At 57.5% G+C, this 134,565-nt stretch overlaps 8 protein-coding genes across 11 annotated transcripts; 5 read left to right on the forward strand and 3 right to left on the reverse strand.

Moving 5' to 3' along the window:
• The first annotated feature begins 3,206 nt into the window (after positions 1-3,206).
• TPP1 (tripeptidyl peptidase 1) lies at positions 3,207-12,701 on the forward strand. Its single transcript, XM_063127311.1, has 13 exons — positions 3,207-3,312; positions 3,471-3,548; positions 4,125-4,264; positions 4,831-4,981; positions 5,128-5,249; positions 5,654-5,847; positions 6,046-6,244; positions 7,508-7,696; positions 8,618-8,690; positions 9,181-9,301; positions 10,485-10,643; positions 10,751-10,888; positions 11,194-12,701. The coding sequence occupies exons 1-13, from the start codon at positions 3,302-3,304 to the stop codon at positions 11,329-11,331; spliced, it is 1,713 nt and encodes a 570-aa protein (XP_062983381.1). The 5' UTR covers positions 3,207-3,301; the 3' UTR covers positions 11,332-12,701.
• Positions 12,702-23,960: 11,259 nt separating this feature from the next.
• TAF10 (TATA-box binding protein associated factor 10) lies at positions 23,961-25,412 on the forward strand. The gene is made up of 5 exons (XM_063127887.1): positions 23,961-24,207; positions 24,309-24,520; positions 24,640-24,704; positions 24,920-25,034; positions 25,222-25,412. The coding sequence occupies exons 1-5, from the start codon at positions 24,036-24,038 to the stop codon at positions 25,309-25,311; spliced, it is 654 nt and encodes a 217-aa protein (XP_062983957.1). The 5' UTR covers positions 23,961-24,035; the 3' UTR covers positions 25,312-25,412.
• A 1,251-nt stretch (positions 25,413-26,663) lies between these two features.
• On the reverse strand, positions 26,664-107,994 carry ILK (integrin linked kinase). 2 transcript variants are annotated; one of them, XM_063127312.1, is made up of 14 exons: positions 107,983-107,994; positions 33,324-33,360; positions 32,341-32,438; positions 30,697-30,862; positions 30,444-30,539; positions 30,079-30,175; positions 29,586-29,669; positions 29,362-29,447; positions 28,890-28,999; positions 28,429-28,556; positions 27,915-28,036; positions 27,708-27,807; positions 27,300-27,430; positions 26,664-27,193 (listed from the first exon to the last, which is right to left on the reverse strand). In XM_063127312.1, exons 3-14 carry the CDS (start codon positions 32,427-32,429, stop codon positions 27,044-27,046), a joined length of 1,359 nt encoding a protein of 452 aa, XP_062983382.1. In that variant the 5' UTR covers positions 32,430-32,438; positions 33,324-33,360; positions 107,983-107,994; the 3' UTR covers positions 26,664-27,043. The 2 variants fall into 2 exon arrangements, with proteins under 2 accessions (XP_062983382.1, XP_062983383.1); XM_063127313.1 differs by lacking the exon at positions 107,983-107,994 and having other exon boundaries at positions 33,324-33,415.
• On the forward strand, positions 34,136-38,975 carry RRP8 (ribosomal RNA processing 8). The gene is made up of 6 exons (XM_063127758.1): positions 34,136-34,562; positions 36,155-36,641; positions 36,834-36,963; positions 37,104-37,210; positions 38,359-38,455; positions 38,777-38,975. The coding sequence occupies exons 1-6, from the start codon at positions 34,136-34,138 to the stop codon at positions 38,900-38,902; spliced, it is 1,374 nt and encodes a 457-aa protein (XP_062983828.1). The 3' UTR covers positions 38,903-38,975.
• LOC134399318 (F-box/WD repeat-containing protein 7-like) lies at positions 39,072-45,892 on the forward strand. Its single transcript, XM_063127319.1, has 13 exons — positions 39,072-39,225; positions 39,428-39,592; positions 39,864-40,151; positions 41,400-41,482; positions 41,638-41,776; positions 42,181-42,315; positions 42,980-43,103; positions 43,191-43,327; positions 43,886-43,999; positions 44,090-44,271; positions 44,383-44,608; positions 44,709-44,919; positions 45,447-45,892. Exons 1-13 carry the CDS (start codon positions 39,079-39,081, stop codon positions 45,713-45,715), a joined length of 2,220 nt encoding a protein of 739 aa, XP_062983389.1. The 5' UTR covers positions 39,072-39,078; the 3' UTR covers positions 45,716-45,892.
• DNHD1 (dynein heavy chain domain 1) lies at positions 45,992-99,470 on the reverse strand. The gene is made up of 43 exons (XM_063127759.1): positions 98,702-99,470; positions 97,380-98,583; positions 97,094-97,282; positions 96,676-96,879; positions 96,425-96,535; positions 96,181-96,337; positions 92,760-93,011; positions 91,555-91,698; positions 90,092-90,182; positions 88,806-89,065; positions 85,972-86,215; positions 85,717-85,874; positions 75,078-75,203; positions 73,665-73,941; positions 73,442-73,569; positions 72,788-72,986; positions 72,474-72,565; positions 72,147-72,363; positions 71,392-71,517; positions 71,132-71,229; positions 67,941-70,965; positions 67,545-67,692; positions 67,193-67,385; positions 66,762-67,065; positions 64,896-66,660; positions 64,594-64,802; positions 64,100-64,304; positions 60,534-60,636; positions 57,076-57,225; positions 56,670-56,852; positions 53,818-54,249; positions 53,281-53,722; positions 53,042-53,188; positions 52,675-52,914; positions 52,195-52,373; positions 51,125-52,093; positions 50,867-51,041; positions 50,672-50,758; positions 50,222-50,423; positions 47,592-47,683; positions 47,277-47,429; positions 46,459-47,186; positions 45,992-46,370 (listed from the first exon to the last, which is right to left on the reverse strand). The coding sequence occupies exons 1-43, from the start codon at positions 99,468-99,470 to the stop codon at positions 46,026-46,028; spliced, it is 15,522 nt and encodes a 5,173-aa protein (XP_062983829.1). The 3' UTR covers positions 45,992-46,025.
• TIMM10B (translocase of inner mitochondrial membrane 10B) lies at positions 102,647-105,339 on the reverse strand. Its single transcript, XM_063127318.1, has 3 exons — positions 105,277-105,339; positions 105,059-105,154; positions 102,647-103,191 (listed from the first exon to the last, which is right to left on the reverse strand). Exons 1-3 carry the CDS (start codon positions 105,316-105,318, stop codon positions 102,985-102,987), a joined length of 345 nt encoding a protein of 114 aa, XP_062983388.1. The 5' UTR covers positions 105,319-105,339; the 3' UTR covers positions 102,647-102,984.
• ARFIP2 (ADP ribosylation factor interacting protein 2) lies at positions 105,384-114,509 on the forward strand. 3 transcript variants are annotated; one of them, XM_063127314.1, is made up of 9 exons: positions 105,384-105,461; positions 109,448-109,555; positions 109,785-109,896; positions 110,264-110,398; positions 110,590-110,708; positions 111,741-111,962; positions 112,461-112,618; positions 112,731-112,905; positions 113,143-114,509. In XM_063127314.1, the coding sequence occupies exons 2-9, from the start codon at positions 109,457-109,459 to the stop codon at positions 113,296-113,298; spliced, it is 1,176 nt and encodes a 391-aa protein (XP_062983384.1). In that variant the 5' UTR covers positions 105,384-105,461; positions 109,448-109,456; the 3' UTR covers positions 113,299-114,509. The 3 variants fall into 3 exon arrangements, with proteins under 3 accessions (XP_062983384.1, XP_062983385.1, XP_062983387.1); XM_063127315.1 differs by having other exon boundaries at positions 110,303-110,398; XM_063127317.1 differs by lacking the exon at positions 110,264-110,398 and having other exon boundaries at positions 113,143-113,406.
• The last annotated feature ends 20,056 nt before the right edge of the window (positions 114,510-134,565 follow it).

The raw sequence follows: 134,565 nt of genomic DNA on the forward strand, positions 1-134,565 counted from the left end.
CATTGTCGCAGCCAAGCACCAGTTCAGCACATCCACAGTCACACCTGATGAGGATGAAAAGGAGCAGTAGAGCTGCGTGTAGTCAGCGTACTGATGACAGCGCACTCCAAAACTCCGGATGACCGCACCCAACGGTTTCATGTACATGTTAAACAGCATGGGGGACAAGATCGACCCCTGTGGAACCCCATACTGGAGAGTCCACGGGGCCGAGTAATGTTCCCCAAGCACCACCTTCTGTAGCCGACCTGCCAAGTAGGAGCGGAACCACTGCAATGCAGTGCCCCCCACTCCCAACTCAGCCAGACGTTCCAGAAGGATACCATGCCCAATGGTATCGAAAGCCGCTGGGAGATCAAGGAGAATCAACAGAGTCACACTCCCCCTGTCTTTCTCCCGACATAGGTCATCATACAGGGCGACCAAGGCTGTTTCCGTGCCAAAACCAGGCCTGAAACCCGATTGAAATGGAGCCAGATAATCAGTCTCAGCCAAAAGTGTCTGGAGCTGGCCCGCCACCACCCACTCAAGAACCTTGCCCAGGAATGGAACATTTGCCACCGGCCTGTAATTACTAAGATTTTCCGGGTCCAAGGAAGTTTTCTTCAGGAGTGGTCTCACTACCGCCTCTTTCAGACGGTCTGGGACCACTCCCTCTCGTAGAGAGGCATTAATCACCTCCTTGGCCCAGCTGGCTGTTCCATCCCTACTAGCTTTTATTAGCCAAGAGGGGCAAGGATCCAGAGCAGAGGTGGTTGCGCGGACCTGTCCAAGCACCTTGTCCACATCCTCGAGCTGTACCAACTGAAACTCATCCAAGGAAACTGGACAAGCCTGTACTCTGGACACCTCACTAGATTCACCTGCTATAACACTGGAGTCTAAGTCCTGGCGGATGCAAAAGATTTTGTTCTGGAAGTGCCTGGCAAATTCATTACAGCGGGCCTCAGATGATTCTACCATGTCCTTGGGGCCAGCATGTATTATTATTATTATTATTATTATTATTATTATTATTATTATTATTATTATTTTATATAGCACCATCAATGTACATGGTGCTGTACAGAGTAAAACAGTAAATAGCAAGACCCTGCCGCATAATAGCCCCAGGACAACTCTAAAAAGCTCCACTGGGCGACAAATTGAAGATTTAATAGTGGCAGCAAAGTGTTGGGTTTTTTGCTGCCCTCAGTGCCCCTGAATATGCCTTACTATAGGCACTTACCAATATTTGATTGCATCCACTAGGAGTTCGTCTCCACCTGCCCTCAAGCCGTCTCCTATTTTGTTTCATCGCTCTCAGCTCTGGGCTATACCACGGAGCCGTACGAGCTCTACTCAGGAGAGGGCGCTCGGGAGCAATCCTGTCAACCGCCCAGGTCATTTCTGCATTCCACAGATCAACCAGGGTTTCGACAGGAGAGCCAGCCCTATCAGCTGGAAAACTCCCCAGAGCCCTTTGGAAACCATCCGGATCCATTAGTCTCCGGGGGCAGACCATCTTAATAGGTCCCCCACCCTTGCAGAGGGGAAAAGCTGCTGTAAGTCTAAACCTTAGCAAGCAGTGATCTGACCATGACAAAGGGACTGATGTAAGGTCCCCCCACTTCCAGATCACCATGTCCAGTTGTGAAAACCAGGTCAAGAGTGTGCCCCGCTACATGTGTTGGGCCAATCGAAACCTGCATAAGAGCCCTCGAAGCTGTTTTTCTTTTACGCGGTTGGTAATCTGCACTTTCCCCCTGCCCACCTGTGCCAAAAAGGGGGTGGGGGCTTCCTCCGGTGTGGCGCCCTGCTTGTGGAACGCCCTTGAAGGCCCGACTGGCGCCGAGTTAAAACATGGCTTTTTATCACAGCCTTCAAGGGCTAAATTCCTCAGGGTCACACATAGTTTTAATTGATTTTAATTGCTTTTAAAAAATTCTACCCATTTTAATTTGTTATCAGTTTAATACATTTTTAGCTGTGTAAATTAATTTTGTTTATTTTGTTCTGATTTTATCTTTATGCTGCCCTGAGATCCCAGTGATCCCAGGGCAGGATACAAATGTTTAAATAAATAAATTATAAACCCTTGGACGTTTGCAGCACTGGAGCCATTTCTCTCACACAGGGGCCTCTCGTGGGGAGGCGCCTGGTGCACAGTGAAGACCGTCTGCACCAAAGGGACCGTCTGGCAGTGCTAAACCCTTGGAATTGGACAAAACTTCCCCCAGTAGGGAGGCATAGGATGCACCATCAACACCCTGCACAATTACAAAAGCAGTGTTCACTTCCTTCAAAGTCATGCAAACAGATCTGTCCACTAGTACTGTGCCAAATCATAGAAGTACAGTGAATGAGATCTGTTATGTTTAAAATAACTATTTAGAAACATTGGTGAAGTATTTTAAAAACACCAAATTTGACTGTATTGCAATGTGCAATACAGAGACTGCTATGTCTTTACAAATAGTAAAAAAAAAAGAAGGGGGGGGAGCAAATACCACATCTTTTAGGAATAAGAAAAGAATTCTTATGAATAAGGAGCTTCGGCTGTTGGGAGGTATAAAAATGCAATAACAACAATAACAATAATGATGCACTCTTCTACCCATGTTCCCCAGCAGCTGGTGTATATAGGCCCACTGCCTCTGGTACTGGAAGTAACACCTGGCCATATGGGAAAATAGTCGTTTCATACATTCCGTTGCATATAGAAGGACAAGTCCTGCTGAAAAAGAATCAACAGGGCTTCTGCAAAGATAAGTCTCACTGACCTTTTGGAGTCCTTGGCTGAGCTCGGACGACACGATAATCAACGGTTGTTTCCCATTCTGTTCCTATTACCCACCCCCACGTTGATTAGCGTGTCGCCCGAAGTACTCAGCCCTTGAGAGCCGAAAGGTGAAGTGGCTGCTGTTGCTTCTGAGCTCCGGGCAAGGCGCAAAAGGGCCGTTTTCTCCGGGAGCCTCTTGGTCCGTCGAGCAGAAGAACCGGGGGCTGGGGGGCTGGGGCTGGGGCTTGGGCGGGAGGAGAGTGTTTGGGCCAGTAGTGCGCTGCGTGCCTGCGCCGGCGGGGTGGGCAAAGTCCGTTCCTCTGCCCGGGCGGGAGGTTGGGATGCAAGGGAAGACCCTTTCGCCGCGCCCATCCTCACGGCCTCCGAGAACGCGCAGCCGAAAGCAGCGCCGAGGCGGGACACGTGATTTTGCCGTGTCTCTCGTCTCTCCGCCCCGCATTCCCGGCGCAATCACGTGACTGGCAGATTCTCACGTGATTCAGAGCTCGGTTCCTGCCCTGAGCGAGAGGCTGCGCGGCGATGGAGCTCCGGTACCCGCGGGCGGCTCCGCGGGGGAGGCGGGTCGGGGGTCCCGGCGGGGGTGGGGGAGAGGAGGGTCGGGAAGGGAGGGAGGGAGGGAGGAAGGAGCCCCCCGTCCGCAGCCTCGGCCTTCTCGCGCCCCGACAGCCGCCTCCTTCCCTCCGCCCAGGTGCCTGTGGACCGCCTGCCTCTGTGTCGCCGCCGCTGCCGCTGCCCGCTGGGCTCCGGAGCCGGACCAGCCTTTCCGGTAAGCGAGGTCCCGCGGAGCGGGGCAGGACCCCCGGCGGGGCGGGGCGGGCGCAAGACGGGCGGGTATGCGCCAAGGCGCCTCTCCGCGCAAGCTGCCCGGCCGGTCCCGCAGGATGCGGAGGGGCCGAGTTCTCCGGGGCTTCACGCGGAGGCCGAGCTTGGGCTCTGGGGCCATCAGCTCTTCGCTCCCCGCGCTACGTGGGCGCTCCGCGGGAATCGAGCTGGCCCGCCCCGTCGGGGGGCGGAGGGGCCCCCGGCGCCCCGGGGGGGGCGGGGAAGGGGGTAGAAGCAAGCTGGGGGGGGCGGCCGGCCTGGAAGGGCTCGAACCCAGCCTGCCGAGCAGGACGTGGGAGTCCGGCGCCTCCCTTCGCCTGGGCGGGCCTCCCACGCGGGCCAGGGGTCGCCCGGCCTGGCTGCGCTGCGCTGCGGGGCCCTGCGCTTGGCTGTAGGGAGCCCAACCCAGCGCAGCGCAGCGCTGCTTCTCCCTCTGCGGGCCGGACCTGCCCCTGTCCGTGGCCCCTGGGCCCGTCTCCGCCCCCCCCCCCGCGTGACTGCCACGCCTCTCTCTGCCCAGGATCGGCGATGGGTGGCGGTCGCTGGGCCGCCTGGCCCCCTCCGAGATGCTGAGCCTGACGTTCGCGCTCCGGCAGCAGAACGTGGGCCGCCTGACACGGCTGGTGCAGGAGGTCTCCTCTCCGGACTCTGCGCAGTATGGTAGGGGGCCCCTTTCCTCCTCCCCCCCCCTGCGCCCGCCCCCAGCTTCCGCCTCTCCTGCTGGGGGCCAGCAGCTTCTGCCCGTCCGATACAGCGGAGACCGTGGGGCCCAGAAGGTGGGGGGGGGGGCCTATGAGAGAGACATCATTGGCTGATTTCGGACGACACAGTAATCAACTGGGGAGGGCGGGTAACAGGAACGGAATGGAAAACGACCCTTGATGGCCACGTCGTCTGAGCTCAGCCACCCTCTTTCCATGGGCCTGGCTTAATAGCCCTTCGCTCTCCCCAGGGTTCTCTTCTCCCAGGAGTGGCAGGGTGGGGGGAGGGGGGAGGGGGACTCAGAGTCCCTGGCTGAATCCGCAGCGCCCTCCCCAGGCGGCTCTTTCCAAGATTCGCTGGGGGTGCCAGGCCGCGAAACGGGCGGAAAGCGGGCAGGAGAGGCCTGGAGCGGAGCTGTCTTCCCTGAGCAACGTACAGGCAGCCCAGAGGGGCTTGGGGGCGGTGCTGGGCCCGGGTTAGGGTTTGTGCCTCATCTCTTCCCCCTCGCCTGCGTTGCCTTGCAGGGCGGTTCTTGTCGCTGGCGCAGGTGCAGGCCCTGGTGGCCCCCTCCTCTCTGGCGCTGGGCACTGTGCACAAATGGCTGGAGCTTCACGGCATCCGGGACTGCAGCGCGGTGAGCACCATGGACTTCCTGCAGTGCCAGGTGTCGGCTGGGTGAGTTGGGGAGGGCAGAGGGGGCTGCTCTGACTGAGGGGGGCAACTGGCTTGTGAGCAGCTGATGCTCTGCAAAAGGAGGGTGCAGCAGCAGCAGCAGCAGCCCCCCCCCTCAGCTGACGGCCTGCCTCCTCCCCTCTGTGCAGCGCGGCAGAGCGCCTGCTTCCAGGTGCGCAGTTCCACCGCTACGTGAACGGTGAACGCAGCATTGCGAGGTCCCCGTTTCCCTACACCTTAAATGAAGAGCTGGCGGAGCACATCGATTTTGGTATGGAAACATCATGAAGGTGGGACGAGGGGAGGGAGGAGGAGGGGGGTCCCCCAAGCTGAGCCTGGAATCCCCCAAGCTGAGCCCCCCTTTTCCATGGGCAAAAGTCCTGTGGTTCAGGTCTGCCCGGGTTTTTTTTTAACATCTATCTCTAGAACTGCCCAATGCCCCTCCCCTCTCACAGGAGATGGCGGGGTGGGGGGGCTGTCAGAGCTGAGCCCCTCCCTGCCAACTGCATAGCCACAGATATGATGCTAAGCAGTGGGGAAGGGGCTTCAGTGAGACCGGTCCCGAGCTCCTGGGCATTAGACTGAGTCATATTTGCTCTAGGTGCCATTTCTGGGCCCCTTTCTCCCCCCCCCCCAGCAATCGCAACCTCTCTTTCCATCTCCTCTGATTCCCAGTGGGCGGCCTCCACCGGTTCCCAGCTGAAAGGAAGGTGGTAAGTCGGGCCTGGACCACACAGAGGGCATTGCCACGACACGGAGTGCTGCCCACCTTCCACCTGGGCGTGACGCCAGCTGTGGTCCGCCAGCGCTACAACCTGACGGACAAGGATGTGGGTGACTCCCAGAACAGCAGCCAGGCCTGTGCACAGGTAACAGCGTGGCCCGCAGGGCCTCCTCCCGCAGGGCCCCCTGGCTCAGCTGCTGGGCTGGCGGCTGTGTCTCAGCCAAGCCCGACTCTGGGGAAGGCGAGAAGTGGGAACCTCCTCGTGCATGTGAGAGATTCACTGGAGGCGGCCGCTGGCTCCTGCCACGCAGGCAGCAGGCCCACGGCTGCACTTCCTCCCCAGTTCCTGGAGCAGTATTTCCACGAGGCGGACCTGGCCGAGTTCATGCATCTCTTTGGGAAGGGCTTTCCGCACCGCTCCAGCGTCGACCAGGTCGTGGGGCACCAGAGCCGAGGCAGCGCTGGCATAGAGGCCAGCCTGGACGTGCAGTACCTGATGAGCACTGGGGCCAATATCTCCACCTGGGTATTCAGCAACGCAGGTAGAGGCGTGCTCGGCTGGTCCCTCCTTCTTGAGTGGCAGGCTGGAGGGGTTCATCCTGCCTCCTCCGGGCCAAGTGTGGCGGGGGAGAGCATCTCTTTCCCGCCTGCCCCAGTACTATTCCCCGGCAGGTACAGCTATGAGGCCCAGCAGCTCTCATAGAACCATAGAATCATAGAATAGCAGAGCTGGAAGGGGCCTACAAGGCCATCGAGTCCAACCCCCTGCTCAATGCAGGAATCCACCCTAAAGCATCCCTGACAGATGGTGGTCCAGCTGCCTCTTGAAGGCCTCTAGGGTGGGAGAGCCCACAACCTCCCTAGGTAACTGGTTCCATTGTCGTACTGCTCTAACAGTCAGGAAGTTTTTCCTGCTGTCCAGCCGGAATCTGGCTTCCTGTAACTTGAGCCCATGATTCCGTGTCCTGCACTCTGGGAGGATCGAGAAGAGATCCTGGCCCTCCTCTGTGTGGCTTCTCAGTGCCACTGCGAGGAGGGGCAGCGGCTGCCCCCCTCATGTTTCCTTCCCTGCCCTTTGGGTCAGGACATGTAGGGAAAGGGTAGAGATGTAAAATTTCCAGAAATTTTGACGCCATGGGGAAGAAAAACTTGTTTTTTCCCAGTTTTTTGAAAGGGGGGCAAACGGAAATTTTCAGGAAAATTGAAATAATGCAGTATCAGCACTTTTTACAGATTGGAAGTCACTTTGTTAATTTAGGAACATAAAATGTAATTATGTCCAAGTTGGTTTGGCATAAAATCATTACATTTGGTATATTAAAAGTCCAGTGTATTCAAACAATGATTACAAATTGAATTTACTTTTTAATTTTTTTAAAAAAAAATTGGTAACAAATGGAGCTACAAGCTCCTGAACTGTTAGGGACACCTGAACTGTAAGGAACCTCTTTGGTTCTGCCAGGTTAGGAGGCAAAAAACTAAAACAGAGAAAACCGTCAACACTAGTAACAAAGAATCATAGAATCATAGAATAGCAGAGTTGAAAGGGGCCTACAAGGCCATCGAGTCCAACCCCCTGCTCAATGCAGGAATGCACCTTAACGCATCCCTGACTGATGGTTGTCCAGCTGCCTCTAGGGTGGGAGAGCCCACAACCTCCCTAGGTAACTGATTCCATTGTCATACTGCTCTAACAGTCAGGAAGTTTTTCCTGATGTCCAGCTGGAATCGGGCTTCCTTTAACTTGAGCCCGTTATTCCGTGTCCTGCACTTCCGACATCCCTGTTCTACGATTCCCCTGCCAGGGAGGCACGAGAGCCAGGAGCCGTTCCTGCAGTGGCTGCTGCTGCTCAGCAACGTATCCGCCTTGCCGTGGGTGCATTCCGTGAGCTACGGCGACGACGAGGACAGCCTGTCTCGGGCCTACATGGAGCGGGTGAACGTGGAGTTCATGAAGGCAGCTGCCCGGGGGATCAGCATCTTATTCGCCTCAGGTATGTATGTGGTGGCAGGTGGGGGGGATGGGGGATTGGGGCAGCTCCCCCCTTCCAGAGTTGCCCAAGGGGGCTTGCACACCTGACTTCGGCAGCCCCCCCGTGGGAGCGCTGTGCGAGGCCTGCGCCCCCTTCCAGCCTCTGCTGTGGTGATAGCTGTTCACATGACGAGGCCTGCTGCTCTCAGCAGACTCCTGCCCCCCTTTGCTCAGCGGCACCTTGTCTGTCTGCTCCTCCTTGTCCTCTGGGCCGGTTGCTCTCTGCTGTTGCCGTTGTATTTTGTCAGATAGACGGAGAGTTGGGTACAGGGTCTCCTGTGTTGTGGCACCTGCAAGGGATTTTAGCCTGGGTGCCTCCCTCATGGGGGACCCTTGGGTGAACTCCTTCCTCTGCTGAAACCTTCCCAATGGTGCTGTGGGAGGAGGAGGAGGAGGAGGAGGCAGGTGCAGGAATTCTGGTTACTTTGGGAGGTTTTGCTGCTCTGGCAAGTCTGATTTTGGGCTGTGATTGTCGGGTATTTCCAAGCTCTTCTTGAGGGATTTTCGAGCTGATTATTGTAAGGCCTATAGAATTGTTTAAAAATCATTGGGCAGTAGTCCTTTTGGGCACTCTGAACAGGAAATGTATCCCTTTAAAATACCTATAGCCACCTTTTAAATCCATATGAATTTATAAGGCAGCTTCTAAAACACACAATAAAATACCACCTCTGGAAACAACAGTCCAGCTTAAAATAAAGACAATAAAACCGGTAAACCAGTAGAAATCCACAGTAAGGTTTGCAGCTCACCCACTTTCATCCTATGGCCTCTAAGACAGGCTGGGCAAACACATGGCCAGAATGTTTTTTTGGGGGTGGTGGTGGAGAAAGCGGCAATACATAAATGCCCCCATGACTTTGTCCACTTTTGATCTCTGCAGGTGATTCGGGAGCAGGTTGCCGGGCGATCTCTGCAGGCAGACACGTCTTCCGACCCAGTTTCCCAGCCTCCAGGTGAAGGGAGATGGCTGTCAAGCCCCACCCACCCACCCAGCACCCTCCGTCCCCTTGCATGCAAAGCTGGGGGGTGGAGTGGATTGGCATGCAGCTCCCCCTGATCTGACTGGCAGGCTCGCGTCAGCCCCACTGAGCCTTTTCCTGACGTGGCCCTTCCGGATCCAGGCCCTCTTTGAAATCATGGCAGCTAGTGACTTGGAATGTTTTGGTGTTGAGATTTTCAGGATACCAAATCCTGTAGCAGATATGAGATCTCAGAGTTGCATCCTCATTGAACTCATCTAGTCTTGGACCTCCAAGGCATTTATATTGCGAGAGGGAAGAGAATCCAGGCCAGCGTGGGGTGTATGGATCCAGCTGTGCTTGACCACTCCAGGAGTCGTGGGAGGCCTGTTCGTCTGTCCGTCAGTCCCCTGGGAAGGTGGCACCCTGATTCTTGGTTTCCGCTGAGGTCACCCTGGCCTAACGCTTCGCCTTACGCTCACAGCCCTTACGTGACCACAGTGGGTGGGACGTCCTTCCGGAACCCCTTCCTGGTGAGTGCCGAAGTCTCAGACTACATCAGTGGCGGAGGATTCAGCAACGTTTTCCCCATGCCCAGTTACCAGGTGAGTCCTGTGCCCCTTGCATGGCATACCGTGGGCCCCCGGCAGCCTCCGGCAAGTCCATCTTTCTAACAAGCCAGCGTGGCAGACGTGACCCTGCAGCAAAGCCTCTACCCCACCTTCCATTGTGAACTGCGGGACTCATTGCCACAAGACCTTCAGATGGACACGTGTCAGCTAGGGACACGGTTTCATTGCAATGAATATCTGAGTAAGGAATTAAAGGACTCTGACAAACCCCTTGCTAAATTAACAAAGTTCCTTTGGATTTAAAATAAGTAACAATACATAATAATAAGTTGTTGTTGTTGTTGTTATTATTATTATTATTATTATTATTATTATTATTTGTTGCATTTTTATACCGCCCAACAGCCGAAGCTCCCTGGGCAGCTCACAAAAACTAAAACCATTCAAAGTATAATAAATGCCCATCCCCTTCCTGCCTTTACAAAGGAATTCCCACTCTGTTTTTCTGGCGGTTGCTCACCCAGGGCCTCTGCGCTCTCTGCGCCAGGGCCTCTCCTGTCGCAGGCCTCTTGCCCCGCACGGCCGTGCTGTCCCCACATGAGGATCAGCCCCCGGCTTCTTCTCCCCAAAGCCCCTTCCCTGCCCCCTGCTCCAATTGCCTTTCATAGAATCATAGAACAGCAGAGTTGGAAGGGGCCTACAAGGCCATCGAGTCCAACGCCGTGCTCAATGCAGGAATCCACCCTAAAGCATCCCTGACAGATGGTTGTCCAGCTGCCTCTTGAAGGCCTCTAGTGTGGGAGAGACCACAAAATTTCTATTCACCTCCTCCTTTTCTCCCAGCAATTGTTGCTGTGACACCCCCCCACCCCCACTCTGCTGGCTGATTTATCCTGTGCCACAGATGCTTGCAGAAAAGGCTTTTAAGGAGAGGGTGGGTGGATCCCTGGCTACTAGTTGTGAGAGCCTGAAGGGCAGCGGCATGCCTCTGGCTACTGGACGCTGGTCATCGATGGCGCGTGGGGGTGGGTGGGAGATCCCCCCCTCTCTCTCTCTGCTGGGGATGGGATGTGGAGCCGGAAGAAGCCGCCCCAGGCAGCGCTGAGTTTTTTGTGGGCTCGAGGCGGGGCCAGACGGGCACCTTGAGGGGCAGCTGGCCTCTTCCGGCCGAGCCTCAGCGCCACTCTTCTGCCTCTTCCGGGCCTCTCGTCAACAGGCGGCGGCTGTGAAGCATTTCCTGAGCTTGGCGCCCAAACTGCCTCCCGCCACCTACTTCAACGCCACCGGGAGGGCGTACCCTGACTTGGCCGCGCTCTCCGACAACTACTGGGTGGTGAGCAACCGCATCCCAGTGCCCTGGATCTCCGGCACCTCGGTGAGTCCGCTGCCCTCGCGGTCCCGCCCCCGATCCCCCACCCCTTGGGCAGGGCTGGCTGAGGGGGCCGCGCTCACCCTCTCCCCTTCCCCCCCGCCCCAAGCCAGGCCTCGACTCCTGTGGTGAGCGGCATCATAGCTCTGATCAATGACCGGCGACTGCAGCACGGGCGGCCGCCTCTGGGCTTCCTCAACCCTGCTCTCTACCGGCTCCAGGATCGGGGCAACAGCAGTGCCCTCTATGACGTGAGTTTCTGCGGTTGGGGCAGGTGGCAGGCCTGGACCGGAGGCTGCCGAAGGGCAGGGGAATCCTTGGCTTTTCCAGCTGCGGGGTGGGGGGTGGGGACCTGGCTGTTTCGGGGCTCTGAAGCTCCCGGCAGGTTGCGTGGCCTGTGGGCAGAGTGGTGCTATTCCTTTCGCTTGCATCCCGGGTGCCCAACCCAAAAGAGGCTCTGCAGCGGCCTGGACGTTTGCTCCCTGAGAAAAGAGGGAGGGGGGTTCTGGGCCTTCTCTGGGTCGTAACACGCCCTCTCTTTCTCTCTGCCTCTCAGGTGACCCAGGGATGCCACCTGTCATGCCTAGATGCCACCGTGGAGGGCCAGGGCTTCTGTGCTGCTCCCTCCTGGGACCCTGTCACAGGCTGGGGGACACCCAACTTCCCAGAGCTGCTGCGTGCCCTGTTGGGCTAACGGCCGAGACCGGGCGCGGGGGCCCTTCCTTCCAGGCCCCAGCCGCTGGGGTGGGAGTGGGTTTGCGGGGGAGGGGCTTGCTTTGTGGCCTTGGTGGTGGAAGGGGGGGGTTCTGCGTCAGCTTGGAGGTGGGTACCTGTATAAGGTGCGTGTATAAAGGACGGGCTCTCCTAAGCTTTGTCGAAGTTGAGGAAACTCCTGTTTGCCTGCTTTCAAATGTAGGGCCTGTAACGCTCACATTTCAGTCTTCAGTTCAGGGCAGCAGATCCAAGGGAAGGGCCCCCCACCCCCACTGAGGCGGCAGCAGCAGCAGAGGGTAAAGTGTGGCCCACAACCACCTGGCTTCTCCAACCCTTGGGTGTCTGTGCAGGGGAGGGGTGGGACTGCTCCAGGCAAAAGGCCTCTGTGAGAGAGCTCTAGGCCCTCTTGGCTAACGGGTGGCAACCTCACAGGGCGGCTTTAAGCGTGGGCCAGGGAAGCTCCTTCTGGCTTGCCTCTGACAAGGCCCTCAGGCTCGGGAGGGGCAGGGCTGGGCTGGCCAGGCCTGGGTGACTGCATTTCTGTGTGCTTGGCTGCTGGGGCGGGGGCGTTTGCACACTTGCGTAGGCAGGAGGGTACGCGATTGGTAGAACAAGTCAGGGGGCCAGCAGTGCCGTTCCACAGTGGTGAGTTCTGCATCACAGCCCTTGAAGGTGTGCCCCCCGCCACACACACACGTAGAGAGCGGTGCGTGGGTGTGGGTGTGCTGCCAGAGCCCTTCTGGCCACAAAGGGGGGGAGTTGTCTCTGTGGCAAACCCTCTGCTCAGATGCTCTCAGGGAGCCCTTTGCAACGCTTCACCAGAGTCCCCTCACTGCAGTTGAGGTTTGCGACTCCGCCCACCCCCCTACATGTGAAATATCGGCTCAGCCCCCCTCTTTTACTCTTAGGATGGGGCCATCCGGTCATTGGAAAGCCAGAGCTGAGCTCTGAACCCAGGCCCAACCTGGTGGCTGTATCCAGCACACGTGGAGGAGACGGACGGCTGGCTGGGGAGGCCCTGACCCCGCTGCAGGGCTTGAGTATCCTGGGGGGCAGGCGAAGGGGGAGGGGGAGCCAGAGGCAACCAGCTTCCCCACTTCTTCCTCATTTGCAAAGGCAGCTGGGAAATCTGGCCCAGATGCTCCCTGCTCCGGCCTGCTCTTCCGCTGCCCCGCCAGCAGACCCCAAATTAACAGATCCGCCCCCCCCCCCCCCCACACACACACACCTCGCCCCACATGTTGATTGTCATGGAGCATTTCTGCCCAATACATCTGTTTTCTGCTTCAGGACTGTTTTGTATACAAAGCTTTGGCATTCTGAAAACAACGTCATTTGAATGCTGTTTTTTTTAAAAAAATGCCCAGTTGTGATGTCTCAGGTTAATTAGGGTGGGAAGGAGAGGAATGCAGTGCAATAAAGTTTGGGGGGCTTCCCCCCCCCTCACAGTAGGGTTGCCTCATGGTGTGTTGATTTCCGACTTCCGTCTGGGAAAAGGGGGCTGCCCTCCCCTCCGGAACGTAAGCGAGCACAATGGTGGGCACCCAACGCTCTCTCCCGGGCACATTATCTGCATCTCTTTTCACTGCTGGAGACAATGAAGGGGGAGGTGGGGATGCTGAAATGCTAAAACACCCGTTTTTCTTAGGAAAGTGAAACTAAAAGTAATTATTTCTATTAGCAGTAGGGAGGCCTGGTCTCTGCCAGCTGCATCATCAAAAAAGGAGGCTCATGTTTGTTTAAATGTGATATGAGAAGCAGAGAGAGACTCCATCTGCGGAGAAATGGCTCCAGCTGGCCTGAGCGAGTGACGCCAGGCAGGGGCTGACCGGTGGGTGAGGGGGGTGGGCAGGGCGTGTGACGATGTGATTACGCAATGGATGGCGTGTAGGAATTGCACGCAGGAGGCCTTCCGCACCGTTACGCACTTGATGAAATATGGAAGTGGCAGACACAGGCCGGGCGTGTTGCAGGCTGGATCCTGCAGGAGAATCATAGAATAGCAGCATTGGAAGGGTCCTCTTAAGGCCATCAAGTCCAACCCCCTGCTCAATGCAGGAATCCACCCTAAAGCATCCCTGACAGATGGTTGTCCAGCTGCCTCTTGAAGGCCTGTAGTGAAGCTTCCTCGGAAATGAGGGCTCCAGAGACGCTCTTAATTTGGTGTCAAACTGAAGCAGAACAGACAACAGGAATTCCTGCTGAATACATCTGACTGAAGAAGAATGCCGCCCTTCCCACTCACACCCATTAATTGGCTTTCTGTTTGACGTTCCTGAGGAAAACTACCCTTTGGAGTTTCAACCAGGCCAAAGCAATGACTGCACGAGGTGCCGTTGTCTGCTGCCAGGCACAGAGGTAGAGGAACCGGGAGGAAGAGGGGGGCTCAAAAGCAGGGGGTGTGATTTAAATCAGCGAGAAAAACGGTCCGTTTAAATCAAGTTTCTCATTTAAACTTTTTCATTTATTTCCTGAACAACTGTCCAGATCTCGCCATTGAGCCCATGTTAATTTACAGCTAAGCACAGTATTAGTTGTACTGTTTCATTCTTGCAAGTCGGCTTTGCATTTCTTCCTCTCACTATATATATATATTTTGCAGACTTTCCTTTTTGCCTATGGAGAGACGGTCTTTGAAATATTCCCCTATAGGGTCTTCCTTATGACTAGCAACCATCAGTTTGTTGTTAGCAGCACAATCTGGATTTCCTTGAGAAGCCTCAAGGAAATCCAGGAGGCTGTCAATTCAAAGAGGCCGTGTGCTTGCCATGTGCTCCTGAGTGCTGAGTGAAGAGGGTCGGTGTGGAGAGTTCCTGCAGGACCTGAAGTGTGGCCTGACTGCTGTTGATTGTTGTTGGCCTCCCAGTGACCTCATTCTGTTTCCTGACTTGGAGCTGAGCAGAAGCAGGGAAGAGCAGCTGGCCTAGCTCAAGTAGAAGCTATAAAAGTAAGCCAGTTTCCAGAGAGCGAGCAAACAGGAGTTTGACAGGTAGTTCGGCAGGGGAGGTCAAGGGGGAGGCCTCTAAGAAAAAAGAAAAAAAGGGGGGGGAACAACAAAAAAGAGAACCACCCCAACAAAACCACACACACACACACACACACACACACACACACAAAACCAACCAAAAAATCTTATTTTCCCTTAAGACATACTCGTATAGTTGTGTACCTTCAGAGAGGACACAACAAAGCAAAGGCAATTCTACTATAATCAAAAAGGAAAAAAACCAAAGCAGAAATCGACAATATGGATGGAAAGGAGTCCCTAGAGGTGGTGACCTGCAAAGGGTGTGCAATGTTCGTGTTTCTGCCTGAGCTCAACATGGCGTATACCCGCAACAAGTGCAAGCTGGTGGCACTTTTGGAAGAAAAAGTGAGGGGACTTGAGCGGCGAGTGTCCACCCTCCAAAGAATAAGAGAAGACGAGGAGTTCTTAGACCGAACGGTGGAACTGCAACAGCAACAACAAGCACACGAGATTGAAGAGCAACAGCCAGCTGAAGCAGAAGTGGAGTATGCTGAGGGGAGGAAAGCCAATGAAGAGGAAACTCTCTGGGAAAGAGTGACAATTAGGAGCAGAAGAACTAGAAGGCATTCTGCACCAGTGGGGCCATTAGAGTTAAGCAACCGCTTTCCGCTTCTGGAGGATGAGTCTGAAGGACAGTTTGCGGAGGAAGAAATACAGCAGACATTGTGCAACAATGAACAAGAGGCAGAAGGTAGGTCAACCAAGAAAAAGAGAAGAGTAGTCATTGTGGGAGACTCCCTGCTGCGTGGGATTGAAACCCAAGTATGTCGTGAAGACCCATGGACTCACCAGGTGTGCTGTCTCCCTGGAGCACAGATTAGAGATGTGACTGAAGGGTTACCGAAGTTCATAAAGTCCACGGACACATACCCCTTTCTTCTCATCCATGTGGGAACAAATGATGTCGCCAAGCAGAGCTACGAAGAAATCATTTCAGACTTTGAAGCTCTGGGAAGAAAACTGAAGAACTTTGGGGCCCAGGTAGTTTTCTCATCCATCCTCCCGGTTCTTGGAAGAGGATTAGAAAGGGAAAGAAAAATACTCCGGATCAACGACTGGCTACGAAGGTGGTGCCGACGTGAGAGTTTTGTATTCTGGGACCACGGGCTACGCTACTTGGAACATGGACTGCTGGCACCTCACAAGGGCTGGAAAGAATATGTTTGGCCACAGCATGAAAAACTTGATCAGGAGGGCTTTAAACTGAATCTTACGGGGGCGGGAGACGTAAACCTCGAGGCAACAAGGGATGAAGGCCAAGGCACCACAGTACAGAGAACAGCTCCAATAGTGCCCCAAAATAGTGTCCGCAACAATGTAGGAACAAAGCCAGACTATAAAACACATGGTCTTCAATGTCTATATACTAATGCCCAGAGCATGGGAAACAAACAGAACGAACTTGAACTCTTATTACAGGAAGGCAAATACGACTTGATAGGTATAACTGAAACTTGGTGGGATGACTCCCATGACTGGAATATAGCAATTGAAGGATATAACTTGTTCAAAAAGAACAGAAGAAATAGAAAGGGAGGTGGAGTTGCACTATATGTTAAACATACCTATCCCTGCACAGAAACACAGGCGGATCAGACTGGGAGCTCCATCGAGAGCATCTGGATTAAAATAAATGGGGCAAGGAATAAAAAGAACATGATAATCGGAGTCTACTACCGACCACCCGGTCAAGGAGAAGTCGAGGACGAAACTTTTGAGAAATAAATTGCCAGTGTTTCAAGGAAGTGTGATGTAGTAGTGATGGGGGACTTCAATTACCCTGATATCTGTTGGGAGACCAATACTGCCAAAAGCGTCCCTTCCAAGAAATTCCTGACATGTGTGGGTGATAACTTTCTCCTACAGTGGAGGAAGGAACTAGAGGATCGGCAATCCTTGACTTGATATTGACCAATAGGGATGACTTAGTGGATAAAGTGGCAGTTACGGGAACTCTGAGGGGAAGTGACCACGTCATACTTGAATTCTTGATTATGAAGAAGACAAAAGTTGAGTGTAGGTATACACGTACTCTAGATTTTAGGAAAGCTAATAAACTCAGAACTATGATAAGTAAGGTCCCATGGAAAATGAGCCTAATGAGAAAAGGAGTGCAGGATGGGTGGGAGTATTTAAAAAAGGAAATTTTAAAGGCACACTTACAAACAATTCCAACAAGGAGAAAAGATAGAAGACAACGGAGGAAACCAATGTGGCTCCACAAAAAGCTTAGAGATGACCAAAAAACAAAAAAGGATACATATAGGAAGTGGAAGGAAGGCCAGGAGTACAGACAAGTGGCGCAGAAGTGCTGAAATGACGTCAGGAAGGCTAAAGCTCAGAATGAGCTGAGATTAGCGAGGGATGCTAAAAGCAATAAGGCTTTCTTCAGATATGTGAGTAGTAAAAGACAGAGGAAAGAAATGGTGGTTCAACTGCTTAATGAGGATGACAAATTGCTAACAGATGACAAAGAAAAGGCTGAAGTGCTCAATTCCTACTTTGGCTCAGTCTTCTCCCAAAAGCGGGTCTATGACCCCCCTGGAAAAAGTGAAGCAGAAGTTGAGGGGGCAGGATTGCAATTTGAGATTGATAAACAAATGGTCAAAGAACACCTAATTTCCTTGAATGAGTTCAAATCTCCAGGGCCCGATGAACTGCATCCTAGAGTAATGAAGAAGCTAGCAGGTGAACTCTCAAAACCTTTGGCTATTATCTTTGCAAAATCATGGAAGAAGGGTGAGGTGCCGGACGACTGGAGGAGGGCTAACGTTGTCCCTATCTTCAAAAAGGGCAAAAAGGAGGAACCTGGGAACTACAGACCAGTCAGTCTGACATCCATCCCTGGGAAAATTCTGGAGCAGATTATAAAGAAGTCAATCTGTAAACACCTTGAAATCAATGCAGTGATCACTACAAGCCAACATGGATTTGTCAGGAACAAGTCCTGTCAGAAAAAAATGATTTCATTTTTTGATAAGGTAACCTCCTTTGTGGACTGTGGGAATGCTGTGGACGTCATATGTCTTGACTTCAGCAAAGCTTTTGACAAAGTGCCCCATGATATTCTGATTAACAAACTAGCTAAAAGTGGGCTAAATGGAACAACTATTAGGTGGATTCACAGTTGGCTACAGAATCGGACTCAAAGAGTACTTATCAATGGAACCTTCTCAAACTGGGGAGAGGCAACGAGTGGGGTACCGCAGGGCTCAGTCCTGGGCCCAGTGCTCTTCAACATTTTTCTTAATGATTTGGACGAGGAGGTGCAGGGAACGCTGATCAAATTTGCAGATGACACAAAATTGGGTGGGATAACTAATACCCTGGAAGACAGAAACAAACTTCAAAGTGATCTTGATAGGCTGGAGTGCTGGGCTGAAAACAACAGGATGAAATTTAATAGGGATATTAAATTTAGGAAATAGAAACCAAAGGCACAGTTACAAGATGGGGGATACTTGGCTCAGCAATTCTACAAAGGAGAAGGATCTTGGAATTGTTGTAGACTGCAAGCTGAATATGACCAAACATTGTGTTATGGAAAGGCAAATGCTATTTTGGGCTGCATTAATAGAAGTATAGCTTCCAAATCACGTGAGGTCCTGGTTCCTCTCTATTCGGCCCTGGTTAGGCCTCATCTAGAGTATTGTGTCCAGTTCTGGGCTCCACGATTCAAGAAGGAACAAGCTGGCAGACAAGCAGACAAGCTGGAGCGTGTTCAGAGGAGGGCGACCAGGATTATCAGGGGTCTGGAAACAAAGCCCTATGAAGAGAGACTGAAAGAACTGGGCATGTTTAGCCTGGAGAAGAGAAGATTGAGGGGAGACATGATAGCACTCTTCAAAGACTTGAAAGGTTGTCACACAGAGGAGGGCCAGGATCTCTTCTCGATCCTCCCAGAGTGCAGGACACGGAATAATGGACTCAAGTTAAAGGAAGCCAGATTCCAGATGGACATCAGGAAAAACTTCCTGACTGTTAGAGCAGTATGACAATGGAATCGGTTACCTAGGGAGGTTGTGGGCTCTCCCACACTGGAGGCCTTCAAGAGGCAGCTGGACAAGCATCTGTCAGGGATGCTTTAGGGTGTATTCCTGCATTGAGCAGGGGGTTGGTCTCGATGGCCTTTTAGGCCCCTTCCAACTCTGCTATTCTAGGATTCTAAGTGGGTAAAAGACTGCAGCCTTCCCATGCCAGCATAGCTGCTTCCTGCTTCACGCTGCCTTGGCCCAGACTTGCCCTCACCAAAAATAATGCAACAAAACCAAAATGCCTGTGACTGATAAAGCTTTGATCATTACTGGGCTGAAAAAAAACCCAGTTTTGATACTTTGAGATACAATTGTGGAGAATTTTTTTAAGGCATTGGTTTCCATCCACCCTAAATTGTCTTTCTGTCTTAACTAACCGCCTTGCTTGGCTCACTTCCACCACCACATGAGCACAGAGCCATGCTTCCTTCTCTCCGGTGTCTTTGCACAGCTGAGTTTAATCAGGGAAACAAGAAGCAAAGACATATGAAGAATCTGAACTGGCAGTGATGGACCAAGGAAGAGATTTTGGGGTGGTGGTGGATAGATGGATAACCATGTCCACCCAGTGTGCGGCCGCTGTGAAGACAGCAAACTCCAGGTTAGGCATGATAAGAAAAGGAACTGAGAATAAAACTGCCAGTATTGTAATGCCTTTTTACAAATCCATGGTGCGACCACAGAATAATGAGTGTAGTTCTGGTCTCCACACCTAAAAAAAAGATTGCAGAGCTGGAAAAAGGCAACTAAAATGAGCAAATGAATGGACCATCTCCCCTAGGACGTAGGATGACAACAGCTGGGATTGTTTAGCTTTGGAAAAATGGAATCTAAGGGGAGACCTGGTAGAGGTATACAAAATTATGCACGGTAAAAGAAAGTCCTTCACACAGCATATAGTTAAACTATGGAATTCACCAATTTGGATGGTTTTAAAAGGGTGTTGGATAAATTCCTGTAGGAGAAGGCTATCAATGACTACTAGCCCCGATGGTTATGTGCTGCCTCCAGGATCACAGGCAGTAAGCCTATATGCACCAGTGGCTGGGGAACATGGGTGGGAGGGTGCTATTGCACCACATCCTGCTTGTGGGTCCCTGGTTGCCAGCTGGTCGGCCCCTGTGTGAACAGAGTGCTGGACGTGATGAAGCCTCGGTCTGATCCAGCCTCCTCGGGGCACTTCTGATGGTCTTAAGAAGCACACATCGTGAGTTGGGCTGAACAGAGACGGTCTTGGGTGAAAGGCTGCTTCCGTGCCCATGTTGGCCATTTTCATGGGCCTGTGAGTGCGGGTTTCACATGATTGTGGTCAGATTTAACAGCAGACGGAATAACCTGGGTATTTTGCCCCCACTGAACTCCCTCCCCCTGTGCCCTTCACACATACAGCTCTTCCCCATGATCAAAGCACGATCCGTGTCAGGATAATTATTATTATTATTATTACTATTACTATTATTACTATTATTTCTTGCCCGCCTCTCCCTCTGGATTGAGGCACGGAACATAATCAAATATAAAAATACTATAAAACATAAAACTAATACATTATTAAAATAACAGCCAGACATTTTAAAATTTGCCTGGGTAGGCCTGTTGGAAGAGATCAGTCTTCATAGCTTTTTTAAATTCAGAAAGACTGTTGAGTTGGTGAATCTCTCCTTGCAGGCCATTCCACAGTCTGGGAGCAGCAGAAGAGAAGGTCTTCTGGGCAATGGTGGTCAGTCTAGTTTTTGCTATCTGAAGGAAATTCTTCCCAGAGGACCTGAGTGCGTGGGGAGGATTGTACGGGAGACGGCGATCCCGCAGGTAGCCTGGGCCCAAACTATGTAGGGCTTTAAAGGTGATAACCAACACTTTATACGTCACCCGGAAACTAATTGGCAGCCAGTGAAGAGATTTTAAAATTGGTGTAATGTGGCTGCCCCTAGCTGTACCAGTGACCAGCCTGGCTGCCATAGTTGAAGTTTCCGGACTAGGCACAAAGGTTGCCCTATGCGGAGCACATTGCAGAAGTTGAGCCTCAATGTTACCAGCGCATGCACAGCCGTCTTTAGGTCTTCCAACTCTAGGAAGGGGCGCAGTTGGCGTATCAGCCAAAGCTGATGGTAGGCACTCCTGGCCATCACATCTGAGTTGTCATTTGGAGGGACGTATCCAGAAGCACCCCCAAGCTGAGAACACAGTCTTCAGGGGGAGTGGAACCCCATCCAGAACTGGTTGACACACCTCCAAATCCAGGACAGTAAGCACCTCCATCTTGTCAGGATTCCGCTTCAGTTTGTTTTTCCTCATCCAGCCCATTACTGCCTCCAACCATTCATTCAGAGGAGACACACTATCCTTAGCGGACGCTGTTGTCAAAGGCATAGAGAGAGATATTTGGGTGTCATCGGCATACTGATAGGACCCTGCACCATGCCTCCGGATGATCTCTCCCAGCGGTTTCACGTAGATATTGAACAGCATTGGGGAAAGGATGGCACCTTGTGGTACACCACACAGCAGCTCCTTCTTTGAGGAGCAGCTATCCCCAAGCATCTGTCAGGGCGGAAAATTTATCCACAGAAAGATAAGTCCTGGAAGAAAACTGGGCTTGGCACAGTTTCACAGGAGGTGCTATTCATTAGTGCTGAAACTGTAAAGGTCAAAATGATAAGAGAAATAGTTCTCGCCTCATCCCTTAACTGAATAATTGGATGATGAAACAGTGTCATCATACCGTGTATGAAATGTATATATAGTTGGACATATGGAACACTTTTCTTGTGGTGTGGCGTGTGCCTCTCTCGTTGATGCTGCTTGATGGAAAATTTTGTATGGGAACGTTATGCTTATATACCTCAGTCGTGAGTATTTCTTTCGGGGAAGGCACTCAGGAGCCGAGCTGAAAAGGTCGCAAGCTGCGATGCTGCTGATTAAGCTCTGCTAATTACGCGACAGCATCACCATCTGGAAACTGCCTGATTCCCAATCTGCCCCTGATTCCCAATCCCCTCAGGCGATCCAGAAGGATACCATGGTTGATGGGATTGAAAGCTGCTGAGAGATCCAAAAGTACCAGCAGGGACACACTCTCCCTGTCAATACTCAGGCGTAGATCATCCGCTAAGGTGACCATAGCGGTCTCAACTCCGTATCCTGATCTGAAGCCGGTTTGAAATGGGTCTAGAAAATCTGTGTCATCCCAAACTGCTTGGACTTGGTGGGCAACTGCCCTCTCTATCACCTTGCCCAGAAATGGTAGATTTGATGTTGGTCTATAGTTATTAAGATCCAGGGGATCCAGGGAGGGCTTTTTTAGAAGCGACCGTACCACCACCTCTTTTAAGCATGATGGAAAACTCCCCTCCCTGAGAGATGCATTAATAATATACTGTAGTTGTTGTCTAACTGCATCTCCTCCCTGGACGACCAGCCATGAAGGACAGGGATCGAAAGGGCAAGTTGTCCTCCTCACTTGTCCAAGCAGCATGTCCACGTCCTCGGTACTCACCAACTGAAACTGATCCAGTGTAATCCTATTCAGAGTTGCTGGACACTCCATTGTCAACTTCTGCTATAATGAGTGCGTCTAAGTCGACTCTTAGCCAAGAGATTTTATCTGTGAAATGATCGTTAAAGGCATCACAGCGAACTGTCGTGAGCTCTAAAGTCAGGTTCAGGGGAGAAGGTGTCTGTGTTAGACCCCTCACCACCCTGTACAGTTTTGCTGGACACAAATTCGCAGATGCAATGCATGCAGAGAAGAAAGCTTTCTTCACTGCACGTATTGCCACCCCATAGGAATGAAGATGTTCTCTATGTCGTGTCTTGTTGGATATAAGTCAAGTTTTCCACCATCGGCGCTCTAGTCGTCGTCCTTCCCACTTTAGCTCCCCGAGTTCTTCTGTATACCAGGGTGCCCGGTTAGAAACGGGCCAGAGAGGATGTTCGGGGGTGATAGCGTTGATAGCCCTAGTTAGGTCTTCATTCCATCTGCTAACCAGGGCTTCAACAGGATTGTCGACGATACCAGCCATAGAACCCTCTAAGCCTTTCTGGAATCCAAGAGGATCCATCAGCCTTTGAGGGCGGACCATCTTAATAGGTCCGCCACCCCTGCAGGGGCAGATAGTAGCCGCGATACTAACCCTGACCAGAGAATGATCTGTCCATGACAACACAGAGGTATTTATCACCTATGCACACAGATCTGTCTGTTTGGAACTGAAAACAGCATCGAGGGTGTGACCTGCTGAATGTGTGGGTCCAGAGACCAATTGGGATAGGCCCATGTTTGTCATGGAAGCCATGAACTCCTGAGCTGCACCTGACAAACTGGTCTCAAATGGGATGTGGACAGCCTAGGCGACTCTAACACCAGCTCCGAGACTCGGCCAGAGAATCTGTTAGGCAGCGGGGTGGCCGGTAGACTAACAGAATCCCCAGTCTATCCCTGGTCTTTAGACTCAGGTACACACACTCAATGTGATTCAATTCATGGACTGGAAGTCTGGTCAGGTTTAGATTATCCCTGTAGACCATAACTACTCTGCACACACACACCGCCCACTTTCCCTCACCTGCTCACTAACACAGGACCCAGCTGGGAGGGCCTGGGCCCACGTTGGGCCACTGTCATCTCCCTGCCAGGTCTCTGTGAAGCATGCCAGGTCGGCCTCCTCACCTAGAAGGAGGTCATAGATGATATCTGGTGTATTTTTAACTGACCTGGCATTACACAGGAGCAAGGAGAGGTTCTGTGGGTGGCCTGGTCTGTTCTCCAGGTTCCCTGGGGTGGCAGGGCTGTACTGGAAGGTAAGATGGGTGTTCAATCTCTCTCTCCCCTTCCCCTATAATGGCACGACGTGGCCCTGCTATCGCCATATCTCCCTCTGCCCATGAAGGAAAGAAAGCCCCCCTCCCTGAGAGATGCATTAACGATATGCTGTAGTGGTTGTCTAGCCGCGCCGCCGCCTCCTCCTCCTCCTCCTCCTCCTCCTCCCTGAGCTGGGATCCAGAGGGCACGCCGCCCTGCTCACTCTTCCGAGCCACTGGAACTCGCCAACTGAAACGGATCCGATGTGACCCTACTGCCGGAGCGGCTGACTGTCAGCCTCTGCTGTAATGACGGCGGCGTCTGTCGGCTCTTCTCTGAGAGATCGCAGGGACGTGCGCGCGGCCAGGCGACCCTCGCAGCCGCAAGCCTGGGCCGCGGCTGCCCACCCCGCTGCGCCCGTCAGCATTTCCCCGAGGACGTCCACGGGGTCTGCAGCCCCCTCCCCCTCCTCCTCCTCCTCCTCCTCCGCCCCACCCTTTCTCGCTCCGGGGAGAGAAGCCCATCGGCGCCGGGCTCGGGCGGCAGCTCCCGGCCTCCTCTGCTCTCCCCGCCTGCCTGAGCCGCGCGGGCTCCGACGCCCTCCACTCTCCTTGCCCCGCATAAGGAGGCTGCCGCTGGGAGCCGGAAGTGCTGACTGCGAGCGAGGCCGCCTCTCTTAGGGGTTCCGGGCGAAGAGCGCAAGCGGAGAGGAAGCTGCGGCGCGGTTCCGCCCGCCACTTCCGGGAGCGCCAGTGCCCCTCCATCCAGGCCAGCCCGCGCGTGCGCCCAAGCTGCCGGCGCCGCTGCTGGTCGGACTTCCCATGAGCGCCACCGGAGGAGGAGGAGGAGGAGGAGGGGGCGTCGCGGAGCCCGACCCCAGCCCCGCGGCCCCCGCGCCCCCGCCTCTCCCTGCCGCCGCCGGAGACAGCGCCAAGGGCAGCCCCGGGGTGGCGGTGGTGGGGGGAGCCGGAGCCGGGCCGGCAGGAGGAGCCGGTGAGGAGCGGGAGGACGGGGCGGGGGGGGGAGGGAGGAGGGGAGGGGGCGCCCCGGACCCAGGACCCCGGCCTAACCCTTCCCTGCCTCGCCCCGTGCAGGTCCCGCCGCCGCCTCGTCTTCGTCGTCTGCGCTCGCCGCCGCCCCGGCCGAGGGTCCGTCGTCGTCGTCGGTGCCCAACGGGGTGTTCGTGCCGCCCGGCGGGGCCGCCAACGGGGAGACCAAGCCCGCCGCCCTCGCCTCCCCGGCCACGGCGGCCTCCAGCGCCCCACTCGTCGACTTCCTCCTGCAGCTGGAGGACTACACGCCCACGGTGGGTGGGGGGCGCGGGCACGGCGGGCCGGGATCGGGGGGTGGGGGAGTGGACGGACGGACGCGGGGCTTCCCGGCCGCCGCCGCCACTGACTCTGCCCCTGCTTTCCCGGCTTTCAGATCCCGGACGCCGTCACCGGCTACTACCTGAACCGCGCCGGCTTCGAAGCTTCCGATCCGCGCATGTGAGTCGGGGTGGGGGGCGGCCACGGGGCCCTCCAGCTCCACGCACGTCTAGCAGAGCCCCCTGAAATGGCCCCGGGGCTTCCTGCCTGGCCCAAGCTAGTAGCCCCCACTGAGCTTTGGGGCCAGGACTGATGCAGGGCGCCGTGCCCACCCTTCCCACCCCACCCAATGCATCCCTCTGACACCTCTTCCCCTCCTCCCTCCTGCATGGCAGCATCCGCCTGATCTCGCTGGCAGCCCAGAAGTTCGTCTCGGACATCGCCAACGACGCCCTGCAGCACTGCAAGATGAAGGGAACAGCCTCTGGCAGCTCCCGCAACAAGAGCAAGGTGGGGCCCCACGGCGGGGCGGAGGACTGGGGGGGGCCGGCAGCATTGTTGCTCCCGCCCTTTCTGAGCTGCCCATGGGGGGCCTGAGGGCGCACCCCCACCCCACCCCGGTTATCTGCAGACATGGGATGGAGTCGGGACGGGCGCAAAGCCAACCGGAGCCTCCTTCCTTCCTTCCTTCCTGCAGGACAAGAAGTACACGTTGACCATGGAGGATCTGGCCCCGGCCCTGGCCGAGTACGGCATCAACGTGAAGAAGCCCCACTACTTCACCTGACCCCCTTCCCCGCCTCTGAAGTGCTTTTGGACTGCATTTTTCTGCGCCCCCCCCCCCCTTGTGAAGTTGGTGGAGGTGCCATTAAAGACCTCCTGACTTGGGCGCCTTTGTCTCTTTGGGCCCCTCGGTGCTCTCTCCTGGCTGCAATCCGCTTCCTGCCAGGCTACGCCGGATCAGGGCTGGGAGACGCGGCGCTCCTCTTGCCTTGCAGTGAGAGACGCGGCGTTCCCAGAAGGCCGTGCTGAACACCTGGCTCTTCAGTATGTGCCGGGCGGTCGAAGAAATGCCTCTCCCCGGGGCAGAGCCTCAGCCCACTTCAGGGGTGGGAGGGGGACGGGCACAGGGGCCTTGGCTCCCACCACAAGCCTTGTTTGGGGAGCAGCAAGGGGCTGTCCTGGGGATGGTCCTCCCTCCCACCCTCGTCATCGTCAGGCCGGCCAGTGGGTCCCTTCCCCTGTCCTGGGGCGGACTGTGGCACTTGGTGTTCCTCATGCTGGTGCCCTCCGAACACATCAGAGGACAACTCCCGGCTTCCCCCCCTCCCCCCGCTGCCCCACGGCCAAGGCAGCTGGGACTTGTAGTCGGCACATATCTGGAGAGCCCCCCAGGGGGCGGGGGAGGCTGCTGTAGCTCAATGAGCCATTGCTTTCCATGCGGATCAGGCTCCAGGCCAGGAAAGAGCTCTGAAGGGTGTCCTGGAGCTGGTGTTGCCACCTGAAGCAGGCAGAAGTGCACTGTCCTGCGCTTCTTTGCTCTTCCAAGCCCTGGAACAGGCTGGGGGGGGGGGGGCTGCTAGTGCATCAGCAGTCATGTCCACCCCCCCCCCCTCAGCGTAGCTGGTGGAGGGCAGGGGGAGGTTGCTGCTGACACCCTTTCCATCCCTGCCATGGAATGTAAAGGGAGGAGGCATCATGGTCTGTGGTCCCGGGGGGGGGGGGTTATGCAGGCTTTCACCAGGTGATGCCTTGCAGCAGAGGGGGGGGCACTGTCCTGCCTTTGCTAAAGAAGCCCCCCCCCCTTGTTCGGCCCCTGAGATGACCAGCTGGTTTTAATTCCAGTGAGGAACGAATCACATTCAAATCGCTCTGCTGAAAGCTAAAGGCGCTGGCAGCAAAGACAGCCCAGGCAGGAGAGTTCAGGGTTCCTGCCCACGAGAGGAGGGCGCAGGGCGGCTGCCCTCAGCGATTCATGTCCTGGCCCTCCGGGGGGGGGGGGGGGAGGCTGCTTTCGCAATTGCAGGGGGTGCAAGTTGTGCCTCCTCCCAGGCTAAGGGACCTCTGCCCAACCCATACAGCAGCTGGACCCTGGCTTCTTCCCCGCCCCCTGCCAAGGCAGCAATAAACACCATCTCCTGGAGGAACAACATCATCAAGGGTTTTATTTTGAGCCCTGTGGCTTTGCCGGGGGCCTGCATAGAAAAGATTAAAAGTAGCACAGGCAGGAGGTGGGCGGCCCCAGAGCACGGGGGTGGGGGGCCCTCGGCGCAGGAGCGAATGGAGAGCGCGGCAGCAGTGGCGGTTACATGGGGCTGTTAAAGGCAGCGTAGGTGTGGAGGGAGTTTCAAGGCCAAGGCAGCTTACAGCGGCCCCTGCCCCGAGGCGGGGGGCGGCAGGCGGCGGCTCCATCTGTACCGTATCGGCTGCAGGCAAGGCAATGGCACTTCCTGTCAACAGCACGTCCCAAAGGCACTTGGGGCAGGTCAGGGGGCTCGTGGGGAGGCAGGGCCCCACCCTCACTTCTCCTGCATCTTTTCAAGGATGGGGACAATCATATCGAACTTGGGGCGCTTGGCGGGGTCCTCGTTCATACAGATCTTCATCAGCTTGCAGATGTGGGGGGAGATGCCTGGTGGGATGGTGGGCCGCAGCCCCTCCAGGGCGACCTGGGGGAGACACGAGAGGTGCTGACTCCTCCGCCAGCGGAGCCAAAGCGGGGCAGGTGGACACCGGGGCGGGGGCTCCACGGCCCTGCTTCCCCCACCCCCTCACCTTCATGCCGATTTCCATGTTGGAGAGGTCAGCGAAAGGCACCTCCCGCGTCACCAGCTCCCACAGCAGCACCGCAAAGCTCCACATGTCAGCTGAGCGCCGGTTAATCTCCTCTGCCTTCTTCTGGAGGGCTGGGAGGAGGAGGAGGAGGATGGAACAGAGACCCAAAAGGGAACGGGCCCCTCTGTGCAAATGAGCCTGGGCAGCCCCTGCCATTTGGAGAGAGGCTCCTCCTGCCACTGGGCTCAAGAGAGGGAAAGTCACCTGCTCACGAGGAGCCAGGATGGGGGTGCCCAAGGAGGTTGCCCACCTCCCGCCCCAGATCTCAGCAGTAGGACAGTGGGTTGGACTTGATGGCCTTATAGGCCCCTCCCAACGCTTCTACGATTCTATGAAATGCTCACTCACCCTCTGGTGCCACCCATGCCGGGGCATACATCCTGCCCGGGCACTGGAAGGAGAACTTGACATCTGCCATGCTGATGCGGGCCGTCATGTCCTCATCAATCTGTTGGAGAAGGGGAGATAGGAGAGCTCTGAGCGCCTCAACCGCCCCCCCCCCCCGCCCCCCACGGACCCCCACTCCGTCGCCAGGCAGTGCTCCTGCCTGCTCACCATGATGCTGCGGCTGTTGAGATAGTGGCGTGGGATGAGGGGCTCCAGGGTGTGCAGGAAGGCCATGCCCCGCGCCACGTCCAGCGCAAATTTCACTGCCTGCGTCTGGTCCACCACGAAGTCTGCGGGGAGAGTGCCAGACTGAGCGAGGAGCAGGCACAGGCAGTGACCACGGGGGGGGGGGGGGGGAGAGACTGGCCTGCTGTTCCTGCTGCCGCTTCCCCTCAGCCCTACGCGGAGGGCGTGGATGACAAGCAAGCTGGCGTTCAGAACAGAATCCCTACGGCCCAGGGGGAGGAGCAGCCCCCAACGCCAGGAGGAGGAGGAGAGGGAGCACGGGACCATCCCCAAATACCTCCAGGAGCAGGATGGCACAATGCCAGGGACCGCTCAGGCGCAGAAGGGCCAGGGCCTTGCTGTGTGTGGACAGGCGCTGGGCTCTCCCCCATGTTCCCAGCGGAGGGAGGGCGTGGCCTGAGGCGGGGACGGCTCACTTGGGCAGGAGGAGACTCACTTGTGCCTTCGTGGAGCACATTGTAAAGGGAGCCGTAGGGCATCCAGTGGGTGATGACGATGGGGTGCGGGGCAGGGGGTGACTGGCAGGCGCCCAGAACCGGCAGCACGTTGGGGTGAGAGAAAATCCTGCAGAGGGAGAAGGCCCACGGGTGAGCAGAGGGTGGCTGGCCGCCCACCCACTCCATGTATCATCCCCAGTTCTCTGGCAACCCTTTCCTGCCCACATCTCCTCCTGTGGTCCCTCTGTGGGGCAGAACCGTAGCCCCAGAAAGGATAGGGCCGTAGAGTTGGAAGGAGCCTAGGAGGCCATCCGGTGCAACCCCCTGCTCAGTGCAGGAATCCACGTTCCGGCATCCTTCCTCCCACAAAGAAATCCACCCTCTGCCAAACACGCCCAGGAAGAGCCCCACCAGCCAGGAGGCGAGAGGGGCTAGCGGGACCAGGGTCCCCACACCTCACCTGAGCTTGGGGTATTCCTCGTTGAAATCGCGGCTCTTCCGGGTCGTCCAATCCCGGATTTTGAGCAGCTTGATGACGATGTCGTTGCCTTGCCAGCGCCCTTTCCAGAGCTGCAAGGGAGCCAGGAGCAAAGTCAGCGGGAGCAGGACGAGTCTTCCCAGGAAGCCCCACACCCAACCACCTTGGGGGCCGGGGAGGGAGGGGGCAAGGAGAGAGGAGGAGGAGGAGGAGGAGGAGGAGGAGGAAAAGAAGGAGAAAGAGGAGAAGGAGAAGAAGGGGAAGAGAAGGAGGAGGAGGAAGAGGAGGAGGAGGAGGAGAAGGAGAAGGGGAGGAGGAGGAGGAGGAGGAGAAGGAGAAGGGGAGGAGGAGGAGGAGGAGGAAAAGAAGGAGAAAGAGAAGTAGGAGAAGGGGAAGAGGAGAAGGAGAAGGAGAAGAGGAGGAGGAGGAGGAAGAGGAGGAGAAGGGGCCCCACCTCTCCGGATTGGTTCTCATTGAGTTTGTGGCCCAGGCTCAGCTGCCGGTAGTCGATCCCTGCCAGTTTGTTTAAAGTCCCATTACCTAGAAAAGGAGAGCATCAGGGCAGGGTGAAAACGCCCCAGCAAAAACAACCACCTCCCACCGCCCCCAGGCCAACTCTGTTCCACCCCCAGCTCCCAATTCTTTGGCCTTGCTTTGAGGACAGGCACAGTCTCTTACGGGGCCGGGTTCGTGTTGTGCCTTTCCAGAAGGTGTCCTTGTATGGGATCCGTGTCAGGCTCTGGCCTAACTTCTCTGCGCGTTCTGGAGAAAGAAAAAAATCAGGGAGACTGGAGGGCAGGAGCTGGTGTGTGTGTGTGGGGGGGGGGACTCCTGCAGAGCCATCTCCACCCACCAGCCCAGCCCCAAGCCAGGCACACAGAGGCCGCCCTGAGCCCCCGTTTCCTAGCCCTGCCCTGCCCCACTTCCATTGTTGGCAGGAGGCAAGCAGGAGAGGAGGCTCTTTGGGCCAAGCCAAGCGATGCAGGGACTCCAAAGCCTGGGGTGGGTGGGGAGTGGGGGAGGCAGCAAACGGGGCAATTCCCAAGGCACTCTTCTTCGGGGCATCACTGGCTGCTGCTGCTCTTGCACAGCCCCCTCTGCCCCCCACCCCCTGCCCCATCCAGTGGCTGGCAAGAGCGGAGCGATTGGGGCGGCTGGAAGCGGAGCTCACCTTTCAGCGCATCCCGCAGGGGCGCCTTGGCCTTGTCCAGGGGCGTCTCCCCGTATTTGTTGCAGATGCTGATGAAGGCCCCGCTGGTGACCAGGTCCTGCAAGGAGATGGCAGCAGACGGCACCCCCTCCTCAGCCTCCCAGAGGGCAATAGATCCCCCACCCACGTCCCCAGCGTGGCCGCTACAGATGAGCCTCGGTTGCATTTGCTTGAGCTTTGCAAGCGGCAGAGGAGATCGGTATGAATACGGCATCAAAATACGTGAACGCAAAAGAAATCAATGAGAACCGTGGCTGCAGCTGGGCTCTGCAACACACACACCCCACGCTCCCCCAGTGCGCCCCCCATGTCCTGGCAGCCCTTACCTCGGCAACCTGCTCTTGCGCCCAGAAGCAGGCGTAGTGGAGGGGGGTGTTCCCGTGCTCATTCACTGCGTTGATGTCTGCCTTGAACTGGAGGAGCTGGGTGGGGCGAGAGGAGCGGGTCAGCTGGGGAGAAGAAGCCCCCCCCGCCATCTCCCCTCTCCCAACAGGGGACGCTCCAGGGGGGAGGGGAGGCCGCAGGAGCCCCGGTCAAGGAAGGCTTGGGTCCGCAGCAGCATCTCTGGCCCCCTCCTACCTTCTGGACGATGTCACGGTGCCCGTGGCTGGCCGCCAGGTGCAAAGGCGTGTCGTCCCCCCGGTTCATGACGTTGATGCGCGCCCCTCGCATGACCAGCATGTCCACCACACTGGAGCGCCCCTCGCGGCAGGCCCAGTGCAGGGGGCTGAAGCCATGGTCATCACTGCAGGGAGGGGGAAGAGGCGCATCTCAGGGCAGGCAGGGCCCGTCCACGGGGCTTTGGGGGGCAGGACGGAAGGGCGCCTGCTCACTCTTGGGCACACCGCACGCAGCAGCTGCCTGGAATGCAAGGCAAAAGGCCGAGGAATCCTGCCGCCACCCCCCCCCCCTCCGCTCCTGCTGCTGCTTCCGTCGTCCCTCCTGTTCTCACTTTGCAGCCAAGAGTGGGAGGAGGGAGAAAGAAAGCGCCCGGCCTTAAAAGGAGAACTGAGCCAGGAAGCAGGGAGAGCCCCAAGCCAAGGGCCGGCCGGCTGGTCGGTCGGCCGGCCTCCTCCCACCCCCCTGTCCCGGCTAGAAAGGCCTGCTCTGCTCTGCCCTGCCCTCTTTGGGACAGCAGCAGCAGCAGCAGCAACGGGAGAGCTGCTAGGGGTTTCAAGGGGCCTGAGGGCACTGGGGGCTCCCACTCCCAGATCCCGGCTCAAGGAACTGAATAGGGGGGCTCACCTTGGGTTCCAGTGCCGTGCAGAGCGTTTCTGGGCCATGGAATCGTGAACTTAAAAAGACCTCAGAGGTCATCTAGTCCACCCCCCTGCTCAGGGCAGACCCAGCCCCCTGCTCGGAGACCTCCGGCGAAGGAGAGCCACCAGCTGCCGAAGGAGAGGCTCTTCTACTGCCGACCAGGCCTCCCGCTAAAAAGTTTTCCCCTCATGTTAACCAAAATCTTCTTCCCTGCAACCCCCCACCCCTGCGTGCTCCACCTTCTGCACGGCACAGCCCAAACCCTAAAGCCCAGCCTGGCTCTCTCTTTCTACCATCCCTCACGCAACAGGGGCGGGCAACGTGTGGCCCTCCAGATACCCTTGCGCTGCAACTCGCCTTGCCCTCGGCTATGCAGGAGTGACACAACTCCCCCACAGCTCAACTATTCTATGAGCTATAGTCCAACATCTGGATCAGCCCCCCATTGTCCTCCAGATGTTGTGAGCTTCAGTTCCCATCAACCTCAGCCAGCACAGGAATGCTGTGAGTTACAGACCAGGTTGGGAAAGGCTGATCCAGAGGGCCACAAGTTGCCCACCCCGGTCGCACCCCTGGGCTTCCTGGCCCCCAGCTGGGAAGCCAAGTGGCCCACCCCCCATTTGGCTACCTGTTGTCCAAATGTGGTGCCCAGAACTGGAGTCGCGGCCTAGACAGCACCCAAGAGAGTGCAGCTCTGACCTCTCAAGTCGCAGGCGCAACGCGCTTCTGTCCATGCAGCCAGAGGAGACATTCGGCTTTTATGCCCCCTCCACACACACCTCCTCTGGCCCAGAACCCCAGGCAGCCTCAGGATGGGTCAAGGCCCAGAGGCAGAACCCCTGCTCTCCCCCTGCTCCCCCCAGGCCGCCCCACTGGCCACCCAAGGCTCCTTGCCTCTCTGCCCAATCAAACAAAATTCTCATCTGGCTGCTTCAGCGGAGCGGTCATTCCCTGTGCACGCACCCCTGGTTGAGGTCGTTCTCCGTGTTGTCCAGCCAGAGGCGCACGGCCACCGCGTTGCCTTCCCGGCACTGCGTGAAGATGTCGTCCATGCTCTGCTCCTGCAGGGAGGGAGGCAGGATGGTGGGAGAGGAAGGGGGCCCCTCCAGGCAGCCCCTGAGCAGGGAGGGGCCCACAGGAAGCCCCTCCTGCCACCAGCCCTGTCTCTGGCCCCGCCAGCCGGCCTTCCGCTGGCCCAGGCAAGCCACTTCCCCGCGGAAGTCCCAGCCGGCCCCGGCCTCGGCTGGAGATTCTCTGGGCGCCGCAGCCGCTGCCTCCACTCCCCCCCGCCCCGCCAAGAAGGGTTGTGCCAAGGGCCCCGCCAAGCCCGGCGCGGCTCGTCTGCTGGAACCCTCGTCTCAGCCGCTTGAAAGAGGGGCAGCTGGCAGGAGCGCACCGCCACATCCCACGAAAGAAACCTCACCCTCACCACCGCCGCCCCGGCCCGAACACCACCTGCCCGCCCCGTCGGGGGCTCAGGCTCTGCAGCCGTCGCGGCGAGCAATTCGCCTTCTGCAACCATCAGGCTCCGCCGCTGCTCTTCTGCTTCGGCCGAGCCTTCCTCCCGACGAGGCGGCAGCCAGGCGGCCCCGGGAGCCTCCCCGCTCGGCAGGGCGCTCCCGGCAGCCGCGGCTTCCTTCCTCCGCCGGCTCCGCGGCCGCCTCCCCGCTGCGCCTCTGCAACGCGAGTAGCCGCCGGGCGCCCCGAGGCCCCGCGGATGGGCACCCCCCGAAGGCGGCGGCGCCCCCAGCCCCGCGGGGCAGCTTTCCGCAGGCAGCGCCAGCGATGTCCGGCCGCCGCGCAAGGGCGCCGCTGGGGCCGGGCCGGGCCGGGGGTGACTGCGGCGGGCGCTGCGCCGCGAGCTGGCGGGACGGAGGCACGGAGGGAGGGCGCGGCTCCCCTGCCCGGTCGCCGCCGCCGCCGCCGCCTTCCCCCGCGACTCTTACCGTCCGGGCTGCGCGTCGTGGTGGTGCGTGGCTCCGCGGCTGGGCTCGCCTTCGCCCGATGATCTCTCGGGCGGCTCCCGCTGGCGGCCTCCCCTCCCTCCCTCCGCTCCGCCCCGCCCCGCCTCCCCCCACCCCACCCGGTGGCGGGGACAGCAGCGGCCTCTGGCGCAGGCACGCGGAACTGCAAGCGGGGAGGAGCGACGGCTCGGCTGGGTCTGGCAGCCCCTCCCTCAAGCAGGCAGGCGAGCGGCCCCCCACCCGCCACCATTCCCCGTGCGGCTCCAGGCGCGGTGGCCGCGGCAGCCTCCGGGCGCTAGGGGGCGCGCTCGCCGCCGCCCCGGCCAGAGGCAGAGGGCGGCGGGGCCCGGCGGAGGGAGGAAGCGGAGGAGGAGGAGAGAAGGTGCCCCGTGCCGGACCGCGTCTCCCGTGCCGGGCTTGCCAGCGAGCGAGCGAGCGAGCAGGGCGGAGGGAGCGGTGTGGGGGGGGGGGGTGCCGGTGCCGCCGCCCTCGGGGCCCGCGTGTCCCGCCGCGGGGAGGCTGACCCAGCTCGGCGCTCCTGCTGGGCTGCGCGGCCGCCCTCCTCCGTGGCCGGCGCCCGCTCGCCTGCCTCGGACGGGAGCGACGGAGGGCACGGCGGGGGCTGCTCCGCTGAAGAGGACGCGGGGAGCCCCGGGAGGAGCAGGCGGAACGGTTTACTGCCGCGTCCGGCTGTGGTGCAGGGACGCGCCGCCGGAGCCGGGAACGAGCGAGCGAGCGGGCGGGCGGGCGCTGCTTCGCTCTGCGCGCCCCCAGCCAGGCGGCCTCGCGGGGGCATGTTCGAGGAGAGCGCGTGGAACGAGGACGGGCCCGAGGGAGGGGCGGCCGGGCCGGGCCCCGCCGGCGCTCTCCTGCCGCCCCGCCCCCAGCGGCAGCAGCCCCCGGTGAGCCGCGCGGCGCCCCCCCCATGCCCGGGGAGGGAAGAGGGACCCGGCCCCGTCCGTGGGCTGACACTCTCCCGCCTCGCTCCCTCCCTCCAGGGCCCTGCGGGGAACAGCCGCGAGCGGCGCCGGCGGCTCCTGGCCACGCTGCGCCGCCTGGAGGGCTCGAGTCCGTGGTGCGGGGGCTCGTCCAGCGGCGGCGGCGGCAGCAGCAGCGCTTCGGACTCGGAGGCGGAGGAGCAGCTGCGGAAGAAGCCCAGGCAGCGGGACCCAGCAGCCGCGACCCAGCAGCAGCAGCAGCAGAAGAAAACGCCGGGAAGAGGCAAGGCTGGTAACGCGGCGCCCCCCGGGGTGGGAAGATGCGTGCCGCCATCCCGTGCGGGCAGCCCGACTCAGAAGCAACACGGCTTGGGACGGCAGCCCTCGGCCCTGAGCACGTGCAGCCTCCGGGGAGCTTGGCCGTCATTCCGCTCCAGTGCATTTTGTCCGGTCTTTCAGGGAGAGAGCAGAGCGAGGGGGTGGGAGAGAGTCGGTTTGCATTGATGCTCCTGGTGGCAAAAAATTGAGGAATTCGTTTGTTTAGCTGGAGCTAGGAGTAGGCAAGACCATCCCTTTAGAACCCTCCCTCCTCCTGCTGCTGCTGCAACATTTCATTAAGGAGAACAGAATGTTCTTGTGTACTTGACTTCTCTCTCTCCATCCCTAGAGGCTTTGCTTGTTGTGCAATTATTTCCAAAATATATTTTTAAGTTATAAGGCTGCAGTTCTAACTAGATGTATGTATTTAGTTAATGCATACCCTCCACTTTCTGTCCTCGAGGTAGTTTTACTATAGAGGAAGCCTGCTTCTGAGCAAATGCGCTCCGCGTGGGTGGGTTTAACGGGAGGGGGCGCAGAAGGGAACATGGACGGGACTGGAAAAGGTACAGCCGCAGCTCTTGTCAAACACTTTTCAAGTCCCTAATGTGTTTCCGGTGCTATACAAGAGCCGCAGAATCCCTGCTCAGCCCCACTATGGTCACGCTGCTGATCTTTTCTTAGAGAAGCACAGAATCATAGAGCTGGAAGGGACCTCTAAGGCCATCCAGTCCTACCCCCTGCAGGAATTCACCTTCAAGGCTCCCTGGCAGAGGGCTGTCCAGCTGCCACTTTCAACTAGCAAAGTGCTCTTCTTCATAAGGCTTCCAAGAACCCTTGGCTCCCAAGGCCACTCCTATCCCTGGGCCATGGAGGATAATGCCAGCCAAGAGGTCATGGTTTGGGCAACCTCTGGCTGCCAGTGCAACTGTCTCGCTGCAGGATCACTTCCAGAATCCAATACAAACTTCTCCTGTTGACCTTCAAAGCTTTTCACGGCCTAGCTCCTGCCTATCTCTCCTCTCTCATCTCACACTATTGCCCCGCTCATGCTCTCCGCTCCTCTGATGCCATGCTTCTCGCCTGCCCAAGGACCTCTACTTCCCTTACTCGGCTTTGTCCTTTTTCTTCTGCTGCCCCCTTACGCCTGGAACGCTCTTCCAGAACACTTGAGAATTACAAACTCAATCACAGCTTTCAAAACTCAGCTAAAAACCTTTCTGTTCCCTATAGCTTTTAAATTGAGTTTGTTCTGACTCTATACTGTTTAGCTTCACCCTACACAGTGCCTGTTTACACTTCCCTGTGCCTGTTTGCATTCTCTTTCCCTCCTTATTGTTTACTACAACTTTATTAGATTGTAAGCCTATGCGGCAGGGTCTTGCTATTTACTGTGTAATCTGTACAGCACCATGTACATTGATGGTGCTATATAAATAAATTAATAATAATAATAATAATCAAAGTGGAGAGGCGGGTAAGAAATAAATTTATTATTATTATTATTATTATTATTATTATTATTATTATTATTAAACTCTTCCTGTCTCTGTCCAGGTGAAGGAGCAGCTGGAGATGGCGCCCCTGTATCCGGCAGCGAACGCAGGCGTGCCGGGAGCGAGGGAAGTACAGAGAAGGAGCCGAAGCAGCCGCTGCTGACCAGGAAGCAGTGGAGAAACCGCCAAAAAAACAAGCGGCGGCAGAGGAACAAGTTCAAGGGCGGTGCAGAGCTGGCAGCCGCAGCGCCTCTTGCACCAGAGGGGCCTCCTGGCGTCCAGAGAGACCCGGCCCTCTCGGCCCCCGAGATGAAGGAGGCTCCTGACAGCCGGGCGGCAGTCCTGCGGCTGCGCATGGAGGGACGGCTCGATTCGGCTCGCTTCCGCTACATCAACCAACAGCTGTACACGTGCTCCAGCCAAGAGGCAGCACGGCTCTTCCAGGAGGACCCCGAGGCTTTGGCCATCTATCACCGGGGCTTTGCCCAGCAGGTGGCCCGCTGGCCCGAAAGCCCTGTGCAGCGCCTCGTGCGCTACCTCCGCCACAGGTATGAGCCTGTGGCTCTGAACCCACACCCCACCGATGGCCTGTTAGGCATTTGCGCGCTGTCCTGGGGAGTAGGTATATGCTCATTCAGCAGGTGGCCATGGGGCGGGAGGGGGGTGCTGGGAGTCCGTTTCACTGTTCAGGCCTGGTTCCTGCTCCTAATTCTGCTGCTGCCGCCGTCTCTCCCCCATAGACCAGCAACTCTAGTGGTGGCCGACTTTGGTTGTGGTGACTGCACGTTGGCACGCAGCCTACGGAACAAGGTGCACTGCTTTGACCTGGTGGCCCTGGACCCCCGAGTCATTGTCTGCGACATGGCCCAGGTATACCGGCGGGAAGGGCCCTCATCCCCCATGCTGTTGGCTGGGCTCCTGCCATCCTGCAGCATCCATGGGGTGGTTCCACGCTGTCGCCCCCACCCCTGTTCTCTGGACCTTTCTCACACGGTTTTCTCTATGCATAGGTACCCCTGGAAGCTGAATCGGTTGATGTGGCTGTTTTCTGCCTGGCACTCATGGGCACGAACCTGCGTGAGATCTTGGAAGAGGCCAGCCGCGTACTGAAAGTCGGGTAACTGGATGCACAGGGGGGCCTTTTGGCTGGGGCACTGGGATGGCTGTGGTGGAGCGGCTGTTAGGATAATCAGGGCATCGCCACTTCAGTTAAAAATGAGGCCCGTTGAGCAACTTAGATAATTAACTACAGGCCTTTAAATCACCTAAATAAACGTCCACGTTGTCAATGGTGAACAAAAATACCTGAGAAATGCATCCTTAGTATGAAGGCCCACATTGGCTCTCAGAGTCTCAAACAGATCTCCACTCCCATGTTGTTTTAGTGGGTCGATGGAGCGAGTTAAAGGTTTCAGCTCTCCTGGAGGTCTCTTTTATTGAATTTGCCACTGGTGGGCTACAGCCAGGGAGCCTCAGGGCTGCTCCTGGAGGTCCCAGGTGTGGCCGCTTTGAGCTGCTCCCTCTCCCTGTGTCTGGCAGGGAGTTGTGGATCCCTGTGCCTGCAGCTGAGGCTGCTGTGAACGAGGTCAAAGTTTTTTTTGCAAAAGGGCAGCTGCCTCTGGTGCCCCCACTCCCGGCCTGCCCTCTTCGCGGTTGGGGAGGAGCTCAGCCCCAAGCACTGCTGGCTTTGGGGGGAGGAGCCGGGGCGGTGTGTGTGTGTGTGTGTGTGTGTGTTGCCCCCGGGCAGCAGAGTGGGGCGGTGCTATGTGGCTGCATTGCTGCTTTTGCTCTGCAGAGGGTGGCAGGCCTAGAGAACCCCCCTCATCCGCCTGTCTGCTGCAGGCACCCATTGTGTGGAGCGTTCTCTTTCTATTCTTTAAGTGTTGTTAATGGCGGTCACCTTTAGAACTAGGTTGGGCAGTTCATTTGTGGGGCACCCAGAGAAATTCTGTTTTGGCAGCCGTTTGAGTCGAGCGAGAGACGAGCTATGGGATTTGGCTATAGACCCGGGAGCCTTTAAAAGGGCTGGCCAAACCCACGGGGCAAGGGAGATGCCTCGGCCTTCTGGGGCCCGCCGGGGCTGTTGCCCTGCTGTCCTGCCATGGGCTTCACAGTGGTGCGGAGGCGGAGTGAGAGTGACTTGGCCAAGACCCCCTCCTGGCTCTGGGGGGCAGGGCGGTGTCCTGGGCTGAGGCCCCGGCCAGCGGAAGGGCAGTGCCCCACACGCCTCTAACGTGGCCCTCCTGGCTCTGTCTTTGCCTGCAGGGGCACGCTGCTGGTGGCCGAAGTGGCCAGCCGCTTCTCGGACGTGCGCGCCTTCGTGGGCGCCGTGGCCCAGCTGGGCTTCCAGCTCGTCTCCAAGGTAAGCCAGAGCGAGGAGGAGGCGCTGCGTGGGTCTCTGCGTGAGTGTATGGGAAGAGCCGCCAGCGGGGAGGGGGCTGATCTCCATAGAATCATAGAATAGCAGAGCTGGAAGGGGCCTCCAAGGCCATCGAGTCCAACCCCCCTGCTCAGTGCAGGAATCCACCCTGAAGCATCCCTGACAGAGGGTTGTCCAGCTGCCTCTTGAAGGCCTCTGGTGTGGGAGGAGAGCCCACCACCTCCCTGGGTGTCTTGCTGCAGCCCAGGAGGAGAGGGGGCGGCCGCCCCTCCTCACCCTCCGCACGCCCTTGTCTCCCTGCAGGACGTCTCCGGCAGCTACTTCTACACCTTCGAGTTCTCCAAGGCGCTTCCGGCCCGGACGCAGCAGCAGCGGAGGGCGCCCCTGCCGGCCTTGGCGCTCCGGCCCTGCCTCTACAAGCGGCGATGACGTCGGGCGGGGCGGGGCCTCGGGGGCGGGGCTGTTCTGTGGCGCCATACCAATAAAGTTGTTTGTTGTTGAAGCAGTGCTTGCTGGGAAATGTAGTTACGGGCAGGGCGAGGGCAGCGGGAGGCGGCGCGCGGCCGGCGCAGGCGCACTCGGGCGGACTGGCGGCGTCGGCGGCGATGTCGGGGGCTGCGGGCGGGCCGGGGCCCGGTGGAGGCGGCGGCGGCGGGAAGCTCGACATCAACCGGGCCGGCGTGGCGGAGCTGGAGCGGGCGCTGGTCGGCATCGGGCGGCGGCGGGCGAGGGGGATCGTGCGCAAGAGGGAGGTGAGGGACCCAGGCGTCCGGGGGTGGGGGGGCGCTTCTTCCGGAGCTTTTCGTGGCCGCGCGGGAGGGGGTGGTCTTCGCCGACGCCCCCGAGGTTCCCTTCTGTTTCCGGGAGAGGGGCTGCCCCCCGTTTCCCCTGCGGGCGAGGGGGGCTGCCCCCCCGCCCCCGCCCCCTCCCTGACTCTGCCCCCTCCCATCCCAGGAACTGAAGGGCTTCGCCTCCCTGGAGGAGCTGCTGCACGTCAAGGGCATCACGGGCCGGATCCTGGAGCTGAACAGCCAGCGGGTGACGTGCTCGCCGCCCCCCCTCGCCGCCGACGCCGCCCCCCCTGCCGCCGCCCCCTCTGCGGAGGGCAGCGCCACACAGGTGGGGGCTCCGGGCCAGCTTCGCGCGTGTTTGCCCCTCCCGCCCCCAGCTGTGGCCCGGGGGGGAGGGAGGGAGGGGGCCACCGCTGCCCCGCCTGGCAGGGCTGGAGGGGAGGGGCGTAACGCAGCGACGCCTACCCTTGCGAGCCCCGGAACCTCCCGGGCGGGGGAGGGGGTCCCGCCGGGCGCCAGCAGGGATCTCCTCCCTGTCTCCCCGTCCCTCCTCCACCACCACCACCACCATCATCCCCGCCCGCCCCCGTACTTCGCAGGCTCCGGAGGAAGAGGAGGAGGAGGAAGAGCCGGAGCCGGGTCGCCCTGGCGCAGCGCCTGCCCGCAGCCCCTGGAGGCCGGATGGCTCGGCCGAGGCCGAAGGGGCCCCGGAGCCCGGCAGCTCCCACCCGCCGGGACCGCCGGACTCCGAGGACGAGGAGAGCGCGAGCAGCGACGGCGAAGGCAGCGGGGGGGACGTCTACTTCTACTACACGGTGGACGAGCGCTGGATCGACTACCTGGAGCGCACCGAGGGCGGGGGCCTCATCCACCACACGCGGCCCAAGGTGAAGGGGCGCTGCGCCCCGGGCGGGCGGGCGGTCAGGCTGGACAGCAGCTGGGCTTGGCTAAACACCTGGCCAGCAGCAGCTCTGATCTTTGTAGACGTTGCTCAGGGCGGGTGGGGGGCATAAAGAGGCAGCTCTGAGCTCCCCTCCCCCCCCCCCCCGCCATGAAGCATCCTCCATCTCCTCAGTTCTAGCCCAGAAGAGAGGTGGCGCTTTAGCCTCCGGCCACCAATTTAAGGGCCTGGTCAGGGCCATCCATTCAGCCCAGGAGGAGGTTGCGTGGGGGGAGGAACCCAGCTAGATTGCCTTTGGAACCCCCACCACCACCCATTTGCTGGCCCTCAGTGCCACAGGGTGTTCTGGCTGGCACTTGTGGCAGCGTTTTCCTTTGCCCTCGGAAATGTTTGTGGCAACGATGCAGGGCTGTGTATGTTTTTGGGAGGTGGGGGTGGTAAGGCAGGCACCTCGTAGTTCTTGATCCAACCGTCTTGTTCTTGTGGTCTTTTCTGCACCGCTGAGAGCAATCGGTGGTGCAGATAAGCCAGGTCAGGCTCCGAGCATAACGGCTTTACGTGGGCCAGGGGTCTTTAGGTGGCCACGAGTGTGCCTTTAACACATAAAAAGGGTGCTCTGGTCCATTTGGGGGTCCTAGATGTCTGCCCAAGAGTTTGCTGCTTGTTCTGCTAAGTGAGAGTCCTGGATGGCTGTCTCAGAGTTCAACCCTGAAGGCATATTCGGAACCAGGCCGCAAGGTGGGTTCTTCACGCCGTTTACAGGGGGTTGCTGTGCTGCACCAGCAACGAGGGCTGAGGGCTACCCATAAGAGCATAAGAGGAGCCCTGGGGCTGGATCAGACCAAGGCTCCATCTAGTCCAGCAGTCCGCTCCCACAGGGGCCAGGCAGCCGCCGGCCAGGGGCTCACAAGCAGCAGCACCCTCCCGCCCCTGTGCCCCAGCAACTGGTGCACAGAGGCTTACTGACTCCGCCGATACTGGAGGCAGCACAGAGCCATCAGGGCTAGTAGCCATCGCTAGACGTCTTATCCAACCCCCTTTTAAAGCCATTGAAATGGGTGGCCATAGCTGCGGCTTGTGGTAGCGAATTCCATAGTGTGACCGTGCAGATACCCCACTCAAGTGGGCTTGTTGCGATGGGTGTTCCGGAGGGTGTTGCCCTGTTTGCAGCTGAGCTGAAGAGTTCTCTCATCTGGCACGGCTCCTGCACACACGCCGCCTTTTCACGTTGCAGATGAAGCGCAAGTCGGAGAACGGCCTCGATGGCAGAGCCCAGTCCCCTGGCAAAAAGCTCTGCAAGGGTCCTGAGAGGGGCAGGTAAGGAGCTTGTGGGGGAGTGGCCACAGCGTGCCCCCTGCCCCATCTGGCAAGTCTCCAGCCAGACCCGACTTCAGCGGAGGCGGGGGCGGGCGGGCTTCCCCTTCCCCTTCCCCTGCCTCTTAATGCATTCGTCTCCTCCTCCTCCTCCGTAGGGTGCTGGGTCCCTGCGTCGCTAGTCCCACCGCCACTTTTGGAGACTTGCGGAACGCCAAGGCCGGCCAGCCACGCTGTCGCCACGTCCCCCCTGTGACGCCGCCACCTGAATTGCAGGCCTGGCTCCGCACGTTCCAGGTGAGTGGCTTGCAGCTGTGCGGGCGTCTGTCCGGCCGGCTGGAGTGCCTCTGCGTGGGGCTGCCCGGGCTCCGCTTTGAGGCCGAGCTGGGGCCCCTGCTGCCTCCCCCCGTGGGCTGGCCACTGTTCGCCGCCTGGCGTGGGGCGAAGGCTTCTTGTTTCGGGAGGCCCTTGCGCACACGCCGCAGGCTGTGTGCCATGCGGGGCTTTTGATTTGGTTGCTGCCTGCTTGTTTTTTCTGGAATACCGGTTGTAAAACAGCGTGTGGGTTGGTGAGAGTTTTTAGGGTGTTGTGCTCTGCCTCGTGGACTTGGGTCAGGCCAGCAGGCAGGACAGAGATGTGTTCCCTACGTGGGTGGGCCTGAGACTGGGGCTTCCCCTCCCATCATGCACCTTTCTCTCAGCGCTGGAGCGGCCCAGAGAAACTGCTGGCCCTGGACGAACTCATTGACCGCTGCGAACCCCCCCAGATCAAGCACATGATGCAGGTGATTGAGCCCCAATTCCAGCGGGATTTCATTTCGCTTCTGCCTAAAGAGGTGAGTTTCTCTGGGGTGGGGCAGTCAATAAGGGGCACCCAGGCGGAATTGTGGGGTGTGTGTGGGGGGCTTTGTGTAAGGTTTCAACAAAGGGGCAAACAGGCACGACGCTATCCAGGGTCGCCAAGGGTCGCGTCTGACGGTTGTGCTCCCAGGCAGACGAACGTTCGACTGGCCTTAGATGCCGCCCCAGGAGGGCAAACGGGAGCCCTGCCACAGAGCGGAGCAGCTTCCTTGCATTTGAGTGTAGCCTGAGGGATTGTAGGGAGAGTATAGACCCCCACCCTTTCCCCAGTGGATATGGGGCAAGAGGCTGCCAGGACTGCCGTGGGGTATCCTGCCTCGGGCCCTTCGTTCTGACCCGGTGCAGGGAAGGGATTGCTTTGAGAAGTCTCTCCAGTGCTGAGGAGGGCTACCGGATGGGGCCCAGAGCACCCTGGAGGAAGTCTGTGCAGCCGGGCTTTTCAAGGCCCTCTGCCAGCCGGGTCTGTGTGTAGCCACCGCACCAGCTTCCCTCCGCTCGAAAGATCCCCCGGCCTAATGCCAGTGGGCATGGAGGCCTCCTGGGGGCTGCTCCTGGCCCACCAAGGGGCCGCCCACCTGCAGCTCACGGCAGGCAGGCAGAGCGGGCCACGGAGAGTCGTGTCTGGCCCTTCCTTTGCAGCTGGCCCTGTACGTGCTCTCCTTCCTGGAGCCGCGGGACCTGCTGCGCGCTGCTCAGACGTGTCGCTACTGGCGCATTTTGGCGGAGGACAACCTGCTCTGGCGGGAGAAATGCCGTGACGTAGGTGAGCCCCGGCCGCTGCCCCCCTCAGTCCCCTGGCTGCTGCCCCCTTGTGCTCCTGCCCAGCCATGGCACATCTCGCCTTCTGCAGGTATCGAAGAGCCGCTGAGTTTGCGCAAGCGCCGTCTGCTCAGCCCAGGCTTCATGTACAGCCCCTGGAAACTGGCCTTCTTGCGGCAGCACCGGATCGACATGAACTGGCGCAGTGGGGATGCTCGCCCCCCCAAGGTATGGGAATTGGCCTCCCCCCCCCCATGCCCTCTGCTGAACACACGCACACGCGGTCAGAACAATCCGATCAAGGGCCACTACCTGTGCGGGTTAACGTGTCCCTAAGCGGCCGCAAAAACTTCCTGCCTTTGGAAGCTGCGGTGCAGCCTACGGGCAGAGCAGCAACCCTGGGGGAGCACGCGGCTCCCTCTGCGCTCCGTGCAGATGCCAGTCGATGCCCACCCGCCCTTGCACGGCTAGAGCAGAGGAGGGCGGCGAGAAGTTCTGGAGCCCCCGGGGCCACCCGAGTGAGGAACGGGCGGAGAAAGGGAGGCAAAGCTTCACCCTTGCCTACCTCAGGCCAATGAGGTTGGGGAGATGGAAGCGTGCACGGCAGCCCCCCTGCTGTCAGCGTTGGTGGGGTGGAGACCCTCAAGCCTCGGCTGCTGGCTTCTTGGCCCTGGTCTTACTCCGAGACGGAGCTGGGCCGCCGGGCCTTGACCGCTGCATGCTGGCAGGGGGGCCCTGGTGTTGGGGAATGGCTCCAGCCCGTTCATGCGGTCTCTTTGTGCTCAGGTCCTGAAAGGCCACGACGACCACGTGATCACGTGCCTCCAGTTCTGCGGCAATCGCATCGTCAGCGGCTCCGATGACAACACGCTCAAGGTCTGGTCGGCTGTGACTGGTGAGGTGCGTCTCTGTTCGGCCTCAGTGCCAGGCTGGTTGTACCCGAGGGTCTTCCCTGCGCGGGGCTGAGCACCTTTCTCTCCCCCCTCACAGTGTGTGCAGACCCTGGTCGGGCACACAGGCGGGGTCTGGTCATCGCAGATGAGGGACAACATCGTGATCAGCGGCTCCACGGACCGGACCCTGAAGGTGTGGGACGCCGACACGGGCGACTGCGTGCACACGCTCTACGGGCACACGTCCACCGTGCGCTGCATGCACCTCCATGGCACCAGGTGTGTGTGTGTGCGTGTGCGTGGGGGGGTCAGGGTGTGTGTGGCCCCTTCGAGGGAGCCTCTGCCGGCTCTGCGGGGCCTGGGTTTCAGGCCAGTCCCTTCCCTTGGCAGGGTCGTGAGCGGCTCACGGGACGCCACACTCCGGCTGTGGGACATTGAGACGGGCCAGTGCCTCCACGTGCTCATGGGCCACGTAGCTGCCGTGCGCTGTGTCCAGTATGACGGGCACAAGGTGGTGAGCGGCGCCTACGACTACACGGTGAAAGTTTGGGACCCCGAGACAGAGAGCTGCATCCACACCCTGCAAGGCCACAGCAACCGGGTCTACTCCCTGCAGGTGAGCCCACCAGCTGCCCCCAGCCCTCTGCTCCTCCGCGCCCCCATTGGTGCAGCCACTCACTCATCCTCCGCTGCCGCCCCCCCCCCTTGTCGTGCAGTTTGATGGCACCCACATCGTGAGCGGCTCCCTGGACACTTCGATCCGCGTGTGGGATGCCGAGAGCGGCAACTGCCTCCACACGCTGATGGGGCACCAGTCCCTGACGAGCGGCATGGAGCTACGCGACAACATCCTGGTCTCTGGCAACGCCGACTCCACCGTCAAGATCTGGGATATCAAGACGGGCCAATGCCTGCAGACGCTGCAAGGTGGGCCGGGGCGGGGGGGGGCAGTGCTGCTGCTGTGGCGTTGCTGCCAGGGGAGCGGCTGCTGCTGCCGCTGCCCTCGGAGTCACTGAGCTAGCGGCCCAACGGGAGGCGGCAGCTCCTTCAACACCCAGGAATGATCCAGGGCTTGAAGCGCCGCCTTGTAATGAGCAGGGTGCTGGGCTGGGCTAGGACTTCCCAGAAGGGAAGTCTTGGGGCTGGAGCGGATCACTGGAAGCCTCGGCTCCATGTTCCGGAATGGGACTGGAATCCCCTTCGGGCTGAGCCACTTGGAATGAACCAAGGGAGGTCCATCGCTTCGGCCCTCACCTCTGGGCCCGGCAGCGGCGGCTGAAATGCCTAGATGCCCCCCTCCGGGCCAAGTCAGTGGTAGCGCCTGCCCCCCCGGGAACACGTTGGTGGCTGGGCCTGAGGCACAGACCCATGGGACTGGCTTACTTTGCACCCATAGGGAGGGAGGGATTGATGGCTGCCTTTCTCCCCTCCCCCCCCCCCCCGGCCCCTTGCAGGGCCCAGTAAGCACCAGAGCGCCGTCACCTGCCTCCAGTTCAGCTCGAAGTTCGTGGTGACCAGCTCGGACGACGGCACCGTCAAGCTCTGGGACCTGAAGACTGGAGAGTTTGTGCGCAACCTGGTGGCGCTGGAGAGTGGGGGCAGCGGGGGGGTGGTCTGGCGCATTCGCGCCTCCAACACCAAGCTGGTGTGTGCCGTGGGGAGCCGCAACGGGACTGAGGAGACCAAGCTCCTGGTGCTGGACTTCGACGTGGACCTGAAGTGAGCAGAGCTGGTCTGTGATGTGAGAGGGCGCCTGCAGGCCGGGCGCCCCCGTGGGGGGTGGGGGGCAGGGTGCTTGTCGGCGCACCTTATTTATAGCTGGACACGTGGGGCCCCGAGCGGCCGGCGGAGCACCAGGGCCTGCTTTTGTACACACTCGTAATAGAACACTTTATTTCTGTACTCATCTCTGGCTGTGTGCGTGTGCACCTTGCACAGGGAATCGCCCTCGCCTGGGAGGGGCACTCAGGTGGCCGCAACCCCGGCAGCTGGCAGGCACCCGGCGCGGCCTCGGTTTCCCCTCTGGCTCTCTTTCACTGCAAAAGGCTGACGACGTGAACTCGCCGTTGGGCGCACAGGTCGGGGGACATCTTAGAGGGCAGGGCCAGGTGCAGGAGGACCCGGCTGCTGCTGAGGGACACTGGCTCGCCGGGCGCCCCCAGGTACAGCGGGCACCGGTAGACGGCCAGGGCAGAGGCCGGTTTCCAAGGCTGGCGGCTGGCCTGCATCCAGATGGTGGGCAGCCTGCAGGGCTGGGCCGAGAGGGTCTCCTGAAGGTGGCCGTGGCGCGTGTTCCACATGGCGTTGTGCACCTCCAGGCCATGCAGGTAGATGCCCTGCTCGGGCGCACCGCTGGGGGGCAGCACGCTGGGCAGCACCTGGAGGAGCCGAGCGGTGGAAGGCACAGGTTAAGGGGCGTGAGGGGGGAACGCGCACCCCTCTCCCCAAGGACCCCCGGGCCCGTACCTGCTGCTCCAGCTGGTAGCGGTCCAGCTCCTGCTTCTCGACGCGGGCCTTCTCTTGCAGCAAGGCCAGGAAGAGGCGGCGCGGGCGGTGGAAGGCGGCCAACTGGTAATGGGCCACCGGCGGCCCCCCGATGGAGCTCAGGTAGCAGCACAAGAGCTGGCCCCGCCGCTGCAGGGTCTCCAGCCAGGCCTGCGGGCTCTGGGGGCCGGTGGGGGCGTAGGCCAGCCAGGGGCGCGGCAGCCGGCCCCCCTGCAGGTCCTGGAGGGTGGCGAGGCAGCGGCGGGAGGGGCAGGAGGCCCCCTGCAGGCGCTCCTGGGCGCAGCACAGGTCCCTGCCCACCTGCTTCAGCAGGGCCAGGAAGCTGCCCCCCTCCTCCAGGAGGAAGCGCTGCAGGGGCCGGGGCTTGAGCCGGGGCTGCCCCTGGGGCGGGAGGCTCCTGGCTCCCGCCTGCCAGCCGCACTGCACCAGCTGCTCCTGCAGCTCCTGCACCACCAGCAGCCCCTCCTGCAGCAGCTGCTCCAAGGCCTCCTGCTGCTGGCTGCCGGGGGGGTCCTGAAGCTGCCAGAGGCCCTGGGAGGCCCGCAGGGCCGAGAACAGCACCCGGCTGCGGCAGGCCAGCATTTCCCGCTGCAGCCCACTGCACAGGCCCACCCAGGCCGGCTCCATGGGGCTTGGCAGCTGCTCGATCCGGGCCTGGGTGGCAGCTGCTGCCTCCTCTTCCGAGAGCCCTTGGGGGGAAGATGCGGCACGTCAGGGCCACGGCTGCAGCCTGAAGCCCCCAGCCCCCCACCCTGTCCCCACCTCCAGCTTACGCTCACCAGGGCTGGGGCAGCCGACGACGAGGGCCAGGAGGCTCTGGAGGCCAATGCCGGGCTGCAGGCGGAAAGCCGGGCTCAGGCATTGCTGGCACAGGCTCTGCACGGCCTGAGCGTCTCCCTCGTCCAGGACGTGGCCCCCGTAGAGGATCGTCCCTGGAGAGGGCAGAGAAGCAGGCAGCGGCTGTCCAGGCATGCCGGAGCCAAGGGAAGAGCGGCGCTAGCGCGGGTCCTGGGCAGGTGCGGGGCAGCCCCACCGGCCCAGGCTAAGGCTGCCAGAACCCCCAGCCAGCCCGCCAGCCCGCCCCTGTGCTCTACCTGCCAATTCCTGCAGGGCCTCCTTGGGGCTGTCCGTCAGCCGGCTCAGCTTCTCCTGGGCCCGGAGTCCGGCCAGCACTTCGCCATGGCTCCTGGCAGGGCGGCACAACGGGCGATTCAGGGCTGGGCAGGCTGGGGCCGTGTTTCTGCCTACCACCACCGCCACCCCTGGCCATGTTTGCTGCGCAGCAGAGTAGGAGCTGCCCAACTTGCCTCAGCCCTGTTTACCCCTCTTTCGCACACCTCTAATCTGGTGTTGCTTAGAACCCTAGCTAACACCAGCACCGAAGATCACGCTCACAACTGTGGGTTCCAAGGCAGCCCCCCACCCCTGCCTCTAGCCGTGCCCATCCCTAGTACGCAGCCTTCGGCATAAAGGAGCTTCCCCGGTCCTCCTGTCATGTACGACCACTGCAGCGGTCTCTGTGTCTGCTGTGTTCGAAGTCTATTGATTAGTTAGGAGCAGTTAATCAGTAGCCAAAGGCATCCTAAAGGCTAAAACTATTCTTTGGAAACACTCAGCCAAGGCCAAATCCATAACAATACAGTATATGATCAAACATGATGTCATTTTTTTTAAAAAAAGGTTTAAAGCAACGATAAAAAACAGCAAACAGACAACTACACAGAACAGGATACTCAGGAGCAACAGGGCAGCCTACTCCCTGCCGTCCACACAAGACGGGGGTTTAGCCCTGGCCTGCCTGGGCCGCTCTCTCGCTGACCAAGACCAAGGCAGGTGGTTCAGGGCGTGCATGCTGCAGCTGCTGAGCACTGCATGGTTTCCTGGACCTCCCCTGCAGGACCCACCCCGTGCATGCCCTGTTCCCTGCGGATCAGGTGGGAGGCCCAGCCGGTGACCAGCAGCAGGGATCAGGATAGTCGGGGCTGTCCGTCCTGGCGGGCCTGCTGGCTTCGGGCCAGCTCCTATGCCTTGGCGTGACCCAGGAGCGGCAGCTGTGCCCCCCAGGGGAAGGTGCGCCTTGTGGGCAGCTGACGCCCAGGCACGGGAGGGGGCCAGCCTTGGCACTCACGTCTCTCCCACTCGGAACCCCTTCGTCAATTAAGGCCTGGCCCTCGCAAAGTGCGCTGCACATTTGTTGCTCAGAAGTGATAGGGAAGGATCTCTTGGCCACAAGCCAGACGCGACGGACTACAACCCTCGGCATGTCCCAGCCAGGCTCGCCAGCTGGGGCATGCTGGGAGTTGCAGTCCAACAGATCTGGAGGAGAGGAGGATTGAGGAAGGGTGCCCTGCTGTCGTCTGGCTTCAGCCGGCTCCGGAATGGAAGCGTCATGAGATTAGGGGCAACGATCCCCCCTCCCTTCTCTGGGCTCACTTAGGTTCCCTGGAACGGGAAGCATGTTCACGCACACCCCTCCGTGGGGCTCAAACGGCCCTCCCCTGCCTCCAAAGCCCATGGCCCGTGCAGTGAGCTCCCGGGCAGAGGCCGCATGTGTGTGGACCTGCGGGGGCCGGGCACAGGTCATCCCGACATCTTTGGCTGCCTCCACATCCACGGGTCACGTAGGAACGGGGGCTGGCACTGCCCCTCACTGGGCTGTGGCCGAGATTCACGTTCTGCGTGGGGGTGGGGGTTCTTCTGCTGTTTGCATCTACATCACCACCCATTTCGACAGCCACCCAGCCTTCCTTCCCGGCCTGTCGGCAATTTGGCACAAGGCTGACTATAGGGATCGCTCTGCCCATTTGCCTGTTTTGTACGACTCTGGTGGGCTTACTTGATGTACAAGGAGCGCGGCAGGGCCCTGCATGAGCACAGCCCAGCGCGTCCGGCCTGCTGGCCTTCCCAGCAGCCGTCCAGGGCCCCCATGCTGCCTCAGCTGCTTCCCGTGGCCTGACCAAGGTGAAGGCCCCCCCCCCCCCCGTTGCATTGCATGTGGCTGCGCTGCGCCTGCCTGGCATCCCCGGCCTCTTTTTTTATTTATGTATTTATTGTTTATTGCACTTATATACCGCCCCCATAGCCAGGGCTCTCTGGGCGGTTTACAGAAATTCTAAAATTAAGATGAAAACAAGTATACAAAATTTAAAATTCTAAAACACAGAACATACACACATAAAGCATTAAAAGCCGTTAAAAACTAAACATGTGGGTGATTAAGATGTGCCGCTACATGCCTGGGCAAAGAGGAAAGTCTTAACATGGTGCCGGAAAGATAGCAGCCTCATCAGGGAGATCGTTCCAGAGTGTCTGGGGGCCACCACCGAAAAGGCCCAGTCCCTCCTTCTGCTGCCAGGGACCGCGTACGCCTCCCCCTTCAGGTCCAGACCACGCCAACCTGGCCTGCCTCTTTGCTTCCCCAGCCCAGGATGGCCTGCTTGGGCAGGGAGCTCCAGGTGCCAGAGAAGCTGGAGCCCTGCTCCCCATGTGTGTCTGTCCAGCCCTCCCTCAAAGAACCGGCTCTTCTTGCACAAGAAGGGACAAAGACAAAGTCTAGTCCTGCGGGCAGGTAAAAGTCCCTGCCCTGGGTCAGAGGACAATGACCCTCACGACTCAAAAGTAAAGGGTCCCCCTCCCTCCTGCCACCCCGTACCCCTTGTGGGCCAAGGAGAAGCTGGAGCTGGAGAGGCCGCTCTCTGCGAGGCCCCCGGCTCCCAGGACTCACCACAGGTAGGCCGCGGCTTGGCTCCACTGGGCGTAGGCCTGCCTGTACAGCATGACTCCGTAGAGGACTAGCAGGGGCAGCTGCGTCTCTGTGTCCAGGTTCTGCGCCTGCCCTTGCAGCTGCCGGTGGGTGTACGCGAGGATGTTTTTCAGCTCCATGGGCATCTCGCAGAAGAGGGTGGTGGCATTGCGGTGCACGAGCCCTGTGGGCGCAGAGGAGCAGCGCGGTCCAGCAGAGGCCGCCCAGAGGGAGAGCAGCGCAGCCACCTCCAGGGGCAGACGAGAAGGGGTGCTGCCTCGCCCTGGGCCCAGCCAAGGCCAGCTGTGTCCCCAGGGAGAGAGGTGGGGGTGCCGGAGAGCGAGGCGGCGTCCCTTTCCTCCTTGGGTGGGCAGCTGGCCGTGGAGACAGGTCCTCTTCCTGCCCAGGGGCCCTTCAGGGTCACCGCCGTACCTGGCACAGAGTCCGGGGCATCAGCGGCTGTGATGAGCCAGAGGCGGAACTTGGGGTGGATCTCGAGGGCTCCCCCTTCGGTCTCGCCTGCATGAGAAAGGAGGAGAGGCCGATGGGGGGCGGGGGGGTGGCCTTCGGCACATGGTAGGGGGAGGCAGCAGCCTTCCCCAAAGCGGCCCCCTTCTTCCCACTCACCTGCCTGCGTGCTGAGCACCGCCTCCAGAAGCGTGAGCACGTCCGGGTCCCAGCTCTCCTGCAGGTGGCAATTGTTCAGCACCAGCCACTTGCCTTTCTTGGTGCAGAGGGGCAGGGCCCTCCACACCCGCCGGGACGCATCTGGGGTGCCGAAGGAGATGACCACGACTCTCCCCTGCAGGGCACAGGCGCGTCGTTACCCTCCATCTCCCGGGGGCTGCCCAGGCCCTCCCGCCCTCCCCCCTGTGCCCATCTCACCGCCCGTCCCCGCTGGGCAGCCATCTGCTGGATCCAGAGAAGCGGGTGCGTAGTAACGGAGCCCGGCGACTCGGCGGCGGGAGTGAGGAAGATGACGGGCTTGTTGGCACGGCTGTAGGCACTGGGGTGGATGGCGGTCATCTCCTCGGTGAGGGACCAGCCCAGCAAGCAGGCCGTGAGGTCTGCCATCACGCTGCTCGTGGCGCCGGGGCACAAAATCCGCCACAGGATGGCGCGCTGGAAAGGGCGGAGGTGGGTGTGGCTGGGGCACAAGGCCAGCCCGACCACGGTGGAGGGCAAGCGGAAGTACTCCTGCCACTGCGCCGCCTTCGAGGCCAGCGAGGCCAGCAGCCCCTGGAAGCCGGGCAGGGCCTCCAGCAAGGCGCACTCCTGCCAGGCCTCCTCGCGCACCCAGCCGGGCCGCGGCACGCTGGCTTCCGGCCGCAGCAGTGCCATGGCCGCTGGCTCCCGTAGGCCCTGGCAGAAGGCCAGCCACTCCAGAGGACTGACGTCCCCCGCCGCCCGCAGCGTGGCCAGGGCCCCAAGGAAGGTGTAGAGGGGGCGGTCCGCCTCCCGCAGGCAGGGCAGCGCCTGGGTGAGCAGCTGCTGGAGCACCGCTTTGTTGAGCTCCAGGAGGCGGGTCTCCAGCGACTCCTGTTTGCTGGACTCCTGGTGCTTGGCGGAGAGCAAGGCCTGCCGCACGCGGTGGATGCACAGGGCGGTCGGGAAGCGGTAGAGCGGGTGGAGGCGGCACACCTGCTGCAGCCCTTGGTGCAGCCCCACGCCCAGGCGGGCCACCTGCCGGTACTTGTCACACAGCGCCGCCTGGTCCTGATACTGGGAGACCATGTGCCGGTGGGTGGCGCGCAGGGCTTGGATCTGGGTCTGCAGGAGCTGCATCATCGGCAAGAAGTTCTCCTCCTCCAAGAGGGACCGCTGCGGCTGGGAGATGAGGGCCACCAACTCCTCCTGCACGGCAAGTGGGGAAGGCAGGCAGGCAGGGCGGGCGGGCAGGCGGCTGGCATCCCAGGTCCGGGCAGCCGCCCCCAGTGCCGATGGCGGAGCCTCACCTCGGTGGCCTCCAGTTTGCCCTCCAGCTGCAGGACCCCCAGGTGCAAGGCCTGCAGGTTCGTCAAGCCCTCCCGGCGTTCGGCACGCACCACCTCCACCAGCAGCAGATCCTCCAGCGCCCCCTGGCTGAGGCTGAGATCAATCACATTCAGGCTCTTCAGAGGCACGTGGTCGATCTCTGTAAAAGGGGAAGAGAGTGTGGAGCTGACACCATGGAGGCCCTGCTGCACAGGTCTTCCATGGTGCAGGCGGGCGGGCGGGCGGGCAGCAGGGCGGGGACTGCCCACGTTCCCTCTTGCCTCGTCCCACCTGCAGCCTTCTCGACCCCACGCAGGCTGCAGAGTGGGGAAGCCATCAGCCCCCACCCTAGAGAGGCAGCAAGCTGTACAAAGGGACGGTTGCCCAGAAGAACGCGGCCCTCCCTCCCTCCCTCCCTCTCTCCTTCTGGTGTCTGCTAGTGGGGAAACCCAGGGCCTCACCTGCCGCCAAGGCCTCAAGCGGTAGTTCCGTGCACAGGTACAGCTGGAAGGAGGGGGGCACCAGCACCTTCTCATTTCCCTCCTCGCCCTCGATGTCTTCCTCCTCCTCCTTTTTCTCCTCAGACTGGGGGAGGAGAACGGTGTCCTCAGTTCCCCGAAAGGACTCCTTCTGCATCAGCTGCTGGAGGGCCAGGCACCAGGGGACGTTCTTCTCAAAGTCCGTCAGCAGCACGGGGGAGCCTACCGAAGGCACAGCCAAGCTGCATCACCGGCCCTGAGGTACCAGGCCCCGCCCTGCCCAGGTGCCCCGCCCCGGCTTCCCAGAGGGCCGTGTGCTCCTGCGCTGCCAGGCCACCCCTCTGCTTACCCTGGCTGGCCGCATTCCGGAGGCTCTGGTCCAGGTCAGGGGCTGTCAGGGACAGGATTTCGAGCTTGTCTTCTGGAATCTCGTCAAAGCCCCCTTGCTCCACCGTGTCCGGCACAAGGTCGGAGAGGACGTAGGCCTGGGATTCCTCTGCACAGAGAGCAACCGATGGAATGAGAAGCTGGCCCAGGAAGCCCAGACCCCACGCAAGGGCCCCATGGCCGGCTCTGGCACCCACTCACCGTTTTCTACAGCTGGGGCCATGAGCAGCCAGACGAGGGCCTGCCGGTCGGGGTCCACCAAGAGAGGCCACCGGTGGGCCCCCGTGTGGGTCTTGGAGTGTAGGATCATGGCAACCAGTCGGCTCTCGGGATCCTTCGGCTTGTGGACCCGATCCCAGAGGCGCTGCTCTTGCGTCGAGCTGAGCAAGGAGCTCAGGACAAAGGGCTTCTGCACAGCCAGCAGCGGGGGGCCGAAGGAGGCCGAGCCTGGACAGGGCAAGTCCTTCTGCAGGATCCGGCCGATGTCATCTGGGCCCAGAAAGACCCGGAACCCGGCACACAGCGCCTGCCATTTCTCCAGGAGCTCCTCTCGCCGGGGCGGGGGGAAGGGGCCCAGGTACGAGAGGACGCCTGCGCAGAGCAGGGCGTCCCCATGCATGGTGCTGTGACGATATTCCAGGCCCTGGGGAAGGAAGGAAGGAAGCGCTGCAGAGAGGGGAGCCGGGGGACCCCCTTGGGGCTCGGGATCCGGGCTGGGGGACCCCCTCCGGCCGTTACCTTGGTGAGCGTGGTCCAGTTCACCATGTGTTCTGCCACAGAGCTCTCCACCGTGGTAGCTTCCTCTTTGGCCTGCAAGGACTGTGTGAGCTGCTGCAGCAGCTTCTCCCGGCGCTCCTGCTTCAGTGTCAGCTCCCGGATCCGGGTCTGGGTGGCATTTCTCAGGTACTCGGCGTGTAGGCGCCGGTCGCCCAGGTTAATCTTTTCTGAGTTGATCTGGTCATCACACTGCTGCATCTGCAGGATGGCTGGCTGCCAGTCGCGCAGAGCCCAATGGTACCAGTAGACAGCCAGGATCCACTGGTAGACGGCTGCAGCGGCTTGGCTGGCGTTCCTTATGGTGGCCGCAGAGAAGGCCTTGTCATGCACTGCCAGGCCCAGCGCCCTGAAGAGCTCGGTGGGCAGGTTGTCTTTGGGGTAGAAGACCAGCTCCTGGAGTGGGAAACAAGGGGGAGGGGGCAGAGGACAGCCTTCCTCACCGCAAGAGGACGGGGGAGCCATGCTTTGCATGCAGGCGTTGTGTTTACCACCATCCTGCCAACACACAGAAGCTCAAGGAAGCCTACAAATGCCAACGAAGCAGTCAGGACGGCTGCCGGTTGTGATGACTAACGACTATTACCTCCAGGATCAGAGGCTGTCTGCCTTTCCATCCCAGTGAAGCGGGAGGGGGCGGCTTTTGCCCCACAAGTGAGCTCCCCACTGGAGAATCCGGTTTGCCATTGTGGGAGTCAGCAGGGTGGGCTAGGGAGGCCCCCATGGGTCATTCTGCACCCATGGAACCATTAGAGTTAAGCAACTGCTTTCAGCTACTGGAGGATGAGACTGGAGGACAGTTTGCAGAGGAAGAATTACAGGAGACACTGTGCAACAGTGAACAAGAGGCAGAAGGTAGGTCAACCAAGAAGAAGAGAAGAGTAGTCGTTGTGGGAGACTCCCTGCTGTGTGGGATTGAAACCCAAGTATGTCGTGAAGACCCATGGACTCGCCAGGTGTGCTGTCTCCTTGGAGCACAGATTAGAGATGTGACTGAAGGGTTACCGAAGCTCATAAAGCCCACGGACACATATCCTTTTCTTCTCATCCATGTGGGAACAAATGATGTTGCCAAGCAGAGCTACAAAGAAATCATGTCAGAATTTGAAACTCTGGGAAGGAAACTCAAGAACTTTGGGGTCCAGGTAGTTTTCTCATCCATCCTCCTGGTTCTTGGAAGAGGATTAGAAAGGGAAAGAAAAATACTCCGGATAAACGACTGGCTACAAAGGTGGTGCTGACATGAGAGTTTTGGATTCTGGGACCACGAGCTATGATACTTGGAAGATGGACTGCTGGCAAGGGATGGGTTGTACCTCACAAGGGCTGGAAAGAATGTGTTCGGCCACAGCGTGAAGAACTTGTTAAAAATACCTATCCCTGCACAGAAATACAGGCGGATCAGACTGGGAGCTCCATCAAGAGCATCTGGATTAAAATAAATGGGGCAAGGAATAAAAAGAACATGATAATCGGAGTCTACTACCGACCACCCAATCAAGGAGAAGACGAGGCCGAAACTTTTGAGAAACAAATTGCCAGTGTTTCAAGGAAGTGTGATGTAGTAGTGATGGGGGACTTCAATTACCCTGATATCTGTTGGGAGACCAATACTGCCAAAAGCGGCCCTTCCAAGAAATTCCTGACATGTGTGGGTGATAACTTTCTCCTACAGAAAGTGGAGGAAGGAACTAGAGGATCGGCAATCCTTGACTTGATATTGACCAATAAGGATGACTTAGTGGATAGTGGCAGTTATGGGAACTCTGGGGGAAAGTGACCACGTCATACCTGAATTCTTGATTATAAAGGAGGCAAAAGCTGAGTGTAGCCATACACATACTCTGGATTTTAGGAAAGCTGATTTTAATAAACTCAGAACTATAATAAGTAAGGTCCCGTGGCAAGGGAGCCTAATGAGAAAAGGAGTGCAAGATGGGTGAGAGTATCTAAAAAATGGAAATTTTAAAGGCACAATTCAAGAGGCAGCTGGACAAGCATCTGTCAGGGATGCTTTAGGGTGGATTCCTGCATTGAGCAGGGGGTTGAACTCGATGGCCTTGTAGGCCCCTTCCAACTCTGCTATTCTATGATTCTATGAAAGGCCAATGCTATTTTGGGCTGCATTAATAGAAGTATAGCTTCCAAATCGCGTAAGGTACTGGTTCCTCTCTATTCAGCGCTGATTAGGCCTCATCTAGAGTATTGCATCCAGTTCTGGGCTCCACAATTCAAGAAGGACGCAGACAAGCTGGAGCGTGTTCAGAGGAGGGCAACCAGGATGATCAGGGGTCTGGAAACAAAGCCCTACGAGGAGAGACTGAAAGAACTGGGCATGCTTAGCCTGGAGAAGAGAAGATTGAGGGGAGACATGAGAGCACTCTTCAAAGGTTGTCACGCAGAGGAGGGCCAGGATCTCTTCTCGATCCTCCCAGAGTGCAGGACAAGGAATAATGGGCTCAAGTTACAGGATGTCAGATTCCGGCTGGACATCAGGAAAAACTTCCTGACTGGTAGAGCAGTACGACAATGGAACCAGTTACCTAGGGAGGTCGTGGGCTCTCCCACACTGGAGGCCCTCAAGAGGCAGCTGGACAACCATCTGTCAGGGATGCTTGAAGGTGGATTCCTGCTTTGAGCAGGGGGTTGGACTTTATGACCTTATGGGTCCCTTCCAACTCTACTATTCTATGATTCTATGACTGGGGCAGGGGATGGTGGTCTTTCCCTTTGGCCCAATGACCAGGCTACCAGCAGGAGACCGTGAAGGGGTGAGGCGAGGAAAGGGCCCCTAGCAGGCCAGGCCAGGGCCTCACCTGGTAGAAGTCCTCCCCGCCGAGGAGCAGCTTTGCATTCTCCCAGCCGGGCTCCTGGTGGAACATCATGCAGAGGATGTCCGTCACCTGGACCACAGGGCTTGGGGGCTGGCGGTAGCTGCGCAGCTCCTCAATGTCCTGCACACGCAGCACTGCCAGCGCGGCCTGGTAGTCTTTGCTGACCTGAGAAGAGAGGGACCGCTTTGGCAGGGATGCCTCCCCCGCCCTCTGCCTATTGGCTGGCAGGCAGGCGGATTAGGGCAAGGCTCCACGCATTTATTGGCCACACCTTCCCTGCCTCCCTCCTCTGCGGGAGGGACAGCTTGGCCACCCACTGGTCCCAATACTGGCCGCTGAGCAAGGCCACCCCCAGGACTGCCCTCTTTGCTGCCACGTCCCCCTCTACCTTCTTCATGGCCAGCTCTTTCCCCTTCTCCAACTCATCCCTCTCCTTGGTGAGGGCATCAATGTGGGCCTCGTACTGCTGGCATTCTGCCTCCTGCTGTTTCAGTACCTCCTGTTCCCGCTCCACCTCACGTTGGTTGTGTGCCACTTGCTGCAAGGAAGGAAGGAAGGAAGGGAGGAAGGAAGGAAGGAGCAAGGCCATCGCTAGCCACGGCCCCTCTTGCAAAGGCAGGAAATGACAGCAGGGGCTGACTCTAACACAGGGGCCACCGGCACACAGAGCCACTGGCCACCACATGGCCTGCTCGGGTGTGGGGCGTAACGGTATCACCACTTCTCATTTCAAAACACGTGCAGAATTGTCCAGAATCTCTCTGCTCCAAGAGCCCCAGCCACAAAGGAGAGGAGTCACGTGCCAGTTTCGCAGATGGGCAACTCGGGCAGAGGGACCTCGTCCAGGGGACCGTCTAAATGTTCCAGAAGCCCCGAGGTTGCTCCGTGGTGGCACTGCGTGGATTATCCGATGCAGCAGCCACCTCGAAACCATCATGAGGCTTTCCAGAGAAGCCCCGCTTTTTAAAAGTCGGGGACTTACCCAGTGTAGCGGTTTTGACCAGAGGAAACAGCAAGGAGGCTTAGTGAGTTCTCACAGCTCTGTTCAGTGTACAAATATATATCAATATGATCATATTATGTATGGATAAACGATAGCATAGTCAAATGTAGGGAGCAGCTTTCAGAAGGGTTCAGCAGCAAAGCTTTCTGGCCTTTCTCTCACCCAGCCAATTAATGCTACGCGGCTGTAGCTACATAACATTTGCCTCTACTCTCAGTGATAAGAGTGTTGCGCATTACTTCAAACCCACGTATGTCGCGAAGACCCATGGACTCGCCAGGTGTGCTGTCTCCCTGAAGCACAGATTAGAGATGTGACTGAAGGGTTGCCAAAGCTCAAAAAGCCCACGGACACATATCCCTTTCTTCTCATCCATGTGGGAACAAAGGATGTCACCAAGTGGAACTATGAAGAAATCATGTCAGACTTTGAAGCTCTTGTAAAGAAACTCAAGAACTTTGGGGTCCAGGTAGTTTTCTCATCCATCCTCCCAGTTCTTGGAAGAGGATTAGAAAGGGAAAGAAAAATACTCCTGGTGAACAACTGGCTATGAAGGTGGTGCCGACGTGAGAATTTTGGATTCTGGGACCACGGGCTACGCTCGACAACCCTCTGTCAGGGATGCTTTAGGCTGGATTCCTGCATTGAGCAGGGGGTTGGACTCGATGGCCTTGTAGGCCTCTTCCAACTCTACTATTCTATGATTCTACTTGGAAGATAGACTGCTGGCAAGGGATGGGTTGCACCTCACAAGAGCTGGGAAGAATGTGTTCGGCCACAGCATGAAGAACTTGATCATGAAGGCTTTAAACTGAATCTTATGGGGGTGGGAGACGTAAACTTCAAGGCAACAATGGTTGAAGACCCATGCACCATGCGCCCTCCTGATCAAGTTCTTCATGCTGTGGTGAACAGGGGACTCCTGTTCGACTCCTTGGCCATTGGCCTGTGGTGTTCCTCAGAGTTTGGTTTTGTCCCCCATGCTAGTTAACATATACATGAAACCGCTGGGAGAGGTTATCTGGAGTTGTGGGGTGCGGTGCCACCAGTACGCTGATGACACCCAACTCTACTGCTCCTTTCCACCCAATTCCAAGGAAGCGGTTTCTGTGCTAAACCAGTGGCAGTAATGGACTGGATGAGGGCGAACAAATTGAAGCTTAATCCAGGCAAGACAGAGGTGCTCCTGGTCAGTCAAAAGGCAGATCAGGGAATAGGGATTCAGCTTGTGCTGGATGGGGTTACACTCCCCCTGAAAACACAGGTCCGCAGCTTGGGTGTACTCCTGGATTCAGCCCTGAGCCTGGAGGCCCAGGTTTCAGCAGTGGCCAGGAGTGCATTTGCACAGTTAAAGCTAGTGCGCCAGCTGCGCCCGTTCCTTGAGATGTCGGACTTGGCCACGGTGACACATGCCTTAGTTACATCCCGATAGGATTACTGTAACGCGCTCTACGTGGGGCTGCCTTTGAAGACTGTTCGGAAACTTAGGCTGGTTCAAAGAGCTGCAGCCGGGTCTGGTTACAGGGAGCAGACAACTCCCCTGTAAAAACAGCTCCACTGGCTTCCGGTCTGTTTCTGGACACAATTCAAAGTGCTGGTTATGACCTATAAAGCCCCATACGGCTCGGGTCCAGGTTATCTGAAAGATCATATGCTCCCTTACAAGCCTGCCCGTGTTTTAAGATCTTCAGGGGAAGCCCTTCTCTCAGCCACCATCACAGGCACGCCTGGTGGGAACCTGGGAGAGGGCCTTCTCGGTGGCTGCTCCGGTGCTCTGGAACTCTCTTCCCAGGGAAGCTAGGCTGGCTCCCTCCCTGATGTGCTTTAGGAGGCAGGCAAAGACTTTTTTGTTCCAGCAGGCCTTTAGTGAATGAACTGGACCTCCGTCTGTGCCAAGGACTTTTTAAAATTGTCATTTTAAATGTTTAAATGTTTTAATATTGGTATATGTTTAATATACTTTTAACTTTTGTATATCTCTATTTATAGGATTTTAATGTACATGTTTTAAATTTTATGATGTTGCCTTGAGGCCCAGCATTGGGCAAAAGGCAGGATTATTATTATTATTATTATTATTAATAATAATAATAATAATAATAATGTAAAATCTAGAATGTCCATTTCCCGATACGCAGGCACATCCAGACACGCATGTACACCCGCACACGTGTACACACAAGCACCCATCCGTGCACACACACGCACACCCCCACACCCCCTCTAGGACACCCCACACCAGGAGCCCACCCGGGGACACCTGGAAAAGGCGAATGGGCACAACAAGGCATAATTTATGCAACAATAATACTGCAATCTTCTTTTGACTGCTCTTCCTTCATCTTGTATTAATGCTTTGGTGTTTATTCAACATTTCGCTGCTAAGATTTGCCTTGCCTTGGGCCCTTTGCCCCTTGCCTTGCAGTAATCTAATAGGTAATTAAGTAATTACCTCCACCTTGCATGTCGGCGCTCGGAGGGTGATCCGCACAAGAGTGCAGGCAGCCCCTCCGCAAACGGAGAAAGAGCCTTGGAGGAGGTCAGGATGAGGCTCCGCTCGGGAAGAGGCGGCCCTGGTCACACGTCCCTTTCCCTTTCCCGTCTTCCCTTTCCAGTTGTGGTGCCAACCTGGATCACAGGCTTCAGCCGGGAAGCCTCTTTTGGGAAAGCGGCTCCCTAACCTTTAGGCTAAGTTTTAATCCGTGCACCACACTGAATGCATTTTAGATGTTTTATAAACCAGAATAAACAAACAGCTGGGAGCTGCGAGAGGCAGTGGCAGGCAGGTGACGACAGGGGCAGGGCCCCGCATGGGTAGCCTGTCACTTGCGGCCGGAGCTCACCTCTTTAATCCTGACCAGCTTCTGCTGCAGGAAATGCACGTCCCGTGTGTGCTCTTGCTGCTTCTTGCTCACTTCCCCCATGTTGTGCAGCGCCAGCTTCATCCTGCAGGCAGGAAGACCGTTGCAATGAGACCGGCAGCGGCTGAAGGAGGGGTGTGTGGTGCCCCGGCACACCTATCCTTCGCTATGTTTCCCAACTCGAAAAGCTGGGAGGGAGGCCGAGGGCGACGCAGTGGGCATCGCCAATGGGGGAAAGGTCGCCTCACCTGGGCTTTTTTTTTTTAGCCCAGAGGAAGGGTGAGCAAAAGAAATCTAAAGGGAAGGTACTGAAGCCTGTTATGAGCCCTGTTAGGCCCATATGCTGGGAGGTGGGGTGGGTTTTGGTGCTTCTGTCCTCCTGACCTGCTTTGGGGCTTCCCAGGGGCAGGTGCTTGGTCTCGAAAGAACACATCTGGCTTGAACACATGCGCTATATCCCAACAAGAGGGCAAAGAGCGTAGGTGGAGATAGAATCACAGAATCATACAATAGCAGAGTTGGAAGGGGCCTACAAGGCCATCGAGTCCAACCCCCTGCTCAATGCAGGAATCCACCCTAAAGCATCCCTGACAGAGGGTTGTCCAGCTGCCTCTTGAAGGCCTCTAGTGTGGGAGAGCCCACAACCTCCCTAGGTAACTGGTTCCATTGTCGTACTGCTCAAACAGTCAGGAAGTTTTTCCTGATGTCCATCCGGAATCTGGCTTCCTTTAACTTGAGCCCATTATTCCGTGTCCTGCACTCTGGGAGGATCAAGAAGAGATCCTGGCCCTCCTCTGTGTGACAACCTTTTAAGTATTTGAAGAGTGCTCTCATGTCTCCCCTCAATCTTCTCTTCTCCAGGCTAAACATGCCCAGTTCCTTCAGTCTCTCATCATAGGGCTTTGTTTCAAGACCCCTGATCATCCTGGTCGCCCTCCTCTGAACACGCTCCAGCTTGTCTGCATCCTTCTTGAATTGTGGAGCCCAGAACTGGACACAATACTCTAGATGAGGCCTAACCAGGGCCGAATAGAGAGGAATCAGTACCTCACGTGATTTGGAAGCTATACTTCTATGAATGCAGCCCAAAATAGCATTTGCCTTTCTTGCAGCCATATCACACTGTTGGCTCATATTCAGCTTGCGATCTACAACAATTCCAAGATCCTTCTCATTTGTAGTATTGCTGAGCCAAGTGTCCCCCATCTTGTAACTGTGCATTTGGTTTCTATTCCCTAAATGTAGAACTTGGCATTTATCCCTATTAAATTTCATTCTGTTGTTTTCAGCCCAGCACTCCAGCCTATCAAGATCACTTTGAAGTTTGTTTCTGTCTTCCAGGGTATTAGCTATCCCACCCAATTTTGTGTCATCTGCAAATTTGATCAGCGTTCCCTGCACCTCCTCGTCCAAATCATTAATAAAAATGTGGAAGAGCACTGGGCCCAGGACTGAGCCCTGCGGTACCCCACTCGTTGCCTCTCCCCAGTTTGAGAAGGTTCCATTGATAAATACTCTTTGAGTCCGATTCTGTAGCCAACTGTGAATCCACCTAATAGTTGTTCCATCTAGCCCACTTTTAGCTAGTTTGTTAATCAGAATATCACGGAGCACTTTGTCAAAAGCTTTGCTGAAGTCAAGATATATGACATCCACAGCATTCCCACAGTCCACAAGGGAGGTTACCCGATCAAAAAATGAGATCAAATTAGTCTGACAGGATTTGTTCCTGACAAATCCATGTTGGCTTCTAGTAATCATTGCATTGATTTCAAGGTGTTTACAGATTGACTTCTTTATAATCTGCTCCAGAATTTTCCCAGGGATGGATGTCAGACTGACTGGTCTGTAGTTCCCAGGTTCCTCCTTTTTGCCCTTTTTGAAGATAGGGACAACGTTAGCCCTCTTCCAGTCATCCGGCACCTCACCCGTCTTCCATGATTTTGCAAAGATAATAGACAAAGGTTCTGAGAGTTCTTCCGCTAGCTCCTTCATTACTCTAGGATGCAGTTCATCGGGCCCTGGAGATTTGAACTCATTCAAGGAAATTAGGTGTTCTTTGACCATTTGTTTATCAATCTCAAATTGCAATCCTTCCCCCTCAACTTCTGCTTCACTTTTTCCAGGGGGGTCATAGACCCGCTTTTGGGAGAAGACCGAGGCAAAGTAGGAATTGAGCACTTCAGCCTTTTCTTTGTCATCTGTTATCAATTTGCCATCCTCATTAAGCAGTTGAACCACCATTTCTTTCCTCTGTCTTTTTACTACTCACGTATCTGAAGAAAGCCTTTTTATTGCTTTTAGCATCCCTCGCTAATCTCAGCTCATTCACAGCTTTAGCCTTCCTGACGCCATTTCGGCACTTCTGCGCCACCTGTCTGTACTCTTCTTTTGTAGCCTGGCCTTCCTTCCACTTCCTATATGTATCCCTTTTTGTTTTCAGGTCATCTCTAAGCTTTTTGTGGAGCCACATTGGTTTCCTCTGTTGTCTTCTATCTTTTCTCCTTGTTGGAATTGTTTGTAACTGTGCCTTTAAAATTTCATTTTTTAAATACTCCCACCCATCCTGCACTCCTTTTCTCATTAGGCTCACCTGCCATGGGACCTTACTTATCATAGTTCTGAGTTTATTAAAATCAGCTTTCCTAAAATCCAGAGTACGTGTATGGCTACGCTCAACTTTTGTCTCCTTCATAATCAAGAGTTCAAGTATGACGTGGTCACTTTCCCCCAGAGTTCCCGTAACTGCCACTTTATCCACTAAGTCATCCCTATTGGTCAATATCAAGTCAAGGATTGCCGATCCTCTAGTTCCTTCCTCCACTTTCTGTAGGAGAAAGTTATCACCCACACATGTCAGGAATGTCTTGGAAGGGCCACTTTTGGCAGTGTTGGTCTCCCAACAGATATCGGGGTAATTGAAGTCCCCCATCACTACTACATAGTGATGTAGATGTCCCATCGCACTTTAGAATGTGCCTCTTGCTTTGGGAGTTTGCCGCACTGGGAATGACGTAGGGGCCCCTTTCTGAGTTATCTCTGTGGAGTGAGCTGTCCCTGTTCTCCCCACAACCCACCTTCCTGCTCAGATAAGATTGAGAGAGCAGGGGGCTGGAGCCGATGGCCTTGTAGGCCACTTCCAACTCTAGTATTCTATGATTCTAGCTAATGACACTGCCAGTGAGCTAAATGGCAGAGGTGGCATTCAGACTCATCAACAAGAGGAGGAAAAAATAGCATTGGAATCTTTTTTAACAGCTTTGTAGCCTGACAGAAATATAAACAGGTGAAGTTCCCCCACCACCATGACCACCGCCGTACTGCCGTGCCAGATACAGCTTCCCCTGGTGCCACTGGTGTGCATGTTGGAGTGAAAAACACGATTAACGCTGACTGAATAAAACAAACTGTGCACAGAGAGAGGTCTGTGAGCCAACTCTAAGCCCTGTGGGGAGGGCGGGCTTGGCCAGTGGAGGGCGGGGTGGGGCCCACCTTGCTTCCTGAGTGCCACTGGGGCGGGGCGGGGGTGGGGATTAGGGCACACTGACCGCTCAGTTTGCTTGTTATTCTGCTCCTGCAGAACATTCAACACCACTACGAAGGTGTCAAGGAAATCCAGAAGACTCTTTGGGCTGACGAGAGGCAGGTGGGCCGCAAGGAAAGTGGCGTAGTTAGTGACAGAGGTGTGGATCAGGGCCGCAGCCTTGGCAATGCGACGCAGCAAGTCCTTGTTCGCATGCAGTGATGTTGGCTCTAACAGACGGTGGATGGACATGCCCAGGTCAGAGCCAGGAAAGGGGGGGGGGCATCTGCTGGGCTCCTCCTGGGCCCTGGATGGAGCAGCCTCAAGATTCAGCCACAGAATGCTGCTGGCCTCAGGGAGGTGAGGCAGGCAGGGGGACAGGCCCAGAAGCTACGAGCCAGGGCTGAGCTGCCACGGAAACCCACACGTCTGACCCTGGCTTGGGCTGGCAATGCGGAGACAGAGGGGCCCTGCTCCCCCACCCCCTCCGGCACCTTCTTGGCTTGGAGGCGCACCCACCTCGAGTGAGCTGGGCGGAACGCTTGCCGTAGTGCTTCAGGTGCCTCAAGGCCACCTTCAGCAGGCACGTGTAGCTCCAGGGCTGGTAGATCTCCAGGCTGCAGAGCATCTGGGCCAGGGCAGTGGCGAGGAGGGGGGGCAGCGCCCGGGAGCAAGGCCCCCCCAGCAGAAGCAACACGTGCAAGTTGGAACGCACGAACTGGAAGAACCTGCAAGGGAGGCCCAAAGGAGGGGCTTCAGGGAGGCCTGCCCCAAACCGGGCACTGGGGGGGGTGCTCCTCCCCCAGCCCTCTGCCCCATACCTCTGCAGAATGAGATCGTCTCGCATGGTGCGCTTGATGCTCTGGTTCTCCTGCAGCAGGGCCTGGATGACGGACACCGACTCCTCGGGGCTGTACAGGCCAGGGCACGTGCCCTCCGCCATCAGCGCCAGCACCAGGTGCAAGCTGGCCAGGCTCACGCCAGAGTGCACCAGCAGCAGCACTCGCTTGCCCGTAATGCCGGCCTGCCAGCTGGCCAAGCGCAGCAGGGCCGTGGCTTCGGCCTCGTCGGCTGTTGCGGGCAACTCGATGAGCAGGGAGGCAGTGGCCCGGGCTGCCAAGGCCACCAAGGCCTGACGGCCTGTGCATCGGACAAAGGAGACGAGCGCCCCGTGCCTGTCCGGGCCACAGAGTAGGCGGCTCAGGCGCACCACGTGCCTCAGGCCCTCTGAGCAGGGCAAGAAGTCGGGGGGCAGCCAGCGAGTCAGCTGGCCCTCCAAGGCCTTCCACTGCTTCTCCTGGTAGGGGTTGTAGGCGCTGGGGCCGTAGGCGTCCGGGCCCAGGTCCTTGCTGAAGACGAGGTCTCTGGGCGCCTCACTGGGCAGCAGCAGGAGGTGGGAGGGCAGCAGCGGGCCAGCGCTCTCCTTCTTGGAGGAGGCGCGGCGCTTGAACCTCACGAAGGCAGGCGAGTGGGGGCTGGCGCGGGGGGCGTGCGTCCCCCGCAGCGCCTCAGGGTTCACCTCCGGGAAGGCCCCGCTCCGCTTCTTGCCCACTCCCACCTCCTCCAGTTCTGCCTCAGCAGGGGGCTCGTTCTCCAGCTCCCCCAGGGAGGGGTCGTCGTAAGGGCTGGGATCCAGGGGGCTCAGGGACAGGGCCGGGGCCTGCTCCACCGGATCCCAGGGGTCCAGGCGGTCCACCTCGCAGCAGTCTGGGAGGTCAGGCTCAGCGTGCATGGCCAGCAGGTCCTCTTCCCGGGGCTCCGCCTCCTCCACCTCCTCGTCCTCCAGGCCCGGAGCCAGACAGAAGCTGGAGGTGCTGGGCAGGCGGAAGGCGATGTGGCCCCTGCTGGGCAGGTGGGAGGTCTGCCCGCCCAGGGAGGCCACCACCCGCAGGAAGGGGCGCCTAGCGCAGAAGGTGGCCGTCGCGATCTCCAGCACCATCTGCCCACAGAGGTCGCGCTGGTGCTCGCCCCGCAGCGGGTCGCCGAAGACGCGCAGGCACTCGTGCATCCAGAGGCGGATGGTCAGCCGGGTGCTGAGCACCATGGTGTAGCCCGTCCCCGTGGCCATCTTGCTCTGGCCGGAGGCGCGCCGGGTGGAGGCCCTGGAGCTGTGGTCCTCCAGAGGGCTGCTGAGGTGGATGCCCGGCCGGGGCCGCAGCACGAACAGGCCCTTGATCACCTTCTGGATGTCGTGCAGAGAGAAGCGGAAGAGGCAGCAGGCCGGAGAGGGCTGGAACCGGCTCCTCGCGGCCTCGTAGGTGTCGACCGTGGCCCGGACGAGCGCAGAGGCCAAGTCGCAGTGCCGGGTCAGCAGGGGGAACTTCTCGAGCCAGGCTAAGACGCTGCCGATGTGCATGCTGACCAGAGACTCCCTGGTCACCACGGGCAGCACCACGATGCTGAGCAGCCTGCTGAAGCGGGGGCAGAGGGGCGGCGCGCCAGCCAGCGGCACGGAGAGGGTGCCAAAGCAGTTGAAGCCCGCGGCGGGCCAGTGCTGCAGCTCCAGGGTCTCGGCGTGATAGAACTGGTGGTGGCTCAGAGCCTGGCGGAGAGACTCGATCACAGGGCTCGAACCCCGGACTGGATCTGAAGGGAAGCAGGAGGCACAGGACAGCTGCGGCGGCGGCGGCCTCCCTCGAGACCCTCCCGGAGCCCCTGGCCAGTGGGGGGCCTCAGCCTGCACTCACCAACCAAGGCCAAGTGCAGGTCCTCCACCAAGAAGAGGCAGCGGCCTTTGCTGACTGTGCCCCGGGCAACCTTGCCCATGGGGAAGAGGCCCTTGTCCCGCACGGTGCCGAGAGACTTCTTGTGCAACAGGCGGCGCAGATGCGTGGCCCTGAGGGCGGGCGTGAGACACACCCGATGGTAGAAGTGGTTGGGCTGCACCAGCATCTCGGCAAAGGAGGACTTCCCACAGCCCGGCTCCCCCACTAGGAGCAGGGGCTGACCGGAGCCCAGCAGGAGGTCCGTCACGAAAAGCACGCGCTCGTACTGCAAAGAGAAGGGCCTCTGAGACACGGGCACACTCGGGCGGCCGCCCTGATTCCCGGCCGGCCGGCCAGCTGGCTAGCCAACCAACGCTCTCAGTTTGGAGGGGAACTCTGGGGTTCAGCCGTACCTGTGGCAGGACCGAGAAACTCACGGGGATGCCCTTGACCCGGCTGGACAGGTACCGCCCATCAAAAGGCTCCAGAGTGCCGTTCTCGGCCAGGGGGCGAAGGTCAAAAGCAGAAGCCGCAGAAGGCAGCCGGATGGAGAACCGGCTGTTGTGCAGGGCCCGGTGGACAAAGCGGTCAAAGGGAGGCCAGTGTCTGTGCAAAGAGAGAGGGGAGCGCCATGTTGGGCAGCTCTAAGGCTGCGAGGTTCTGTTCTCGCTGGGCAGGGAAAGGGGGCTGTCCTGTCCCGAGAGTCTCAGCTCCCAGCTTTTGCCCCAAGGCTTCAGGCTCTGGGACCTCGTCCCGGGACTGTACCTGGGATGGAGATGGCTCCCAAAGCCCCAGATGTAGGCAAAGACAAAGATGCTCTGGGCAAGCAAGTGGTGATGGGCAGGGACCGAGTCATCCAGGCTGTGGGGGGCGATGGAGGAGTGGGCGGCAAATAAGGCGGCCTTGGCTTCTGCTGGGAAAAGGTTGAATGGAGCACACCAGGTAAGCCCCCTGTGGCGGGCTGGGTTTGGGGAGACACGTTCCCTCTGTGAAAGGGGCAAGGACAGAGGGGCGCAAGCCCCCACCCCCACCCTGGCCACGCCAGCACACCTACGCAAATGGCCGGGGGACTCACCACGGGGTGAAAAAGGCCTTCCTTTCTCCCCCCGCCCCCCGAGCTTTTGCCTCCAGTTTCACTTCTGCGCCCACGGGAACGCTCACCTGTCTGCTCCGGTGCAGCAGGCGTGTGCTTGATCCTGTCGCGGCGCAGGTATTGCTCCAGCAGGGCCTGGAATATCCTGGTGAAGGCCGTCACCTCCTGCACGCCCTGGGCCATGGGGCTCTGCGGGTGGGAGTGGGGGAGCAGCACGGAGCAGCAGTGCTGCTGCAGGAAGGCCAGCGTGGGCGGGAAGAGCTCCTCGGCCAGCTCGTGCAACATGGCCAGGCTCTCCTGGGTCACGCTGTACTTGCGGTACACGTGGGCAAGCGCCGAGGAGAGCAGCACCCGCCAGAGCTGTGAGCCTCCGCAGTACAGCAGGGCACAGTGGGCGCAGACGGACGGGGGCATCCCAGAAGCATCCGGCATTTCAAAGAGGAACCTGACGTTCTCAGGGGTCTGCAGCCTCTGTCCGTTGGGCAAGCTGAGGGAGGGTCTGGTGCTGAAGAGCGAGGAGATCGGTTCCAGCCACTCGGCACTCGTGGCTCCGTCCAGCACCAGCCACTGCTGCCTGCTCCCCTGACTCGACCCGTCGGCTAAGGTGGACATGGCCGCCCTCTGCAGGAGCCGGGAGAGGACCCCGTCCTGCCATTGGCTGCCCTCCAGGCTGCCCACAAACTCAGCCACGGTCAGCCCGTTGGGCCACAGGCAGACGGTGCTGACCGGGCGGAAGAGAGTAGGCTGGGGGGCGCCAGGACCGTGCGCCCCGGGCACCGCATCGCTGGCTGCCAGCCTGCTCTGGGCCTTGGCCAGGGTTTGCCAGGCAGTGGTCTTGCCGCTGCCAGAGGGCCCCAGGAGGAGGATGCTGGGGGGGCCCAGCAGGGCCTGGGAAAGCTGGCCAGCGAGGCGGAGGAGCTCGGGGTCCACCTGGAGCTTGTCCTCGTGCAGCTGGGTCACCAGGGCCCCCTGGAGACGCGGGGGCGCCTGAGGCTCATAGGGCTGAGAGCAGGCGCTGGGGAAGACCTCGCGCAGCAGCTCGCGCACGTTGTGGAGCTGGGGGCAGTCAGGGCCGCTGAGCAAAGGGGAGGCGGAGAGAGCCTTGACCATGGCCGGCTCTTCCTCCAAGCCCAAGAGGAAGGTGGTCCGGGTGGAGGGCTTGGCCTTGGCCGTCAGGGTGTCTCGCCTGGCTGGGGGGCTAAACAGGATGCGGACGGCCAGCCTGATCACCTCCCGGACGAGGGTCGGGCGGCTACGGCGGGGGCCGGGGCTCAGCTCCCCCTCGAGGCGCAAGAAGGCGCACAGCTTCTCCGCCAGGCGTGCCGCCTCCCGGAAGCCCGCTGCTAACAGGGTGACCTCGGCGAGCCGGGTGAGGTCAGGGGGCAGCACGGCCAACGGGCGGAGGGCCAGGCACAGGGGCTCGGGGAGGCGCTCCAGGGTGGCCACGCAGCCATAGGTCTCCCGCACGCGCAGCAGCCGGCCCCCAAAGAGGATGTTGCCCAGGACCCGCGGCTGGTACGGCTCGGCTTCGTCTGTGCCCAGCTCCGGCAACGGGATTGCAGGCGGCCCCTCGCCCTCCTCGGAGCTCGCCGAGCCCTCCGAGTCCTGGCTGGCAGGGGAGGCGGTGGCGGAGGAGAGGCCTGCGGCCGCCTCCCTGCTCTGGTGCAGGCTCAGGCACATGCTCTGCAGGTCCAGGAGGCGCTGGCTGAAGGCGGAGAGCACCGCGGGCTCCAGCCGCTCGGCCGACTCCAGCAGCAGCAGGGCGCCCGCGTGCACGGCCCCGCAGAGGTGGCGGGAGAGGCAGCTGATGGACATCTGCGCGGTGCAGTGCAGGGTGACCAGCTGGCGGCCCAGCGCCTGGGCCAGGCCCTGCACGGTGTGGGACTTGCCCACGTCTGGGCAGCCCAGCAGCCCGCTGCAGCGGAACTCGTCCAGGGCCAGCAGCATCCCCAGGTAGGTGCGGTCCAGCAACGGGCTGCCCAGCAGGCGCAGGCTGGGCCCCAGGTACTCGTAGTCATAGGGGAGGCGGCAGTCGAGGACGTCCGCCCAGCAGCCGGGGGTGCTGCCCACCCAGGGGCTGCTCGGAGGGAGCCCCACCGCCTGGCCTTTCTCCGGGCTCAGGGCCACGCGGTACTTGAGACGCCGGGCCCACGCAAAGGCCCGTGGGGAGCTCACCTTGCCCTCCGCCAGCTGGGAGAGGGTGTCCCGCTGCTGGACCGTGAGGACGATCAGGGCCCCCAGCAGCATGCCCAGCGAATCGCTGTCCGGGTCCCAGGCGCGGACGCTGCGGTAGTTGCGGACGTAGTGGGCCAGGGCTCCCAGCTTGAGGCTCACCTTGAGCTCCAGCCCCGGCCAGCAGCCAGGCTCCACCAGGGCCTCATCCACGGCCACGCGCCACAGCGCCTCCTCCGCCAGCAGCACACACTGGTTGGGGAAGCTGTTGCCCAGCATCGCCCAGCACTCGGCCACCAGGTGAAGCGGCAGCTCCGTGGGGCCGGGCTGCCGCTCAAAGGCGAGGTCCAGCTGTGGCCGCAGGGCCAGCCGGCGGGCCACGCAGTCCTGCGTCAGGTTGAAGACGGACTCCTTCATGCGCTGCTCCAGCATGCAGAGCCACTGCGTGGCCTTTCGGCTGAGGGAGACCACGCTGCACAGCCTCACGGCCTCCCCGTGGGCACCCACCAGGCCGGTCACCTGGACCACAGGGATCTCAGCGGAGAACATGCCCCGGTTCTGAACAGCAGAGGGCATCAGCAGCTGCAGCTGGCGCACCCCGGGGAAGCAGCGCTGCGACCACGCCGAGGCATCAGCGGGCTCGGAGGCTGTGGCCAGCAAGGCCACCAGCTCCTCGTTGCTGAGGAAGAAAAGGCGGGGGAAGCTCATGCGCGTGGCCTCCAGCACGTAGTCCAGGGCCCGGACGATGACCTGCAGGTCTCCGGAGCCATCCACGAAGGCAGCTTGTAAGGTGCCCCCGATGAAGCGGCTCTCGCGGCTGGAGCCCGGCACCAGCCTCACGCTGGACAGCACCAGGGGGTCATTGCAGGTCACGTGCATGAACTCACGGAAGTGGGCGTCCACCCGCTGGAACCGGGAATCCTGCATGGGAGGCAGAGGAGGGCAAGCTTGGATGGCGGGAGGAGGGCACCTCGTGCAGGAGGCAAGGCGGCACAGGGGCCCACTGAGAGAGCCCCGAAAGGAAGCTGCAGGCAGGAGGCGTGTTTGGGGGTGGGCTGGGGAGGGAAAGGGAGCGCCTGGGACTCACCAGCTCAGCGCTGGGAAGACTAATGTTCATCTCGTAGAGAACGATGTTCAGGAAAACCCATTTCTGCTGGAAATTGACCCAGGCATCCAGAAGGGATTCTGCGGAAAGGAAGAGAAGGAAATGGGAGGCGGGCCCCCCTGGGCTTCCAGCCCTCCTCCCCCCCTCCTTACCCAATGGGCCCGGGTGCCCCCACCCGCTAGAGACAGGGCACGGCTCTCCCCCAGGCCCAGCCCAAACAGCCGTCCCCACCTCTTCCTCACCAAAGGCACGCAGGGTGGACACCCAGCTCTTAGCCTCCTCCTGGATGTCTGAGGAGAAGGGGGACAGGATCATGTTCTGGAGGGTTACGATGCTGTGTTCCACGCTGGCCTTCAGTTCTGCCGTGTCTAAGGTGAGAGGGAGAGACTGGACCGTGAGGGCCCAGCGGGGTCAGGGTCGGGAACGGGGGGCAGATGTGGAGTCAGCCTGGGTTAGGAGGGAGCAGGCTGCGGGCACCGGAGGCCTCTGTCTTTGGCTTCAAAACGTTGGCGTTGGCTTCAAAGTTTCTGGAAATTTTACATCTCTACGAGAGAGAGACACACACACCCCGGTCCTGTTTAGGGGCCGCCCTGCCCTGCCCTGCCCTGCCCTGTCCTGCCTGGGTGTGCTGGGGGCCACAACCAAGGAAGCTCTCCTCATTGCTCAGAGAAAGCAAAAAGGGTCCAAGCGGCAGAGAGGAGGAAACGGAAGGAACCGTCGACTTCGCTGCACCCTGGAGTGCCAGCTCAGGGCTTTATCAACTCCGCTTTCGTGGACTGCAGAGACGAAAGCTACATGGCTCCCCGTTTCGAGCCTCCTGCAGATACGGCTGTCCAATGGGGAAACCCACCAGAACCAACGCTAAGCAAGCAGTAGCGGCAGCCTCCCGAGTCTCCTCCTCGCTTAAGCCCGTGAGGCCTTCCGGGAGCACTCCTGGCCGCCGTCCCTGGGGCCGCGCTCACGACGAAGGAGCCGCAGCTGTGGCCCTGGGCCTCACCTGACAACACGTAGGTGCCGCTGTCCTTGGAGATGTACTCCAGCTTGGCCGGCCGCTGCCGACCGCTTGCTGGGCGGCGGAAGCGCTCCGTCTGCGGCTCCTGGTACGGCACGTTGAGAATGAAATTGACCAGGCGGAACTGCTTCTCGGCCCAGGCCCTCTGCAGGCGGTGCACAGTGTCCCTGGCGCACTGGCGGCTCTTCTCACAGGCGCAGACCTGGGAGTCAGAGGAGGTCATTGCTCTGCCGGGGGGGGGATCAGGCGGGACAAGCCCTGCCAAGGGGGGGGGACACCCTCGTTGCTGCGCCATCATTGGAAGCCACTCACCCGAAGGATGGCGTCACTGTGCTCCAGCAGTGGGTAGGACAGCAGCTGGCCCAGTGTGAACTGCATGTTGAAGGGGCACTTGACACCCATCACTGAAAGAGAGCGGGTGCCAGAAGCCCGTGTGCCAGAAGCCACCCTCTCCAGCGCGGTCAGGTAGGCTCCCGTGGCAGGCCTCGTCCCTCCCACCCAGCCTCCTCGCTGCGCAGCCCCAGCCAGAGCGAGGAGACCGAGCCCTTCAGCCTCCCCGGGGCAGGATGGGACCTCTGCAGCGGAGGTGGCCCCCGCCTATCCCACTCCCGGCGTCAAGGCCTCACCAGCAAAGATCTCCTTCCAGCAGCTGAGCTTGACCAAAGGGCTGCCGAGGTTCAGGAGCAAGGGGAGGTACTTCTGGAAGTTGGCGATGGCCCTCAAGCAGGCCTGCAGGACGGGGTGGCTGCTGGACAGGCAGTGCTCGATGGCGATCACTTCCTTTTGCCACTCCTCCGTCTTCTCCATGGCCAGAGTGGTGCTGAACTGTGAGGGAGTGGGAGGGAGGCTCAGGCAGGGCCATGAGGACGCGGGGTTAGCGGGAAGGGGGCAGGCAGGCAGGGACCCCGGGGAAGAGTCAGAAGGGAAGAGGACGGAAGACAGCAGGGCAGCGACAGCAGTGGGGAGACAGGCTGGGGCTGCCCAGACCGGGGCACCGCTGGAAGGAGAAAGCTGGAAGGCTCTGGACTGCTACAGGGTGAGAGCGCAGGGGTGCTCGGTCAGCCACCGGCATCACTTAACCTCAGGGCTGCCAACCCAGCCAATCAGCTGGCACCATTGCTCCGGCCGTGCTCTTGGCCGTGCTGGCACAGAGACCCAGACCGGGGTCTCAGGGAGCTTCAGCCTCCCCCACCCCCCAGCAGTCCCCCTCCCGTGCGTGAGGCTGCTACCCAGTACCGCTGGCCACCCTGAGAGCCAGGCGCTGGCCCAGCCAGCCTCACCTTGACGAAAGCCAGGCACTTCCACTCGGTGACCTGCTCGGAGACGATGCGGAAGAGCTGCCAGATGCGCGCGTGAAGCTCGATGACCCCCTGCTTCCCAGTGACGAAGGAGACATCCATACACTCCCCTGCGGAGGCAGCAAAGGGCCGCGGTGCTCACCCAGGGCTCGCTGGGAAGAGGGGGTCCCCCCGGGGGGCAGGCGCAGGCCCGGGCCACCCCTACCTGTGAGGATCCGCTGGGAGCGGCAGAGGTCGGTCACCCGCGCCACCGTGGCCTGGAAGCGGTTGAAGAGCTCGTGCAGCTCATTCTCCATGGCCCGGGGGTTCTGGGCGGGGTCCTGGAAGTACCCCACCGTGACCGTGGCCAGCAGCTCCTGCAGCTCCCGGATGGCTTTCTGAAGAGAGCTGCTGAGCTCAGCAATGATGCTGAGGCGTCGGGAGACAATGAAGTCAGAGACCTCCCGCTGCTGGTACACAAAGGCGTCCCAGGTGTCCAGGAGCTGCGGAGACAGGAAAGGTTGCAGGGCTCCAGCTCCCTCGGATGCCCTGCCCCAGCGGGGCCTGAGGGCGAGGGGAGCAGCACCACGGCTGTGCCACATCCCATGGGGGAGCTGTGGCTCAGTGGGTAGAGCACCTGCTTGGCAGCATCTCCAGGTAGGGCTGAAAATCCCTGGGGAGCCACAGCTGCCAGTCAGTGCTGACACAACTGGCCTAGAAGGACCGAGGGGCGGACTCAGTCAGCGGCAGCGTCCTATGTTCCAGGCAGACTGAGCCAGTGGGAAGCGTGTGACGGCGCTCTTTCCCTTCAGTGAGCTGCTCTGAGCATCATGGTCAATGACCCAATGTAGAAACAAAGACCGAAGTCAGCCCATGCAGGACGCGGTCGTGCCCGCCCTGAAGCGCTGCACACTGGAAGAGCAGGTGGGGGGTAGCCGTCCACAGCCGGTGCTCAAGACCCCACTCCTCCTCCCACTGACCACGAGCCCTAGGATCACTGACTGGGGACCTCCCTTGATGGTGCCGCGTTGCTGCCACTTCGCTGCTAAGTCCTGTGGTTTTGCTGCCGCAGGATGGTGCCCGGTAATCCTGAGGGCTGGAGGCAGTGCAGGCTTTCCGGCAGCTTTTCAATTCGCTGCCCCCAACTCCCCGCTCTCTGCCCAGCTTCCAGAGACCAATCGGGGTCGCTATCCGCACCAGAATGCCCCCGAAGCGAGGTCACACGGCGGAAGGGCCGGGGGACCTCGCTTTGAAGAAAAAAGTCAGGCGAAGTCCCCAACTGGTTTAAAACGCAGCTTTGTGTAAAAGCCCCGCGGTGGCTGTGAGGCGACGCCTGCATCACACAACCAGCACAGCCCCGGCTAGGCTTAGAAGACGGACGGACGGACGACTCCTGAACCAACTTCATGCTGGGTCAGAGGGAGGCCTCCATCTGCTCCACAGAGCAGGGCCACGCTCCCACTGGCTGCAGCAAGGCCAGCCTGCAGGTGGCTCCAGCCTTGTCTTCTTTAAGCTCGATGCAGCCACCCAGGGAGGAGGGAGCATCTGGCTCACGAGCTGGCCTAGCAGAGCACGTTCCTCTTCCACACCACCCACCAGTGGCCCTGCCCAGCACCCAGCCCGGACTTCCCCCCCTCACCGTGTTCTCCAGGCACTCCTCACTGGGGCTAAGAGGGCGGAAGCACTGCTGGATCACCTCGTTGAGGGCCCGCACGTAGTCCACGTACTCCTGCAGCTCCGCCATCTGGCCCTGGTACTGCTCCAGCTGCAGAGGGGCAAGGGCAAGCAGGTGACGCCTGGGGTCAGCCCCCAGCAGCTCCCGGCAGCCCTAGTTTCTGCCCCCCCCCCCGCCCTGCCCCACCCCCTTGAGGTCCCAGCCTCACCCCAGCCCACCCCTTGCTGGTGCAATTTGCAAACAGGACCTGGAATCCACAGCTGGCAGGAAGAGCAGGCAGGTTGTTTAATAAGGAAACTGGGCAGGTGACCAAAGATGGGAGGAGAGGTGGATACAAAATGCAAAATCCTGCTTCCCGCCCAACACCCCTGGATTACTCATCACCCTTTAGAAAGGTCTCGTGGAAAAGTAGCTGGTTAAATAACAGAAAGGAGGAGGTTGGAATGAACAGGAATGTCGGAGCCCATGCAGCACAGTACAGAGAACAGCTCCCATAGTGCCTCCAAAATAGTGTCTGCAACAAGGTAGGAACAAAGCCAGACTATAAAACACATGGTCTTCGATGTCTATATACTAATGCCCAGAGCATGGGAAACAAACAGAACGAACTTGAACTCTTATTACATGAAGGCAAATACGACTTGATAGGTATAACTGAAACTTGGTGGGATGACTCCCATGACTGGAATATAGCAAATGAAGGATATAACTTGTTCAAAAAGAACAGAAGAAATAGAAAGGGAGGTGGAGTTGCACTATATGTTAAAAATACCTATCCTTGTGGCTCCACAAAAAGCTTAGAGATGACCTGAAAACAAAAAGGGATACATATAGGAAGTGGAAGGAAGGCCAGGCTACAAAAGAAGAGTACAGACAGGTGGCGCAGAAGTGCCGAAATGGCATCAGGAAGGCTAAAGCTCAGAATGAGCTGAGATTAGCGAGGGATGCTAAAAGCAAAAAAATGGTTTTCTTCAGATACGTCAGTAGTAAAAGACAGAGGAAAGAAATGGTGGTTCAACTGCTTAATGAGGATGGCAAATGGATAACAGATGACAAAGAAAAGGCTGAAGTGCTCAATCCTACTTTGCCTCAGTCTTCTCCCAAAAGCGGGTCTATGACCTCCCTGGAAAAAGTGAAGCAGAAGTTGAGGGGGCAGGATTACAGTTTGAGATTGATAAACAAATGGTCAAAGAACATCTAATTTCCTTGAATGAGTTTAAATCTCCAGGGCCCGATGAACTGCATCCTAGAGTAATGAAGGAGCTAGCAGAAGAACTCTCAGAACCTTTGTCTATTATCTTTGCAAAATCATAGAAGATGCGTGAGGTGCCGGACGACTGGAGGAGGGCTAACATTGTCCCTATCTTCAAAAAGGGCAAAAAGGAGGAACCTGGGAACTACAGACCAGTCAGTCTGACATCCATCCCTGGGAAAATTCTGGAGCAGATTATAAAGAAGTCAATCTGTAAACACCTTGAAATCAATGCGGTGATCACTAGAAGCCAACCTGGATATGTCAGGAACAAATCCTGTCAGACTAATTTGATCTCATTTTTTGATCGGGTAGCCTCCCTTGTGGACTGTGGGAATGCTGTAGCTGGCACATATCTTGACTTCAGCAAAGCTTTTGACAAAGTGCTCCATGATAGTCTGATTAACAAACTAGCTAAAAGTGGGCTAGATGGAACAACTATTAGGTAGATTCACAGTTGGCTACAGAATTGGACTCAAAGAGTATTTATCAATGGGACCTTCTCAAACTGGGGAGAGGCAACGAGTGGGGTACCGCAGGGCTCAGTCCTGGGCCCAGTGCTCTTCAACATTTTTATTAATGATTTGGACGAGGAGGTGCAGGGAACGCTGATCAAATTTGCAGATGACACAAAATTGGGTGGGATAGCGAATACCCTGGAAGACAGAAACAAACTTCAAAGTGATCTTGATAGGCTGGAGCGCTGGGCTGAAAACAGAATGACATTTAATAGGGATAAATGCCAAGTCCTTCACTTGGGGAAAAGAAACCAAATGCACAGTTACAAGATGGGGATGCTTGACTCAGCAATATGTGAGTAGTAAAAGACAGAGGAAAGAAATGGTGGTTCAACTGCTTAATGAGGATGGCAAATGGATAACAGATGACAAAGAAAAGGCTGACGTGCTCAATTCCTACTTTGGCTCAGTCTTCTCCCAAAAGCCGGTCAATGACCCCCTGGAGAAAGTGAAGCATAAGTTGAGGGGGCAGGATTGCAGTTTGAGATTGATAAACAAATGGGCTAAACAATCCCAGTTGATGTAACCTTCCCTCATAGGGGAGATGCTCCAGCCCCTTCATAATTTAAGTTGCCCTTTTCCAGCTCTATAATATCCTTTTTTTAGGTGTGGTGACCAGAACTGTACACAGTATTCTAAGTGTGGTCGCACCATCGATTTGTATAAGGGCAGTACGATACTGGCTGTTTTATTTCTCAATTCCTTTACTTATCATGCCTAACATGGAGTTTGCCTTCTTGACAGCGGCCACACACTGGGTGGACATTTTCATCGATTTGTCCCCCACAATCCCAAGATCTCTTTCTTGTTCAGTCACTGCCACCTCAGATCCCATTAGGTTATACTTGAAGTTGGGTTTTTTTACCCCAGCGTGCATCACCTTACACTTGCATTGAACTGCATCTGCCATTTGGATGCCCACTCTCCCAGCTTGGAGAGATCCCTTTGGAGCCCTTTACAATCCCTTTTTCTTTTCGTGTCGTCAAAAAACTTGGCCGCTTCACTGCTCACTCCTAATTCCAGATCATTTATGAACAAGTTGAAAAGAATTGGTCCCAATACTGATCCATGTGGGACTCCACAATTTTCTGCCCTCCATTGGGAGAATTGACCATTTATTCCTACTCTGTTTTCTGTTCTCTAACCAATTACTGATCCGTAAGAGGGCCTTTCCTCTTATTCCATGACTACTAAGTTTGTTCAGGAGTCTTTGGTGGGGGACTTTATCAAAAGCCTTTTGGAAGTTCAAGTAAACAATGTCCACCGGATCACCCTTGTCTACATGTGTGTTGACACTCTCAAAGAATTCTAATAGATTAGTGAGACAGGACTTGCCTTTGCGAAAGCCGTGTTGATTCTTCTTCAGCAGGACCTGCCCTTCTATATGCTTACTAATTTTCTCTTTCATTATGCTTTCAACCAATTTACCTGGAACAAATGTCAAACTAGCTGACCTGTAATTTCTTGGATCCCTTTTTGAAAATTGGTGTTATATTGGCCATCTTCCAGTTCTCTGGTACAAAAGCTGAGCTTAGGGACATGTTGCCTATTTTTGTGAGAAGGTCCGCAATTTCATATTTGAGTTCTTTGAGAACTCTAGGACGGATGCCATCTGGGCCTGGTGATTTATTTGCTTTCCATTTATCCATAGTTGAGAATTTCATCTTTAGTCACCACTATTTGCCTCAATTCCTTAGTCTTCCTTCCTGAAAACATTCGTTCAGGCACAGGCATCTGTCCTGTATCCTCTGCATATACTGGGAGACTTTGTGAATGGTCTTGGCTATTTGTCCTAAAAAAGCGTGTCCTGAGGAAGCATTCCCGGCGAAACAGGTTATGTGTATCGGACTCCTTTTCATTGAATTACCACACACTGTATAACTGCTTTCATCGTATGAATGACATTTAATTACCAAATGCTGTATAATTGTTTTCATTATAGCAATGTACTTTATTTTTATTATTACTAATGTATACGTTACACGCCACCAATACATATTCTTTTGAAATATAATAATTAGCTATAAATATTTTGTTTAAATTTGTGATATGACATGCATTTGTATACTGATGTGATTGGTTATGATTTATAAACAATTATTATTATTATTATTATTATTATTATTATTATTATTTATATAGCACCATCAATGTACATGGTGCTGTACAGAGTAAAACAGTAAACAGCAAGACCCTGCCGCATAGGCTTACAATCTAATAAAATCATAGTAAAACAATAAGGAGGGGAAGAGAATGCAAATAGGTACAGGGTAGGGTAAGCAGGCACAGGGTAGGGTAAAACTAACAGTAGAAAGTAACAGTAGAAGTCTGCACAACATATGTTTACATAGTTTGAGGCAGTGTAACATAACTTAAAAGGTTGTCACACAGAGCAGGGCCAGGATCTCTTCTTGATCCTCCCAGAGTGCAGAACACGGAATAATGCGCTCAAGTTACAGGAAGCCAGATTCTGGCTGGACATCAGGAAAAACTTCCTGACTGTTAGAGCAGTGCCTCCCTTTGTTTAGGTCTCCATATGTTTTTGCCAGCTCCAATGTGGGATATATAAACAGAGGATCCATTTCCACAGCCCGTTTGAAGCTCTCGGTAGCGGCCGCAAGCATCTTGGCACGTCCTTCTGGTGATGCTCCTTTCATCTGGTTCTTGTAGCAGATGTCAAAGTCATAGCGAAGGAGGTGATAGCTGGGATCGAGGGAGATGGCCTGCTTCAAGGTGGTGGTGGCTTAGGAGAGGGACAGTGGCTGACACAACTGGGCAGCTGTTCTTAAGACTTCGGGGTTGAAGCTGTTCTGGACAACGTCCTCCACAAGGTGGTCCACTCTCTGCCAGACTCTCCTTGGAAGCAAACTGGCCAAATACACTTTGATTTCTTAACTTTGGGGCTGGCTAAGGACAGTCTCTTCCATTAACTCTTTAGCCTCTTCCTTACGATCATCTCTCCAAGTAGTACTCCAAGAGGCAAAGACGGAGATGGCCAGACCTGATGTGCATTCTGCTTTGGATGCATCTCCTTCCAGTGCCATTTGGAAGCACTCCATGGCCTCCTCCCCATTCCAGAAACCCATGGCCAGGAGGAACCAGCCTTTCTTTTTTTTAAAAAAACAAACACTTTATTTAATGTAATTATTGTGCATTGTACAACGAGCTTATATTCAACAAATATAGTCAACAAATACAATAACAGTCAACTATCCAAACAAAAATTATAAAAAGAAACTGTTCCCATTCTTATTTTAATTTCATAAACAGTAGAGTGTCCTTACAGCACCCTCCAGAATGAGGCTTGGGAACAGGCTGGAGGCTTATAGGCCACCATCCCTTTGTTGATAAATGCAAGGAAGGGAAGCCAGGTTTCCATGAAGGGGTTGTGTTTGGCCGTCCCTCTCAGAACTCTGCTAGGGTGGGTCAGTCTCTCTGGAAGTGCAATTTCCCAGACATTGGTGAACCATCCCCCTGCATCGTGCAGCTGGCACCTGTTTTCCAATGTTGTACTATTTCTAGGCCTTTGGGAATACTCTGGACCTGTGTTAATGCATTGGATTTTTTAATTGTGATTTGCTTTCTAATTTTTTTTAAATGTTTTTAATATTACGGGGGTTAACTTTATATGTTTTAATTGTAAATGTTTTAATCTTGTAAACCGCCTTGAGTCCCAGTATTGGGAAAAAGGTGGGATGATGATGATGATAATAGACAGAGAGATCGCAGAGAAGCTGAATGAATTCTTTGCATTGTTGTTCACTGCAGAGGATACAGAACAGATGCCTGTGTCTGAACTGATGTTTTCAGGAAGGGAGTCTGAGAAACTGAGGCAAATAGTGGTGACAAAAGATGAAGTTCTCAACCTTATTGACAAATTGAAAGCAAATAAATCACCAGGCCCAGATGGCATCCATCCTAGAGTTCTCAAAGAACTCAAATATGAAATTGCGGACCTCCTCACAATAATAGGCAACATGTCCCTAAGCTCAGCCTCTGTACCAGAGGGCTGGAGGATGGCCAATGTAACACCAATTTTCAAAAAGGGATCCAGGGAGGAGCTGGGAAATTACAGGATGGTTACTTTAATGTCTGTTCTAGGTAAATTGGTTGAAAGTATTTTTAAACACAATATCTGAAAAAGAATCAACGTGGCTTCCGCAAAGGTAAGTCCTATCTCACTAATCTTTTAGAGTTCTTTGAGAGTGTCAATAGCCATGAAGACAGGGGTGATCCGGTGGACACTGTTTACTTGGTCTTCCAAAAGGCTTTTGATAAAGTCCCCCACCAAAGACTCCTGCACAAACTTAGCCGTCATGGAATAAGAGGAGAAAGGTCTTCTTATGGATCAGCAACTGGCTAAAGGACAGAAAGCAGAATCATAGAATTGTGGAGTTGGGAGGGACCACAAAGATCATCTAGTGCAGGAAAACCAATTAAACTATCTATGTGAGATGGCTGTCCAGGCTCGTCTTAAAAACCTCCAAAGATGGAGAACCCACAACCTCTGTAGGTAAACCGTTTCACTGTTGTTCAGCTCTTAATGTCAGAAGTTTTTCTTTATATTTAATTGGAATCTAGGTAGGTGTAATTAATACCCATTATTTAGGGTCCTAATTTCTGCGGCCATGGAAAATAGTTCTTGACCATCTTCCCTGTGGCACCATTTTATGTACTTGAACACTGTTAACATGTCTCCCCACACTCTCTTTTTCTCCAGACTGAACACCCCAAGTTCCTTCAGCCTGTCTTCATAGGGCATGGCCTCAAGTCCCTGGATCATTTTTGTTGCCCTCCTCTGAACCTGTTCTAACCTGCCAACGGCCTTCTGGAAATGTGGTGCCCAGAATCTTACACAATGCTTCAGGTGTGGTCTCACTAGTGCCTAAAGGGTGTTTTTTTCATTTACAATTTTACTGAATATGTGTAAGAGTGGGGTTATAAAGGTTTGTTGGCATAGCATATAGAAAGAAGCTTTTGAGGACATAAAATGGCTTTAAACTGATGGACAAGGGATGGGGTAATGCTTTAATATTAAGGGAGCAAGTAGGCAAACACACATAAAACACTGTATCAAGGGTTAGATGATTTGGTTTAGAAAAGCCCCATGAAATATGATTTGATATTGCTCAAAGTCATTAGTCGTATGAACTTGTGACTTGAACCAACTGTTTGTATTCCTGTTAAAGGAACTAGGTGGAAGGTCCAGGGTGATGGAAAGTAGAATTGTGGTTTAGAAGATCCCCGTGTCCATAAGAGCAGAGAAGTAAACCAGACAGTCGACCACGTGGAAAACAGAAGTCATGTCCAGTTTAGAGATAAGCAAGTATGTCAGAAGGGATGGAACATTCTGGTAAGAGGATGGTCTAATTGATGAAGTGGGCCAACTGACTTTGATATTTTAGAATAAATTAATATGTATTAGGAGGGAGGTCTTTGTCTTTGAGAAGGGTATTTAAGTCTGAACACAGAGGGGGGGGAAATGTCTTTCCTTTCCCTCAGGCATGACAGCTGGGATGTTGCTCTGAGCCTAGCATGCAGGCCTCAGTGACTCCTTGGTCTTGCCTGGGAGGAATGGAGGTCCCTCTGCATTTGATAGGATATTTGATTTGATAGGATAACCTCCCTTGTGGTCTGTGGGAATGCTGTGGACATCATATATCTTGACTTCAGCAAAGCTTTCGACAAAGTGCCCCATGACACTCTGATTAACAAACTAGCTAAAAGTGGGCTAGATGGAACAACTATTAGGTGGATTCACAGTTGCCTACAGAATCGGACTCAAAGAGTACTTATCAATGCAACCTTCTCAAACTGGGGAGAGGCAACGAGTGGGGTACCGCAGGGCTCAGTCCTGGGCCCAGTGCTCTTCAACATTTTTATTAATGATTTGGACGAGGAGGTGCAGGGAACGCTGATCAAATTTGCAGATGACACAAAATTGGGTGGAATAGCTAATACCCTGGAAGACAGAAACAAACTTCAACAGGATCTTGATAGGCTGGAGTGCTGGGCTGAAAAGAACAGAATGAAATTTAATAGGGATAAATGCCAAGTTCTACATCTAGGAAATAGAAACCAAATGCACAGTTACAAGATGGGGGATACTTGGCTCAGCAATACTACGAACGAGAAGGATCTTGGAATTGTTGTAGATCGCAAGCTGAATATGAGCCAACAATGCGATATGGCTGCAAGAAAGGCAAATGCTGTTTTGGGCTGCATTAATACAAGTATAGCTTCCAAATCACGTGAGGTACTGGTTCCTCTCTATTTGGCCCTGGTTAGGCCTCATCTAGAGTATTGCGTCCAGTTCTGGGCTCCACAATTCAAGAAGGACGCAGACAAGCTGGAGCGTGTTCAGAGGAGGGCGACCAGGATGATCAGGGGTCTGGAAACAAAGCCCTATGAAGAGAGACTGAAGGAACTGGGCATGTTTAGCCTGGAGAAGAGAAGATTGAGGGGAGACATGATAGCACTCTTCAAATTCTTAAAAGGTTGTCACACAGAGGAGGGCCAGGATCTCTTCTCGATCCTCCCAGAGTGCAGGACACGGAATAACGGGCTCAAGTTAAAGGAAGCCAGATTCCAGATGGACATCAGGAAAAACTTCCTGACTGTTAGAGCAGTACAACAATGGAATCAGTTACCTAGGGAAGTTGTGGGCTCTCCCACACTAGAGGCCTTCAAGAGGCAGCTGGACAACCACCTGTCAGGGATGCAGGGTGGATTCCCTGCATTGAGCAGGGGTTTGGACTCAATGGCCTTGTAGGCCCCTTCCAATTCTGCTATTCTTTGATTCTATGATTCTATGATTCGCTCCCCACTGCCGCCCGTGAGTGCGCGTCCAGCGGGCTGGCCTGTTTGCACGTCGGTCCGTCCCTGTCCCCGTCCCTTTGGGATTCTAAGGAGTCCCATTGCAGAGCCAATATGAGTGATGACAGATACTCTTCTCTCAAACCATCAAGACCTAAGCTGACTTTTCAGCACTGGCTGGAGCCTAGTTGCTGGGCCTAAGACCATGGTCTTTCTTGAGAAAGGGAGAGTCCAACACCAGTGTTGTCATTGGGGGTGTGACTGTCTGTGTTTGTCTTAGATCTTGTTCTCCAGAAATCTGCAAGGCTTGTGAGTTTATTTGTTTAATTTGCTTTGCTGAATGGAGGCTCGTGTGACTGTTTAACTTCCTTTAAATTGTTTAATAAATGTTTTAAAGTTATAACAGTTTCATTGAGAAATCAGTCATTCTGGTCCTTATCTCTAGAGGTTCCATCTACTATTGTGGGGAGCAATCTTGAGGGGTGTTGACGAAAGGTACTGCAGGAATCTCTACTTTCAGGCAGCCTCTGTTCAGGGAACCTTTTTCTCAAGGCAAAGGTTACCAGTCATTTCCCCCTACAACCCGAATAGAGGAGGAATCAGGACTTCCGTGGCGTCTGGGATACAAGGGCTTCTTCTAATGCAGCCCAGAACTGCGCTCGCCCTTCTAGCAGCCATCTCGCACTGCTGAGGGTGCACAGCACGTCGTCCAGGAAGCCCTCCCTCCCAGTCCATAAGCTGCTCTTTTCTCAGGGTGCTTCCAGGCCTGGTGCTACCAAGGGGAAGGCCTTGTGCAGCTCTGCTCTGTTCTTTCTTAATGGATGATGTGTGGCACAAAGAAAGAGGGGAGAAGCGGTGGGAAAACACAGGAGGGGCTACAAGTGGGAGCCCATGTTGATGTGACACGGGTAACATTTGGTGAATGAGGGAGGGCAACGGTGCCAAAGGGAGCCACGGCTGGAAGCAGCCTCAGTGCAGCGTGTGCATGAGGCTAGCGGGCATCGACTTGAACATAACCGCTGTCTGAGTAGCTAGATCATCGCCCACGTTAGAATGTGACGACGATCAGGCTTCCCAGGGAGGCCCTGTCATCCCGCAGAAAGAGGCCCTGTCTGACTCCTCTCTAGAGAGCAAAACAGAAAGGACACTCTGAGGATCCTCCCACGACTTAGCCACGTGAGATCTTCCTTGCAGGATGTTCATGGCCGGGACCCTGCGACTGGAGGACAGCAAGCCCTGGATTATCAGTTGCTCGGCACCAACAGCAGGAGTCGGCTATCAGCCTCTGCGTCATTTCTTATTACTCTTAAGTTAAGACCTGTGTAAATCATTGTAAAACCCAAGTTGAAAAGATGCATCATGAATGCGGAGGGTGGAGACCAGAGGCAACTCTGAAGAGAGTGCATTCCGGAGCTTGGGAGCTATGTAGGAGAAAGCCCTTTCCCCACGTGCTCCTCAGGGAGGCCTCTGCTCACAAGAGTGCCTTGCAGAGAGCCTCTCCTGATCTCGGGTCGCCAGACAGGTTCATACCGAGGCAGGCAGGCAGGCGGTTACTCCGACTGTAACCACAGCTGTGTTTGGAAAGGGAGGTGACAGCAGCGTGGGCAGGCGGGTGTGAGTGTGTGGAAGAGTAAAGGGTAAAACTTCTCGAAGCCCCAGAGAGCCATTGGTGCCAGTCAGGACAGACAACACTGGACTAGCTGGGCCAAGGGTCTGACAGCTTCCTCTGTTCCTAAGAGGGCTGGTCCCTCCCCGGAGGCACTTCCCATCTGAAATGTGCCCCAGGGGAAGGCAGAGAGGATGGGGAGGGAGGTGGAGGCCGAGGGGGTGGGGGGATAACAGGGAAAGGAGGTGCAGCTGCTGAGGCGCTGTGACAGGCAGGAACATTGCAGGAGGCAACTGGGGCATGGGGGGTGGGTGGGGCTGAGCCAAAGGCTTCCTGGAAAGGGTGGCATTGGAGGACATGGCAAGACATCTGCCCGAGGAGGAGGAGGAGGAGGAGGAGGAGGAAGCCTACCTTCTGGGAGCACTTGGCAATGGTGAAGATGTCCGTGCCAACATTCATATATAGCTGCAAGATGCCGGCCAGCTCGGCAATCAACGACTCACTGCGCTGCGTGGTCTCGCTCAGCAACAGAGACAGGATGTCCTCATGGATGGCGTCCAACAAGGGCACTGCCAAGGGAGAGACAGAGAGGGCTCAACGGCCATGGCAATGGCGAGGCCGTCACCGCGACGGGCCCGTCGCTCCTACCCGCAACCTGGCACCTACAAATGTCCTGATGGATGCCACTGCAGTCCACAAAGAGGAGGCGGTTGTATGTGATGACAACACTTGGCACGTTCTCGACCTGGTTCACCCACGTGCGCAGCTTGAGGATTTGGTTCACGTACTCCTCGGCCGGCCAGCCCTTCATGCTCTTCAGCTGGCTGGCGCTCCAGCTGTGCACAAAGTCGTAGATCTGACCCAGCCAGGCGTATTCTCGGCACAGAAGCTGGGTCTCCATCAGCGCAGCCTGTGGGCGAGGAGAGTGGGGAGGGGCACCATTCAGCCAAGGGCTTTTGTCGTGCCGGACCAGGCTTATTGCTTATTGTGAAACACAAGAAAACTTGCAGACATGTTCACAAAACCACTAGGTCCCACCAAACACAGAGAAGTTTGTGAAACGTTAGGTTTCAGGGAGGAAAAAGTGTAAATAACTGTACAATGTGTTATTGTTAATCAATGTGTAAACATAAGAAGGGGTGTTGGATCCTGGAATGGATCCTGGTTATGTTTTCCATTGATTTGTTAATTGCTGAGGATCTGGAGGAACAGAAGACTCAGCAGAAACTTAAAGGTCAACTCTACACCGAGACATTGAGTGTCATAATTGAATAATTGTCTAACTGATTGTCTTCAATTAAGGGTTGCAAGGAGTTGCATCATTGTACAGGTTGTCTATAAAAGTAAATGTGTTTTCAAGTTCCTGTATAACTTCCATGTCCCTCATGTGAGCTGTATTGACTGACCGTTTGTAAGTATTTGTATCTGTACTGCCATAACTAAATTATATATTTATTTGCCAGTAAAAAGGTTTATTTTAACCTACATAAATCTCTGTCTTAATTCACGTCTTTGCTGACTTGGCTGAGAACCGCTGTAATCTCTGCTAGTCTCTGTAGGGCCCAGACAGAGACTTAACACAAAAGGTTATGTGCCAGAAACCCAGTCTGTGCAATAACTAAACAGCTTCTAAAGCCATAACTCAACATATTCATGCTTCCAGAGAAGCTCGTAACCAGAAAACTCTGAACTGACAACTAATGCTACACAAGGAATTTGGGACCTTGTCTGGTTCCCCGCAAGGGAAGAGCTTCTCCGTCTTTGCTGCCTGGACTTTCCATCAATTGGACTGATGAAACTCTCTCCCCTGGATTTGTCGTCCACTCTGGACCTTTGGCGATTGTGCTGTTAAACCTTCCTGTAGAACAGCCTTTCTCAACCTGGGGCGCTCCAGATGTGTTGGACTACAACTCCCAGAATGCCCCAGCCAGCTCTGCTGGCTGGGGCATTCTGGGAGATGCAGTCCAACACATCTGGAGTGCCCCAGGTTGAGAACCACTGCTGTAGAACATAATGGTCTTCTCATGGATTATTGTTTGCCATGAACTCAGTGCCTTCATCTTTGATTGCCCAGAAAGCCTTCTGGTCTGGACTATTAATGATGTTTGACTATTTTGTTGCCTCAACACCCATATGTTTGAAATTTCCAATGCAGACACTTTTGCTGGACCAGATCCCTGACTTGCTGGTTTTAAGCATGTCTCTGCTGGGAGTCATTTTCAGAAGCTCTGAGGAAAACATCTGTACTGCTAGGGACTCCTCCTTGTCTAGTTAATTCCTGAATCCCTGGACTCAGTTCAACTTGGACCCCAGCAATGCAAGATCCTGAAATATATAGAATGTCTTCAATAAGCTGGGGTTCTGCCTAGTTGTGACTTATTTCTGTATCTTTGAACCTGCATTGGCTTGGAGCTCCTGTGTGTGGAAATCCTGCATTTGGGAGTGTTTTTTATCACCTAGGGCTCTTTGGCCTAGTTTATTCTCAAATCTCTGCACTTAGTGCAGCTTGGACACATCTCAAGTAGAATTCTTGAAGAAGGAATTACTCCAAAAGGAGGGACTCTGCCTGGCTGTAACTCTTCCTGGTCTAAAACGTGAGTCAGCTCAGGCCTCCTGAACATGGTGATCCTGCTTTGGGTAACATCTTTATTTTTGCCTGTCTCCACTTCGAGTTGTGAACCATAACTTATTTTTGGATCTTGTATCATGAACCTGGATCTCGAAGTGCTTTGAAACTCTAATGTTGTACTAAGAGTTAAGTCTCTGACTAGGACTATGCACTTGCTTCTGGACTGCTCCTTAATCTAAACCGTTGGTCATTAGCTCTCGAGTTATTTGTAACTTCTAAGATTAAGTGCTGTGACTTCTGAATTGTGATCTGTATTTGTGCTTTTAACCTGTTGGTTGTTTTATTATGGTTTTAATTTCTGTGAACCGCCCAGAGAGCTTCGGCTATTGGGCGGTATACAAATATAATAAATAAATAAATAAATAAAAATAAATCTGTGGCATCTGATTCAACAGGTCTGTAGGTGAGAGCTCCTCCGAGGGACCCCCTGTCAGTGGTGGCCAACGTCCTCCGTGCTGCCCGAAAACATTGCAAGCACGGTACGACCATCCAACATGGAAGGAACAGCTCCGTTCCCTGTTCTGGCTTCTCTGACTCACTCTTGTTTTTTTAAGTCAAAGAAGAAAAGGGCAGAAGGAGCCACAGGGAGACCCTGTGATCTGGATCAAGGCAGGACTGGTGGGGGAAGCGGGGCAGGGGAAGCGGGGTTGCCTCTCTCCCGCATTGGTGCTGCCACCCAACTCCGCTTTTCATCGCCCTGCCAGAACGGAGCCAGTGGGAGGGGCAACCCCTCTGAGGGGACCCTCCTGCGCTGCAGGACCATGTGGCCCAGTGTGGGCAGGGAGCCGGAAACTGCCCAGCCCAGCCCAACCCAGAGAACTCTTGCAGGGCCACCACCATGCCAAGGGGGCTTCCGCGGGACTCCACTCACCGTGAGGAGGGACTGCTGCAGGGCCATGGCCTTCTGGATGATGCTGTCGGACTGCAGGTCCTTGGCCAGCTGCTCACGTGACAGCAAGGGGTACTCGCCCCTCAGCCGGTGGCCAACCACTTCCAGGCCACCAAAGGCCTTCAGGTTGAGCCGGTGTACCAGCTGGGGCTCCTCCTTGCACAGCACTGTCGTGGGCAACCACTGGAGCTGCTCTGAGGAGCCCTGGCCAGGGCTGTCGGCAGCCCCTGCCACATCAAGAGCTGCCAGGGGAAAGAGCACATGTTCTCTTAACAGAGGTACCTCCCACTGTTTCAGTCAGCAGATCAAGACGGCAGCTCACAAAGAACCAAAACTACAATACATTATAAAAGACTTAAACCAAAGAATCAGAGTAGCAGCAGCAGCAGCAGCAGCAGCAAGAGAATTAATGCCATAGATGCTCCAGAAGCCCCAATGGTCCTCTGAATGAAGGGCCAATCATAGCGGAGCAAGAAGCGAACGCCCACCGTTTTTAACAGGATTGTGCCCAGGCTCCCTGCAGAGACCATGGAACCTGACTCAGAGTCCGATGACGAGGGGGGGGAGGGAGGGATCCTGAGCCTCACGGAGACAGAGACCCAGGGAAGGACCTGGGAGGGATCGTCAGTCGGATCAAAGCCCAAGCAGAACTTTGCCTTCTGTGGAACCCAGCAACTCGCAGAGAGGCCGGAGGTGAGCATGATGGCTGCCCAGACCAGACGTGGAGTCGAGAGTGGGGAGCAACGGAAGGAAGCAGGTGTCCTGCCAGGCGGGCCCACCGCCAAAGGTCTTTAGGGAAAGACCCTCCCTGAAGACAGGAAGGAGCCAGCCTTCCAGATCCTGGGCTTAGGCCAGCGTCAGAATTGCAACACCTTTCTCTTCTACCGCTGGGTGTCCGTCAAAGGGATCTACCAGCGCGCTATTAGCATTGTGTCACTTAATCAGGGATCTTAGCCCTGGACAGACAGACATAAGATGCCCTGGATTGCGGATGGGACTACCGCTTCGCATATCGAAGGCTATTTGCGCTGAGATCGGCCTCTTCATTTGTCTACGCACACATGCTGCTGGTGAGGGCTGGAGGCCTGACAAAGGAGCCCCTGCCCTACGCAAGACCCCCTCCTCACAGAGAGTTCTCTCCCAGATTCGTATAGCGGAGCATGTTAACCACAGACTCCCAGCGCCTGCATTGGAGCAGCAGGAGGTCGGGCAGCTCCAGGGCCGGTGGTCAGCCCACAAGCTCTTTGCACTCTCATGACTTGGCTCACCCCTGGTTTGGGCTGTACGTTGCTCAGGCGTCACACTCTGTAGGCACTCCTGGTTCTCTAGCCTCTCACTTCTACTTCTGATCCGGGTTGTCTGAAGGGAACAGAAAGTCAGAAATATCGTGTTCATGCCTGTTCCCTCTGGCATTCACATGCGCTGGCAAGCTGACACCAGACACTCACATCAGTGAGACTTCTTTTATTGAGGAAAAGCTTAATATAAGAACATCAGAAGTGCCCTGAGGCTGGATCAGACCAAGCTTAATATAAGAACATCAGAAGTGCCCTGAGGCTGGATCAGACCAAGGGTCCATCTAGTCCAGCACTCTGTTCACACAGTGGACAGCCAGTCATCGGCCAGGGATGAACAAGTAGGACACAGTCTCCAAAACACACTTAAAGCTGAACCATGGTTAGAAAGCTTTAGGCCCCTTTTCTGAAACGATCCTTAAGGCAAACACTCAGGGCGGGGGGGGGGGTGTTTCGGGTACACCGCCATCCCATTTGAGCTTCTCCAGATGCTGCAGACGCTGGTACCTCAAGGGACATGGCCAATCGCCTAAAACAAAATCCCAGGGAAAATCTGCTCTGAGCTACCAGAGCCGGGCAGAGAAGATCGGTCACACACTTGTCAATCTCAGCCTGACACAACTGAGCTGACCCTGGTTACCATGACCACAGGGAAGGTTAACCCTCAGGCACAGGAGTCCCATCCTTCTGCTAAGGCCTGGCAACTCCCTGCCACCTGAGTCTGGCCACACACACACAATCCACAGCAAATGCGAGTCCAAGTCTATGAAGAGCTTCACAGTACTAGTTTTCATGGCACAGTTCTTAGATATCCAAAGTCCAAATAGCAAAGCGTCCAGGTGCAGAGTGCTTTCAAAGTCCCAAGCGGAGATGGAATCCAAAGCAGGAGGGAGGTCAGGCGTTGCGTCGAGAGTTGAAACCTAGCAAAGCCTTTTCAGCTTTGCACCAGCATTTAAAGCCTATTCAAAGCCACTTGACAGACAGGTCCTCTGACCTGTAAGCCGTGCCCATGTGCCAAGAGGGCGGGACGGCAATGATGCTACAATCTGAGTGACAGCTTCCAAGAGCGGCCCCCTCCTTTCCCAAAACACTCTTAAGTTCCCAGAGAACCAGCAGCTTCAAGGCCGCAATGGGGAGTAAGCAAGCAAGCTAGATCCCATGGGAACTTCTGATGGAGATAAGCTTGCAGAGACATCTGACATTCTCAAACTATTTCCTAATGAATCTACCTCCTAGGTACAAGGCCGGCCTTGTACCTATACGTGACACCCGAGACCACTGCCAACTCAGCTTGCAGGGCAGAGCCCCCGCCCCTCACATGGCCAGCCCTTACATGGTGCATGGTCCTGTGGTGAGCACAAGGCACAAAGAGGAAGGGACATGGGGAAGAGGAGGGACACTCCGGCTGTACGGACTTGACCAGGAGGCAAGCATACCTGCAGGACGGACTCCACCACTGTAGTCACAGCCCCTAATAAGCAGTCCTCCAGCTCCTTCTGGGAGGGGAAGAGCATAAGCTGGCTGTCAGGACCAAACACCAGGTGCACCCCGAGGACCGCTTTCCGGCTGGTGCCATCAGCCTGCAGGGGAGGGGGCCAAAAGGCAGGTGAACATGCAGAAGGTCTCAGGGTCCTGGACAAGGCATCATCATCAGAAGAGGGCAACCAGGATGATCAGAGGTCTAGAAACAAAACCCTATGAAGAGAGACTGAAAGAACTGGGCATGTTTAGCCTGGAGATGTTGTGCAGACTTCTACTGTTACTTTCTACTGTTAGTTTTTCCCTACCCTGTGCCTGCTTACCCTTCCCTGTACCTGTTTGCATTCTCTTCCCCTCCTTATTGTTTTACTAGGATTTTATTAGATTGTAAGCCTATGCGGCAGGGTCTTGCTATTTACTGTTTTACTCTGTACAGCACCATGTACATTGATGGTGCTATATAAATAAATAATAATAATAATAATAATAATAGAAGAGAAGATGGAGGGGAGACATGAGAGCACTCTTCAAATCCTTAAAAGGTTGTCACACAGAGGAGGGCCAGGATCTCTTCTCGATCCTCCCAGAGTGCAGGACACGGAATAACGGCCTCAAGTTACAGGAAGCCAGATTCCGGCTGGACATCAGGAAAAACTTCCTGACTGTTAGAGCAGTGCGACAATGGAATCAGCTACCTAGGGAGGTTGTGGGCTCTCCCACACTAGAGGCCTTCAAGAGGCAGCTGGACAACCCTCTGTCAGGGCTGCTTTAGGGTGGATTCCTGCATTGAGCAGGGGGTTAGACTTGATGGTCTTGTAGGCCCCTTCCAACTCTGCTATTCTATGATTCTATGATTCTATGATCATCATCATAGTAATAATAATAATAATAATAATAATAATAATAATAATAATAATAATGATTTCTACAGCACTTCCTAACAAAGCCCTGTACGTGAGTTAAAGTGCTGCACATGGCCTCCTGTCTGCTCCACTGGGACACAGACTTGCGCAATGGGAGCCTCCTGGTGTGTACAGGCTCCACTCCCAGGCCCTCACTGTAGCGGGACAGCCTGGGAGTAGCAGCCCCCCTCGCCTCTCCCCCCACCCCACCGAGAACTGCAACAGTAGGGAACAGACATCTCCTTCCTAGGGCCCAGGACCTTCATGGTGCGATGGACAAAGGCTGTGACATCCTCCTGCATAGCAGAGACCAGGGTCTGGCAGATGAGGAAGTTCACCAGAAGGGCCAGGAAGCCCAGCCTCTGCAGCCAGGATTCGGCCTCCTGCAATTGGCGCTGCAGCCCCTCGTATTGCATCCGCTGGTGGTACAGGGATTCGTTGGTGAGATACAGCTTGTAGCTTTGCACTTGCATTTGCAGCCCATGCACCATCTTGTATGTGTCATCCCGCACCTGCAAGGGACACGCACAAAACCGTGAAATCACTTCGGAGGCCAGGAAAACACATAGACCTCCACTGAGCCCTGTTCAGGCTAAAGAAACGCTCAACAAATAAGCAGACCAATCTAAACCTGTTTGACCAGGAGTAAAATCTCCCTCTGCAAACAGGACTCTGTATCCGCAGACACAAGGCCAGTGTGACCGGAGATCTCCCAAGGTCCCCAAGGATGCTCTTCCTTGTGCTAACAGGATTGGCCTGTGCAGTTGTCCCACCTCCACTTTTGTGGAAGACAGAACATATGTAAGAAGAGCCTGAGGCCGGATCCGACCAAAGGCCCACCCCCGTCCAGCATTCTTTTCACATGGTGGCCAATGGTTGGGAAACCCGGGCACATGCATTGCACCCTCCGTCGACTGGTGTACAGAGAGGTGCCGCTGCCAGCCCTAGGTGCCTCTGGTGGAGGGGAGGGACTTTGAGCTCCCCTGTTCAGGAAAGGAGTTTTGGCAAGATGGCAGCGGCAGCAGCAGCAGCAGTGTACGTTCTGAACTTCTGGGGCTAGAAGAGCGGCTGTTCCTGTGAAGGGCAGTTTTGGCTATGCGAGACATCCCTTAAAGGAAAGGCTACTTGCAAGGAAGCCACGCCTGATGCTCTGGTGGCAGAGATGCGTGGCCATGGCCATGCCGCTCATGTCTGCGGCAGGTTCTTCCATGGCTGGCTTCAAGATGGCCACGCAGTCCTTTATAACCTGAGACCTTTGAGAACGTAAGATGACCAAAAGCCCACCTACTCCACCATTCCTTTCCCCACAGTGATTACCCCAATGCCCATGGGAATCTCACAAGTGCAACAGCACCCTCCCGCCCGTGTTCCCAGCCGACTGGCATAGAAAAGCATACCGCCTTTGGCACTGGAGATAATATAGAGTCATCAGGACTAGCAGCCACTGACAGTCTTATCCTCCATGAATTGGTCTAACTTCACTTTAAACCCATCCAAATCGGCGGCCTACATCTTGTGGTAGCAAGTTCCATAGTTTAAAGCCACGTGGTGTGAAGAAGCCCTTCCTTTTACCTGTCCTGAATCTTCTACCATTCTGTTTCATGGGATAACGACTCCACTGGATTCGAGTATTATTATGAGAGAAGGGGCAAAACGTCTCCCTAGCCAAGTTCTCCATACCATGCATAATTTTATACACCTCAGCCAGGCCACCTCCCCCACCCGCCCTTACTCTCCGTTTTCTCTCGGCTCTTTATAAGAGGCACAGTGAGAGCATTTCTTGCCACACGATTGAAGGTACAGGTTGACAAACACACCATGGATGAGAAATGGGCAAAGAAAGAGGCCAGCTGCCCCTCGGCTGAATGTCCCAAGCAGATGTTCTGCATATACGGCCCTTTGGGCAAGGGCCGCTTTGGTGAGGCCACTATCCACATCCTTGTTAATACTTGCAAATTGCTGATCTCGTCTCAGGATGACAGCCAAAGAAGCACCTACCAAGAAATACTTTAGGGTGTTATTTTAGCCTTTCTTGGGATAGAAATGGCAAGGAGGAGGATTATGTACGCCGCCTTGGGTTCCTTAAGGAGGTAAAAAGGCAGGATACAAAAGTAATGAATAAATAAGATGTTCCTTCACGTAATCTGGCCCCAAGGCAGGATTTTAAAGGTTGAAACCAGCACTTTGAATTGGGACTGGAACAGATTAGCAATCAGTGTAGATGGAGAAGTACTGGCATAAAATGATCATGTTGGCCATTTCCAAATAGTGCTCCAGCCACCCTTAATTTGAACTAACTGAAGTTTCTCGGTCATTTTCAAAGGTAGCCCCATGTATCTTCGAATGGACTTTTACCCAAGTTCATTAAGATTCATCCTGCCTTTAAGGTCTGTTCCCACAGGAGGTCTCTCAGCCGAGAGGACTGGTTTTAACCTTTCTTCGCTCCTGGCTTGGCAATGTGCACAAGAAATGACCCAATCTCTCTCTCTCTCTCTGTGAAATGAAAAAGTGTTCTAGTGCAAACTGCCTTTTTCACTATGTTTATCCCCTACCCTAGTTTTTAGTTTTGTCTTTTTCTTCTACTTAAGTGTTTTAAAAGATGTTATTCAAAAGTTATTTCTAACTACACCTCGTCACACTCTACTGAGGTATTCAATGATGTTTCAGAGCTGCCTGAGAACACAGAATGGTCTTGGGGCTTATTTATTATTCATTTATTTATTTATTGCACTTATATACCGCTCCCATAGCCAGGGCTCTCTGGGCGGTTTACAGAGAGCTGCTCTGGGCCGCTCTCTGGGGGGCTTCCCTGAGGCTCAAGCACAATCAGGATCTTGCATCAGAAAATGTTTTCGGTCTGGAATACCCGGCCGTGAATCTTCAAACTTATTTAGTATTTACAGTTGTTAATTGCCCCATAACACCATTCTCTGAGTGATATACAAGAAAAGGTTTGAAGGGCATAAAAACAAAATACATGTAATACAGTCAAATTACCACAATAAAATCCAAAACCAGCACAGAGAATCAAATTGAATACCAACAACAATTGAATTTCACTAGTCACAAAAAAGGCATCTTCTAAAAGCTAGAAGAAACAAAACTGCCATAAAACTAGAGACAAAAATGTCAGTATCACTTTCTCATATACGATGTTGAGTAAGAGAACATCAGGGCCGGCTCCTGTTGGACAGCCCCGCCCCACACCAGCGCACACACGCACAGGGCCAACCGACACCCGCAGGCACTCCGGGGCCCCATGGGAGGAATGCCAGAGGCTGCCCCTTGCTCCGCTGGAGCTGTGTAGCGTTGTTTCCTGAGCCTGTGGGTCTTGCTGCACCTGTTGTGCTCTATAAACACTGTCAGCCGCTTTGAGGACTCTGTTCAAAAAGTGGGATATCGATCTCTTAAACAACCAAGCAACTTTTAAAAGGCCTGGAAGAACGGAAACATTTTTGCCTGGTGCTGAAAAGACCTTAAGGTAGCACCAGGTGAGCCTCTCGTGGGGAGGGACACACCGTCCGTCCGTCCGTCCCGGAAATTGCTGAGGGGGCAAATGGAGAAGGCGGAGACTTTGCTGGAAGAACAAGGAGCAGCTAGGCTCTCCCCCTCCCACCAGCACACCCCCAGAAATGCCGCCCTGCCCTGGCCTGCCCTGCCCTGCCCTGCCCTGCCGCTTACCAGCTCCATGATAGAAGTGCAGAGGGCGAGGAACCTGCTGAGCAGCCCTTGGGCATGGCTGCTCTCCTTGTCCAGGGCCCGTTTTAGCTCAGGGAAGCTGTAACACTTGGAGTCGTCGGTTGGCAGCCAGTGGATGGATCGCAGCTCCTGCAGGAGCCTGCCAGGGAGAGACGGGGAAACGGCTGCCAGGAGCTGCGGCTGAGCAGAGTGTGGGTGGGAGCGGGTGCCACGGAGGGGCTCTCACCTGGAAATGTGGAGAAGAGCGGCTCCAAAGTGAGGCACGGCCTGGAGCAGTTGCAGGCGCAGCGTCTGCCGCCCTTTCAAGCGTTGCAAGTGTTTGACATTGAAGCACCAGCTGGGGAACAGGGGAGACTCAACAGGGTGGCTGAGCCACCTTCCTCGGGGTCCCCTCATTGGCTCGCTGCAGCGACCCAGGTGTGCCAAGCTGGGCACGGGGTCAACAGCTTCAGGCCGTGCCCTGCACCTGCCGCTTACCGGACAAAGGCTTTGCGGACCAAGAAAAGTCGGAAGAAGGGGATATATTGCATCAGCTGCCACAGCACGGCTTCGCGATGCCAGTCACCCAGGGAAAGAGCCTCGGACCCCTCCTTGGGGTGTACTTGAAGCACCCCATAGGGTGAAAAGACGTAGTGCTGGGGGTTGATCAGATGCTTGGGAACAGCCACCAGGTCATACGGCCTGCAGACAGCAAGGTGTGTGGGGGGGAGGGGGGCGAGAGAAAGGGAATCACGTGAGCAAGATTGATGCATCGGGGCTGGTACTCAAGACAGGGCAGGAGAGACGGAAGGAGCAGAAATCTCCTCCCTCTTTTGCCGTCAGAAGCAAGGAAATAAGGGGGAGCGGCACAAGTACACCTGGAGATGGCGGCAGCTGAGGCAGCAGATGAGGCTACCTGAAGTGCCGGCTGTGGGCCACATTGAGGTACAGGAAACTGATTTCCCCCAAGTGCCGGTTCTTTGCAAAGACCTCAGCAGCCTGGAGACCCGTCATGGGTGGTTCCTTGTCTTTTGCTACTGCTGGTGCTGTCTTCTTGGGCGCTGGAGTTGTCCTGAGGGTTTCTTTGTCTGACTCCAAGGAAGGTCTGCAGCAAAGTAGGTGAGAAAGAAGGCAGCTGTCAGGGGGGCATATAGAGGCAGAAATTGGGGGTGCGTCTTCTGGGCCAAGTTGCTGGGTCTTACCCAGCAGTGATGCTTGGCTCTGCACAGGGGTACTCCGTTGGCACGTCTGCAGCTAGAGTCAGTGGCATGAGACCCAAGCTGTTGGCCCAGGGGGTCTCCTCTCGAGCCAACTCGCTGCCTACGGGTCCCACACATCTCTGCAGCTCTTGGAGGGACACGGGTGCCGGCTTCAGCATACCGGAGATCCCAGCCGCCTCCCAGTCAGTAGCAAAAGGGCAGGGCAGGCCTGCGAACACTGGCTCACGGCTGGAGGGCAGTAGCTTGGCTGGATCAGCAGGATCGCGGGGGCAGGAGGTCCTAGGAGCGGCCCACAGCACGGAGCAGTCTTCGGGGAAGGACCGCCAAACGGCCCCCAGAACATCCAAGTCAGAGACCAAGGCCTGGCTGCTGCGGAACTGGTAATAGAGGCCCTCCAGGTAGGGCGCCAGCTCGGCCCGTCCGGACAACAGCTGCTGGAAGGGGCCGATCAAGCGCAGCGCCTCCATCAGGCGCAGCCAGGCGCGTCGGCTGCTCTGCCGCAGCACCGCCTGGAAGACGGCGGCCAGCTCCGCCGCGAGGGCCGCCACGTGCCCGGCTTCGGCGTGCCCGACCTCTCGCAGCTGGGCAGCGAGGCGCTGGCGGAGGGCGCGGGCCCAAGGGTGGGGGTCCTCCTCCTCCGGGGGGCGTCTGGGAGCGGCGGCGCCTGCGGAGGGAAGACAGGGCGGGGCCGCCTGCAACAGCACCGCCTCGGAACAGCCCCCGCCTCCCTCTAGACCCGGGCAAGAGTCGCCACGGGCATGAGCAGAGGGCCGCCGCGCACCGAGGAGTGTCACGGGCTGCTCCGCGCCCCCGGGCACGGCGGCGCTCGCGGCAAGAGCCCCGCAGCCCTGGCAATCGCGCCCCCTCCCCAGGCCAGCCAGACATGCCAGGGGCAGCCCCGCGGCCTTGCCTTTGTCCACGGGGGGGCGGGAGGGGGCGCCTTTGCAAGGAACGGCCAGGCGGCCGCCAGGCGGGGCGTTCATTTCGGCAGCCCTGGGGGCGTTTTTTCCGGGGGGGCTCTTAACCACTCGGCCAGGGAGCCCCGAGACCTCTCGGACCCGGCGGCCGAGCCAAGGGGGCTGCTGGGGGTCACTTGCCCCAGGCTCGCTCGCCCGCCCGCCCGCTCTCCCTCCCTCCCTCCCGCGCAGGACCGGCGGGGGGGAGGGTGGGGTGGCGGCGGCTGGGCCTGGCAAGAGGGGGAGGGGCGCGTCCGACCGGCTGGCGGCGGCGGCTCCTCAGCAAACAGCCTGATTAAAGAGCCCTCTGCACATGCTCAGCGGCTTGGCTCCGCGTCGCCTTCTTACCGCCGGGGGCGGCAATGGGGGCCAGGCGTGGGGAGTCCATGGCGGAGGCAGGTAGGGAGGCACAGGCAGGCAGGGACGGCCCAAGGCAGGCAGCAACGGGAGCCGCGCCGCGTCCGCCGTTGCTGGGGGCACGCGAGGCGTTGCTAGGGGGCGGCCCAACGGCCCCTGCGCGAGGCGACTCTATGGCCCTCGCAGGTCCTAGACTCGCCCAGGCTGACAATCCGCTACGCGGCTCCTTCCCAGCCCGTTTTGCCGCTGGCGGAAGTGACGGAGAGTAAGCGGTGGGCGGGGCGAGCCCGGCCCTGGGAGAAGCAGAGAGACGGGCGGAAGCCCTCCCCTCGGCGCTGGGGCCGGCTGATGGGAATTGTAGTCCGGCGCGGCGGGAGGGCCGCTTCGACGGAGGCGTCCCGCGCGGCCATCGGCCCCACCAAGTGCGCCCACGCGCCGGGCCCCGCGGGGTGCTGAAGGCTTTGCTCGAAGCAGCCCGCGGAGACAGCAGCAGAAAACACTCCGCGGCGGCTTCTGCGTCCCGAGGCGGGATCTGAAAGGCGCAAGTCTTAGCCGCGGGGGGGGGCGGGGAGGCCGCCCGGGCACAGCGGCGGCGCAGGCAGCTGCGCGCGCCAGACCCCTGCGGCGCAAAGGCCTCCCTCCGTCGCCCTCGGGACCTGCTACTCCTGCTCTTCGGCAAGGCCGAAAGCCCCCCCCCCCCCTCAGCCCCTTCCAGATACGGGCCCAGGCCTCCCCGGAACTGCGGGGTTCGGGGGTTCATAACATGGTTCTCTCCAGCTGTAAACTTCACGGGCAGGGCAGGGCAGGAGCGTGCAGGAGGCACGTGGCCCTTGGGCCTCAAAGGGTTGGGGCGCAGAGCCGAGCCTAAGGCGGGCGAGGCTCCTCCCTCCCTCCCCAGAGTAGGAGAGCCCTGAGGCTGGATCAGACCAAGGGTCCACCTAGCCCAGTGCTCTGTTCACACAGTGGCCCACCAGCCGTCGGCCAGGGAACCAACAGAGCAGGACACGGTGCAACAGCACCCCCATGTTTCCCAGCAACCGGTGCACACAGGCGCACTGCCTCGGATACTGGAGGTAGCACATAGTCATCAAGGCCAGTAGCCTTTGCCTCCAGGAATTTATCCAACCCCTTTTTAAAGCCATACAAACTGGTGGCCATCACTACATCTTGTGGTAGTGAGTTCCATAATTTAACTATGCGCTGTGTTTAGTACTTTTATTTGTCCTGAATCTCCCACCAATTACAGAAGCGCCATGGGTGGTAACACCATGCCCCACAAAGCAATTTAGTATTCAGGACGTGCTAGCATTCCCCAGACTGTGATGCTCAGGGTGACCTTGAGAGGGAAAATATGGCTGGGGAGGCCTCCAAACAAGGAAGTGTTGTAGTAAGGTGACTGCAATTACCCCCACATTGGCCGAGTTGCAAATCACCCGTTTCCCATTCTGTTCCTGTTACCCCCACCCCAGTTGATTAGCATGTTGTCAGAACTCAGCCACTGATTGGATAAATGCGTCTCCCGGTAACAACAAAGGTTAAATTTTTCAATGCCCTAAACAACTGGGCCCTAGAACAGTTGGTCATGGAACCAACCAGGCAACCCTGGATTTAATCCCAAATCAGATTTAACATACAGGGAAGTGGAAGGAAGTCCAGGATTGTCACATTTGACTTCCGAAAAAGAAACTTCTCTAAAATGAGTGAAGTGGTTAAAAAAAAGGAAGTTGAAAGGGGAATCGAGAGAGTTAAATCCCTTCAAAGAACTTGAGTTTACTCAAAACTACAATAGAGGATTACCTAGTATGTTTATTGCAGGCAAGGAAAGGTAGCACCAACTCCAAGAGGTCATCAGTATGGTTCATGAGCCAGTGTCAGGGAAGCTACTGAAGAAAAGGCTTCCTTCATAAAAGGTTTCCTTCAGTTTTCCTTAAAGGTGGGGTGGCCGTGTTTTCTGGTGATACCAAATGATTTAGGGTGGTCGAAATGAAAAGGGATTGCAAAATGCTCCAAATGGATCTTAAAATAAGAGGATCATGGTGGGTGGGTGGGTGCCATCATATCCTTCTGGCGGACCAGTTGGCCACTTATCATCTCAGGATTGGGCTCTTCAGCTTAAGGCAATGGTTCAGAATTAAGAATATAATCATGCCTATATTTGTAAATTCTGAAGTTTGACATATCACTGCCCTTACCTTGAGTGTGGGTGCACAGAGCTGATCAAGTAAACAATGAACACAATTCTGCATTACGTGGTTACTGCTTTCACGGCAGATATCAAGGCAGGAGCCTTAACGTTGGACTTCCATGGTTTTGGTGCCAGCGCCCGCTACATGGTCCTCGGCTTCATTAAGTAAATAAATAAGGATTCTGTCAAGTTTCATTGAATTCCTCTGGTTATTGTCTCAGACTATATTTGTCATTAGTTAAGATTCTCTATGCCAAATGTAGCGTTAGCAAGAGAAATCATTTTGCTTTTGAATTCAGTGTTCAGACTTAGACATCCCAAAGGAACCAGCTTGTGCTTGCAGTTCTGTTCCTCTTCCTGATCTGGCCACCTCGGATCCAAAATGTCCCGGGCAATGAGTGCCGTTGCCCACCCACGAGAAGAGGAGGCGGGAGGGAAGCTTCTCACAGCCAGCATCCACTGTCCCGCCACACCTTCATAAATTATTGCAGCTTGTTGCCCCCCAGATGGAAAGGTTGTGCCAGGATGGCTTTCCTAGCTCTGCCTGGGCAACAAAACCACTCCCCCCTTGTGCACCTTTGCAGAAGGAGAGGCACGACCCCCCTCCTTTTCCGCTGGCATCTCTCCAAAGTCAAGCGCAGGCAGGCAGGCAGCCCAATTTACTGACTCCACGAGGCCTTACTGCCTTGGATGCTCTAGCTGGAGCCTCTGCTTCCGACCCACAAGACACGGGGCAAGCACCACAGCTGTAGGGCCAGGCCTGACTTCTCTGAGGGCCCCTCTGTGCTCAGAACCCACAATCCCACATGGGGAACAGGAGGGGGTGGAGCAGCCCCGGCCCAAGAATAATTGCTGCCTCAAGCAAGGCAGCGCTGCCGCCCGCCCATCTGCCCACCCTGGCTTGGGTGGTTAAGTGGCCAGCCACTCCCTCACATGCTCCTGTCCGCCTCCATGGCAGCAACATCCACTCCCCCCCCCACCGGCCTTCCATCGACTTGCCCCTGCCTGCCTGCCTGGACGGTTGGCACAAGAAGGAACTAGCGAGCCGTGTGCTGCCGAGGACTTGCTCAATGCCGCCATTTCTGTGGCTGGTGGAGGGCGGGGACCTCTCACAGGAGCCCCATGGCTGGGGCCCCAGGTGAGAGCAGCTGAACAGCCAGCAGCAGGTGAGGGAGACCAAAAGAGCGGCACAGGAATCCTCCCTCCCGGTTTGCCAGATGGGGGGGAGGCGGGGGGGCTCCTGAGAGAGACAGCCGAAAGAGTCTTGCCAGGACCTCCTGCAATATTTCGGCTGGCCCTGTCAGGGGGCCCCTGTGGCTGGGGAAGAAGGCAGAAGAGGCCGATGAGAAGGGAGGTGGGCACCGGAAGTGGTGTGGTACAGCAGGTGCGTGGGAGAAAGAACTTGCTGCTCTTCCCCCTTTGTGCCGCCTGAAGTACCCGCAGGAAGCCATGTCGTTGTAGGGCTGGCCTGGGATGGAGGACGGTCCCTGGGGAAATACTCTGCCAGAATGTGAGAGAAGACTTTTCATCTTAAGCTGCCAAAGCAAGAGCAGCAGCATCAAACTGGCAAAGGAGTTTAGCAGTGAGAAACATGTGACACCTGGCATCACTGCCACCTCATCCTGCAGCCCTCCTCTTCCTGAGCACCAGAAGGCAGCAAGGATGAGGGTGGCCGGGGTCATAGCGGCCAGGGGAGCATGGCCAGCTAGCGAGTGGCTCCCAGCAAAATGAAGAGGTGGCCAAGAGAGAGAGAGGGTGGTGATGGGGGCTGTTACTATTTTTTAAGAAGCAGTACATCTCACATACACAGACATTGACAACCTCCAAGACGTCCATGAGAATTAGCCGAGCGGGAGTCTGCAGGAGCAAAAAACAGCTGGCTGGGGGATGCACCACACGTGACCAGCATCAGGAAGACGGGGCCCGCTGGGTTACCTTCAGGCCGCGGGGGGACGGAGGACGGGCCCAAGAAGAAGCAGCTGACACCAGACCCACATCGGAGGGGGGGGGGAGAAGGCCCTGTGGGAGCCGGGCAGCTCTTTTCCCAGTCCCCACGGAGAGCTGCTCCGGCAGCCACTTGCAAGTTGGCTTAGGAGGCGCTGACAATGTTGGGCCCCGGAAGGGCAGGGGCCCCCGTCGTGGGGCTGGCCTCCTGAGCTGCTTGGCCGGCTGCAGCAGCGGCCTCGTAGTCCGATATCCTGCGCTGGACAAGGGAGGGCATGAGCTGGACGTAGGCAGACATCAGGCGGTGGTTGGAGCGCACCAGCTTCCCAGCACAGCTGTCCAGGCACAACTCCTGCAGCGGGAGCAGAAAGGGACGGGGGAGACAAAGATGGCTGGGGTGGGTGGCTGGGCTGTTTCCCAGAGGGAAAAGGAGTCCAAGGTGCGTGGGAGTTTCTAAAAAAGGGAGGATTTAAAGGGACACTTACAAACAATTCCAACCTGGAAAAAAGGTAGAAGACAACAGAAGAAGCCAATGTAGCTCCACAAAAAGCTTAGAGATGACCTGAAAACAACGAAAAAGGACACCTATAGGAAGTGGAAGGAAGGCCAGGCCACAAAAGAAGAGGTCGTGAAGACCCATGGACTCGCCAGGTGTGCTGTCTCCCTGGAGCACAGATTAGAGATGTGACTGAAGGGTTACCGAAGCTCATAAAGCCCACGGACACATACCCCTTTCTTCTCATTCATGTGGGAACAAATGATGTCGCCAAGCAGAGCTACGAAGAAATCATTTCAGACTTTGAAGTTCTGGGAAGGAAACGGAAGAACTTTGGGGCCCAGGTAGTTTTCTCATCCATCTTCCCGGTTCTTGGAAGAGGATTAGAAAGGGAAAGAAAAATACTCCGGATGAACGACTGGCTACGAAGGTGGTGCTGACGTGAGAGTTTTGGATTCTGGGACCACGGGCTATGATACTTGGAAGATGGACTGCTGGCAAGGGATGGGTTGTACCTCACAAGGGCTGGAAAGAATGTGTTCGGCCACAACATGAAGAACTTGATCAGGAGGGCTTTAAACTGAATCTTACGGGGGCGGGAGACGTAAACCTCGAGGCAACAATGGATGAAGGCCAATGCACCACAGTACAGAGAACAGCTCCAACAGTGCCCCAAAACAGTGTCCACAACAATGTAGGAACAAAGCCAGACTATAAAACACATGGTCTTCGATGTCTATATACTAATGCCCAGAGCATGGGAAACAAACAGAATGAACTTGAACTCTTATTACATGAAGGCAAATACGACTTGATAGGTATAACTGAAACTTGGTGGGATGACTCCCATGACTGGAATATAGCAAATGAAGGATATAACTTGTTCAAAAAGAACAGAAGAAATAGAAAGGGAGGTGGAGTTGCACTATATGTTAAAAATACCTATCCCGGCACAGAAATACAGGCAGATGAGACTGGGAGCCCCATCGAGAGCATCTGGATTAAAATAAATGGGGCAAGGAATAAAAAGAACATGATAATCGGAGTCTACTACCGACCACCCAATCAAGGAGAAGACGAGGCCGAAACTTTTGAGAAACAAATTGCCAGTGTTTCAAGGAAGTGTGATGTAGTAGTGATGGGGGACTTCAATTACCCTGATATTTATTTTATTTATTTATTTATTACATTTCTATACCACCCACTAGCCGAAGCTCTCTGTTGGGAGACAGATATCAGATGACAAAGAAAAGGCTGAAGTGCTCAATTCTTACTTTGCCTCAGTCTTCTCCCAAAAGCGGGTCTATGACCCCCGAGGAAAAAGTGAAGCAGAAGTTGAGGGGGAAGGATTGCAGTTTGAGATTGTATTTTATACTCTGGTTTTATACTGTTGTTTTATACTATGAATGTTTTTAATTTTTGTGAACCGCCCAGAGAGCTCCGGCTATTGGGCAGTATAGAAATGTAATAAATAAATAAACAAACAAACAAATGGTCAAAGAACACCTAATTTCCTTGAATGCGTTCAAATCTCCAGGGCCTGATGAACGGCATCCAAGAGTAATGAAGGAGCTAGCGGAAGAACCGGTCCTTGGAGGCCCCTTCCTGCTCTGCCGTGTTATGATTCTATGGGGGAGCCCTTGCCCGGGGCGGGGGCGGGGGCGGGTGGGGCTGGCCCGCTGCCTTCTTCCCCCGGGCCTGGGCCCGGCAACGGAGGGCTCACCTCGTCCCTGGCGAGGGTCCGGTAGTTGAGGTTGGAGACGCAGCGCTGGAAGCAGAGCTCGGTCATGCGGTTGTAGACGAGGAGGAAGTCGCGGAGCTGCAACGAGAGCGCCACGCTCAGAGCGCTGCCGCCGCCCCACGTGTCCCCCCCCGCCCCCGCGGTGCCCCCCACCCGCCCCCGGGACCCCAGGGAGGGGGTGATGGAGGGTCTCCGCTCACGCTGCGCAGTTGCTGCTGCTGCTCCTGGGCGCCCTCCTCCATGCCGGCGCCTGGCCTCTTCCGCCCGCGCGGTGTTGCCTCTTCCGGCCCGGCGCCCGTGACGTCGCTTCCGGTCTGTCCCGGGGCCCAGCGCGCATCCGACGCCCGGAGCCTCCGGGACCCGGATCGGGACCGCAGCCCAGCAGGTGGGGGGCAGGCAGGCGCGTGGGGGGGGGGGGCGCGCGCGTGGGGGGGGCGGTGGCTAGCTCGGCCCGGGGCTGCGTGGGCGGGAGGAGCGCGACTGGCAGCGGCGACCTCCGCGCGCCACCGGCCCGCTCGGCACTCCGGAGGCGGCGGGGGCTGCCCGCGGGCGCCCCACTTCCTGGCGCTGCCGCTCGTGGGCGGGGGCCTCGGCTGGGCCTGGGCGCCGGCGGGCGGGCGAAAGGGCAGGCACGGCAGGGAGGCAGGGCAGGGGGCTCCGGCCAGCGCTTCCCCCGGGCCTCGGAAGGGGACCCGCGGCCTGCTCTCGGCCATCCGGGGTGGCAGCGCGTGGGGGGCGGGGTGGGGGCGCCTCTTGAGCGGCGGGACACCCCCCGCAACCCCCCCCCCCAGCCCTCCTCTCAGGGGTCGGAGCCGTCGGACAGCGGCCCGGGCAAGAGGGGGCGGGGGGGCTGCGCAGAGGCGCCGTCAGCCCCGGGGTTCTGCGGGTCTGCATTGCCCGCCCTCTCGGCCCCTTCCGCCCGTGGTGGGAGCGCAGGGCGCTGTGCGCAACCCGCCATCAGAGCCACAGTGGGAACAAGCCCAGGCGGCAGCAAAAGCGGAGCCGGGGGGGTGGGTGCGTGCGTGCGTGTGGGGGGCCCTCCCCTCCCCTCCCCTCCCTCGCGCCCAGGCCTCCCTGCTCCGTGGCGCTTGCGGCTGGAGGTCCGGGGGGGCCGGGCCCCAAGGGGAGGAGGGGCCTTGTTCCGACGGAGGAGGCTCCTCTTCGCAAGGCAGCGCGAGGGCCGCCTGCTGAACCCCAGAGGCCCCTTTCCGGCGGCCCCCTGGGCTCCAGGCCTGGCAGCCCCCCTGCGAGAGGGGAGGCAGGCGCTGCCCGCGGGCGCCACCTGCGACGTTGGCTTGGGCCAGGTCCGGCGGGGGGGGGCGGCTCCTTTGCTCAACACCGGGAGGCGGGATGTGCCCGGTGCCGCCTCTGTGCTCGCCTTCGCATCGAGGGCCGCTGGCGTGTTCCTCCGTCGATAGGTGAGGTGGTCACGCTGACTCACCTGGCCGGAAGCGCTCCGTGTTCCCGGCGTGATGGGGGAGCTCCTGCGTTGCTTCGTGTACGTGTCATTTCTCCTGGGGGTGGCATGCCACTGCCCGTGTTCTAAAGTTGACTGGTTGTACTGGTGGGAATGGGCAGACTGGGCAGTTCTGTGTGAGTTACCCAGGTGGTAATGATCTCTTCCCCCCCCCCACACACACACACACCCAGCATGAAGCAGAAGCCTCGGGCTGAGTCTAGCTCCGCATTTGCTTGCAGGATTATAGAATCATAGAATAGCAGAGTTGGAAGGGGCCTACAAGGCCATTGAGTCCAACCCCCTGCTCAATGCAGGGAATCCACCCTAAAGCATCCCTGACAGAGGGTTGTCCAGCTGCCTCTTCAAGGCCTCTAGTGTGCGAGAGCCCACAACCTCCCTAGGTAACTGGTTCCATTGTCATACTGCTCTAACAGTCAGGAAGTTTTTCCTGATGTCCAGTGGGAATCTGGCTTCCTTTAACTTGAGCCCGTTATTCCGTGTCCTGCACTCTGGGAGCATCGAGAAGAGATCCTGGCCCTCCTCTGTGTGACAACCTTTTAAGTAGTTGAAGAGTGCTCTCATGTCTCCCCTCCATCTTCTCTTCTCCAGGCTAAACAGGCCCAGTTCTTTCAGTCTCTCTTCATAGGGCTTTGTTTCTAGATCCCTGATCATCCTGGCTCTGAACACACTCCAGCTTGTCTGCATCCTTCTTGAATTGTGGAGCCCAGAACTGGACGCAATACTCTAGATGAGGCCTAACCAGGGCCGAATAGAGAGGAACCAGTACCTCACGTGATTTGGAAGCTATACTTCTATTAATGCAGCCCAAAACAGCATTTGCCTTTCTTGCAGCCATATCACACTGTTGGCTCCTATTCAGCTTGTGATCTACAACAATTCCAAGATCCTTCTCGTTTGTAGTATTGCTGAGCCAAGTATCCCCCATCTTGTAACTGTGCATTTGGTTTCTATTCCCTAAATGTAGAACTTGGCATTTATCCCTATTAAATGTCATTCTGTTGTTTTCAGCCCAGCACTCCAGCCTATCAAGATCACTGTGAAGTTTGTTTCTGTCTTGTTTTTTTGGCCTAGAAAGCCATCTGGATGGTTCCCATTGTGTCTCTCCCTCCAACACCGTCTCCGTATCAGCTCTGCCTGATTCTGTGCGTCAGCTGTGCCCATGATACGGGGCGGGGGGGGGGCAGCCACAGGAGAAGGCTGTGGCCCTCATCCTGTCCCTCTCGTGGGCTTAATGCCCCCGGGGCATCTGGCCGGCCACCGTGGGAAGCCAGAGGCTGGACTTAATGAGCCCCCGTGGGCCTGACTGGATTAAGCACCGAGAGATTTTATTATATTCAGCGGTATTTAAATGCAACTGATAAATCATTACTGCCCTTATGATGAACATATTTTGCTTCTCCGGTAATGCTAGGCTAGCTAAGCCGAGGGCTGGGCTGGGCTGGGCTGGGCATGAGGTAGCCCTGCGATGGCCCTGTGATTGTGCGTTTTGCCGGGCGTAAAAATTCATCCGTATTTTGGCTAAGGGGGCTGCAAATTGGGCTTCTCTTGTTGCTTTTCTGTATTATAGATGAAGGACGAGGGTAACTATATCCTAAAACTTCAGGCTGGGGTGGGGGAATACATGGGAGGGTGTTGTGTTTTTTTTGCAGGGGCTGCTGGCCTAGGAGGATGGGGGTGAAGTGAGGAACGGAGGCTGTTTTTGAAGCGAAGGTGGTTGCAGAAAGAACTGGGCATGTTTAGACTGAAGGAACTGGGCATGTTGAGCCTGGAGAGGAGAAGATGGAGGGGAGACATGAGAGCACTCTTCAAATACTTGAAAGGTTGTCCCACAGAGGAGGGCCAGGATCTCTTCTCGATCCTCCCAGAGTGCAGGACACAGAATCGGGCTCAAGTTACAGGAAGCCAGATTCTGGCTGGACATCAGGAAAAACTTCCTGACTGTTAGAGCAGTACGACAATGGAACCAGTTACCTAAGGAGGTTGTGGGCTGTCCCACCCTAGAGGCCTTCAAGAGGCAGCTGGACCACCATCTGTCAGGGATGCTGTAGGGTGGATTCTTGCATTGAGCAGGGGGTTGGACCCGATGGCTTTGTAGGCCCCTTCCAACTCTGCTATTCTATGATATCAGGTGCCACTTTTTTCTTTTAAACCCTACTGTTTGGGATATTTATAAAATTTAAAAGTATACGTGCTTTATTTTTTATTCAAAAGTGATTGCAGCTCTACCCCCTGTCCCAGGCTGCGACCAAACATATCTACACATATGTGTTTTGCTAATAAAGAATAAAAACAAAGTTTGCGAACTAGAAACCGTTGTCATTGTGCAGCGCAGAGGCAGGAGTGTTCTCGCCTGGCCTTGTGCCTGAACATCGGTCACAGCGTTGCTATACAGAAGCAGCCTTCCGTTTCTCAAAGAAACAGAGGTAGAAGCCAAGAGCCTCTTGTGCCATAATAACTTAAGGGTCCCATTCTGGAAGATAAAATGCTTTGCAAGAGGTGGATTGTGTTCTCGTCCTCATTTTTCCCCAGCTGTGGGATTTGCGCTCTGGTAATCCGGAGGTAGTCTTCAGTGGGGCTGCCTCACCATTGACGGGGTGGGGGACGCAGGGGAGAGGAGCAGTCCTGGAGGGGTGGGGGGGCGAGGACCCCGTTCCTGCTTCCCCCTCCCAGGGTTAACAGCTCAGCCTCCTGTGGTCCGTCTGGAGAAGGCTGCTTCTGGCCGGACCGGTTTGTGGGTCTATGGGTCTAAAGTTCCTCCATGGAGGGGGGGGCAGAAAATCCAGCTTGCCTGAAGGGAGCAGGCGTTTGGGGTGGGATGGGGGAGGCCAGTGGATCGGGACGGGGGCCAGGCCAGCGTGGCAGCTGAGCCGTCTGCGCTCTCCACCCTGCAGACCCCGAGCATGACAGACAGGCTGATGAGCAAGGCGGCCACCATGGAGATCCCCATCCATGGCAACGGTGACTCTCGGCGCCTGGCAGAGGATGATGGACTGGAGCAGGTGGGCTGGCTGGGAGTGCCCTGGCACGTGGGGCCCCTTCGGCCCTCTGTGCACGGCTGCCTCCCCTGGGCGGGCGTGGGGCTGGTGAGGAGGGCAAGGGGCAGCCTCCGCGTGGGCCCCCCCCCGGAAGGCTCCCCGCTCAGCTGCCGTCTCTGCCGAGGGCGCCAGGAGGCCCGTCGTCGTGGCCGGATTCAGGAGCCCTTCGGCCGTCTGCTCTTTCCCTCTGCAGGACCTTCAGCAGGTGATGGTGTCGGGGCCCAACCTGAACGAGACCAGCATCGTGTCTGGGGGCTACGGCGGCACCGCCGAGGGCATCATCCCCACCGGCAGCGCCCTCAAAGGTCAGCCTCCGGGAGAGGCCCGGGCACTTGCGGGGTGCAGGGCTGGCTGCAGGTGCTGCCCAGACCTGCCCCGGAGGGTCTTTCAGTGCCCCATGCAGGGCACAAGCCCCCTGGCAGCCTCCCTCCTTGGAAAGTCTCCAGCTGCAGGCTGAAGCGGTGCGGAACCCCCCCCCCCCCAGGCCAGGGCTTGGGCAGAGTTTCCCCGTGGTGGGCGTCCCTGTCTTGTCCCTGCTCCTTCGGACCATCGCGCCATGGCCACGCCTTCGAGTCTCCCGTGGCTCATCAGAACTCCCTCCATCTTCTCCTGCACCCCTCCATGGCTCCCTGTCCTCCTACCGTGACCCCCACTCCCTACCTGCCCCCCCAGCGCCCCTGTCTGCCCTGCCTCGGGTCCCCTCCATTTCAGGCCCTCTCGCTCCATCTCACCCCCCCAGAAGACTGCTCATCTCCCCCAGCCCGTTGGCTGCCAGCCGGATAGCCAGCCAGGCTGCCGCTGCCTCAGGTATTGCTCTGCGCCCTCCAGCTGGGGGTGGGACGTGGGCCCAGGGAGGGTGGTAAGAATCCCCTCCATCCCCTCTTGGTCCAGGGGGCTTCTTGACCCTCCAAGCTTGGGAACGTGGTCTGGGGGGGAGGGGGCTGCTGCCAGCACCAGCACCTGCGCCCTGCTGAGGAATCGCCCTTTGCAAATGGCAGGTTCCAATGTGCGCCCGGCCCACCCTGACCTGGCTGCAGCAGGCGATGAAGCGGCCACACGAGGGGTCGCCGTGGAGAAGTTCGACATGGTCAAGAAATGGGGCATCAATACGTACAAGGTGAGGCCCCTTTTGCCTTGGGGGGGGGAGCAGCAGGGGGGGGCCTTGTGTCTCTCAGGTCCAGGCTGCTGGGGGGGCTTTCCTGACTGAGGCGGGGGCGACAGCCAGTCTGACGGGATGCAGTGCGGGGTGGGGGACACGCTCCGGATGGCATTGGGGCTGCACATCCGTATGGCTTCGTCACTGGGGGGTCGCCGGGCCCCTTCCTCGGCACCAAGCACTGTGGCCTGCCCAGCCCCGGCCCCCGCCAGGCTGGATGGCGGCTGGGCCTTTCTTGCCGGGCTGCCTTGGGGAAGCTCAGAATGCAGCTGCTCAGCGGAGGCTCCGTGGCTGGCGTGGCCTCTTCTGGCCACCGCACCTTCGAAAGGATACGGCAGAGCCGGAGCGCAAAGGGGAGCCCAGGCCATGGAGGCGGGGTGCAGGGAGCCCCTCCCCAATGAGGACGGGTTGCAATATTTGGGGCTTGTTAACCCAGGGAAAATACCAAGTATAAAAAGGGTGGACACAACGATGCCTGGCGTGGAGGAAGCGGAGAGGAAGGCACCTCTTCCCTTGCGTGGCACCAGAACCCACCCAGGTCATCCGACAGAGCTGAGCGGTGGGAGATTCAGGGCAGAGAAAAGGAAGCCCTTTTTTCTCACGGCTCAGAGTTACACTCCGGCATTTGCTCCTGCGGGGGTGGGGGAGGGGGGGCACCAATTTGCACGGCTTCAGAAGGGGGTCAGTCACAGAGAAGGGCATCGGCTCGCCTTCAAAGCCCTTCATGACTTGGGATCTGCGCTTTTGGAAGGCGGCCCCTTTCCGCCTCCGCGCCTCCTCGGAGGCCTCCTGGTCCTTTTCATTCAGCGCCAGGCTACAACCTCCGAAGGGCTCGCCTGGAGTCCTTCTTCTTCGGCTGTCGTTCCAGTCAACACGGGTCGCTCAGAGGCTCCTCGCTGTGAGCTCACTGCGTACGCAGTGCCGCCACGGCAAATGCTTCTCCCAGCCCACCTCCCCTTTGCTCTCCCCCCCATCCCCATCCCGGCCACGCAGTGCACGAAGCAGTTGCTGTCGGAACGCTTTGGGCGTGGATCGCGGACTGTCGACCTGGAGCTGGAGACGCAGATCGAGCTGCTGCGGGACACCAAGCAGAAGTACGAGGGGGTGCTAGGCTTGGCCCGCGCCCTCACCCACCACTTCTACAGCCTCGTCCAGACGCAGCACGCCCTCGCCGACGCCTTCTCTGACCTCAGCCAGAAGTCCCCCGAACTCCAGGTGCGGCCCCCTGCCCCCCTCCGCCCTGTTCGGCAGGGCCAGCCGGCGGCGGGTCTCCTGGCGTGCCGTGGGGCTGCCGGGCCCAAAGGCCAAGGTCAGAGCCCTGCATTTCGCCCCACAGGCAAGCTGCTCCATGGAGATGTGGGGTGGAAGCGGCAATGGCCCAGTACCGCCGCCGTCCCTGCGGGCACCTCCTCCAGCTCTGCTCCCGTTGGGTGTGTGGTCTGTGCCCCTGAGGCCAGCTGGAGGGGCGGGGCAGGGGGGAGCATCAGTTCCCACGAAGTTCCACGTCCACGTCTAGCAGGAGAAGCAAGAGAAGTTCTGCAGCTGACCCTGGTTTAGCTAGGGAGGGGGAGCAGGGTTGTGCTTTCCTTGGTTGCGTAACGGAGCGCAGTCTTTGGGCAGTGAGTTCCTTGTGCACAAGGCTGCGGGGGTGGGGGCAGGGGTGGGGGTGGGGGTTCTTCCCATGCAGCCCCCAAACCCTCCCTCTGCCTACAGGAGGAGTTTGGGTACAATGCGGAGACCCAGAAGCTGCTGTGCAAGAATGGGGAGACCCTCCTGGGGGCCGTCAACTTCTTCGTCTCCAGCATCAACACCCTGGTCAACAAGACCATGGAGGACACCCTCATGACCGTCAAGCAGTACGAGGCGGCCAGGTAAGGGCGGGGGCAGTGGGGGGGGGCGGCCCGGCCTGTTCCCGGAGGGGGCGGAGGAGTGCCGCGCGCCGGTGCTGCCACCTTGACCCGTCCCGTCCCGTCCCTGGCGCAGGCTGGAGTACGACGCCTACCGCACAGACCTGGAGGAGCTGAACCTGGGCCCCCGGGACGCCGGGACGCTCTGCCGCCTCGACGCTGCCCAGGCCAACTTCCAGGCCCACCGCGCCAAGTATGAGAAGCTGCGGGCAGACGTGGCCGTCAAGCTGAAGTTCCTGGAGGAGAACAAGGTGAGTGGACCGGGGGTGGGGGTGGGGGGAGCACCTGCCCCCCTCCAGCCTGGCCTGGCCCCACCCTTCCTCCTTCGTCCTAGAGGTGTGGGGTGCCGCTCGGCCCGAGGCCCTCTGCTCAGACGTGCGCCTTCCGCTGGGCAGTGGCGGAGCCCCCTGGCCTTCTGTGGGGCCAGGCCTTGTGGGGGTGGGGGGCCCACCGACTGACTCCCTTCCCCCTTCCCGCCTCTCCCCCAGGTGAAAGTGATGCACAAGCAGCTGCTACTCTTCCACAACGCCATCTCGGCCTACTTTGCTGGCAACCAGCAGCAGCTGGAGCAGACGCTGAAGCAGTTCAACATCAAGCTGAAGAGCCCCGGGGCCGACAAGCCCTCGTGGCTGGAGGAGCAGTGAACTCCCCCCCTCCTGCCATGGACCTGGACTCTGAGCTGGAGCGGGAGGGGCGCCGCCTTCCGGAGCGGGGCAGAGTGCGGAGCGCCCGGGGGGCCCCCGCCAGCGGGAGCGGCGTCCCTCCTGCCCCCGCTGCTTTTTCTGAGGCCCCGAGGGGCAGCCCCTCCCTGTTCCAGGTGCGCTGGAGGCAGTGGGGCTTCTCCCCCTGCTGATGGGCGTGCCCCCCCCTCCTCCTCCTCTTCCTCGCCAGGGGTCCAGCGGGGAAGCTCTCCTGTGCACTTTCACACACTCCAGCATTGGGGGACGGGACGGAAGCACCTTCCGCCCCCTCCATCCAAGGGTCTCTGACATTTCTGAGGAGGCCTCGGTTTCTCCCCTTCTCCAGGGCGGAGGCGCCTGTCCGTCCCGGCCTCGCGCTCGCCGATCCCCACGGGCTGGACTGAGGAGTGGGCCTCCTCCCGCCCAGCCCCGCCTGCTGCTCGGCCCTCTCTGTGGCCCTGCCCTGAATGTCCAAGAAGGCAGCTGGGCCTCGATGTGCTGCTATGGGGGGTGGGGGGGGGGAAGAGGTGAAGGCCCACACTGGGGTGAGCCCTCAGAGCGAGGGCGGCCAAGGACCAAACCGCAGCCGTTGCGGGTCGGTGCGTGACTGAGTGAGTGCGTCCGTGTCATGGCCAGTGTCCCTGTGTTGTGTTCCTGCGTGGGGCTGGGGCTGCGTGTGACAAAGGCGCCAGTCCTTCGCCCCCCACCTGGGTGAAGGGGCAGGAGGGGCTTCTGTCTGCTGGCTCCAGCCCTGACCAACTCTCCCCTCCCCACCGCCCCCGTCTGTAAAGATTCCAGAATAAACGGTACGAAACGGCACCTGGTTTGGTCCTGCTGCTGCAGCTGCCAGTTGAAGATCTCAGCCACTTGCCCCCCCACCCCCAGTGTCGTTCCGCTGGCCCCACGGGGGGCTTTGGTTCTCCCCCCTTACACCTGCAGGCCCAGCGAGGGGGGTGCCTGCTTCCAGTAGCCCCAGGCTGGGCTGCCTTCCTGCCCCCTCTGCTTGAAGTGGGCGGGGGGGCCACGAGCGTGGCTCTCTAATCAGTGGCTGGAGAATGGCCCAGGCCACGTGGGGGGAGCCTCCGCAGTGAGGGGCCCTAGCAAAAGCTGGGTCTCCCCCCCCCCCGTTGGGTTTTCCCCTCGCCGGCAAGGCCTCCCAGCCTCTCAAGAGGGCCTGGGTCTGGCCTGGAGCCCGCGTGGTGGGACGGGGGTCTGCCAAGGGTGGCAGGGGTGGGGGAGGCGTGCTGGAGAGGCTTGTTGGGGGAGGGCTGAGCCATGGCTGCTGGGAGCGGCCCGTGAGGCTCCTTGGCACCCCTGTGGAGGTGCCCGTGAGGCTCCTGTGCGCTTGGTTCATTGTGCAGAGCGCAGCGGCGGCGGCTCCCGCCACGCCAGCGCCCTTTGGAGCTGAGCCCCGGAGGCCCCCGCCTGCCTTTCCGGCGCTCCCAGCTCCTGCTCTGCTGTGGCCACCGTCTCTCCCATCCTCCGGTGCCCAGATTCCGTGTAGTACATTCAGTTCTGTTTTAACGATATGAGCATGACTTTTACTAAGAAAAATGATGGTGTGATTCGGGGTAACACTGGAGACAATCAAAAGGGTGCGTAGAAATAAAATTCAGAATTCTATTGCTAAGCCTGAAGAAAAACTGTTCTCTAGGATTCCTCCTTTACCCTGAACAGGATGGCGGCTGCATTGCCTGAGAAGAGGGGGAAGCCGTGGGGGTGGGGGTGGGGGTGGGGGTGGACGGCTGCTCCTGGCCACCAGCTCCATTTCAGTTCCACCACGACGCTGACGCCCCCACCCCAACGCAGGGACTGGCATTCTGGATGGGTGCCCTGCGCCTGAGTAACTGCACAGTGTCTGTGGCATGTTTGGGCAGAGCCCCCAAGAGCTGCAGGGGGGGGGGAGGGGGGTTCCAGGAGACCAACTTGCCAACAGAGCCTTGGGCCTGTGGCATGTTGGGGGGGGGGGGGTCCACCCCCTCCTTATTTCTTAGTAGCCCACTGGAGCCTGGATGCCTCTTCCTTTCCTCATTGGTGTGTGCACTGGGGTGGGGTGGGGTGGGGTGGGGTGGGGTGGGGGACTGAGCCCAGGTGCTGCTGAGGACTCGGTCTTTGCCGCGGGTTTGAGGGAGTCATGGCCTGCTCTCTTTGGGAGACCGCCACCACCACCCTGCCGCCGCCAGCTGCCCTTTCTGCAGCCTGTTCAGCTTCCTTGCTGTAACGCACAAGGGAGGCGTGGAAGCTGGGGCCGCCAGGGCCAGATCCCCCGTCAGAGGCGGTGCAGCGCGCCAGGGTGTGGAGCCGGAGCTCCTGGAGTGCCGAAGATCCCGGCGCGCCCGCTCGCAAGCGCATAAGCGGCCCGGCGCTGGATCAGCCCGGGGCGCCATCTCGCCCACGAGCAGCGCAGGAACGCAAGAGCACCGCTTCCACCGCCCCAGCCGCTGGGGGCAGAAGGCCTCGTGCCTGTGGCCCTGGCGGGAGCGCAGCGCCACCTGGACGCGTTGCGTTGCGCCCTCCGGCTTGCGGCCTTTGCACTCGCGGCCCAGAAAGTCCGGGGGAGGTGGGGCTTGGCTCGGATAGAGCTAGGGTGGTCCCCCTGATCGACGCTGTCAAAAGGCGGCTTCGGGGGGGTGTCTCCACACTTGGAAAGGGGGTCTGTCACGGTGGGGAACGGGGATGACGATAGAGTCCGGGGGTGAGTGTGGCCGTACTGGTCCTCCACCACCCGCAAGAGATGTCGGCTTCCAGCAAGACCCCCGCGCGGCTCCCGAGGTCGCTTGTCCGCCCCCTCGAGCGCCGCGTCGGGCTTCGGGGTCACGAAAGGGCAGCACAGAGCGGCTTGCCCGAGGTCGCCTGGGCTTTCCGCTGCCGGGGAGGGGCAGCTTGGCCTGGCTCCCGAGGTGGAGGGGCGCCGGCAAAGGGCCGTCGAAAGCGGGGGCGGCTCGCGTGCCTCTGCGAAAGCCGCAGCGCGCCGGGGTGGCGCAAGCCCCGCCCCCCGCCCCGGCTCTGGGCTCGGCGCCTGCCTGCCTGCCCCCTCCCGGAATAAAAGCGCCGTTCCCGCGCTGCACCGGCGTTTCCAGCACGAGCGGACGCAGCAGGCCTTCCCTCGGACCGCGTGGGCACCGGAGCGCGCGCCGCTCTGCCTGCCACGGACAGGAGCCGCCGCCGTCGAGGAAGAGCTGAGCGGGGCCCGCAGGAGGACGGAGCGGGGCCGGGCCGACGGCCCTCCCCGCCGCAGTCTCCGGTTCGTGGGCCCGCCCGGGCGCTCCCTCTCACCCTGGGTTGCTGGGGCCCTCTTCCCGTGCCAGAACGACCGGGCAAGGCAGGAAAGCCGCTCGATCCGCCGCTCCCGGCCGAAGCCCCCCCCCCCCCACGTCTTCCTCCTCCTCCTCCTCCCTGAGCTCCACAGACCGACCGTCAAGGAGGAGGGGCTCGGCCCGGCCCGGCCCGGCCCCGTCGAGGCTGAGCCGTCCCCCTCTCCCTCCTCCCCCCTTGCTTCTCGCTGGGTCGACGAGCGGGGAGGAGCGCTGCCCACGCAGGACTGGCCGGTGTCGTCTGTCACGTCGGGGCTTCGGGTTATTGGTTCCCTGGAGTGGGGGAAGGGGCACTGGGGGCGCGAACGGGATGGCGCACCCCTCCCGCCTGTGAGGCTTCGGGGTCGGGGGAAGGGCTGGGCTTGCCGGGGGGGGGGCGACGCCCTGCGCGCTCTCCTCCGCTGGGGTTCTGCGGGGCGGCTGGGGAGGGAGAAGCGAGGGGTCTGGACGCGCGCGGCCTCTCCCGGAACTCCAGCCGGAGGCCGCCCCCTCGCGAGCCTCCCGGCAGCGGGCTGGGCGGCCCCGCGCCGGGTCTTGACGCGGCCTGGCCGGTTTCTCCTGCCCCTTGCAGAACCCGAACCGGGCAGCCGGGCGCTTCCCATGGTGACTGGCCGGAGCCCTCCCGGCTCGCCCGAGGATTGGGCGGGGCCTGGGCAGCCCCCGCGCCTCCGCTCCGCCGCGTCCTCGCCCGCGATGGCGGGTCTTCGCCAGGAGGCGGCCGCTGCCCCGCCGGCGCCGCCGCCTCTACCTGCTGGCTTCAGCCCCGGCAGGGCGTTAGCCTCCTGGGCCGCCCCCGAGGGCCCCGCTGGCCGCCGCCCGGCCAAACTGCGCAACTTCAACTGGGAGGCCATCCCGGCGGAGCGCATCCGCGGGCGCCAGAACATCTGGACGGAGCAGGGGCGGCGGCGGCGGCGGCGGCTGTGCTGCAGCTTCCCTCTGGACCTCGACTTCCAGCTCCTGGAGGAGCTCTTCGGGCAGCGGCCGGAGCCGCCAGGCGGGAGCCTGCGGGGGCAGCCGGCAGAGCAGGTGAGACGTCGAGGTGGGGGCGCCTGTGCAGTCGTCCGTCCTGGGCTACCGAGGGCCATCAAGGGTGACCCTGTGGACATTGTCCACTTGGACTTGCAAAAGGCTTTTGACAAAGACCCTCCCCAAGGTCTCCTGAGCAAACTTAGCAGCCACGAAATAAGAGGAGAAAGGTCCGCTTATGGGTCAGCAACTGCTTAAAGAACAGGAAGCAGAGGGTAGGAAGAGATGGCAAATTCTCCCCATGGAGGGATGTCAGCTGCGGGGTCTCACAGGCATGAGCAGTGAGGTGCCACGTTTACTGGCTCTCCCACACTAGAGGCCTTCAAGAGGCAGCTGGACAACCATCTGCCAGGGATGCTTTAGGGTGGATTTCCTGCATTGAGCAGGGGGTTGGACTCGATGGCCTTGTAGGCCCCTTCCAACTCTGCTATTCTATGACACCAAATTATTTACGGTGGTTAAGGGAAAAGGCATTGCAAGGATCTCTCCAAGGTGAGGGGGGGGGCATCCGAACAGCCAATGCAGTTCAGCGTAAGCAAGTGTAAATTGATGCATGCTGGAATGGGGGCGGGGGGGGATCCCTACCTAGTAGTGGGAGCTAGTGGCGACTGACCAAGAGAGAGGTGATGGGGTTCTTCAAATAAAAAGTTGACCCAGTGTGTGACTATTGTGAAAAGGGCAAAATCCACGTTAGGCATAATTAAGAAAGGAATCAAAAACAGACCCGCTTCAAACCTATGATGCAACCACACCTGGAACCCAGACAATTCTGAAAAAAGGTATTGTAGAGCTGGAAAGGGTGCAGAAAATGCAACTACAACGATCAAGGGGCTGGGGCATCTCTCCTATTAGGAAAGGTGCCAACATCTGGGACATTCATTTATAGAACAGGTGAGTAGGGGGAGACACGAGAGAGGTGTAACAATTGTGCATAGGGTGGAGAAAGTGGAAAGGGAGGCGTTTTTCTACTTTTCTCATAATAGTAGACCTAATATTATGATAGAGGTAGAAAAATGTCTCCCTGTTCACTAGATACCCAGTGGGGTCATCCTAGGAAGCTTGAATGGTGGGAGGTCCAGGAAAGATTTATTTATTTATTTATTTATTACATTTTTATACCGCCCAATAGCCGAAGCTCTCTGGGTGGTTCACAAAAATTAAAACCACAGTAAAACACCCAACAGGTTAAAACAGATAATATGAAGTATTTCTTCACACAACACGGAGTCAAACTATGGAATTCTCTACTATAAAGGCATTATGGGAATTAAGCAAATTAATGGAGGAGAGAGGTATCAATGTTCACTAGCCATAATGACTATATTATGCTTATATACACACCAGTTGCTGGGGAACATGGGTGAGAGACTGCTGTTGCACTCATGTCCTGTTTGAGGGCTTCCCGTGGGCAGCTGGTTGGCCACTGGGTGAACGGAATGCTAGACTGGATGGACCCTTGGTCTGATCCCGCCTGGCCAGGGCTCTTCTGGTGCTTTTAAGAATTATTCCTGCCTAGAACCCCAGCTGGAGCTGCGGCCAGTCAGTGTCAACGGTCTCCAGCTAGATAAACAAATGACCTCACCTGATCTCCTGCCGCTTCTTCCGATATTCCGCCAAGTGCACCTCCTGCCAGCCTGCATCCCAGAAGAGGGGAATGGCTGGTGTGGCATGGTCGAGATGCCACGCCAATGGGACCAAGGTTTTATCTGGGCGAAAGAGGGAATGAGCCCAGGCCGGCTCCTTTACTGCCACCAGGGTCAGCCTGGCCCTCCAGGGGCCTGTGAGGCTGCCCTCCTCTCCCAGCGCTCTCGGGCACGCAGGGCGCGGGCCCAGGCCAGTCTGGGTGAAGGGTTTGTTGCAGCCCATTGGTGCCATCCCACCCCAACGATGGCCGCACTGGTGAGTCCACCTCACCTGGAATCCTGTTCCCAATGGTGGGCAGCCAAAGGTTGGGCAGGCAAGATTCAGACCAAGGGTCCAACCAGTCCAGCATGCTTTTCCCACAGTGGCCGACCAGCTGCATCAATAGGAAACCCACCAGCAGGACCTGAGCACAACAGCACCCTTGCACCCATGCTCCTCAGCAACTGGGGCACATGGGCTTACTGCCTGTGATACTGAAGGCAGTATATTGCCATCAGGACTAGTAGCCAATGATATTTTCCTCCTCCTCCTCCAGGGATTTGTCCAGCCCCCTTTTAAAGCCACCCAAACGGGTGGCCATCACCACATCTTGTGGTAGAGAATTCCAGAGTTTAGCTAAACGCTGTGTGAACGCTAAGCGAACGCCGCTGCCCGTGTCAGTGTGCAGCCTCTTGTTTTGGTGTGACGTCTCCCTGCCATCCGTGAACGCTACAGCGTTTATGTGTTGAACGTTTTAAAACTCACTCAAAGTAGCTGCCGCTGTGGGGACCTTGCTTGCTCGGAGGTGTGGATGCTGCAGAGTGGTGTGTGTGTGAAGGGTGGGGGGGCGCAGGTCTGGCTTTCTGCATCAAACCCTTCGTGGATCTTGGCCACTGCCACCTCTCCTTCCCTCCCTTGTTCAGGTCTCCCTTCTGGAAGCCAAGAAGATTCTGAACCTGGGCATCTTCCTTAAGCAGTTTAAGAGGTGAGGCCAAGGCAGGAGCGGGATGGGGCGAGACGTGGAGCTCTGGGGTTGCAGCACCAAGGGGGCAGCTGTGGGGGTTTGGTCTGGGGGGGCGAGGTGGCTCCCCTCCCCACTGAGGCAGCTCCCCCCCGCCCCCCTTCCCAGGCCAGTGGAAGAGATTGTGGCTGATATCCAGGATGGAGCCGGAGCCCTTTACGGGGCGGAGAAACTGCTTGAGCTGACCAAGATGCTGCCGGATGCGGAGGAGGTGAGGGGTGCGGAAGCGGGGGAAGGGGGGCAGTGGGGGGGGGCTTTCCAAATCCCAAGTGACCCCCTCCCCCATTTTTTCCCTGGGAAGGTCAAGAAGTTGGTGGAATTCCAGGGGAACCGGAGCCGGCTGTCTGAGGCAGAAGTCTTTGCTCTGCTCCTGGTCCGAGTGCCCAGGTGAGAGGCAGGCGGGGCAAAGGCCCTGCCTGGGTCTGCTCTTGCTGGGCTGTGGCAGAGCAGAGGGCTGGTGGCACCCCCCCCACTCCCCCCCCCAAAGATGCTCTTCTCTTGCCTGCCAGCTACGCCCGTCGCTTGGATCTCCTGGTCCTGAAGGAGGAGTTCTTCCCCCAGCTCCACTCACTGCAGTCGGCCATCCAGATCCTGACGGAGGCAGCCCTAGGTGCATGGGGGGGGGGGGTCCGTGGGGCAGCAGAGTCTGGGAGGGGCTCTCTCTCTCTCTCCTTGGTAGCATGGCATCAGCAGCGTGGTGGGGGCTGCCCCTGTGTGTGTGAGTCCTCCTGAGGGTGTGCTTGGCTCTTCTCCCTCCGAATAGAGGAGGAAGGCATTGCGGCTGGGCTCAGAGGTACCACGGCTGCCTCCCCTTGGAGGTCTCCATTGATGGAGCAGCTCCCACGTGGGCGGGGCAGTGCAGTTGCGCTAAAGGTTGCCCCTCCCTGCGGACGGGGTTCCATCGCAGCGTGCATCTAGTCCAGCTGCCCCACCCCATCTCCTTCACCTTCTCCCACCCCATCTCCTTCACCCCCCTCCCGGCTCATCTCATTCACTTCCCCCCCTTCTGCCCTCAGAGCTGTTGGACTGTGAAGAGCTGCACGATCTCATCCTGTTGGTGTTGAAGGCGGGGAACCACATGAATGAGGTAACTCGGCCTGAGGTGGGCCTGCGGGCCTGGGGGCACTAGCAATGCCAGCCTCCCTGCCCAACCAACTGCCTGTGGGATCTGGCTGTGGCACCGTCCCATGGGTTGGAAGGTGGAGCCAGCTGTGGGCACGGTGCCCAAGCATAAAGGGGCAGGCTCCCCAGGCAGGAGGCAGCGAGCCTTATCAGGCAAGGCCCTGGGAGGAGCCCGGCCCACAGGATCCTAAGCAGCCATTCCTGAGAGATGTCCCAGGGGGTCTGCTCCTTTGGCACTTGCCATGTGACCAGCCAAGGCTGCTTGTGGGGCTCTGCAGGCACGTGTGGCAGACCCACAGGAAGCGGACTTGGAAGAAGAGATGTTCGAGGGACAGCGGGGCCCAGTTGCCGGCCACGTGCTCCAGCACAGGAGTTGACAACCTCCATGGGCCGATGGCACGTTTGGCAATTTGAGAAACTGCCCTGGGCGCTACCACAAAATGGGCGCACTTTCACAATGAAAGCACCGGCCTGCAGTCACCCGCCACCTTAGGACATCAGAAGAGGCTGGATGGTGGATCAGACCATCTAGTCCAGCGCTCTGTTCACACAGAGGCCAGGCAGCCATCGGCCAGGGATGAACAAGCAGGACGTGATGCAATGGCACCCTCCCACCCATGTTCCCCAGCAACTGGTGCATACAGGCTCACTGCCTCGAATACTGGAGATAGCACACAACCATCAGGGCTAGTAGCCATTGATAGAATAGTAGAGCTGGAAGGTGCCTCTTAAGGCCATTGAGTCCAACCCCCTGCTCAATGCAGGAATCCACCCTAAAGCATACCCGACAGGTGGTTGTCCGGCTTCTCTTCCCCAGGCTAAACATGCCCAGTTCTTTCATTTCCTTCAAATGTCTGAGCCCACGTGTGGCCAGGGACTCTCCCGGGAAGAGAAGCCTGGAGCAGCTGGAGACCTCACTTGCCTTTGGGGTGGTCCCATCTGCCAGTAAGGCACGTGGCTGTTTGAAAAAGAAGACAGTGGGAGGGGCCGGCACCTTGGAAAGCAGTCAGCAAGGTTCCTGACGTTGTGGGGCCGGCCTGCTCCAGGCTGTGGCTCCCTTTGCTGATGGCTTTTCTCTCCTCTTCCCCCCACACCCCAGGGAGGCTACGCTGGCTCTGCTCTTGGCTTCCGCATGCCCTCGCTGCTCCGGTTAGCTGACACCAAAGCCAGTCAGCCTGGCATGGACCTCCTGCACTTCATGGCTTCGGTGAGCTCCACGGGCGTCCAGCGCGCTTTCTCTTTTCCGTCCAGTCCAGGCGAGGTCCGTGGGGGTGGGGGCGCTCTTGATGAGGGGCTGTGTGCATGCGTACCTTGCTTTGCCCCTGTGAGGCGGGGGTACTGGGACCGGCGTCCCATGGCCCCCGGAGCTTCCTGGCTGAGTAGGGGCCGGCCCCCGCCCGTCACTCCCTCCTCTGCCGCCCGCCGTGCTGACTTTTTTCTCTGAGGAAGGACAGCCGGGCGCACAGGCTGACGCGCTCCTCCCCTGTGCAGGAGGCAGAGAAGAAGGACCCCAGCCTTCTGCTCTTCCCCAGCAAACTCCAGCACGTTGGCCCTGCCTCGCGGTAAGGAAGGCAGCCTCCTGTGGCCCTGACCGGGGGTGGGGTGGGGAGGGCTAGCGGGGGAGGTGAGTCGGCAGGGGCTGGAAAGGTTGGCTCGACCGGGCCCCTCCCTGGCCCCGTGGGGCTGCCCGCTGCTGGATTACGGGGCCCGGCGCTGTGCGTGGAGAAACGGGGCCCTTGGGGAGCGGGTGGGGCAGAGCCTCTGAGCCTGCTGCGTGGATTCCTTCCCAGGATCGACGATCAGGAGGTGGTGGCCGAGTTGGGGAGGCTGGGCCGGCGTCTCTCGGGCGCCCAAGGAGAGCTGAAGGACCTGGGCCTGGAGGCCCAAATGGGGCCCTTCCTGCACATGGCAGAGGTGGAGCTGAGAGCTGTGGGGACTTCCCGGGAGGGGCTGCACCGCGCGACCGCCATGCTCTGCGACTTCCTGTGTGAGGACCTGGCCACCTTCCACCTGCCCGAGTGCTGTGGCGTCTTCCAGGCCTTTGGGGAACGTTTCCAGGCTGCCGTTCAGGTAACTGGGCTTCCGAAGCAAGCAGGTCTCTGCTCCCCCCTCTGTTGGGGAGTTGCCGAGTGGACCTTCTTTTGGGGGAGCACAAACATGAAGGGCTGACCTGTGGAGGGGGTGTGCCTTCCAGACAGTCTAGAGCCCCCCCCGTCTTGTGTCAGCCGTGGGATCCCCTGAATAACCCCGGGCCATTGGGGAGGGGGCCTCCTTCGCTCCCTGGGGCTTCTGAGCGGCCTGGTGGAGTCGGGCCGCCTCCAGGCCTTGCTGAGCTCACTGTCCCTCTTGCTCCTCCTCTCCCCAGGAGAACCGGGCCCGGGAGGCAGCCCTCTGCCGGCGGCAGCGCCAGGAGCGGGAGCAGCAAGAGAAGCAGAAGCGGCGCTCGGTGGCCACGTGCTCATCCCGAGAGCCCGGCTTGCAAGACGTTGAGCTGGACCTGTTCTTCCTCCGCACTGCCGCTCCTCGCTCCGGCCGACGCAGCCGGTCCTTGCGGGGGCCTCGCCCCGTGGCAGACAGCCCCCAGGTCCGGGAGAGGGCCCTGCACCTCAGCCGCCGCCACACGCTCACCCTGCTGAGCCCCCCCACTGCTCCGGAGCCTGCCGCTGCCGCCGTCGCCCCTGCCGCCTCCAACCCACCCAGCCCTGTCAGGAAGGCTGGGCTCCTCGGACAGGGCTTGAAGGCCTTGCTGGCGCCCTCAACTGCTGCCCCCGCCCGGGGGCCGGCATTGCCGGAAGCCCCCCCCAGCGGCTTCCGCTTCTCCGCCTTCTTCTCCAAGAAGGCCTTTCCCGAGAGACCGGAGAAGCCCACTTCTCCCCAAGCCTCTCCCAAGGACATCTCTGCCCTCGTGGGGTTCTTCCGCCGCCTGAGCGTTGGCGAGAAGCCGCGACCGGAATCCCTCCCAGCCTGAATCCCTTTGGGGTCGGCCCAGCCTGAGGCGGAGTGGGTGCCAGTCCTCATGGGGCAGGGCAGGGAGGAGGGGGTGAAGCAGGGTTTCTGGTCTCCCTCCCTTCCCCCAGTCCAGCTGCTGGGCTCTGTGAGCAGCGACTGTGGCCACCTTGTCAGTTCTGTCCTGGCCCAGCCAGTGGGCAGCTCACACCCTTGCTCTAGGGCAGCCAGCCTCTGCCTTTGGGGCTGGGATGGATGATCTTGCTGGCCCCCAGGAAAACCCAGCACGGGCCTAGAAGAACGGCTGACTGCCACTCGTCCTCACCTCTTCCGGCCCGTGAAGCCTCCCCCCACCCACCTTGGTTGTGACCTAGAGCTGCTACAGTTGCTCATTCCCCCACCCAATTATTGGGTTTTTAAAACTGTTCTCTCTCAATAAACCTTTTTCAGCCACAGGGGTTTTGCATGGTGAGTCCTGGGTGGAAATAATGTTGAAGGGCGTGGGGGAGGGCTTGACCTGTGAGTGGGCTACCAGGGGGTCCTGATGTATGACACACACACACCCCACGCGATTACGAGGGGGCACCTCCTTGGCGTGGGGGGTTGGTGGGGGAGCCCTGTGTGTGGCGGTCTCCATGTTGGTGCGGGGCGCTGCACCTCCAGCCGCCTCCCCTGTCCCTCCTGACCTTGCTTGCCTTCGGTGTGGGACTTCTCTTACTCAAGACTCCCAAAAGGCTTTTGACAATGTCTGCTGGATTACCCCTGTCGTCTGGGTGTGTATTGACGCTCTCAAGGAGAATCAGAAGAGCCCTAGCACTGGACCAAGGGTCCCTCTAGTCCAGCGCTCTGTTTGCACAGTGGCAGCCGGCTGACTGTGGGAAAACCACAAGCAGAAAGAGCCTGACGCAATGGGCGCTTTCCAAAGGAAGCCCTCTTTTCTCGAATGGCTTCCTTGACTGCTCATTAACCTTGCTTGGTGCTACCTTTCCTAACTTGTGGTATACATTTTGGCTGAGCTTCTGTTGCTGTGGTTTTGAGTAGCCTCCAAGCATTTTGAAGGGATTTCACCAGTTCCCTCATTTTAAAGAATTTCCCTCTTTCGAAGCCAAATGTGATTGTGTTGGACTTCCTGGGGGTGTTTCCCACTCAAATATAAGTTTAGTCTGATAGCACCATGGACACTGTTTCCATTTAGTTCAACAAACAACTGTGTCCTAGATCAGTTGGTCATGGAGCCAACCAGAGAGGAAGCGACTCTGCATTAAATCCTAAATGGTGGTACCCAGGACCTAATATGAGATGTAAATATTGTTGAGCCAATTGACATATAGAAGGACAAGCCCTGCTGAAAAAGAATCAGCATGGCTTCCACAAAGGTAAGTCCTATTTCACTAAACTTGTAGAGTTCTTTGAGAATGTCAAAAAACATGTTGACAAGGGTGATCCAGTGGAAATTGTCTACTTCCAAAACGCTTTCAACAAAGTCCCTCACCAAAGACTCCCGAGCAAATATAGCAGTCATGAGTCCTTTCGTAGATCAGTAACTGGTTAACAAATAGAAAGTAGGAATAAATAGTAAATTCTCCCAGTGGAGAAAAGTAAATAGAGTGGTCGCACAGACAGCTATATTGGGACTAATTCCTTTCAACTTGTTCATAGATGATCTGGAATTAGAAGTGAGTATTGAAGTGGCCAAGTCTGCTGATGACACCAAATTATTGAAGATGGTTAAAACACGAAGGGATTGTGAAGAGCTCCAAAAAGAGCTCTTCAAACTGGGACAGTGGGCATCCTAATGGCAGGTGAGGTTCCTTGTAAGTAAGTGTAAAGTGATGCCCATTGGGGCAACCCCCCACCCCACCCCGGCAGTATAACCTAATAGGATCTGAGTTGACAATGACCAAACAAGAAAGAGATCTGGAGGTCCATGCAGTGTGCGGCTGCTGTAAAGAAGGCAAACTCCATGTTAGGCATTACAAGAAAAGGAATTGAGAATAAAAATGCCAGTATCATACGGCCTTTATGCAAATCTATGGTGTGACCACACAATACTGTGTACAGTTCTGGTCACCACTTCTTAAGAAAGGATATCATAGCACTGGAAAAAGTGCAGAAAGGGGCAACTAAAATGTTTAAGGGGCTGGAGCATCTCCCCTATGAAGGAATGTTACAACAGCTGGGATTGTTTAGCTTGGAAGAAAGGGGAGACATGCTAGAGGTAGAAAAAAATATAAATGGCTTGGAGAATGTGGATAGGGAGACATTTTTCACCCTCTCCTGTAATAGTAGAAGCTGGGGTCATCTTATGAAGCTGACTGATGGAAGATTCAGGTCAGATAAAAGGGAAGGACTTTTTCACACAGCGCAGTTAAACAACGGAATTTGCTACTACAAAGAGGGCACCAGTGCAACAGCACCCTCCCACCCATGGTCCCCAGCAGCTGGTGCACACAGGCTTACTGCGTCTGATGTGGAACTCCGCCATCAGGGCTAGTAGCCATTGATAGCCTCCTCCAAGGATTTATCCAACCCCCTTTTAAAGCCATCCAAATTGGTGGCCATCACATCTTGTGGTAGTGAGTTCCATAATTTAACTGCACTGTGTGAAGAAGCCCTTCTATCTGTTCGGAAACACCAAGTTAGGGGTTGGGGTTGGCTCTCGTTTGGCCGCCCGCCACCAGCTGGTGGACCTGCACAGGTGAGCAGCCCGATCCCGCGTGGGGGGGGGGGGGCAGAGACGTGGATTCCTTGACTGACTGACCAGCGCTTCTCTGACCGTCCGTCTCCTGGTCCGGCGGCGCCAGGTGCTCCGTGTAGCTCGGCACTGTCATTCACCACCTGCGCGCGCGCGTCGGTTTACTCTGGCGTCGAGAATAGCCCTGGTTCTTCCAACGTGACCGAATCGACGGGGCGCTTCAGCCGGTACGCAGGGGTGGCGGGCGGACACTGGTCGGCGTCGCGAGGGCCCGGCGAAGAGGCCCCCCGGGGGTTTCCTGGGCCGCCCCGCGCCGGGAGGAGCCCTCCTGCCGCCGCCGCCTCTCCCAGGCGTTGCGCCTCGCTCCCGGAAAGCTCGGTCGGTCCCCAAGCACAGGCTCGGGAGGCGCCGCCGCCGCGCTCCGCCCTAGGCCCGCCAGGGGAGCGCGACCGGCCGGGCCGCATTCCTCCGCCTGCTGCTGCTGCTCGCCTCGCCTGGGAGCCGCGGGGCCGGGGAGCGGGTGATGCAAGGAGGGCGGTTGTGCGTGTGGAGGCAGCCGCGCGGCGTCAGGCTCGCCGTCGACCGCGACCAGGGAGGCCCCAAAGGGCCCAGCTGGCGCCCCTGCCCCTGTGGCGTGGCTCACTGCTTTGAGCCGCCTGGCGCGCCCGCCGTGGGCTGGACGCGGCCTGAAGGAGACCTCTGGGTGCAGCGCCTTACGGAGGAGGAGCAGACCGCCAGCCCTGCTGAACCAGGACCGGTGCGGCTGCTTCTGCAAAGGTAAGTGCAGTCTCAGGAACCCCCTTCGGAGGAGGTCCGCCAGAGTGTCAACAACCACGGGACGCAGCAGGTATTGTGAGTCTGCAACGGCTTTTTGCCCAAGTCCTCACCTAAGACACCTGAGCAAATGGAGCCGTCGCGGAATGAGAGGAGAACAGAAAGCAGAGGGTATGAAAAGATGGCAAATTCTCCCGATGGAGGGAAGTAAAGAGTGGGGTGCCGCAGGGATCCGTATTGGAACCAGCTCTTTTCAACTTGTTCATAAATGATCTGGAATCAGGAGTGAAGTGGCCACGTTTGCCAACGACACCAAAGTATTTAGAGTGGTTAAAACACAAAGGGATTGTGAGGAGCTCCAAAGCTGGGAGGGTGGGCGTCCAAATGGCAGAGGCGGTTCAAGGTCAGCAAGTGGAAGGTGATGCACATTGGGGTAAAAAAAAAACACCCAACTTCAAGTATAACCTGATGGGATCTGAGCTGGCGGTGACTGAACAAGAAAGAGATCTTGGGGTTGTGGTGGAAAAGCTCAACCCGCTGTAAGGAAGGCAAACTCCATGTTAGGCGTTATGAGAAAAGGAATTGAGAATAAAATGGATGATATCGTACTGCCTTTATACAAATCTATGGTGCGACCACACTTAGAACACTGTGTACAATTCTGGTCACCACACCTAAAAAAAGGATATTCTAGAGCTGGGGAAAGTGCAGAAAAGGGCAACTCAAATGATCAAAGGGATGGAGCATCTCTCCTATGAGGGAAGGTCGCAACAGCTGGGATTGTGTAGCTTGGAAAAAAGGAGGCTCGGGGAGGCATGATAGAGGCGTACAAGATTATGCAGAGTAGAGGGGGAGACATTTTTCTCCCTCTCCCATAATACTAGAACCCAATAGGGTCATTCTCCCATGAAGCTGATTGGTGGGAGATTCAGGACAGATAAAAGGAAGGACTTCTTCACACAGCGCAGAGTTAAACTTTGGAACTCACTTCTGTAAGATGCTGTGATGGCCACCAACTTACTTGGATGGCTTTTCAGGATGCCTGTTGCTGTGTAGCAGGGTTCCTGTGCTCGTCTTCAGCTTGTGGGGTTGTGAGAGGCTTCTGGGTTGCCAGTGTGGGGACAGAAGGCCTAACAAGGCCCGTCTTGCGCTCTTAAAGTAGAGTTTAGCTAACAAAGCTTCCAGGCCCATCGGCAGAGAGGACCCCCCCTACTCCACTGGGAAGTGCCAGGGCAGATGACCTCCCCAGCAGCCCTCCCCAGCCTGGCGCCAGATGTGTCGGTCGCCAACTGCTAGCATGCCCTGACATGCCGCCCCATGGCTGGGGATTATGGGAGTTGTAGGCCCACACATGTGGATGGCACCAGGCTGGGAAGGCTGCTTTCTGGGGCCCCATTTCATTCTGAGGGAAGGGTCCTGGAGGCCACAGTGCGCTCAGAAGGAAAGCCTCTCTTGCCAAAATCCTGCACAGCTATTCTGTCCTTTCCTCCTTAAAAGGCCTTTTCACAGAAAGAAAAAAAGCAGAAAATGGGGTGGGGAAACACAGGAGGGTTAGAAATGGACCTCATCACCTGGGCACCTGCCAATGCAGGTTGTGGTTGCCGGAGAAAAGCTCCATCAGGAAGCATGCCGAGTCACACGTGTCCCTTTAGGGGCAAAGCCCACGCCCTCGGGGTTGCAAACAGATGGTCCGGCCCCACGTCAGCCTGGGCTCCAGGCTCTGCTTTGGCCCTATTATTATTATTATTATTATTATTATTATTATTATTATTATTATTATTTATATAGCACCATCAATGTACATGGTGCTGTACAGAGTAAAACAGTAAATAGCAAGACCCTGCCGCATAGGCTTACATTTTAATAAAATCATAATAAAACAATAAGGAGGGGAAGAGAATGCACCAAACAGGCACTGGGTAGGGTAAAACTTAACAGTATAAAGTCAGAGCAAAATCAAGTTTTAAAAGCTTTAGGAAAAAGAAAGGTTTTTAGCTGAGCTTTAAAAGCTGCGATTGAACTTGTAGTTCTCAAACCCTCGCGCCGCCTTGGCCCCGATGGATGGAGGGCCTCTGGGAGGAGGGGGCGGGGGACTGGGATGGGCCCTTTTGACCTCTGGCAGCACTCGATGCCTTTTGCCACGGTTTCCTTGGTGAACCCACACTGTGAGCTGAGCGCAGGAGGCGTGGCCCTGCAGTGGCCCCACTCCTGCCTGGGGCCCAGTGTCAGAAGGTGGCACTGGGTGCTTCCGCTCAGCCCCACAGCCCTTGTGTTATGGGGCCTGGCAGGATTCCATCTTCTTCCCTGTGCTCTTCAACACCTAAATGAAGCCACCGAGTTGGGGGGGGGGGGCGGCGTCTGAGGATTTGGAGTGAGGTGCCATCAGCAGGGTTAGCTTTTGCCTCCTCATCCAAGGCTGTGCTGGTACTGAATTGGTGGCTGGGTTTAGGAATGGCCAGGATGAGGGCCAATAAGCGGAAATTGAGGCCTGGCAACATGTGGGCCCTGTGGGCAGATGGCTTTAGGGGCTGTGGGGCTGCAATCCCCTGACGGAGCAGGTGTGCAGCCTGACCGGGGTGGGTGGGGGTGGTATTGCCAGATCTTGTACATTGATGGTGCTATATAAATAAATTAATAATAATAATAATAATAATAATAATAATAATAATCTTGTTTTGTCGCTTGTGGCCCAAGCAGCCTCAGTGCCATGAAGTGCTGAGCTGAAAACAACAGGATGAAATTTAATAGGGATAAATGCCAAGTTCTACATTTAGGGAATAGAAACCAAAGGCACAGTTACAAGATGGGGGACACTTGGCTCAGCAATACTACAAACGAGAAAGATCTTGGAATTGTTGTAGATCACAAGCTGAATATGAGCCAACAGTGCGATATGGCTGCAAGAAAGGCCAATGCTATTTTGGGCTGCATTAATAGAAGTATAGCTTCCAAATCACGTGAGGTACTGGTTCCTCTCTATTCAGCCCTGGTTAGGCCTCATCTAGAGTATTGCATTCAGTTCTGGGCTCTACAATTCAAGAAGGATGCAGACAAGCTGGAGCGTGTTCAGAAGAGGGCAACCAGGATGATCAGAGGTCTAGAAACAAAGCCCTATGAAGAGAGACTGAAAGAACTGGGCATGTTTAGCCTGGAGAAGAGAAGATTGAGGGGAGACATGATAGCACTCTTCAAATACTTGAAAGGTTGTCACACAGAGGAGGGCCAGGATCTCTTCTTGATCCTCCCAGAGTGCAGGACACGGAATAACGGGCTCAAGTTAAAGGAAGCCAGATTCCGGCTGGACATCAGGAAAAACTTCCTGACTGTTAGAGCAGTGCGACAATGGAATCAGCTACCTAGGGAGGTTGTGGGCTCTCCCACACTAGAGGCATTCAAGAGGCAGCTGGACAACCATCTGTCAGGGATGCTTTAGGGTGGATTCCTGCATTGAGCAGGGGGTTGGACTCGATGGCCTTGTAGGCCCCTTCCAACTCTGCTATTCTATGATTCTATGATTCTATAAGTGCCGTTTACCAGATTTGGCTCATTTGCCAGCCAGGGGCAGCCCTGGTCAGATATAGTCTGGCCTCGGTGATCCAAGCTCTCCTGACTAGATTACTGCAATGTATTATATCCAGGACTACCCTAGAAGGGAAGCCAGGAGCTTCATTTGTTGTTTCGTTTCGGTTAGGCAGAATATCACTACTAGTACAGTCAGGTTTTGTCCCCCCCCCAAAGCCACACTAACTTATTAATTGCCTACTTGTTTACAGGTCCAATTGCAGTGTTGGTCCTTCTTTCCTTTCCAGCCTTCAGTGGCTGGGGAGGGCTGAATGCAGTCCTTGTCAGGAGGGTGTCTGGCAATTACAAAGCAGAGAGCTTTTGTCCTGTTTTAGCAGTGGCTTCCTCTGCAGCCCCCCACGCCTGCTCTGGAGGGGGGCCCAGCCAATGAGGGAGATTTGGGGTGTGTGCAGGGGGAGGGCAAGCCGGGGGAGCCTTGTTCCCCCAGGGGTCTCCACTCCACTGGTGGAATGGCAAGGCTGGATGCAACCCAGGGCTTCCACTTGCCTTGGTTGGCTTTCAGGGTGAAGGGAAGCCCCGGGATGTGCTCCCGTCTGGGCTACCCAAGCTGAAGTAGCAGCTCCAGGCCTGGCTTGGGAGCCTGGCTTTGGGGGTGGCTGGCCCAGGCTGCCTGGCTTGCATGCTTCCTAGGCCAAACCGGGAAGGGCAGGCGGCCTCATCAATCATAGAATCATAGAATAGCAGAGTTGGAAGGGGCCTACAAAGCCATCGAGTCCAACCCCCTGCTCAGTGCAGGAATCCACCCTAAAGCATCCCTGACAGAGGGTTGACCAGCTGCCTCTTGAATGCCACAACCTCCCTAGGTAAATGATTCCATTGTCGTACTGCTCAAATAGTCAGGAAGTTTTTCCTGATGTCCAGCTGGAATCTGGCTTCCTTTAACTTGAGCCCGTTATTCCGTGTCCTGCACTCTGGGAGGATCGAGAAGAGATCCTGGCCCTCCTCTGTGTGACAACCTTTTAAGTATTTGAAGAGTGCTCTCATGTCTCCCCACAATCTTCTCTTCTCCAGGCTCAACAAGCCCAGTTCTTTCAGTCTCTCTTCATAGGGCTTTGTTTCCAGACCCCTGATCATCCTGGTCGCCCTCCTCTGAACACGCTCCAGCTTGTCTGCGTCCTTCTTGAATTGTGGAGCCCAGAACTGGACGCAATACTCTAGATGAGGCCTAATCAAGGGCATGCCGGGCCGTGGAGAGGAGGAGGAGGGGGAGGGGGAGCGGATCCTTTGTAAACATTCCCTCACCAACGCCAGGGGCCGCTCCCAGCCTCACGGCAGCTGTGTGGGCTGGGCCGGCCCCAGTGGTTCTTTGAGGGGAACAAGGCAGAGAGGCTGGCAAAGAATCCCGTGGCACCACAGACCGTGACACACTCAGGCAGTGAGACGCCCCACCCCAGTGCTTTGCATTGTGCTCAAAAGTGGACTCAGCACTGATAAGAAGGTGGAAAGAGATGTGCTGCATCAGCCCAAAGGCCGGCTGAATCCAGCATTCTGTTCCCAAAGCAGGACTCTTCTGGGAGGCCCACAAGCCGGACATGGGTGCAACAGCACCCTCCCTGCTCATGTTCCCCAGCAATGGGTGTAGGGAGGCCCAAGGCTGCTTCTGATCCTGGAGGCGACAGAGAGCCATCAGGACTAGCGGCCTCCGATGGGTCGCTTCAGTCACACACACCCTTTCAAACCAGCTGTGTTGGTGGCCATGACTCTGTGCTGTGTGAAGAAGGGCTTTTATTTTATCTGTCCTGCTCAAAGCCCTCCCTGGGCAGCTCTTTCCACAAAAACTGGAGCCTCAGGGCTCCAGATGACCCATACAGGCCGGGTTAGCATGGCTGGCTCTTCTGTGAAACAGCCACCAGGGAAAAGGCTGCACGCGCACATGCGCACGGGCATCGCCGGGGAATTCCCTTCTTTGCAAGCCTTCCAGCAGCACCGGTGACTCGGGACACCTTCTCCCCCTCTCTGACACTGACTGTGTGTTTGTGGGGCACCGGGGGGGGGGGCTTGGGTGCAGAAGGCCCCTCCACGCAGAGCAAGACACTGACGCAGAGTCCTTGGCTGGGGTCCCAGCCAGCTGCCCCGTAGAGCCCCCAGGGGGGACGACTGACCATGCCACGGCTTGTCCTTCTTCAGGAGCCCTAGGAGGGCAGGCGACGGAAGAAAGGCTGGTGCCCCCTCTCCCTGCTAGCCCCGCTCCAGCCACCTCTGTTTGTTGCCTTTCAGGTGTCCAGCCCCATGGTCACAGGGAGAAAGCAACAGGGGCCTTGACCCCCGAAGGAGGAAATGGCCCTGCCATGGCATGGTAAGCAGAAAGCTTTTGTCAGTAGTTGTCCTGGACTGGAACCTGGACAAGAACATCAGGGTTTCCTCTTGCGGGGTGTGTGTGTGGGGGGATGAGTGCTTTTGGGGTGGGGGAAGGCCGTCCTGTGCTGTTCTTCCCACAACGCACTTGGTTGGTTGACTCTCCTTGAGCAAGGGGGAGTCTGGATGGGCTCCTGTTGTGCACAGCCCTGGGGTGGGACTGAAGAGAGGAGACACCCCCTTTGCCCCAGAGCCGGAAAAGAGCAGCTGGGGTGCCTCTGTAGGCCCCTTGATGCTGAGGAACAGCAGGAGGGGGCTGTATTCCCCCCCATGCCATCATGTGGGCTCCCAAGAGGGATTTGGCTTTGGGGTGGGGGTGGGGCGATGCTGGCTCAGCGAGGCCTCTAAAGGTTCTTCAGACGTTCCTTGCTGGTGAACCAAGTGGCATTGACCTGCAGGAGCTTCGGGGCAGCTGCAGAAGCGCCTACCTCCTTCGCACGGGGCTGCGCCTGCCACAGGGTGTGGGGGAGCCCCCGCCCGGCTTGCCTGGACTTAGAAGGGAGCGAGATGGGAACCTGCAAGCCATGAACACAAGCAGCCGGGAGGGCGACTGACACACACGCAGCCCCCTGCACGGGCAAGACACCTGGGGGGGATTATTCGAGGGGAGGGGGCTTCACGCCAGGCTGCTCTTGAGTCTTAGCCAAAACGTCTCCAAGCTGCTCCTTTCCCAGCCACACCTTCTAGTGGCCAGGAGTTCCACCGGGCGCTTCTGGGCCTTCTTCCAGGGGGCAGGGGAGTCCAGGCGCCGAGAAGCCGCCCTGCTGCATCCC

The sequence above is a fragment of the Elgaria multicarinata genome, chromosome 5 (assembly GCF_023053635.1).
Source record: "Elgaria multicarinata webbii isolate HBS135686 ecotype San Diego chromosome 5, rElgMul1.1.pri, whole genome shotgun sequence".
In the NCBI taxonomy this organism is placed as follows: Eukaryota; Metazoa; Chordata; class Lepidosauria; order Squamata; family Anguidae; genus Elgaria; species Elgaria multicarinata.

Bases quoted from the DNA above. Each gene is read 5' to 3' on its own strand.
- TPP1 (XM_063127311.1), top strand. The intron at 5,848-6,045 runs GTAACAGCGTGG...CTTCCTCCCCAG, and splicing joins GCAGCCAGGCCTGTGCACAG to TTCCTGGAGCAGTATTTCCA. The intron at 10,889-11,193 runs GTGAGTTTCTGC...TCTGCCTCTCAG, and splicing joins ACAGCAGTGCCCTCTATGAC to GTGACCCAGGGATGCCACCT.
- TAF10 (XM_063127887.1), top strand. From the start codon at position 24,036: ATGAGCGCCACCGGAGGAGGAGGAGGAGGAGGAGGGGGCGTCGCGGAG. The intron at 24,521-24,639 runs GTGGGTGGGGGG...CCCGGCTTTCAG, and splicing joins TGGAGGACTACACGCCCACG to ATCCCGGACGCCGTCACCGG. The intron at 25,035-25,221 runs GTGGGGCCCCAC...TCCTTCCTGCAG, and splicing joins GCTCCCGCAACAAGAGCAAG to GACAAGAAGTACACGTTGAC.
- ILK (XM_063127312.1), bottom strand. From the start codon at position 32,429: ATGGACGACATCTTCACGCAGTGCCGGGAAGGCAACGCGGTGGCCGTG. The intron at 29,448-29,585 runs GTAAGAGACTGT...CTCCTTTTCTAG, and splicing joins CACAACACGAACCCGGCCCC to GTAATGGGACTTTAAACAAA. The intron at 28,557-28,889 runs GTGAGGTGTGGG...CTCCCTCTGCAG, and splicing joins GAGGAATACCCCAAGCTCAG to GATTTTCTCTCACCCCAACG.
- RRP8 (XM_063127758.1), top strand. From the start codon at position 34,136: ATGTTCGAGGAGAGCGCGTGGAACGAGGACGGGCCCGAGGGAGGGGCG. The intron at 36,642-36,833 runs GTATGAGCCTGT...TCTCCCCCATAG, and splicing joins GTGCGCTACCTCCGCCACAG to ACCAGCAACTCTAGTGGTGG. The intron at 38,456-38,776 runs GTAAGCCAGAGC...GTCTCCCTGCAG, and splicing joins GCTTCCAGCTCGTCTCCAAG to GACGTCTCCGGCAGCTACTT.
- LOC134399318 (XM_063127319.1), top strand. From the start codon at position 39,079: ATGTCGGGGGCTGCGGGCGGGCCGGGGCCCGGTGGAGGCGGCGGCGGC. The intron at 42,316-42,979 runs GTGAGTTTCTCT...CTTCCTTTGCAG, and splicing joins TTTCGCTTCTGCCTAAAGAG to CTGGCCCTGTACGTGCTCTC. The intron at 43,104-43,190 runs GTGAGCCCCGGC...CGCCTTCTGCAG, and splicing joins GGAGAAATGCCGTGACGTAG to GTATCGAAGAGCCGCTGAGT.
- DNHD1 (XM_063127759.1), bottom strand. From the start codon at position 99,470: ATGAACCCCCGAACCCCGCAGTTCCGGGGAGGCCTGGGCCCGTATCTG. The intron at 72,987-73,441 runs GTGAGGCTGGCT...ACTCCCTCACAG, and splicing joins AGTGCCTGGCTTTCGTCAAG to TTCAGCACCACTCTGGCCAT. The intron at 56,853-57,075 runs GTAGAGGGGGAC...CTCTCTTCTCAG, and splicing joins AAGAGCTGGCCATGAAGAAG to GTCAGCAAAGACTACCAGGC.
- TIMM10B (XM_063127318.1), bottom strand. From the start codon at position 105,318: ATGGAGGAGGGCGCCCAGGAGCAGCAGCAGCAACTGCGCAGC. The intron at 105,155-105,276 runs GTGAGCGGAGAC...CTCTCGTTGCAG, and splicing joins AGCAGCAGCAACTGCGCAGC to CTCCGCGACTTCCTCCTCGT. The intron at 103,192-105,058 runs GTGAGCCCTCCG...CTCCCGCTGCAG, and splicing joins GGACCCTCGCCAGGGACGAG to GAGTTGTGCCTGGACAGCTG.
- ARFIP2 (XM_063127314.1), top strand. From the start codon at position 109,457: ATGACAGACAGGCTGATGAGCAAGGCGGCCACCATGGAGATCCCCATC. The intron at 109,556-109,784 runs GTGGGCTGGCTG...TTCCCTCTGCAG, and splicing joins AGGATGATGGACTGGAGCAG to GACCTTCAGCAGGTGATGGT. The intron at 110,709-111,740 runs GTGAGGCCCCTT...CCGGCCACGCAG, and splicing joins GGGGCATCAATACGTACAAG to TGCACGAAGCAGTTGCTGTC.